General features: G+C 38.8%; 7 protein-coding genes across 19 annotated transcripts in view; 6 read left to right on the top strand and 1 right to left on the bottom strand.

The window, feature by feature from the left end:
• The first annotated feature begins 19,811 nt into the window (after positions 1-19,811).
• On the top strand, positions 19,812-32,972 carry LOC102220092 (protein FAM131C). Of its 2 annotated transcripts, none has more exons than XM_023328883.1 (6): positions 19,812-20,185; positions 21,644-21,705; positions 24,230-24,314; positions 30,838-31,083; positions 31,381-31,474; positions 32,396-32,665. In XM_023328883.1, the coding sequence occupies exons 1-6, from the start codon at positions 20,155-20,157 to the stop codon at positions 32,571-32,573; spliced, it is 696 nt and encodes a 231-aa protein (XP_023184651.1). In that variant the 5' UTR covers positions 19,812-20,154; the 3' UTR covers positions 32,574-32,665. The 2 variants fall into 2 exon arrangements, with proteins under 2 accessions (XP_023184651.1, XP_023184602.1); XM_023328834.1 differs by having other exon boundaries at positions 19,815-20,185; positions 31,381-31,470; positions 32,396-32,972.
• Positions 32,973-33,098: 126 nt separating this feature from the next.
• clcnka (chloride voltage-gated channel Ka) lies at positions 33,099-52,645 on the bottom strand. Of its 3 annotated transcripts, XM_023341764.1 has the most exons (20): positions 52,575-52,645; positions 52,329-52,485; positions 51,602-51,733; positions 50,711-50,839; positions 49,097-49,236; positions 48,926-49,003; positions 48,581-48,653; positions 46,839-46,964; positions 45,247-45,331; positions 44,838-44,939; positions 44,552-44,636; positions 43,781-43,936; positions 43,205-43,274; positions 42,012-42,122; positions 40,722-40,938; positions 39,208-39,341; positions 38,786-38,856; positions 38,361-38,441; positions 35,118-35,204; positions 33,099-34,988 (listed from the first exon to the last, which is right to left on the bottom strand). In XM_023341764.1, exons 1-20 carry the CDS (start codon positions 52,602-52,604, stop codon positions 34,950-34,952), a joined length of 2,103 nt encoding a protein of 700 aa, XP_023197532.1. In that variant the 5' UTR covers positions 52,605-52,645; the 3' UTR covers positions 33,099-34,949. The 3 variants fall into 3 exon arrangements, with proteins under 3 accessions (XP_023197532.1, XP_023197534.1, XP_023197538.1); XM_023341766.1 differs by lacking the exon at positions 52,575-52,645 and having other exon boundaries at positions 51,602-51,728; positions 52,329-52,367; XM_023341770.1 differs by lacking the exons at positions 33,099-34,988; positions 35,118-35,204; positions 38,361-38,441; positions 38,786-38,856 and having other exon boundaries at positions 39,247-39,341; positions 40,768-40,938.
• A 9,398-nt stretch (positions 52,646-62,043) lies between these two features.
• Positions 62,044-68,012, top strand: hspb7 (heat shock protein family B (small) member 7). The gene is made up of 3 exons (XM_005805755.3): positions 62,044-62,408; positions 66,862-66,986; positions 67,062-68,012. Exons 1-3 carry the CDS (start codon positions 62,243-62,245, stop codon positions 67,239-67,241), a joined length of 471 nt encoding a protein of 156 aa, XP_005805812.1. The 5' UTR covers positions 62,044-62,242; the 3' UTR covers positions 67,242-68,012.
• Positions 68,013-68,865: 853 nt separating this feature from the next.
• Positions 68,866-79,718, top strand: zbtb17 (zinc finger and BTB domain containing 17). 7 transcript variants are annotated; one of them, XM_023336160.1, is made up of 16 exons: positions 68,869-69,065; positions 69,197-69,291; positions 70,047-70,297; positions 70,418-70,606; positions 71,944-72,264; positions 72,343-72,426; positions 72,846-73,099; positions 74,573-74,715; positions 74,803-75,103; positions 75,185-75,272; positions 76,051-76,167; positions 76,304-76,424; positions 77,512-77,642; positions 77,755-78,015; positions 78,107-78,196; positions 78,921-79,718. In XM_023336160.1, the coding sequence occupies exons 3-16, from the start codon at positions 70,093-70,095 to the stop codon at positions 79,328-79,330; spliced, it is 2,715 nt and encodes a 904-aa protein (XP_023191928.1). In that variant the 5' UTR covers positions 68,869-69,065; positions 69,197-69,291; positions 70,047-70,092; the 3' UTR covers positions 79,331-79,718. The 7 variants fall into 7 exon arrangements, with proteins under 7 accessions (XP_023191911.1, XP_023191928.1, XP_023191921.1 ...); XM_023336153.1 differs by having other exon boundaries at positions 68,869-69,080; XM_023336143.1 differs by lacking the exon at positions 69,197-69,291 and having other exon boundaries at positions 68,866-69,080; positions 78,137-78,196.
• Positions 79,719-80,728: 1,010 nt separating this feature from the next.
• ddost (dolichyl-diphosphooligosaccharide--protein glycosyltransferase non-catalytic subunit) lies at positions 80,729-85,898 on the top strand. The gene is made up of 11 exons (XM_005805756.3): positions 80,729-80,988; positions 81,654-81,764; positions 81,860-81,946; positions 82,032-82,135; positions 82,224-82,318; positions 82,635-82,728; positions 84,332-84,480; positions 84,588-84,735; positions 84,814-84,934; positions 85,034-85,140; positions 85,321-85,898. Exons 1-11 carry the CDS (start codon positions 80,757-80,759, stop codon positions 85,468-85,470), a joined length of 1,398 nt encoding a protein of 465 aa, XP_005805813.1. The 5' UTR covers positions 80,729-80,756; the 3' UTR covers positions 85,471-85,898.
• Positions 85,899-86,442: 544 nt separating this feature from the next.
• Positions 86,443-108,351, top strand: plekhm2 (pleckstrin homology and RUN domain containing M2). 4 transcript variants are annotated; one of them, XM_023334540.1, is made up of 20 exons: positions 86,443-87,052; positions 89,359-89,465; positions 92,218-92,327; positions 92,435-92,534; positions 92,667-92,754; positions 92,838-93,012; positions 93,942-94,001; positions 97,773-98,043; positions 98,131-98,904; positions 98,986-99,055; positions 100,034-100,124; positions 100,300-100,358; positions 100,543-100,631; positions 101,521-101,653; positions 101,773-101,963; positions 103,289-103,354; positions 103,443-103,602; positions 104,015-104,194; positions 105,306-105,422; positions 105,862-108,351. In XM_023334540.1, the coding sequence occupies exons 1-20, from the start codon at positions 86,993-86,995 to the stop codon at positions 105,997-105,999; spliced, it is 3,039 nt and encodes a 1,012-aa protein (XP_023190308.1). In that variant the 5' UTR covers positions 86,443-86,992; the 3' UTR covers positions 106,000-108,351. The 4 variants fall into 4 exon arrangements, with proteins under 4 accessions (XP_023190308.1, XP_014326776.2, XP_023190314.1 ...); XM_014471290.2 differs by having other exon boundaries at positions 86,444-87,052; positions 100,294-100,358; XM_023334546.1 differs by lacking the exon at positions 93,942-94,001 and adding an exon at positions 93,705-93,719 and having other exon boundaries at positions 86,444-87,052; positions 100,294-100,358.
• A 2,484-nt stretch (positions 108,352-110,835) lies between these two features.
• The window catches only part of LOC102220875 (anoctamin-7), a 17,103-nt gene continuing 12,301 nt past the window's right edge, over positions 110,836-115,637 (top strand). The window contains exons 1-9 of the mRNA XM_014471280.2: positions 110,836-110,924; positions 111,092-111,253; positions 113,141-113,267; positions 113,345-113,499; positions 113,596-113,703; positions 114,036-114,172; positions 114,260-114,317; positions 114,408-114,518; positions 114,602-114,767. Of these exons, the coding sequence (XP_014326766.2) occupies positions 111,122-111,253; positions 113,141-113,267; positions 113,345-113,499; positions 113,596-113,703; positions 114,036-114,172; positions 114,260-114,317; positions 114,408-114,518; positions 114,602-114,767 (994 nt within the window). The 5' untranslated portion in view covers positions 110,836-110,924; positions 111,092-111,121. The remainder of the gene's footprint in view (positions 110,925-111,091; positions 111,254-113,140; positions 113,268-113,344; positions 113,500-113,595; positions 113,704-114,035; positions 114,173-114,259; positions 114,318-114,407; positions 114,519-114,601; positions 114,768-115,637) is intronic.

The raw sequence follows: 115,637 nt of genomic DNA, 5'->3' as shown, positions 1-115,637 counted from the left end.
GACAGGCGACGTGTGCAGAGGCTCTGGCAGCAGCTGCTGTTGATGTTGTTGCAGCCAGTTTAAATGGCCTGATCTGAACAGCAAAATATTTCAATAAATAGCACTAAAAACATGTATTTCAATTTAGCATTCAAAATATAAGAGGAAGTTTATCATTTCAATGTCGGGAATATATTGATGACTAGGTGATTAGCTTGGATTTGCTGAGAAACTGATCTTTTTACTTTTAAAATGAGCAAAAAAAGAGATTTGCTCTTCAAAGCCCTTTAATGAAGTCTGGTACACACTTACTACTTAAATTAGTACTTAATTTATTATTTTTAGTACTTAACAGGCAATCTTATAAAAACTTATAATTTGTCAAAATTTCATTTTGTCAGGGAATTCTTTTTCTCATTGCTGTTTCATCGATATTGTACTGCATAGAATATTGTTCAAAATAATTCATGAAACGTGAGAGTTAAATATTTTAGAGATAAGATTTATTTTGAAAGGTAACCTAAATTCAGTTTTTATTTAATATATCAAAAATGTGCAGCTTCCTTTACAAAACAATACACTCTGTGAAATGTTGCGGCTTTTATTTTGAAATATATCTTTAAGCCGTATTTTGAAAGGGCAACATAAATCCTGTTTTATGCAGAACTACCTTTTTAATAATAATAATAATAATAATTAATAATGTTGTGACACATACACTAATATAAGTCCAAATTAATCCTCACTGGTTGAGACCACTCAGAAATGTGAAATCCATTTACAATCAGTTATTTTATTTTTTTTTTAAATCCTTGAGTTTACACAAAGTGTGAAATTCAAGGCCACATGAAGGAAGGCGTCAAGGAAGAGTATTTTGAAGTATAACGTGTTTGAAGTAAATCCGAAACAGATTTGTCGTGAAATCAGAGATAACTGTAGCCTCCTTAATGAAGAGATCCAGAGAATCTGATCTAGAGATGGATTCGTTTGCAAACTCTCTGACTCGCCCTCGTCTTCATTGTGCTTCCTGTCCTGTCAGTATTTTCTTACCGGGTTCCCAGGCCTTTTTAAAACTGTTTCAGTGAGAAGCCCCTTTCAGAACTGGCAGATCTCCAGAACCGGTGACTAATTTAACTGGAACATTTTCAATTGTAAACCCAGCATATAAACAGGATTTATTTAAGGCGTTGTTTTCAGGTACGGATGAGTCATGAAACATAAAGCCCGATGGTCTGTTGTGACTAATGCTGCTTTTTAATCTAATGGGTTAAAAGTCGTGCCAGAGCACATCGCAGCTATTTATTCTTATGTAAGATTATGTTTGCTCTTGTAGCAGCTACATGGGGATGTAAGGCGTTTATTTTCTAAATAATCCAAAAGGAATGCATCCGTTTGAGTGTGTGTGAATAGGAGACGGAAGGTTTTGAAAGAGGATCGCATTTTTTGCGTGTTGGGTTGGCTTTCCTTTCCTGTAAGATGAAGTCCTATCTGTTTCCTTCACTTCTTGTTAAAATGACCAAGAAATGACTCAATTAGCTGTCATTCTGGCTGCAAAGATTAATTTAATTCATCCAAATAATCTATGACAAACTACTTCTTATCAGTTAGAAGCATTGCTCTCAGGTTTGCAGGAGAACAAATTTAAAACTATTGTCACAAAATTATATGTGCTCGAGCAATTTTTTTCCCTATATATCTCCGGCAGAGTGATGCTGCTTTCGCTTTTTTTGTTTTTGTTTTTGCATGCTTCCAGCACACGGCTCACTGGATGGATGGATGGACTTTTTGTCACTGCAGCTAATATTCACCGATATTTAGGCAAGTCAGAAATGCTGAATGCTGGAAACTTCTGATCACACTTACAATAAAGCAAAAATATTTTCCTTTTGTTATATGAGTGCATTTTCACAACATGCAATAAACAGGAAAAAGCTGCAGAAGTTAAGCATATGCTGGACAATGCAAGGAGATGTAAAGAGGACAAAAGATACGACTGTGGTTAAAATTTTATTTTGCTTTGAGAGAAATTAGGTTATGACATTTTATATGTAAGCAAAATGTTACTATGTCAGGCTATAGTTCTTTTTTAGCAGAGTAAAATTCAAAAGTATTTGGGAAATTTAATGTTGTGGCAACTCGTACACAACTCTCTGAAAAACACTGAAAAACCTAAAGTAAAGTTTACTCTGTCCGTTCTTGTGCAATATGTTGATCATGTCTAAGGTGCAATGATTCAAGAAAGAATTGGACCCAAAACTCAGACCAATACCCAGGAAGAGTGACAAGATGTTCACTGACAAGCTGCAGAATGTGCGATGTAATCGACAGGTTCTCCTTTACTCTCTAGCCAGACTCTGCAGAGCAAACAAGAAGTTGAGTGGCTCGTTAAACAAACTGGGAACATTCCAGGAGCAGGAAGTAAGAGATAACCCAGGTGGTTTCCCAGGAACTCCTCCTCAGTGAATCGGACCACGAGAAACCTGCAACTTTGGACATCTTAACTGCAGAGGAAAACTAGATTGTCCATTTACCGGGGATGATTGCTTCACCCACAGGAAGACTCTACACATGGAAAACTGGAAATGATGGTGCAACTGCGTGGAAAAACTCTGGCAATGGGTTAAGACAAAGAGCAAAACACAGGAGAATCAATGATCACAATGTCCACAATCCAAAATTCAATGGTCACAGAAAAAAAATCCAAATCAGCAACACAGCAGGCAGACAAGGCAGAACAAACCCAGAATCTGAACGGCAGTAATCAGGGACCGGGTAGATGAAGCAAAGTTTAGCTAGAAGTGATGGTCAGGATGCAGAAAACAGGTCAGGTGCACAATCATGAACATTGACTTGGAACTAGAGTTTAGATTTATGGCCCTAAATTCAGGCCAGAATTGTTTCTTGATGGTCGGGTTGGGTTGGGCTGGGGCTTCTGTAGCAGGTTTAATAAGCCTGCAGTACATACAGTACAGAGAAAAGCACACAAGAATGACCAACATAAAGTTGTGGCTAATCTAATTAACCTACTCATAGGTAGATTAAGTACTCCTTCACTCACTACTTACTATAAGTAATGAGTGAAGGAGTGGACAGTCTAACCTGTTGAGAAAATAAAGAAAGTAAGCAGGGTGCACTCAAACTGCAGTTACAACAAGCAACAAGATGGATCTGGAAGACGCTAAACAAAAAGCTAAAAGCAGGAGAAGTTACACTGCTTACTTAAATGCTGGTGTTAAAATAATATGTCGGGTTTATTTTGGGCCTGTAATTAAAGTTGATCAGTCAAGTCGGATCGGGATCAGAAACAATGCCAATGGGCTCAGGCCAGGTTGTGTAGGGTTGTTTTTAGACCCGATCTAAACTCTACTTGGAACTACTTCAGGTTTGAGACATGGACGATGACAGCAGTGAGTGAGTCCAGAGCAGGAGTTTACATAGGCGGCAGCACAGAAGGCAGCAATCAGCGGCTAGCAGGAGTGGGAGGGGCAGAGCAAAGGTGCAACACAAAACACGACAGGAACAAGGAAGTCGTGTCATGGGGTAGGTATTTTTCTCATATCACTAAACCGCTGAAACACATGGAGGTTACGGGTCTTACTCCGAACCCCTGACAGGAATGCAGTATGTCAGCCAACACGTATAGCGTCCTCTACTTCACTGGCACCGAGTTCAATTTCATATTTCAAGAATCACACCTGCTGGAAGGGCAGATAAAATGGAACCCCACAGGAATCCAGCAGGTTTGTACACGCCACGCGCTCCCCTCCCGTCTTTACCTTGACTCAGTCTGCTGGTCTTATCTCCCAACCCCCTACTCCCCCCCTCTGTAACCTCCTGACAGGGAAATCTCTGCTGCCTTGTGTTCTGAATAACCATCAACTTTGACAGATTGGTGCGACTTACACAGCCTCCAACGAATGTCTTTAGATAAGAGTGGCACACTACAAGGAGGATCGTCAATATGGAAGGATTGAACCAATCAGCTACGTGTTGCAAGGCAACACGGCCTTCGCATGGAAACGTTTTGGATTTGCCACTGAGTGTCTTGTGAGCCTTCATCCTTGACTTCCAGCTGGCAGTGTGTGTGTTCTTGCCTCTGCTTTGTTAAACCAATAGGATGCCCAGAAATAGTCCTGGCTTTATGTGGCGACTGTAAACTGAGAAAGCCTTCCACTATTTTCCATCTCCAACCATCCATTGCTCTTGATGTTTCGCAGCACGTGAATTTTTTTTTTTTTTTTTTACCCTCTTCTTCCGTCCACAATGGAAAAACAGGAGCAGCACAGTTTAACTGATGATTGGCCCTGTTAGGATTTATGCAAATCCCCATCCGAGTGCATCAAAGCGGAGTTTGGTTTTCGTCTGTGTCTTCGCCCTGTAATGGGATTATCCTTGCTCCACAAAGGCTCAATGTGTGGAAGTTTGCGTCTTGTCATTAGCACTGTAAATGACAGAGGAACACGGGGAGGCAGAGAGAAAGAGCAGGAGGAGAGATGGAAGCCTGTTGATGATGGTGGGAGTACGGAGAGAGAGAGGGGGGTTAGCTGGAGATTTGAGCCATACCAGAGCTTTACAGCAGGCCACAATAGCATGTGTGGTGATTGTGTTGAAGGCTTGGCGTCCGGGGCCAGCCTCCCCCTCTGTGGACCGTTGTATGTGGGGGCCCGCGGCTTTTCCCTCCTTCTTGTGGCCTGTTAGATGTCTTTGTTCCCCATGGCGGAGGCCGATTGAGAGAAGGAATAAGGGAAAAGGGAAAACATTACCACAGCATTGCTCGTGTATGACCTCTCTCTACACCCCTGCCCTTGGGTGTTTTTTTTTTCCTCTTTTTTTTTTTTTTTTTTACATGTTTTATTCTTTTCTATGTTATGTCCTTTTGGCAACCCTCAGTGTCACGCGCGAGTCTACGAACTGGCAACGCTCAGGAATCTACATCCTGGCTAATTTTAGCGTTGGGTTCCTGACCAGAAAACACATCCTCCAATTTCTGTCTATATCGGTCCTCCTGCTTGCGTCTTTCCGTTCCCGTTTCTCTCGCAAGCAGCCTGAGGCTTTTTCTTTCTTCCTTTTTTTTCTCTTTCTTTCTTTCTTTTTTTTTTTGCAAATTATTCTGCGAACTCACTCTCTTCGGAGACCCTTCATTTTCTGAATTTCACCGTATTCTCGAGATGAGCCATGGCCTTTCTACGTCCTGACCTGAGAACCCGAGAGGCAGCCGAAAGCTCCTCTCCATGCCCTGGTCTGTAAAATAAAAATAAAAAAATAAAAAAAAGCAAAACAAACCGACCTCGTACTGCAATGAACTTCTCAAATACTATAGTAGGGAGGAAAAAATAATCGTCCCAGCATCAGGCACTTCCTTCAGGCCTGCTTGCCGAGAGCTGTTTGATGTCACCACAGACGACATGAGGGGGAGCGGAGAGCCGTAACACAAGCTGCTGTTGACACAAGCTTTGTCTCCCAGCAGACAGTTTGTATGTTTTCAAAGCGTCCGCCTAACTCGCTCCACATTACTGCTGATGTCACCCGACGCTTTAAAAATCGACGCTCAGGTTCTCCGGAGGCTTCGAACAAGAAGATTATCGGAAAGAGCTTTACAAATGTTTACAACTCATCGGGAAGGCGGTGTTGAGGAGATAAATGTGCAACAAGTTGAATTAAACTATTTAAGACAAAAAATATTTCCCGTTGAAAATGAGAAATGTTCATATATGTAACAAAAAGAAGGCACCTTAAGTTTTGAAAAAGGGGGCTGAGTCTTCAAAATGGAAAACACAAGAGAACATTTAATTCAGGTGAGTCAAATGCAGGTGGATCAAGAAGATAATTGCTCACCTAAAGTTATTTAGTTATTTGAAACAAATGGGAGCTTTGATCATCAAGGCTGGACAACAACAACACATTTAGGCTCTGCAAGAATGATGGGAGGTTAAAAAAAAATCTAGAAAGATTGCAGTTACAGAAAACCAACCCATTTTCAGTACATGTTTAAATAAATGCTGTGGATTAAAAGATACTCTTATCACACATTTACAGGTACAGAGTAAAATAATGTACATGTTTTACTTCCACTAGCTAAACACAGACTTGGATTTTATAGGGAAAAAGGAGAAAGATGAAAAACGAAATAGAACAAAAAATAAAGCAAGCATAAGACAAAAAAATGGAAGAAATTAGTAAGAAAATTACACAAAAATAAAATCATTCGAAAAACAGGAAATGGGCAAAAAGAAACAAAGAAAAAAGGAAACAAAAGCATTGGAAATCTTTGACTACCTGATGGGATTTTTACATGGCAGAATCACAACAACAAAAAGAAAAATGACAAATTATGCACATGGATTTTGTATTTTCTTTTACTTTGAACATTTTATGCTTTAACTGTAGCTGAAAAATAGAAAAACCGAAAAGAAAAAGGAGCAAAGAAATAATTTACGAAAAGGAAAAAGTAAAACGAAACCAAAAGAGAAAAAGAAAAAAAAGGACAAAAGCTAAAACAAGGAAACCATTTAATCACACAACTCCCACAAAACAGACCTTTTGAAAGTCTTAATCTGATTTTTCAAACCCATCTTGTTTGTTGTTTTTTTTTTTTTTGTAGGAAGATGTGTGAGTAAATGACAGACATTGAGAGGTCTGAAAGCTTGAGACATAATCCAAGACAGAAACGGCGCGCCAAAAATGTGTCAGAACTGAAAACAAAAGGAAAGACAGAGCCTCCAGCAGCAGAGCAAAGATAACAAGGATAATGAAAACAAACATATCTCTATTTTACACTGAAATGTTTGAATACCGACTTGCTGGCTGAGATGGTTGAGTGACAACTTTTTGTCTGTCTAAACAGATCAGCAGCTCTACTCTGTTCCTGTGAGAAGTTCACCGCTCCAGTATTAAAACAAGAAGTCTTTGAGGAACAAAAGAAGTGGAAAAAAGAATTATTGTTGACCATTTGTGTGATTAATACCGGGGCTTTTGTCACTCACATAAAACACAAGCCCACTGCAGCCTTGATTCCCTCCCCACCCTCCTTTTTTTTTTTTTAGACATGTCACCACAAATGTCTGCGGCAGAAAGTGACTTTCTGCAGACGCTACCTGGCTCGCTGCTCTGGAACTGAGTCCAGGAAACGTGTGAATAGTCCATTGTGTGAGTAAAGCAGGTCGCGCTCTGGAGAGCTGACAGAGAGGGATTGAGCCTCCTGATGATGATGATGATGATGAAGTTCTTTACCGTCTGCCTTTGTTTTACTTTCCACTTTGTTTGTCAGGGAAGCATAAACATGTACAAAGAGAATAACAGTGATCATCATAGATGAATTGGTGGCCTCCGCCTCCAGGCTCAGTGCACCATAAACACAACTCCAATTTCCACAGCAACTAAATCCAGTTGTGAAAACACATTTTATTCGAAGATGATCCCCCTGCATGCTGCTTGTATGAGCATGTAACTCGTCACAATGTCTTTTTCATGATTTTCTACATGTTTTCATGTGCAGGGGCAGAGTTAGTCTATTTGGGGCCTGGGGCAAACACCGTCAGGGGCCCATGGTTTCCACCAGTTTGAATTTTTTATTTATTTCTCTTTTTTGTTGAACTACATGATGTTTATACTCTGTGTATTTATTTAATCACTCATTTTCATTTAATGAAAACAAATAATAAATGAACACATATGTTTGTTGACATAAACAAGTGTTTATGTCAACAAAAGTTTTCATTCAAGACATATGTACAGTACAGTACACACCTTTCTAATTCAATGGGTTTTCTTTATTTCCATGACTATTTATAAGGCAAGAAATCCCACTTATTAACCTGACAGGGCAGGTTGACCTATGAAGTGAAAACCATTTCAGGTGACGACCTCTTGAAGCTCATCAAGAAAATGCAGAGTGTGTGCAAAGCAGTAATCACAGCAAAAGGCTGCTACGTTGAAGAAACTAGAATATAAGGGCTATTTTCAGTTGTTTTACACTTTTTTGTTTAGTGCATATTTCCACATGTTATTCATAGTTTTGATGCCTTCAGTGTGAATCTACAATGTCAATAGTCATGAAAATAAAGGAAACTCATTGAATTAAAAGGTGTGTCCAAACATTTGGTCTGTACTGTATATGTACGCAAGAGTGAAGAATTAATAACGTATTTAAGAAATTGACTGGAAGTTCATTCTTGTCTTTTTTTTTGAACAGATCTTTGTGAAGCATGTTTTAAGCTTCTTAATATTTTTATTTATTTATTTATTTTTTTTGCATTCCTCATGTTCACCTTGTTGTGCCCCTTGCAATAATGTACCATAATGTACAGTTTGTATGATAATAATAATAATACAAACTATGCAAGTTTGATTATTAATTAATGCTAATTAATTAATAATCATATTAATTATGATTATTAATAATCATGATAAACCTTTGATAATAATCAAAGCGTATTTTAAAATGAAATAGTCTTTTTTATTTCAAATCTCTCAAAGAGATAAATTATTTGAAAATGTACTTAACTGTACTTACAACTTGGGCCGTGCCATTATTAATAATGAAAGAACAATGAATTCCTCTGTCCAGAATTTGTACCTGGTTCATCTTTTCTGCACCGGTTTCTGTCCCTTCATGCTAACTGCTGCGCTTGACCGGCACGGCGGTTTGTTGAGGTCTTAAAATTCGATTTGGGTATCCTTTTCCAGTTAAGAACATCATCGCCACTAACAGCATTTGAGAACAGATCTGATGGAATCTGGGAGAGAGTGGCAAGTTTGAGCTTTAAGGAATCGAAGATAATTTGTTATTTTCCGACTGGGATGTATTTGAACACTCGGCTCTCCTTCGTACTTTTCAACTACAGCAACCCAAAGATCCACCCAGAGTCAGATGTGTGATTACTGAAGACTTCTTAGTGCTTTGATCATAAATGCTGCCTTTACACCATGTAACACCATAATGAGGTTTTCATCTATAATCACATTGCTCTTCCAAGGTTAGGCAATATATTACTTTGAAAAAACAAGGAATTCTGAAAAATTAAAATGAAAGTAGATGTTCATTGAGGACAAACAATACAATTTCTTTTTTTGTTTGTTTGTTTGTTTACCGTAGCTTGCTGTGTATTCAGCCTCTGGGTAGTTTTATCTGTTACCTCAGCTCTTTTGACATAACAGTGTCTTGTTGCAGTTTAAGTTCAGGTTACAGATTTTATGGATTCCTCAGTGTAAGAGCAGAGACCTTTTACAAGCATGAGAAGTTACCAACTTGGTCAAATTTAAATAAAGCTTTCTTCTAAAATTAAATAAAATTAAAGAGCAGTATAAATACACAAACTGCTGTAGATGTTAAGAGCCATTTTTGCTTCTTGCAAATTATGAGGAAACTTAAGGGGGTTGGGGCAGCTAATGTAAAATCACCTTGTGCCACACTTTCCCCACTCAGTTTCCAACAGACTAGTGGCAGCAGCAATTATCAATCACCTGGTAAAAACGTGAGCTAAACATAGGAACTACTTCTAAGTCCAACACTATTAAGAGTGGTTGTAAACGGCATAATGAGCAGCACTGTTGTGATGACGCGCTGAGGGCAGCGCGTCGGAAATGAGCAAGAGCTTCTTAAAGAGACAGAGGCCAAATTTCAAGGCATCAAGTAATGAAGATAAATTTCGTTGCAGTCATTTTTGATATATGGCGCATTTTTAATACAGCGGAAAGTAACATAGTTATTTGATTTTGCTATGTGGCTAAAAAAAAATACATAACACCACTTTTTCCTGATGGCTCCTGACCTTTGACCTTCTCTCCAAACCAGATTTGGACCTTTGAATATGACATTTGAGAGTAAAAAAAAAAAAAAAGACCCAAAAGATTTTATTTACTTTGGAACCATGCTTCGGCTTCAGTGTTAATGCCCCCAGATAAGATCTTGAAGTCAGAGCAGAATTTGAACACCTTACCTGCTCCACAAAAACAAAAGAAAACAACAACAAAATCACTCCCAGCCTTGTTTATATATTTTTTTAGTCTCTTTCTCACAGCAGGCCGTGTCTCTTTCTCTACCGCTTTTATGGTTTCTTTCTTCTGCACAGCTATTCTTTGTTTTGCCCCCCCCTGTCTGCCCTCAGTTTCCGCCTGCCTGCATATGTTTTGGAGGCCATTAATCGTCCCCTGCACAACATGCACCCCAGCAGATAATTACAGTCATTAAACCAATTAGGAAGCACATGGAGGGGAGGCCCTGAGGCCTCACACTCCTGTTCTTCTCCAACAGGACAGCCGAGGTGGTCCGCCGAAGCTCTGGCAAAGCCTTCAAAAAAGAGCAGGGAGTGAATTACTTCAGCCCAGCTTTGGATTAATGCAATTTCCTGTTGGTGTAGCCTTGAAAGACCTTGCCAACTTCGCTGCAGGCCAAGTAACCAGAGCCGTAGGGCAGCAGAAGTTCTGTCCCATTTTGAGAATTTGTTTTATTTTTATTTTCTTTCTCTGGGGCGTAGCAGCCACTGAGGTTGGTGTCATCAAAATATGCTCCTTTAAAAGTTAAAGAGGATACTTTGGGGCTAAAAAAAAAAAGAAATCCAAAGAGGCAGGAAAGGGAGGGAAGGGCGGTCAATCTGCAGACAGTGGTTTTCAGCAGAGCCGGTCTATCATGTGATTCAAAGCTAATATTATGGTTTCATTGTGCCTGACACAGTGGGAGTTCTGGCAGAGCAGGACCGTAGCACCGTTTACAGGCGATCATGGTTCCTTAGCTGTGCAGACAGATAAAGGTGGGACTTCCCGTCTTCGTCCACATGTGCAGTCAAACCAGGAGACTCTCACACTTCCCAAAAAACGACTGATGAAGCAGTTTTCTGATTAATAGAATGATAAACGTAGAGGCCTGCGCCTTTACACTCACTGTACTCTCTCAGTCTGGGAAAAACTACCAAGCAAGACTGTGTGCATTTTATTGCTTGCTTTTTATGTATTTTATTTTGTTCCTATCTCTCTCGTCTCATTATTTCCTCTTTTATCTTGTATTTATCCATTGTTATATTACTGCTACTTTTCTTTTTGTTTCAGCTTATAATGTCCTCACGTTCCTAAAATACTAACCCACGTCATTTTTTTTGCCAAGAGAGATTTTATTTATTTATTATTTTTTGCCTGAATCATCTTTTGGGGGAAAAAAATGACTTAGTCCATTATAGATAAAAGACTGCATCTATAGAAAAGCGTCAATATTTGTAATTTTATTTATTGTTAAAAATGAATAAAAACGGTTTTATTCATTTAAGTTCAAAAATAACAAAAAAAAGAAACAGTTTTCTGTTCTATCGCTGCGAAGCAGCACTTGATGCTGGCACATGTGATCTTCTGACTTCTTTCTGGTCGTAAACAGCGGGAGTCATGCAGGTGTCCTCTCCTGACTTACTGACGGCATGTAAAAGTGGATCGCACACAGAAAGACAAACATATTAAATACTTCATGCTGAGGGTTAGATCGTGGGACACGTGAGCCTAATGGGGCCCACCCGGCACTTTCGGCCCCGTCGATATGTGATTTTAGAAAATGGATATGAAATGCGATAGGTTCTTAGCCGCAAAGGTCACCCTTGGCTGTGGGGAGGTAAAGTTTAAGTTTCTCCTCAATTAAATAAGGAAGCGAGATTCTCTAAAGCTTACTGACAGGTTGAGCCTTGTCAATGTAATCCGCAGACAAAAGAAATATAGAAATGACATTTCTGTGGCTTTAGTGGCTGTTTAATGGCTTTTCAGCACAAAATACTTTCCAAGCAGTTTGGTTAAGCCAGGATTAAATCTCCCCAGATAAAGAAACAAAAGCATCATGTTTGCTTTGGAGACATGTGTCTGCGTATCCACCGTTTATGCATGGAAACTCTTTCCCGCACTGCCTTGCGTACGTCTTCATAACCCTTGATGTCTTTCGCATTTTCTCACATTTCAACTAAAAGCCGTATTTTCATGAGGTTTTATTTGATAGATTCAGGCAAAGTCCTGGATAGTTGTGGAGTGGAAGGGAAACGATCCACTCTTTACTTAGTATTTCTTTTATATAAAACCTTCAGAAAGTCAGGTTCATTTGCACTGCACAAGTCATAAAGGACGTCTCAGAAAAGATGGAGGAACAGGAATAGGAGATTCATAACAAGCATGTCCAAAGAAGAAAAGTAAGAATGAGGAAAAAAAGATGTAAAATACCAAAAACAAAGGCTGGCTGTGGAGCAGTGGCTGCTGGCTGTACTGTGGGGTGTGCATGGTCTCCCAGTGACTGCATGGATTCTCTCTGGGTACTCCGGCTTCCTTCTACAGATAAAACAAGAAAACATCCATGTTTAGTTTTCACACTAAACATGCAGTCATGGTTGTTGTGATGGACTGCTGACCTCTTCAGGGCGCACACCCCGCCCCCACCAACAACTCTACAAAGACAAGCAGAAAAAGGAAAAACAGCAAGTATAATAATAATAATAATAATAATAATAATAATAATAATAATAATAATAATAATAATAATAATAATAATAATAATAATAATAAGCAGATGAAGTCATATTTGATCTAAGTAGGAAAGCGATACTTAAAGTCCAGTCTTCATTTACGCCAACCTTTCCTGCTGGTCATGTTTTCAGGGTATTCCTCTGAGATCTGAGGAGTACAGGAACTTTTTTAAGTGTCAGAACAGAGTCCAGAGCTGCTTCATGAGCTCAGAGGAACAAATGGTTTTATAGCTGACCAGCAACTCTCGATGAGATTTTTAAATCTACACTTTTGCAAACAGAGAGCCTCCACAGTAATTTAAAGACTGGTGTAATGCGATCCACTTTCCTTGTTTTGTCCCCCTCCCCCCAGGAATCTGGCAGCAGCATTTTGAATGAACGGCAGATATTTAATTGATTCACATAAAGACTTATATATTAACTATGCTGCAATAAGCTAAATACAAAAAAAAGAAGAAAAAAACAAACTGTTTGTTATACACTTCACAAATCTGGCTTTAAATTAGTGATTAGGAGGATGACTGTGGTCAAAGATTGCAAGGAGTATCAAAATTAAACAGATTTTTATTTTATCTGGAGGTACTTTCTTAATTGTTTATATTGTTTTTAGATATTTTTATATTCTTTTTGCTGTAACAACACAGTATCAATAAAGGACCATTCTATTCTATTCTACATGCAAAAAGATGAACTTGATGTGAGGATGCTTTTCTTCAGTGAAAATGGATAGAGCTAAATGTTGTCAAAGATAAATCCATACATAAATTCAGAGTATGAGTGATGTGACATAGTAACCCTTCAAGAGGCGGAATAATGTATTTTTCAAGCCTATAGTGCCATTTCATAGCACAATCAAGTAATTATGTCACCTTGAGTTGTTATAAAAATACAGTATATTTTATTTATTTATTTGATATTGTGACAGACACACAATAACATAGACACACTGAGTAAGACAGTATTAGGAGGTGAAATAGTAATAATAGTATAAAATAATAAAACATGTTATTGATAACATATGCAAAATCATAAATATAAAGCAAATTTAAAAAATGACAATAAAAAGCAAAACATATATTTGATATATCATGACTTAAAAGAAATTTGATTTCATAATTTAGCAACTTGAAATTGGGCCTCTGTATCTTTAAGAAGCTCCTGCGGTGTCTGAGACGCCATCTGTCATCACAACACTGTTTCTCTATTGACTCTTTAACAACGTTTTTACCAGAGTCACACTGAGAAGTAGCTCTTTAATGAGCTCAGCAGATGCGTAGATGTGTTTGCTAATTGCTGCTGGCTAGTCTGAAGGAGACACAGGGGAACGGCGCTCTACGAGGCAGAAGCTCGGTAGTTTGGACACTGCAGGTCCGAGAAGGAGCTGCGGCTTGAAGGGTGCGGCTAGGTTCACCCAGGCGTTTTTTGGATAGCTGAATGGTTGCCACGGGAGACTAAAGGATTTCTCAATCATGCATGTTTTTGATGAGGGAATAACATTATAACATGACGCTTAAAAAAGTCGATTTCACATATGAGTATAGGATATCTGCCAAAGACATATTTCACATATGAGTTGATGCTGACTTTCGCACCAAAACTGAACAGACCAAAAGCAACTGATTAAGGCCTGGCTGTGCATTACCCTCAACCAGCCATCTTCCCAGGGCTGATTGCTGCTGACTGTACATTCTGCAGCTTCAGCGCAGCCAAACCCCGTAGAGGTAAATAAAGATTCTCCTGGAGTAAGTACATTTTTGTCAGCGCCCGCTCACCAAAGGCAGCAGGTCTGTACAGGGAAATGTCAAATAGGAAATTTAATGCATGGGTTGGGTCTATAAAAAGCACGGTGGTCTGTCAGCTTGACCTTGCTAACAAGACAAAGTTTCTCCCTTCCAGAAAATTCGTTTCCATATTTTGTTTAGACTTGGCCGTCCCTACACAAACACACGGTGGGGGGAAACTAAAGGTCCACAGAAGCCAGAGTAAACTTTGTTTGTGATAAGAAAATGGAGGTGATCACATTTGTTTTCCATCAAAACCTGACAGTCGAAGCGGAAAAAGAAAACCTCGTGCCTCGTGGAAACTTTGCTTCCAGCTCCTGGAGGACCACAGAGATGATTGTTGCTGAATGGTTGTGGCTTCCCACTGAGGAGCATCACAGACTAACGAGGATGCTGAACATTCCTCCCACTGCCTTTTTGGTCCTCGACGGAAAAAATACGACTGACGCAAAAAAACAGCATCTGATCAATCTCAAGGTTTATTGTACATGACGGGGGCTCTAAAATGACCAGAGACTGAGTCACACAGAACAAATTAAGAGCCATTTCAAAAGTGCACAAGGTGTTAGGACAGGGTGTCCATAAGACAGAACAGGGACACATGGACGCTTCATGATTAGCTGACAGCACTATGATGGATTGTGCTGGTTTATTCAAGGTGAGAGGCAGGAGTAAACCCAGAGGAGGCTTGTGAACACTTCATTCTGAGTTTACTAAATTATTCATAAAACAATTTTCAAAGCAGTTTTAAGCAGTTTGTTCTTTGTAAGCCCTAATAGAAACCTAAACACTTCACTGAACTCCTTCAGAAATGTTTGTTCCAACCGTGACTGTAAAGGAAATCCATTTAAAAGTGCCTTTTCAAGGTACAGTAACTCTCAGATGTCTTTAAAAGTGAATTTTATCAGAGCTGCACGGACAGCTCATGTTAAAGCTTCTACCAATCGAGAAAAGGCATCTATTCTTCAGTTAAACTGAAAACAAACACATTTACAAGAAGGAAAAATGTAAAAATTAAACAAACAAAAAAAAAGGTGTAATGACCTGCTTGTGTGAGAACATCCTCGATCGAATGCTTTGTTGGATTCAACTTCCCCACACCAAAATAGGGCCAAAAGTTCGAAATGGGAGAAAAGAAATATCTAAAAACTTTGTCTCTGAAAAGTAGTTCCAAGCTAATTTTTTCAGTTTCAAAATTCTTTTTAAGTTTCGGTTTTTCTTTTGAGCAAACTTTATACCAGTGCCAGAGCATTTGCCCCTCTTCCTCTGGACAAAAAGTGCCCTTCTGATTTATATTTGTTGTTGTTGTTGTTGTTGTTGTTGTTGTTTTTTCACATGGGACTTTCTAATTTCAACTTGACCTATTTTTATATTTGAGCACCAGCCTCTGAAAACATCTGTGCACGCCAGCGCATCAGGCCAAACCGTGACATGTTCTGCCAGACGTTACCCTGGACAGGATGTTGTATATGAAACGCTGATCTTCCGGCACACAGCTCAGCTCTTTAATTTAAACAAGCACCGACTGAATTTTCAGCATTTTTTTTATTACGATTAGAAAAAATGTCTTCATTTAACAATTTGACTGTCCAGTTGACTGTTGTCACTGCATCACAGTACTGAGAATGATTTATTTTATGCTCTTCTGCTGAGCAATTCCATTGTACAATGAAACATTTCATGACTTATTTAGTTGTGGCTTTAGTGAAGGATGCAAATTTAAAGAAAATCTTGTTAGGACAGTAAAACTGTATTTGTGGTTCATCAGCTTCTCTGCAGTTAATAGAAGGTGTGAACTCAAACAGACTGAATCCTTAAAATGAATCAAGAAAACATCTAAAACCATATTGTTGCTTTTCAAAAAATATATATTTCACACTTTTCATTTACTATCCAGGATAAATGTAGTTTTGAAAAACATTTCAAAATTATTTATTTTCTCCATAGCAAACAGTCATTTTGTTTACTTAACACTAATGGACCGCATGCACTTCTATCTTTCTACCAGCAGAGGTCAGACAGATCCTGAGCTTGTCCTGTCGTTCTGTCAGTCAGAGGCGCTTCAGCATGAATCGCTGAGACAATGAACAGACTCAAAGACGGGATTTCACTGGAATGTTTCCAAGTCGCTTCAGATTTCCGTCATAACAATTAGGAAGGTTCTTTGATTTCATGCACAAGCAAGGGCATAGGGGTGACTCAGCATGTTCTGGGATAGTTTCCCATTAGTACAGAGAGATTTTTCCAGAGTTTCTTGATGGTTTTCCTGGGTTAGGACATATTAGGTTGGATTCTCCCTTTTTCTTTTCTTTTTTTTTGTCTTTTCAAAGTTTTCCCCAACGGAGTACAATGAATTTCTGAGGGGACCAGCTTTTCTTAGAGGTGCTCTAGTGTTTTGCAAGTGTGTACCTAGACTAGAGGTTTCACAAACACTCCAGGGATCATTGGTAGCCCACCATAAAGCGTTTTATATCTGTTTACTCTTTCCCATAATGTCTTCAAAGAGTCCCAGATGGCGACACATTTTCTGAGGGATTGCCACAGAGTGCTGATGAGGTCGTGGGGTTCGCTGAGGTTTCCAGGAACCGGAACGGCATCACATCCGAAGCTGTGTTTACTGGTGCAAAGGGGGGAGAGAGGGCTGCTGAAAGACTTGTGAGCTCAAGGAAACCAAGAAAACATTTCATCTTTCACTTTGGTCGCAGGAAACTGAGAGCTCAGATTAATCTGCGTAGGTCAACAGAAATATCAAGCAGGTTGCCATCAGATAAACTAAATTAACTGTGGAGAGTTTGGGCGTTTATTAATGTTTGCTGTGAGAATGATTTAATCAGATCTAATCTCTGTAATCACTACCAGTTTTTCCAAGGCCTTTTTCATTATTCCCTTCTGTGAGAATTTACACTTTTCTGTCATGATTCCAGCCCTTCAGCTCTGCCTTGACTGTGCTGATTACTCATTTCCCTCACCTGCTCCGTGCTGCTCCCTATTTAAACAGCTGCTCGTCACCAGCTAACTGCGAGATCATCTGTCGCCACTGTCACAGCTTTCAGGCTTTGTTGTCTCATGATCCAAAGAGTTTTCTGGTTTCTGATTCTGCCTGTTTTTGACCACAGATCTTTGCCTAATCCTTCTGCGGTTGAAAGTCCTGTTGCTGAACCCTGCCTGTTTCTGACCCTGCCTCCTGCCTTCTGGTTACTGGATTTTCATTGCCTGAGACCCTCCCGTGCATGACCCCGGACCGTTTCAAGACTCAGCCTCTCGTTGGTGGATTTTGTCCCTGTCGTCTGTTTGTCCCCTGGGCCCCCCCAGACCTCCACTTGTCCATTTACCCTCCCCTCCCCCGGCTGGACTCCTGACCTCTGTGGATCCCCCATCCCTGACTCCACCAGTGTGACCAACACCCTTCTACACCAATTACTTTTGTAATAAAACTTTTGGTGAAACATCCTCTTGTGGCTGCGTTTTGGGTTCTGGCTGATTCTGCTTTTTACATTACAGTTTCTTCTGATTTCTGCTCTGATTGAGAAATGGTCTCTGGCCTCGCTTAGAAAGGGACATTAAACGCGTGGCTCACATCTTTTCAGTAAATTCCTTTAAATAAATAGGAATTTACTGTCTGAATGTCGACCAACTTCATCAACTCAGACCTCCAATATCTAACAAAATGTTTCCTTTTTTCCTTTCCGACTTGTCTGGCCAATTACTTTTGGCACAAGCTGCAGAAGCATGGATGCGGTTACCACGGCAACAGGATTTTCCTTCACCATGGAGGGAAAGGTGCTGTTGCTCAGTGTGACGTCACCATCAGCTAAAACGCCAGGATAGGAACCACCAGAGCTGGGAGAGGAATACAGATTGTGTTGCATGTTGTATTAGATGGTACGTCACAATGTATTTGGTCCAGATTTAAGTCTAAAGTTGTTGGAGATCCACTTCTGTCTTCAATGCTGCTAACGTGACTGTATCAGCTTCATCATGTAGTCATAACACTTTTAAGCTGCAAGTGAAAATTTGCTGACATGATAAGAAGGTAAGCAATTTGGCAAGTAGAAGTCCTTGATGGTGAAATAGATGTCAAGATGTCTATTTCTTCAATAGTCCGGCAAACTTAGGAGCAAACGTCTCAGGGGGCAGACGGAGAAAATGCATAAATTAAACCAAAACCTGATGCATCAACAGAAAGACCAACAGCAACCTCCTATTGAACATACAAACTTTTTGGATCACGGCTGGACCAAAACAAAGAGCTTAGCTTGGACGATGACCAATACGGACAAAAGAAACAAAGATGTTCAAGACAACAAACAAAACCCCTGGAGCATTTTTGCTGAGAAGATAATGAGCAGCACAGGGTGGAGGTGTGCTAATTAGCAATGTCGGACCAGATTAACCAGAAAGCAGGAAGCCACTTTTGAGACGAGGAACCTGACTGGGCAAATGTTGCGAGGACACAGAACGGTGTGGGGCACAACGTTTCACAGCACGAGGAAGAACATCAGGGTTAGAGGTGAGACAAACCTAGAAACAATTTACGTTAAAAAAAAATTCCACAGAATGAATCCTTCTGCTTTGGAAAATAAGAAGTGGTTTCTTACGCCGACGACAAAAAGCGATTGCAAGGAGGCACGTCTGGTGTAGTGAAGAACAAAACTGAAAAACAGGCAGACAGTGAATAGGAATGCACCTCCTTTTGTGTTTTTCTAAGTTGTTTTCTCCCCGACCGCATTTATAAAATAGTCCCAGGAGAAACCTGCAAGGACCAGAAACAGAACAATAGAGCTACATGTATGCAGGGACACCAAGCTGAGATATGAGTCTGCAGCACCGAGAGTAGAAATGCTTCTAAATTACTCAACGAAACACACACTTCATTGTTCGCCTCATCAAATCTTATATCGCAGTGGATACAATAGCTAAACTCGAGCAGTGAAATAATGTGTTGTTATTACTAACATGAATCCTTCAGAAAAGTAAAGGAAGAAGTCTCAACACAGCAGTGGAAGCAGAATGTGGAGATCTGACTCCTCCAGGGTGAAGCATGGTGGCGGTAGGGTCATGCTGGAGGGGGATTTTCTTTAGCAGCTTATCAGTCTTGATGGGTGGGACTAAATACAGTCATAGAAAAACTGTGGGAGAAAGGCTTTTATTTCAAAATACGTAATGCAATTAATCTGGATTATGTAATTAACACTTTAAACTTTTTAGATAATTCGCATGCACTAACGCCCAAACATCGACAGGCCTTGTAAACAAAAAAAAGAAACGAAGACAACAAAAATATTTTTACTTCAACTTGCATTTTTACTGGTCTGGTTGAAAACAAAAACAACAACAAATTAAAGTGAATATAAGACCAAGAACCAAAACCAAAACAAATCTTGAGAGCTACCAGAGCGTAAATAAAAGGCAAACCTTAAGATGATCAAAGTGACCTAGCAAATGTTTTATCGGCTGCTGAGCTTGGCGTCCTTCATTTAGCCTTCTTCATGCCCTCGGCTCCCAGTGAGGTTGTGATGGATACAGTAGCATGGAGAGGGAGAACACAGTGGGAGGAGAACAGGAGACAGAAGGGGAGGAGATTCGCACTCGTCAGCAAACAGGCACTCATGCTTTCTCCCCAATTTCCTCTCTCTCTCTCTTTCCCCCTCCTTCTCTCCCCACACTCTGTTAGTGTCACTCTCTCACCTCTTTTCTCCCATACAGAGAAGTCAGCCGGTGCATCAGTCTCCAGTTCATCCAGCGTTCGCTCCCCTTTCCTCCCCCGACTCAGCTGATACTTCTCCTGCCTCCACCGCATCTTTTCTCTCCTCCTTCTCCTCTTTTCCACTCTTCCTCCTCCTCCTCCTCCTCCTCCTCCTCCTCATCCACCATGGTGAACAGATAACCAGTTGGCCGCTGCTTGTCAGACCATGGGTGCCTGCCTCTGCAAAGGTCACAAAGGTCAGTGTCAGAGCCCACCTGTTTGTGTGTGAATGTGTGAGGATTTGCAGGACAAGTTGGTGGATTTACACATGAGGACCGCAGGTGAAGTTGTACGTTAAGTTTGCGAGAGTTTTGCTGACACCCGACCGAGACGGAGAGTGTCAAGTTTGGCACGTCGGAGTTGACTCTGTTACGGGAGCGATTGCTTTGAAATCAGAAAAGCCTGCTCTATAACCAGCAGTCTGAAAAGCCATTATGTTCGGCCCCATGACAGCTTTTCTTTCTCAAAGCAATCTGTAGACTTGAGGGCAGCAGGTTGATGACTGAGGGAGAAAAACAGTGAGAGCCTCATCTGACTGTCATCCCAGATTTGTCAGGACTTGAAGATGTGACTCGAGTTGCAATTTTCTCTTGCAGGAAAAAAAAAAAGGAGTGTTTTTTTACGGATCTCGAATGCTGCTCGACTGTAATGGTTGGGAACGTTTAAGAAGAAACAGGAGTAATGTAACCGTGTAATCCAGAGATGATCACAATTTAAAGCTCGTTTGAGGTTTGAGGTGTTTTTGCCGCCTAACATTCAGGATTACAATCTCCGGCATTATTTTCGGGCGGATTTTGTGTTGTTAGCTGAAAGAAAATAATTATAAAAAGACTAATGTTTTTATTAGAAAGCGCCCCTTTCAAACAAGGTGGAAGGTATTGAGCGCAGATGCGCTTTGGAGGCAGGCAGCAAGGAGACAGACAGACAGATAAGAACAACACAGCAGGAGAAAGTGTGTGTGTGTGTGAGAGAGAGTGTCAGTCAGAGTGTGATTTAAATCTACAGAGACAAAGGATTGGTTGTGGAATAATGAAGGCGATTTCTTGACCTGCAGACTAAGGCTGCAGATCAGGGGGGATGTGTGTGTGTGTGTGTGTGTGTGTGTGTGTGTGTGTGTGTGTGTGTGTGTGTGTGTGTGTGTGCGCGCGTGTGTGTGTGTGTGTGTGCGTGTGCGTGTCTCCATCAGTGTGTGACTGGAAGGGTATCACCTGGCTTTCCGTTGCTGCGGTGTTTCCATCGTGACAGCCGATTGTCTCGACGACATCACCCACCACCCCCTTCCCCGCCCCCACCCTCCTGGGAAACCCCAAGCATGCGTTTGTATTCCTGAAAGTGTGAAAAGTGTGTGTGTGTGTGTGTGTGTGTCTGCTGACCTTTTAAATGATGTCAATTCTCCATAGCACTGACCGCCACTTCATTTCCTCTTGTCATTCAGATGAGCCTCATCACCATCAATTATGAAGCAAAGAGGCAGAGCGTGAACTGATGCAAAGCTAAATATGCAGAGGGGCCTCGGTTAAATGGCACTAAGGGGATTTAAAGCTCTCTCTCACACACACATGGAGCCTCTTCCATTATGTGTGAGCCTCACTTGACCCCTGGACTTGTATTATAAGTCTATCCAACACCAGTTATTTATTTGTGATTCCCCACAGAACTCCACCTACCATCATCATCGCTGCACCAGACTGAGGAAGGTCAGTCGGCTCCCATCAAGGTACGACTTGTCTGTGTCTGCGTATGGCTAATATCACGCTTTGTTAGTGTTCACAAATGTACAAGTCTCGCTGTTTATCACACGTCAGATCTAAAAGAAATTGATTTTATCCTAAGAATGAGTTATACTTTTCAGATCAGCTCAAGACCAGATTTCTATTCCTTCACATGGTTTATTTTTATTATGCTTTTGTTTATTGATATCCCCATTAGCGTCAGCGGCCTGCTGCATCAGCTATTCTTCCTGGGATCAGTTTACATTAAAAAAAGACAGATTATGTTTACAAAAACCTCACATTACAGATGAAGTTTTAAAATAACACATTCTATTTCCCGTCGCTTTTGAAGGAAGGCACAGTCCTTAGTTTCAGACAGGAAAATGGACTCGCACCTCAGTTTAGCTTATAAAGGTTATTTTTGCTGCATATTCACCTTACTAACACTTCCTTTTGGATACCACTGAAGGCAGCTCAGGCGCCACCAGTTTTAAATGAATAATTAAACAAGTAAGTAAATAAAATGTAGCCTCAGGCGTCACATTTTGGTTTTCCAGATCTCATGTAAACGTATGAAGGAAATTCTCTCTCGCCGGCCGTTTGTCAGAAAAGAGAGGAGGACAGACGCGTTTAAGCTGTTTGGAGAGGGAGGAGGTTCCCAGATACAATCAAAAGGAACATGATCGCCAACCAATCAGAGAAGGGCAAACCTACTCTTGTCTAAAAGAAAAAAATCTATCTGTAATCAAAAAAAAACACTGATTATGCTCTAATATAGAAAAACAAATCCAGACCTTGCACTTTCTTAAAATCCTTGAAGTCTTTGCAGTCAGCTCAAGAACATTCAACCAGAGTTAATCATTTAGGAAAAGCATTTTATCTTTTTGTTCTGATTGCACCAACTCGGGTGTTGGGATCGCGCCTTCTGTCGTTAGCACCTGATTCAGGCTGAGTGCGAATGCCGAAGACTTCTGGCTGTTAACTTCATTAACATTCCTGTTTGCCTGGAAGAAAATAACACGGCAAACGTGTGGGTTGAATTGTGAAAAGGGAGGGGAGATGTGAATGTTCTTCTTGTGGCTCTTGTTTTCAATTACAAAGTTTGCTGTTGTTTTGTGCCGAATCCTAATTTCTCCTTTTACGCACAGATTTATACACCTACACAGACCCTCGAGTCTCCGTAGCGATGTTGTCCTCCGTGGCTCGAGCTCACAAACACGGACAAATCAGAGGCGACGTAGGGTTCAGGGTCTTTCCCGAGGACGCATCAGTATGCACTGTGAAGAACCCATTTCACAGCTGCATTACTTTCTGTCGATAAAAAAAAAAAAGAAAACAGCGCAATTATGAAGTAGAGGGAAAATAATACATGATCTTCAAAGTTGAAGACCAAGAACTGCTTAATCGCTTTGCTGTGATAAATTGGCAAATAAAGCCCTGATGTGTGACTTTTCTTTGGAAGAGTGGTAAAAAGGCAAGTAAGAGCAGATGAGGCCAACATTTTACTTAGTGGCTTGCATTCTAACTAAAATGATGGAAAACTATGGCTAACATCTGACCATGAACGCACCACCACTTTTTGTATTATGATGTGGGGTTGAATCATTTTTTTTCTGAAGAAATGGGGAAATTAGTCAGAGTTGATGGAAAGATGGAGGAAAAACCTCCATTCTTCCATAAACTCCAGACTAGGGCAGAAAAGAAAAGACAAGTATAGAGCTAAAATGGAAGGGTTAGAGCTATTGTTGTAAGAATGGTCCATTTACAAAGCTACAAAGTCCAGACCTATATCCGTTCAGGAACATATAGTTCAACTTAAAAATGAATGCTTACAGCAATTTGAGTGAAGTTAAGCTATTTAGCAAAGAAATAAGTGTGTGTGAAGCTGGAGGGAGAAAATCAATGCTTTGCCAATAATGATGGGCATTTATTGTATCGTTTATCACTTATCGTGATACATTTCTTATCATGATAATAATTCTGATTCATTGTTGTCGTGAAAATTCCAATTCATTTTGTTTAAGAAAAACCCAAAACTGTTCTGGATGGTAATTTTTACTATTGTCTCCTATGTTTGTTCAATGAGAGCATTGATAAATACCAATACATTTGAAAATACTATTAACTGCAGTGACTGTATTTACAGTATTTGTGTTTGTAGGGATATGACTGAGATCACAGTCAGTTACTCAAAAAATAAACAAATAAGTTGATATCACAATAAAACTATAAGTCCATATTTCTCACCTTTATTCGTCAAATCGCTCTTATAAAGAACTTATTCCAAATTCAGTTCAGGATGAAATGAATCAATTCAATGTTGAAAGTTAAACTCACAGCTCCGGCTTCAATTGTCTCTTATCAATTATATCATGTATAAATTTAGGTAAAGATGTCACTCAACAATTAGCATATTGATTAGCATATTAGCATAACATATCAATTTAATCCTGATTGGGTATTTGTAACCTCTGCTTTGCCAGCATATTTACTTTCCTATCTGTCTCTCTCTTGCCTCATGTGGTGCAGGATGGTCAGAATCCTTCCAACGGCACAGTGGCAGATAAGTCCAGTCGCTATGACATTGCAGAGCTGGCTACATCCTCTCTGATAGGTGAGAAACACAAAAACAAACATGTCTGATTCATGTTGTGCGCTGCCTTGTAAATCCATACCAGGGGAAGTAACCACAAGGGGTTGGAAATGCAATTTTCCTCCTTCCTTAATCTTTTTCTCTTACTCACCCAAACACCATCTTCAATTGGATCTTCTGTCTTTGCCTTCGTGTTTCTCTTCCTGATCTCATGTTATTACATCCTCTTCTTCCCCTTCCCCCTCCATATATACAGCTCCTCTCGCCCTCCAGGAGGCTCGTTATTTTTGTTAATGTGTTACGCTTTGATGAACTTTTCGAAGCGGAAGCTCCTTTATTAGACTGACAGAGCAATAATCAGCGGCATAAAACCCTCATGAATAGGTTAGACGAGTACATCCAGGCGCACGGCTGAGAAGATGACAGATTCAATCCAATAAAGTGCGTTTAAAAGGCTTTTTAACATTTACTCAGACATAATCAACCCTCACAAACTGCTGCTGCGCTTTCAGGTGAGGCGTGACGGCTGCTGTCAAACAACAACCGCGGAGCTTTAACACAAAACGACGATGTTAGTGTTTTCATGCACTTTCACTTTTATTCTACTCGCTATGCAAAGTCATTGTCTCATATGTGAAGAATTATTTCTACAACTTCAACTTTTCACATTATAACTGCAAACTTTCGTCCATTTCGTTGGGATTTTATATGAGAGTCCAAAGCAAAGTAAAACGTAACTGTAAATTGGAAGGAGAGTGACGAATCTATAATTTTATTTTATTGGTAAAATCTGAGGAGTGTAAATGTTAATCGTATCCGATGCTTTCTATGAAAGAAAAGCCTCCACATGGCATGATGCTGCCACCGCCGTGTTTCACAACAGGGATGGTGATATACTGTAACATCACGTTTCCCTGATATGTTGCTTTGTTTGTTGCTTTTCCAAGTCGGAATTCATCTGAGGGCATTTCTAATTAATTCCCCACATCGAGTTTTGCTATTAACTACATTTTACAAAGGTTTTTATTTTACAGGGTGTTTTTAGTTGTACTCGTATGGTTTTATTAGTTCAAATAATCAGTGTGTTACAATTGATATTAAATGTTTACCCACAAGCGTAAATGGGGTGTCGTCTTTGAAAGTCACATTTTAGTGTGAAGCAAAACCAGGCTTTAATGTCTCCCACTATAAACGCTTCAAAGTCACATTCGCCATTTAAGTTTGAGGATCTTGCTGGATTTTTTTTTTTACATTTTAGTTTTCCTCATTTACGTAATTGTCTAAACCTCAAACAAACATGCCATCACTTTTACACCCTTCGTCTTTTCCCCTCGAACATTTGATTGAATGCCAAAGTCGTGCAGGTGCAGCTTCTGCAGCATGTTTTGTTTGTACGTAAAGATATATCCACATAATGTAATATGCAACTAATTTTACAAATGGCCCATCTTGTAACTATTTCAGTTTACTTCATTGAACTTCTAACCTGTACTTACTGCAGTAGCTTTGATAAACGAGTCATTAAAACATTTCTGTACAACCTGTGGGGGTCATTGTGGACTACAGTAGAACCAGACATTACCAATCAAAACCACATTTTTAAGTATAACTCTAATATTTAGCCTGTATGGTTGTAAAATATTTGTCGCTTGCTTACTTTCAGCCAAAACGGGTTCATGCCCCTACCATCACATTTTTAATTACTGATTTTAAGAGATAAGAAGTGTTCTCACATTGCCATTTTCCTTCAGAGTAAATATTGTAATATTGTCAGAAATGTTATGTTGTCTTTCTTACAGTTACATTTTCATTTAGCAGTTTTTTCCCCCCTGATGGTCCTGTACACTAGAACCTAACATAATTAACATCAATATTAACCTATAAATGATGACTGCCTGGTGTCCGTAGTAGGATTATTTGTGTTAATGTGACATTTAATGCTGTTCCAGTGGAACAGGCTGAAGCCCAACATCGTCAAGCAATGGCTTAGTTAATGTAATTGTTGCTTTTGAGCTGGTTTACATCTCAGGCTGTGTGTCCAATAGTGTTTAGGATCCACTTAGTGATAATATTTGCTGAACACTTGATCGTATCAGATCAAGGCTGATTAAAAACCGTGACCTTCACAGCACTCGGCTCATGGCAGCTAAGCTAAATGAAATCAAATTCTCTTTAGACATTCTAGACAGCTTCTGGCTGCAGTACTAGTGCGCCATATACAACCGCATTCACCCAGAGAGACTCAGTTGCATAGCTTCGATCTTCTTTGAAGCTTTCTGCAATGATTTCTGGATAATATTAGCTGGAAATATAAATAACATTGTTATTATTCATAACAATGTTTGAGCTAATATTGGTGATAATACAATCTCTGCATTTTAGGCAAAGCTTTAAAACCATCATGTATTTTTTTTCTAGTTGTGCAGTGTGTTTTCTGAAAACAGGGAGAAAATATTGTTGTTTTTTACTTTGCCATTTATTTACAAGACTTGTGAACCATTTGGGCTGCAGGATCCTGATACAAATATGTAACCTGTAGATGTCAAGTTCTCTTTCAATATGTATCAAGGCATAAAAAGGTTGATGAAAGTTCAGGTTAGAACATTTTAAATACATACTGTATATAGTGTTTACAACACTTTCTTTTCAACTGTATATAGTCATGGGGCTCATGAATGGTACATCGATTTAATTTAAATTTAAATTTCAAGACAGTTGGCAAAAAAAACTCATGACTTTAGTTTGGAACAAAATCACCAAACGTTGGCAATGTAGAAGCCGAAGAATCAGGCTGAATCTGAACTCATGAGGTAAAGATTTACATGCTGATTCATCCAGTTGAAAGGAAGAAGTAAGGATGAAGGTCTGAGCAGAGTATCTTGGAGGTCTGACAGCTCCCACAAAATACAATAAAAAAAGTATTTTCCTGTCAGTATTTGAGTAGATGTTTTAATTTAGCTGCTGTGTTTTCCATCAGCACTGTAAATATGATGCACACAGACTTTTCCTAACAGTAACTCTTTGTACAAGCGAGACGTGCAATACCACTGCACCACTGTCTCACTTTTCAACACATAATCAGTCCGTGTTTTTCACTCTTGATGGTTTAACTCCACTACAACAATGTAAATGTTATTTTGAGGACACGCCATTTACAACTCTATTCAAATCCTACAGGTCAGTCTACACTGACTCATTCTATGAAAAATGATGGCGGCCCTTGTGATCAAGGATTTTCATGAGCTTTAACGTGAACTGTTAGCAGGGGACTGTCATCCAGAGGATGTGGCGGAGTAAGTCAAATACGTGATTGTCAAACTACTGGAGGTCAGAAGTTACGCTTACAGACCTGACCTTCGACTTTGACGACCAGCAGAAAAGATTAGGAACAGGAACCATGCACAAATCAAACACATTTTTAATTAACTATCTGCACCAGCTATTACAGGTTTGCATTTTGATGATTTAATGACATATTTGATACAATTTCTATTAAATACATTGAAATAAATAATTATTTGCTCAATGGACCGTGTAATTAATGATTTAATTGTTTGTTTTATTTTGTTCCTATTGAGCCTCCATACACCAGACATACAGTACAGACCAAAAGTTTGGACACAACTGTGTGTCCAAACTTTTGGTCTGTACTGTATGTTGCAAAATCGTTATGGCAAACATGCAGTGGCACCATGTTCCCCGTTTAGCTATGAATTCCTCTCCACAGGACTCAATTTTCTTGAGAGTCGAACTAATTCTGCAGAGTTTCAACATGAGAGATTCATTTATCATTCATCACAAGCAGGCTCACACCAATCTGTCCTCTTGAGACTAAACTTTGGGGAAAATGACAAATCTCTAACAACATAGAGATGTAATAAGGTTTTTGTGAGGACTTCTCAACTATATTCTTATGAAACGGTTAACAAATAAGCAGATTATGCAGTGCTGTTGACAAAATACTAGATTTTTGAAAATTGCAGACACCTGCGAGCTGATTGGCGTCTTTCTAGTTCAGACGCTTGCAGTCATCAGGTGTTTGCAATCATCTCGCATCCATTAAGACGTTGAGCACAGAGCACCGTTATGCTTTGACATGTGGAAATGTTTGTTTTTGCTTCACTTCTTAGAGCATCTTCAAGTCAGTTTCCTGTCTATGAAACAAACAAAAACCAATTTATAAAACGAGGAAAACGTGGGGGGCCTTTTCTGGTGCGTTCACGAACTGACGCAAGCAGATATTTTTCCTCAACTTGTTTTCACTCAACACCCCTAACAGAGCCGTCGCCGTGTGAAAGCGGGGAGAGGCAGCTGTGGGTGACACAATGCGCGATAAAGCGTGCTGTGAAAGCTGCAGGTATTGAGCTCAAACGAAAATAAAGTGGCTGTGATGTTTATCTCAGCTTCCCAGCACTGAGGCAACCAGCCTCCTTTCTTTAAGTTGCCCATTTCCTGCCATTACACTGCTGACATTTTTCCTCCCGTTTCCCCATCGATTCTTTTTTTTTCTTTTCTACATAATCAGTTCTGTCTCTTATTTGACCTTTTGTCTTTTCAACCTTTGCAATGTTTCCCCTCTGATATGGCTTTAATTTTCTCCTCTGAAATATGAGCAAGGCGTCCTGTCACGTTCACTTCCGCTCTTCATTTCCCCGAGACCTTTCTACCCTTGTCTCCTGTGATTACATGAAAGGATGGCTTCTTGTTGTTTTGTCCAGTGATTTCAGCAGGTCATGAATAACACATTAATGTCTGGGCTACAGGAACACAGAGAGACTCAGCTTGAATGCAAAGCTGAAGCAGATGATTCCTCTCGGATGTTTTACGTTTCAATTGAAAAAGCAATGACAACGGTTCTGTTATATTTGTTTGCTAATCTTGTAACGGTGATTCTTCTTGGAAATATTTCATGACATTTATTTCCTCTATGCAGAGAAAAGAAATGATGTGAAAGAGTGACGAGGAAATAATTTGCTAGTCCAAATGTTTTTTTAAAAAAAAAAGGTACAAGAAAATAAAGCAGTTTTTTTTTCTTTTTTAGTGAACAACTGAATGTTTCTACTCCTTCCGATGTAGAAAATCATAAAATATTGAGAAGGCAGAATTAGAAACCAGCCTGACACTTTGGGCAACAGTATCACTCAGCTAGCCTGCGTTCAGGGTATCCATGGTAACTGACTGTTGCCTTGGCCGTTGGATGGGCGCAGTTTCCACCATTTTTTTATTCAGTTCACTGCACCATGTTGAGGTGGATATTTATTGTATTGCTTACTATTCAGTACCAATTTCTTTTCATGATGAGAATTTTGAATTATTGTTCTCACAATAAATTTGAATTAGTGATTAAAAAAATTCTGTATTGTCAGGATTGTTATTTTTACTATTTTCTCATTAAGTTGGTTTGTTCGTTAAGGACATCAATAAATACCAATACATTTGAAAATATGACTAAATGCCATAACTGTGCAGCTTCGTGACACAAATCAGACCTTTTTTGTCCTAATAGAGAAGAATTTGTGTTTGTGGGGCTTTGGTTGCTGGGACACAGCAACACAGCTACCTAACAAAGCAGCAATAAATAGTTATTATTGTCACTTTTATCAACATCGCAATAGTATCACAAAATATTACGACAAAGCTTTAGGTCCGTACTGCCCACCCTGATATAAGTGTTGACTGACGGCCATATTTGGCAGCGTATTAGCAACCAGTTAGAGACACCGCTACAGAGTTGGTCAGGAACAAACAAACAATGTCTTCATTCTTAGTATACATACTAATTACGTGCTTACAGTGGTAAATATTTTTGTTTTGTTAAATAAACCTTAACAGAAACATTCTGTGGTGTTTCCATGCAGATTAGATTTGACCCCAGTTTGCAAAAAAAAAAAAAAAAAAAAACACATAAATGGTAGCTGTCTAGACAAACATTTGTATCTATTTGGTCTAAGATGTTTGTGACCTCTTAGTTTGACATGCACAAAATAAAAATCTGCCGACGAGTTGAGCTTGAACTGCACCAATAATCACACCCACCTACATCCACAAATGATGTATGAGATCAGACAAAATTGCATCGTGTTGCACAGAGATAAACATACACACGTCCTTTCTGTAGCCCTGTTACATAACTCTGTTTGTTTGAATAAGTGTCAAAACGGCATCCTATTGAGAATGGATTCTAAATTGTAAAAGAAAATGGGCAAAAGTTTTGTTTTCACTATTTTTTATGTATTCACAATGCATCTTATTCACACTTCATTTAGGAAACTGCTGCATTGTTTGTTTGTTTTTTGCCAGTCTTATGTTAATATTTATCATGCTATGCCATTATTTTTTCCCCTCTAAATTGTCAATCTGTATAATGGTAAAATAAAAGTGAAATGAACATAACATAACCCAACTGCAGCAGAAAACGTCTTCCCCTTCTGCTGTACCTCCCTCATCAAATTATCCACTTTGCTCCTCTTCTTGGCCAGCCTATCATTTTATCTAATAAATGCTATGAAGATGAATTTCTTCTTCTCTTCCTCTCTTTGTTTAGGCCTGGTGGCCACGATAAAGGAGCACATCACCAAGCCCACAGCGATGGCCCAAGGGCGAGTCGCTCACTTGATCGAGTGGAAAGGTTGGGGTGGATGCGGCGAGGGTGGAGGAAACAGGGCCGGGTGGAGCGGAGGCTGGAGCAAAGGAGGCGGCGGATGGGGGGCCGCGGGGACGGAGCTGCAGGAGGATGAGCAGTTTTATTCCCAAATGACAGATGAAATCAAGGAGGCCCGATTCGCTGCAGGTGAAGCAAACGGATGGGTTTAATTTAGGTAAAACAAAAGGTGGTCAAGCAGAAAGGTGGTGGCAGGGGTTTGGGGGGAAATGGGGGGCTCTGACCTCTCTGGCATTGTCTCTGTTTGATTACCCCAGGCCACATAGATCAATAACCCTAAGGGCTTCCAAGGACAGTGGCTTAAATCTACTGCGCTTATTGAATTTCCTCTAATTTGTGACGTCTGTTAGACCTTTTGAGAAACGACGAGGGGCGGTGACTCACGAGAAAACCGATAGAAAACATGTTTATGTTTTTGTTTCCCAGGCGTGGCAGAACAGTTCGCCCTGGCCGAGGCGGCGATGAGCATGTGGTCCATGAGCGACAACGTGGAGCAGCCGTCCACCAGCTCACAAGGTTGGTGAGTCACCACAGCTTTGAAGCCCTGAGACGTTTTATCAGGAGACCCTGCAAAGTTCACAGAATACAAATGAAGCAACAGATTAAAAAAAACAATCGCAGGTCATTTCTTCTCTAATGGCTTCGGCTGATTACAATCACAAGCTCGTTATTTGAAGGCTTCCATTTTCTCTAATAGATTTTTGAGTGAAAAGATTTTCACATGGATCGGAGGGTGAAAGAGTCTTTAAAAGCATAACTGGGTTTAAAGTTTGAATGAAATCGTGATTCTATAAATATTGGTCACGACCTTCCAGTTTGACACGCTGCAGAGCGAACACGAACCACACCAGCTGAAAATGTAACAAGCGTTGCTGTTTTGGACTCCAGTTGAATCTCCACTGGACTATCTGGTGTGAAAAAAACGCTTAGAGCCTTTTATGGGTTCTGCTTTTGGAGCAATTTTTGTTAGGTAGGCCGCTCCTGGGACCCTTCACCACTCTTCCATGTTTTCTCTGCAGTTCACTGAAAACAACACCTTCTTTTAAAAAAACTAATTAATTACTTAAACTTTACCTGGTGTTAAAATTTGTTTGATCTGAAACATTGAAGTGTAAAAAAAAGCAAAAAAAAAAAACAAATTTTTCAGCGCACTGTAATGATGATGAAATTCAGCCAATGCCACAGGAAAGATCACTCGTTTTGATGGCTGTGCTGAGTTTGTATTTATTCTCATTACTCAAAGTGCCGTTCGAGATTGCAGCCACATGCTGCTGTGCGACGAAGCGGTTCAAAGCGGTGCTTCTCACGCAAGCAATTTCACTTGCAAATGCAAATCATTTGAACAACCTGAGAAGCTCCAGCTGGGATTGTTTTCACCACTTATTTAATTTTTTTTAATGTATTTTTTGACCGACTCACTGACATTGCCGTCGTTTTTCAGCCGCAGAGGGCCACTTCTTGTCCAAGTATTTGCTCGACGGAGGGAGCGTCGGCGTGCCCCAGCACCTGTACAGCATTCACACCCAGACTTACGGCGACAGCGACGCAGCCAGCCTGATTCACCCGCCGCTGGCCAACTCGACGCTTCCCCCGGCACCCGGCGCTCAGCGGGACGCTGACCGTCCCTTTGAGGACCGGAGCGTGGCGACGGCGGAAGCCGCCGTCCGCCACGTCGACAGCAGCTCTCTGTCTGAAGACGACGTTTTTTACAACTAGGCTTGGGAACAAAAGACGCCGGTCACCGCAGTGGAAACGTCCAGGAGATTCAGCGAGGTCCCGAGCCTCGTCCACCAGCAATGATTGTTCTGTAAGACATTTCTAGAAGCGAAACTCTTCGATATGCTTCAAACGGAAGGATTTTAAAGGCCTGACTATAAATACTATTTTTTACATAAGCGAGGGTAGGCCTACTCTTCGTGTGAATGTACAGTTTAAATGTGACATTTTAGTTTTTTATTCCATGTAGGAAACAACTGGAGCTGAGCTGTAAAGAGTCGCTGTAAATATGTTGTTATAAAGCGTTGGTTTTAACATATATGGGACAAATATGGCTGCCTGGTTTTGTTGGTCATTTTATTTCTCCTGAATTCAGTTTAGTTCAGTTCATTTATATAGTGCCAAGTCACAACAAATGTCACTACAAAAACATTTTAAAAATCACTTTAATCACACACAGATTCCGATCCCAGTTATCAAAAATTACAGTATCTCAGAAAATCCAACAAATTGCATCGAGTCATTGACTTTTCAGCAATCCCTCACGCTGAGCATTCATGTATCAACAATGGAGAGGAAAATTCCCCTTTAACAGGAAGAAACCGCTAGCAGAATCAGAGCTGCTGCGGCTTACAAAAGGCAGAGAAGAGATGCACGAGAAACAGATGAACTTTACGTAGGATTATTTTCAATGTTCATGAAAGTAAAAAGATAATATAGCAGGGGAGGGAGAACAATGAGTTCAGTCCTCACTGTGAAGGACTAAAGAGCTGACCTTGACTAAGTGAGAATAACAGAAAAAAAGAAAAATCTGTCCTCTAAGATTTCTCAACTGGAAAAAAAGTCCTCCATCCAATTATCTGTCTGAGTCAGAAACATGATTAGCTATAATTCACACTTTTCCTTCTGAAAGCCCCCAGGTGCAGCGAGGAGAAACGGCAAGGTTTAGGAAATACAGCGAGGGAGGAAAGGAGCCGCTCACGCGTCATTGGTTTGTTGTTTCTGTATGTACGTCAGCAACCCTGCGTGTTACAGAGAGACAGAGAGAAAGAAAACGAGAGGGGGACGCTGAAAGGAGCGGTTGGTGCGACCTGTCATCGTAATCTTTCGAGGGACGTCTTTACAAAATGACGCTGTGCTGCGCATCATGGCTGCTTCCCCCCTGTTGTTTGAGATCAGACGGTCGATGCACTTGAACAAATGGTTTCCAGTGACTCACCACAGCCCTTCAGCAAAGTACAGAAGTAATCATGGTCTATTTCCCCTCTGCATCATAACATGTGGGGTTATTTAGGTAGCAGACATGACACTGAGAGGCAAAGGAAATATGTGCATGAAAAATATTTTGGGCAAACATTGTGAAAAAGTTTTAAACCATCTTTAGCATTTTTTTTATAAAAATTCAGATGAGAAATTTTCCTGAAATCTACTTTTGATCAACAACTTTTCCAGGCATCTTGAGGATTTTCAACATTTTCCACAGACTCATCTACAGACTGCGCGAATGTCGCTGGATCGGTTCAGAGTTGGAAAAGCTCATCTTATCGCGAAGGCAAGTAGGATGTTACCTCACAGACTGAAACATCTCTAAAATAATATGAGGTCTCTGCGCCCTCACAGCCACGTTCAGCCAAATAGGCAGAGAGGAAGAGTCCACAGCAGAGCACACCTCTGTCATTCACAACGCTCTGTCATGTCACAGCCAAGTCCTTCAGTGTATTTCATTGGGATTTTATGCAAGATACCAACGCAAATAGCACATAATTGTGAGAAAGAATATATATAATATACTTTATTTAAAAAATGCTCTGTTATGCGCTGTTCCATCACACAAATGTGTAGCACAACACCAAACACTGAGTGAGACTTGGTTATCAGAAGAAGAAGAAAACAGCACAGAGTTCATTGTGGCAACTGGTGAATAAGCTACTGAAATAGCCTTAGTGTTCACATCTGCTGAACATTATCACCGTGTGCAAACGTATTTATCTCATTACCATGTCAAACAGCACAGATCGCTGAACGATGTTGTGCGCTCTCTCGTTTCTGGACCCATCACCACTGATTATAACTAAAGGCAAAAAAAAAAAAAAAGCTTTAATGAATATTTACCGTCGGAGTCGACAGTTAATTACAGTTTTGTTGACGTGCAAACATCGTTACACTTGGGGAATGAAGAAGTGATAGCCTTATCGGATGTGGGCTTTGCCGCATGCTAATCGGAGAGAGATGCTATTCATGTGGGGTTACATTTTATGACAGGAAGTGCTGATCGCTGCTTAGATTTCCTTGGCCAAGCCCTCCAAAATTAGTTTCATCTGAAAAAAGAGAGAGAGAGAGAGTTGCAAAACCTTGATCAACTATTTGCTCCCTGATGATAAATGTATCAGAGGTCAGAGTATTTGCAGGGAACAGTAAAAATTCACATATTCCTCAGTAGTTCGTACCTCTGACCATGTGATCTGTCCCACCAGCTTTCCTCTCTCAGCCACAAATATGGTCTGAGCTGGAGCAACGCTCAGCATGTTGTAGGCCTGAAATAGAAGAAAAAAAACTACAGATTTAAAAAAAAAAAAAAAAAGTTGTTCGCATCATCATTTTCTGCTTATGAGAAAGGAATAAATCTACTGATGCGTAGAAATGTGTTGGTATTCCTCGTAGCATCTTGTGAAAACTTTACACATACATTTTTAATTGTTGTAACACAGTTTTGTAGTAAAAAGAAAATCCAACCCATAAATTTAGTCCATATGTGACAAAAAAAATCCTTGTTAAGAAATACAATTTCTTAAGTTTTTTGTGGTTTAAGGAGTTTGCATGTTCTCCCGGCGCATGGGGGAACAAATTAAAAACTATTTTAAATTTAATGTTTACTTTTTGTAAGCTTCTTGAAAAATCCTAGTAATTTTATCTTTCTGTTTACCTGGATCATAAGCATGACCCTAATCAGCCAGTCTTTTTTTTTCTTTTGTTTACCTCTGATCACTAGACTGGATTTTGTGGACATCATGTTATGATGTCATAACATGATGGAGTCAGCAAGAAAACAAAGAAAAAAACCTTAACAGGATATCAAACGCCATAGAAATGCTTCCATTTCCACCTTGGTCCCGAAGACCAAACCTAATAGACAACCTGTGATTTTAAGCTGTCCGTCTGTAAGGACCCTGCAAAGGGAAGACTGTAAAGGTGCTGAGGGTTTTTCTTAAAGGCCAGTATTTCTTAATATTTCTTCCCCCCCCCCAAAGAGGAGAAACCGTTTAACTTATTAACGAGTGTTTCTGTGTTTCAGGTTAGTGTTTTATGATTTTAACAGTGTTTCCGATGACAGACAATCACTCTAAAAAATATCAAGACTATATTGTCCTTTTCCTCATGGATTTCAGACTAAAATGAGGTTGTTTTCATCCATCCAGCTCCTGAATACGATTACTCATCTTTGTGCCATGCTGTTGGTTCTCAGAGTCCAGAGGAAAATGCGTGCCTCGTGCTAAAAGCTGCGCTGAGCTCTATCAATCTGCTGCTTAGTGCCCTGCTGTGCAAAGATGTTTCTGTTGCTCAAAGCCAGCTGCCTGCCTGGACCGAAACATGAAATGCAGCAAAAAACCCGCAGATTCTGGGAATGATTCTCAGAAGGCTCGCTTTGAGTCCCAGAGAAGATATATGAGCATAAATGAAAAACTGTGGGCAGTTCTATCAGGAGCAATGGGCAAAACTACTACAACTTATTGTGAGAAATGTGAAGAATACCCACAATGTCTGATTCAAGTGATGGAGCTTACACTCTTATCCCTAGTGGGGCTTCAAGGGGTGCTGCTGCCTGTCTCCAGAAGTCAAAGAGCAAGAGGCGTTTGTCCATGGGTACATCCTGCCTCTCGCAGGATGTACCCATGGATTAACGGGACAAATATCCATGCATGCATACACCCACACCTAAGGAGAATTAGGAGAAAGTGGGAGGAAGCTGGAGAACCTGCAAACTCTATGCAGAAAGACCCCGGGCCGGGAATCGAACTCAGGACCTTCTTGCTGAAAGGCAACAGTGATACCAACTGCGCCACTGTGCAGTCCGGAAATAATGCCCATTTAAAAAATAAATAACAAAAAAACCACATGTTCTAAAGAAAGCTTCAGTATTCTCTAATCAAATCCTGGGCTTTAGTAAATAGAGATTATTTTGGTAATCCTAACCGAACTGGTAATCCAGGTCAAAAAGTATTTGCCAACGTTTCCAAATGCAACAGGAAAAGCTGCATCTGATTTCATGTCAGAGTGAGAGAAAATGTCACGTTTCTTTTTGTACATCTTAAAATCTAAACTCCGCAGTAAAGTACTAGGAATCCAGGATTTAAAAAGCAAAGTCTGACTTATAGTTTTGGTTTTAGTGACGGGGACAAAAACATGGCTGTACTACACACTCGAACAACCAAAGCTTTGAGGAAACAAGGAAGATGCCGCTTGCATTATGTACTTTCTCTATGCTCTGCTGCTTTATGGCAATTTTCTGCTGTATGCACAGAGTCTCCATAAATGACTTGTTTTTGCTGTGTCTGTAGCCTCGCACATTTATTCAAATGACCTACATACGCTGAGTTTTTCATTTTGTTGTCTAAATCTGCAGTAAGTGTTTATGTGAACTCACGTCCCACAGTTCCAGCCAGTCTGCAACGTTAAAAATAGAAATGCAAACGCATTTTGTGTCTTGGCTTGATAAACGTGAACAATACTTGAAATCATGAGACGAACTGAAGAAGTCATTTAAAACGCATCCTGGTCATTTGTCACCATCTGATCACCAATCTGGGCCAGTCAAGGATCAGATCGACTAATTTTATGGTGCGTAGCGGCTGTTCAGAAGACGCCTAGCAGAGACTTCTGGTCTTCTTCCACACAGCCGTTACTCAGTCTGTCCTATTCACATCCAGTGTGTGGTTCTGCTCAGACACAAACCATGACAGGACCAGACTGCAACAAGGAATCGGGTCTGAAGAGACGATCATCTGGGCTGACAATCCCCCCCTTCCAGGATTTGCACGGGACCCTACACATCCTGGACACAAACTGTTTGGATTTATACCTTTTGATCAGAGCCAGGGATCGCTATTTGCTAAAACAAGCCACTATAGGGACTGTTTCTTCGCTAAATTTGTCTCTGCGATAAGCACTTACGAGTCCCAGAGTACACAGATTGATAATACAACACTCAACACTCTTCTTTAGTAAGAAAACTGTGCATATATACATATTTATGGGAAGAAAAAAAAAAGGGGTTTTTTGTATATTTTGTTTATTTCTACTGCAAATGTCTTTGCACACTTGAAATAAGACAAAGCTAACTTACAAGACTCTTCTTGTAAGTCCTTTAGGAGCTTGATTTTAGTCAGTAATTTGTTAATATTGATAAAAATGCACTGGTTCCACTGGCAGATTTCTCCACTCATTACAAAATATTTTGCTAATGCTAAATGTGAAATGATCTGCCAGTGAAACTAATGCTTTTTATTGTTGACTTAAAATAAACTCCTGTGCCTTGCTGATAATTTACGTTTAAGTCAGTTTTGTCTACTTGAGTGTACTAAGATATTTGCACTAGAAACTAGACAAAAATACTTGGTAAGATTTTGTGTTTTTGTAGTGTGGAATCTCAGACTCGGTCTGAAGTTGATTTAGTGTGTTATGCATCTCCTTACCTCCTGCACTGTGTTGTGAGGCGACAACACGACTGAGTTTGGATGTATGCTGCAAACCTCGTCCAGTCGTCCCTCAATGCGCTGCGCAAAAGCAAAAATCATCCAATTTGTGAAGTAGGATTCAGCCTCAGCTGTTCTCACTGACCTCTCGAAAGTCTCTTTTCATATATTCTTAAACTTAATCCTTGACCAAAGCTGTGGCGCAATTATTTGATAAGCAGCATTTACTTGTGAATTGATGTTGCCTTCAGATGGATGAGCTGTAATAAAATGAGTTTTTACATCAGACTCTCGGCAGCCCTGTCTGTACATTACGCTTCCGTCCTTTTTTTTTCACCCAAGGGGATTTCAAAGACAAGGATTGCTTTCTAAACAGCTTTCTCCGCGCTTTGCAGCAATCCCTGCGTTTGTGTGCACCCGTTTACCTGAGTCTGACAGCGATGCAGGAACAGCAGCAGCTCCGACCGCAGAACGGAGCCCAGAAAAACCTGCGACTCTGACAAAAACAAAGCAGAACCAAAAAAGGTAACATTTTCTTCAAAGGTGGTGTAAAAGTAAGGCAATCAGTATTTTGATGGGTCAAAAGTTCCAGACATGAAAATTGCCCCATTTGATTGCTGCTGAGAGGCTCAGAAGTCTATTTTCACAAAATTGTCTTCCCTGTGAGGACTTTCACTCCGCTGAACTGCTTCAGTCAATCTCGCAGAGTAATAATGACTTTCACATCACTTTCTAAAGAACGTTGTAGATTTTGTGTATGTAAGCCACCACACTTCTCCTGTCTTTGCTCTCTGTGGGTGTGGTCTGAGTCAGTAGAGTGTGTGTATATCTACAGCTCTTTGCGTACCGTGTGTGTCCACCACAGGGATTCGTGCTTCACTGCTGTTGCTGACAGCAGACTGAACCTCTGCTGGCCCAGCCGCTTTCTGAAGCTGCACTGAGTTCACCCCCATAACCTGCCCCAGGGGTGTGGACGGAAGCCTAAAAGGACACAAATTACATAAAACCTCAGACAAAACCATCTAGGGATGCTACAAGTGTACAATCAGACAGGAAAACAGAATATGTCTTCCACCCGTTGATTTTACTGAATTCAGATATTGACACAATTCAGCTGTAACAGCATATAACATATGTTATATTACATATTTATGTTTTCTTTTTTCCTTAAATAAAGAATAATGTGTAGAAAAACTAAGACAAATAGAGGAACGGGGCAGGGTAGGATTAAGAGTAAGTTTATACTTCTTCATGCCTCCTTTTCAAACAATTTGTTATTAAAAAAATTATACTATTTTTCAATGGTATTTGATTTGTGAATATGTTTGGAATAAATAAATAAATTAAATTGCACTCCACTTTTTCTGTAAATTGTAGGTTAGAGCCCTCTATCTATCTATCTATCTATCTATCTATCTATCTATCTATCTATCTATCTATCTATCTATCTATCTATCTATCTATCTATCTATCTATCTATCTATCTATCTATCTATCTATCTATCTATCTATCTATCTATCTATCTATCTATCTATCTATCTATCTATCTATCTATCTATCTACTTGTATATATATGTAGATAACAATAATTAGTATATTATTAATCAGTGAAGATGTGAATCAATAAAAGTGCTCTTTCAAAGCAGATTTATTGCAAAAATAATTTAGTTTATAACAATGTGTGACATTTGGTTTACAGAATCAACTTTTTTTATAGCTTAGTTTGCTATTCATTGATTAATTACTGAGAGACATGCTGGGACTTTGAGAGAACACATTTGGGAACATTTTATTCAATAGTAATGTCTGAACAAATGGCATTTTTATTATTACTTATCTCTCCTTCAGTTAACAGAAATGATCAACCGTTGGAGATTTGTTCAAAAAGAAAATATTTTGGAGCTTGTCATTAAATGAAAATGAAAAAGCAAGCATGCATTACTACTAATACTACTACTACTACTACTAATAATAATAATAATAATTAGTATTATAATAACTATAATAATAATTATTATTATTATTTATAGGTGTCTTTCTCGACATTCAAGGACAAAATACATAAAATCAATTTAAAAATACAATAATTAAAATAATCGCTTTACCTATGTGAAAGTCAGAGCACCTATCCTTTCACAGGTAGTAATAAACAACACACCTGCTGGCGTCAATCTAAAACATTTTGAAAGCATTTGCTGTTAGTCAAGTCTGAAAATAATGTAAAACAAATTAAACAAATTTCCACCTCAACCTCTCCTCAGCCAATAATCCAGATTCTAATTGGCTCTCAAAGTTTAGAATTGAGGTAATTATGGTTAAATTTGTCATTATTGAATAATTTCCCCTCTGGTTCTCCTTACTGTGGACGCGCCTTCTTCAACGAGGGCAGGTGCGGGAGCTTCTTACTGATAGAAAGCCCATCGTAGAAAGACGGGAGGTTCCTAGAGCGTGCCAGGGCGTTGGCCAGCAGAGTGGACAGGAGGGCAGGGACAGCGTGGGTGAACTGCCCTGTTAACTCCATGGCCAGTAGAGCCGGGGACAGCGTGTGGGTGACAGCACCAGAGTAGGCAGCTGCACCTGCAAGGCAGAAACAATGAATAACTGCTTATCAATGTTCAATGCAGCTTCCGCACAAGTATGGCAAGTTTTGTGTTGAACTGTTGGCTACATCATAAAATAATGCATGCAGTTTTATGCATCCAGATATAAAATCCATTTAGGTCTAAAAACATACAAATATAGAGGATAAATTAGACTGTTCAAATCTGTTGATCTAATTTTTAAATCTGCTTGAAGCAGATGAATCAGAAGACATATTTAACATGTTGCAGACTGTTAAATATACAACATTAAGAATGGAAATGAACATACTTAATGATTGGCTGACTGTCTTGGGTTGAAAGCTCAATACTTTATACACAGTCTTGGCAATGCGGGTAAATAATTCTTAGCCACTTTGACTATGGTTGTCAAACTAACAAGCATATTTTTATACTGCTGAATAATAGTGGATCAAAAGAATTTACCCCCCTTAATGAGTAAGTTTGGATTTTTCTTAACTGATCTTCTGGGAGATTGTTATAGGCAATCATTTCCATAGCTGTCAAACGAAGATGTCACATCGTACTTGTTAAAAATGTAATCAGTCCTCAGAGTGGTGGAAGCTAACAAGGCTGCTGTAGTCATGCTGTCAGACTCATAAGAGGCTGAAGTGCAAAGTCGGCTGATGTTACAGAATGATACAGTCTGAGTATCTTGGTAGATTCCACCTTAATGAGGATTTATTTACATTCCAAAACACTCACAGTGTTATGACATTTTTATTCTACAGGTAAGAGAACTATTATTAATAACATCTCAGAAAATAATATAAAAAAATGAATAAAAGTCGTACAGACAGACAGACAGACAGACAGATAGATAGATCGATCTTCATCTGGCTTTGTTTCTGATTTCTTCTTAGCGACAATAAAAATGTTTGTTTTTCATTGGCTAATATTTACTAAATTATCACATATTACTACTTTTGTCCATTTCTAGTTATTTCAGTGACAACTGTGGGTTTCTCAGTCAAAAACAGAGAGGTAGCAACAATTTTGTCCACACATGTATATGAGGAGCAAAGAAATATAGATTATATTGTTTTCTACCTGCAAGAGCATAGCCTCCAGGATTTACAGATGTCCACCGTTGTCCTAAAATATCTCTACCAGTGGTAATGTAGGCGACTCCCTCACCAAACAGACGACCCAAAGTTGCACCTGAGGAAGAACAAAAAAGCTCTCTGAGTTTTCACACACACAGAATATCTGGTGAGTTTGCACTCACCAGTTCCTGGTAGCAACATAAACCAAGATTTTCAAAAGTTTGTTTCAAATTCCATTTTATAACTCAGACTACACTTAGTTCCAAAACCAGCTGCATTTTTAAAGGTTTTCTGTCATTTTTACAGGAGTCAGTGGACTTTTCTCTGGCTGTATTAGACACAAATTAATACAGATTCATCCCTCCCCCACCTGTTGCTGCACACTTCCAGTCAGATATCTGAATGAAGGCTAGGAGGCTTCATTCAGATATAAAGGCTTCTTAGTCTAACAACATGTCATCCCCTTTCAAACATAACGGCCAAAAGTGTCTTCTGGTTTCTTTTTTTTTATCAAAAGATGATTTAAGCAAAAAAATAAAAAAATAAAATAAAATCTCTTTGGCAAAAAATGGCATAGGCCAATAAGACCATTTTACAATGAGGCTCCCCTTCTTAATCTCTAAAGCCTTTATCAATCACAAATAATTTATTATGCTTTAATTAAGGATGAGAAGGAGAAAAAATGTGCTTGTTTCTTGCCAGGCACTGAATCAGGAATGTTCACATATATATCATATCTAGAGTTGTAATTCTAAACATATTACACTAATTTGTAAGCACAATTAACATTTATAAACATATGTTTCTAGAATATAGTTTCCTTCTCACGCTCAATTAATGCATAATTAACAGTCACTAAGGGTTTTTGTAGAGCTTATAGATAAACGGATAACATATCTGCAAACTCTTTAGAGGAGCCTTATTGTAAAGTGGTACCCATTATTGTAGGAAGGTGACAATAAGCATTTGAAAATTACTGCTGATTTCGTGGCTGTTTCTGCTCTACATTTTGCTTCATTTCAGAATCACAATTTCATGTTGATGCAGTGACGCAAGTATTTTCACTCAAGGTTGTCGTACTGCGAGGATCTCAGTCTTGATTGGACTGCCAAACTTAAATCTAAACATGACCCATTTTTTTGTGGAGGGGGGGGATCAAGCTTGGACATCTTATTTAGGTTGTGTCCCGTAACTCACCATAGACAAACACAGGCATGAAGTATCCCGCTGGCAGAGGCAGCGTGCAGGCCAGGACCAACATCCACATCTCCAAATCAACAACAGAGGAACAAGACGGTTAAATCCTTTCGGCTCTGCTGACACCTGCGCCGATGACGAGTCACTCGCAACTTGCACATGTGGACGTGTGTGTGCCAACTCAGTTTTTGCTCTCATGAATACTGAATCTGTCTCATTTCCATTTGGATGCAGTATGAAGGAGACCGTAGTAAACAAATCCCAAACGAACTGCACTCAAGTGTGTGTTGAATGTGTGATTGAGAGGGCGTCTGAAATTCCTCAAAAGGAACAAATTTCTACATTTGAAACATTTCCTTTGCATGAAGGCGTGAAAAAGAGTGAGTAAAATCACTTCTTGCATCCGCAGCAATGGCGTCTAAATATTAGGTGTCAGACAACATTTCTGCCTGAAAGGTTAAAATGGCTTTTGTTTGCGTTTTCTATTGTGAAAATGTTAATGCCTTTATGCCTTTGAGGAGTTGGAAGGCTGGTAGAAAAGAGCAGATCCATAATTGACCTTTAAATTATTTGTACCTTCATGAGCAGAAAGAAAGCCAAGGGCAGGAAAATGGGGGCGCCTGACGAGCCCCAATCCAGCGTTCCCAGCTCCAGTCGCACAGATGCATTGTGGGACTGAGAGCTCCATTGTCTGCTGTCCAGGAGGGAAGTGAGGAGCTGCTTTGTGGTGCACTGATACACAGATAAGTGACATTTAGATTACAGTCTGGCCTCGACCAAAGCTGGTGTGGAACAATCAAACCCATAAGCATTTTTCCCTGAGATTTTTTTTGGCTGTAAACTAAAATTAATTTGGGGCGCATCCACCACAGATCAGCTGCTTCATGCTGTCCATGTTCAAAAGATTATACATTACACAAACACCCGTTATTGATCATTTGCGAAAATGTTTTACAAATGAAAATCTGAGAAGAGAGGGATGCACATGTATTCAGCCCTCTTCACCCTTTAAAGTCCAATTGTCACCATGAGTCACCTATTAGTAAATAGGATCCACTCGTGTGCGTTTTCACCTCATTGAAACTCCAGCTGGTCAGAAGTTTGTTAGAGAACAAACTGGAAATGGAAAGAGTCACGAAGGCCAAGGAACACATTTGGTGAGGAGGCTGAATAAATACAATATGTACCCCACACTTTCATCTGTAAAACAAACTTAAAAAGCACGTATCTTTCTCTAGATATAGAAAAATCAAAGAATACCCCTATTTTAAACAATTTACCCATAACAAACAATAGATCCAGCTCATTGATTGTGTGGCTCAGCTTTTAAATGTTTTTGACTCTCACCTTAGAGGCCAGGTATTGACCTGCAGAGTAGGGAAACGTCAGCGATGCCAGAAAGAAAACAACAAGACCAGAGTACAGACCTTTCCTGCAAAGAGGTTTTCACACAACACAGATATTTGGTCCTTTTTTTTTTTTTTTTTCAACCGTGAATCGTTTAGATGCTCTGTGTGTTCTAGAAAAGGAGTTAGTTGATGAAAAATAAATTAATAGTGTCATTATGATGCTTTTAAAAGACGCTGCAGGTGACTCATCGCTGCCTCACAGCCACATTGTAAAGAAGACTCACTCTGTTGTCAGCATCGTAGAGAAGACCCGATTCGTTTTGGTGAACTTCAGGATCCGGCGGTGGCAGAAGAGGTAACAGCAGCTCACAGCCCCGCACAGCAGCCTGTTTTCAGACAGCGACAGCTCAGAATGAGAAACCTGGGAGTCATTTTCATTCAGGCAGCAGACGATGATCGGAAGTCATTAGACCTGGGGAAGGGTTGCAGAGGAGGCCAGGAAATGATATAAAAGAGAAGGGGGGGAAAAAAAACTAGAACTGCTAATTAAAACTGAAGGAAAACACAGAGGACCTTACTCTCCGTGCGACTGATATTAATATTAAAATCAAATGTCAGTTTTTATTAGGCAGCCAAAGACAAATTGAGGTTTTGTTTTGTTTAGCTAAGCAGAAGCTGTCATAGTCAACTAACCCCAGCAAAGCAAACAGCAGCGTCTCCAGTGGGAAGAAAGGTGAAGCGGTGGGGAAATTGGTTCTGAACAACGCCTGAAGAGTCTCTGCAGACACAAAGCAAATCGGAATCAAAAGTCAGGGAAAGATCTAATATTCACTCACATTATTGCACTGATGTTTTAATGAAATTTACAGTTAGCCCAAATGTATTGGATAGTTTTTTTTCCCAGCTAATTGACACTGCAAGTTATTTGATTATTTACAACATTGCCGACAAGTGAACATGTTAAAGTGTTACATTTACCTTGTTCTTTGAAATAGGTGACTTTTCTGGTCTCCGTTAAAGGAATAGTTTTGAATTTTTGAGGTTCAGTTGAGAGGTTAGTTGGGTTGTAACTAGTAACATTTACTCAGTTATATTTACTTGAATAACATTTTGGAAAAATGTGCTCTACTAAATACATTTTACCACGCTGTACCATTTACATGTACTTGAGTAACATAAGTACTACTCACTTCAGCCAAATTTCTGGTTTCCTTGCCCACTGTGAGTAATTTCACATCATAAACAATATTGTTTTGTTCAAAAAACTCACCAGACATGCACACACACCTACAGTTTTTTTTAGTTTCCTACTGAAAGAAATAGATTTTTTTTTTTTGTAATTATGTCGTTTATGTTAATTATTTCATTTTTGGTCCTTAAAATACATTCAAACATACCGGCACATACATACAAAAACATTTCCATTTAACTGGTCCATCTGATGGTGCATTTCTTAAATATTAAATGGTTGATGTTTTTGATTGTTGACTCAGTTGCCTATTTGCCAAATACTCTTGAGTAAATTCTTGGATGTCTACGCTTTACTTTTACTTGAGCAAAAAATATGCTCAAGTAGTGCTACTCTTACTTGAGTACAATTTTTGGATGCTACCCACCTGGTTGTCGGTAATGTCTTAAATAATACAATTATACATCCAGAGTATAAACACAAACTGCAAAATGTACTGGTGTTTTAATGAAACACCCCAGGCAACTGGGGCATTTTTCCCCACTTGCCTCGACTCCTTTTTCTTTCCAGTTTAAATTAACTTTTTACAGTACTGCTTTGCATTCGTTCTTTGTCTGATCCCTCCATTGTTTCACCAGTTTGCTTCCTGCGGTTCTTTCTTTCCTTTCCCCAGCCATTATACGTTCATTTTTCCTCATTAAATACACCTTCACAATGATTCAATGATACACCTTCTGCTTGCACTTGGACCTTATTCAGTAGCACAATGTAACATGACTGAAAACATATCGCTTTCTACTTCCCTTTCTTGCGTGAAGGATTCTTTGTACATAACTTTGTTGAAACAAATACGGTAACAGTTTGAAAGGCTACAAAAAAAAGCATTTCCCTTAACTTTCAACCTCCAAGAACAACTAAACAGGATTTATACACAAAAAAGACACGTTCTCATTTACTGCTTATGCAGCTTATAACCTTAAATAACAGAACCTCAGTTCAAACACTTAGAACAGTGCTATAAAATTTGCTTTCTGAACTACAATCACATCGAACCCAGATAACACTGACGTTGCGTTTCGATTGACGGACCCTTCACCTCCATCACTGCTCCACATCGACAGCAGGTGGAAGGTCAGAGCCCCGCAGGCAGCTGAGAAGAAACATGGGCAGTAATGCCTCACGGCAAAGTGAGAGCTCATCACCTCCACGCTGAACAGTACACCTACACCACAAACAGACAAAAAGATATTACAAATATGTGCATCTATAGTGTTTTCAGATAGTTTCCTGCGTTGAGAGTCATGCATGTTTTATTTCAGGTACAACAACGCAACCTATTTTAATGTTAGTTGTGTCATGGCAGTGTTTTCTCTCACACTCTGGTGTCAAGAATTGGTCTGAAGGACAAAAACACAAATAAATAGACATAGAGGAAAAAAAGTTGAAAGAGTGGATTTAGAAAAATACCTTCTCTTACTTGGAGGGAGAAAGTATATTTTAAAAAATAAGATATTTTCCCTCCTTTTCTATAAATATATTTTATACAGAAAGCAAAGCTTTCTTGTTGCATATTAAGATTTGCTTTATCAATATTTTTCTAAGTCCTCTGGTAGTCTTTCCAAATTTGTCGATGTCTTGTGGCTGTTTGTCCCAACATCATTATCAGATGATTGGCCTTTGGTTCTCTGCCCAGGGCGCCATCAGGCCATGGCACACTCATTCAAAAAGAGAAAACGTTTTTTTCATCGATGACTTGCATGCGTCAATGGAGATGGGGCGCCCCCTTGTGTTTTTACAGCGTAAGCACTGTAAGCGTAGAAACGTTGCGTTTTTCATTAGTTTCACAGCATTTAGAGAACATGAGACAAAACTCTCGACCAAAATAAATAATACTTTGACAGGTGAGACCTGAACCGAAGTGCTCTACTATGAACACAGATTCTTTGCAATATATTGCAAACTTTTTTATAGACTTTTATCTGCACTGAAAAAAAGAAAATGGAGCTCCAAATGTAAAAATACATATGTTAATTTGTTACATATAAATAAATTAAGTTTGCTGAACTTTACTTATTTATGTTTTGTTTAACATGATCGCTTCAGGAACTTAATACATTTACTTGGATAAACTTAATTTGGTCACTTTACAAAATTAACTACAATTTTTAAGTTGGATCACCTGTTTTTTTTGTTTTTTGTTTTTTTTGGTTTGTTATTTTTTCAATGTGTTTTTTTTTTCCAAAGCAAAATAAATAAATAAAATTCTCATTGTGTTTTGACATTGGGACTACCTTACAATGAGACTTGCTTCAAAGCTGTGAAGTGGAGCACAGTGTAGTTACACCTGGGCTTATTGTTTCTTCACTGATTACAGAATACGTAAAAATGTAACACCAACAACAAAAACAAACAAAAAAACAAGAGTACTGTGCACAGTAGCAAGGCTCAGATGCCTTTCCTGCAAGAACCATCATAGTGTCAAATTGATACTGTGTGTGTTGGTTTATTTTGAACTCTATACATTTTTCAAAAAGACTAAATAGATGAGCAAATGCTGTGTCAATAGAGGGAAAAAAGGACAATTTATTAAAGAATCTGTTTTAAAATGGAACTTTAGGAACTGTTTTAAGCACCATGTAGTCACTGATCTATGAAAAACACCAAAGACAAAATCTGAGACATAAAGTATGTATTTAGAAGAAATGGCTCACTACACACAGTTAAGACACTGTGTGTAATCCTCCAGAAACAAAATAAATGTAAGATGCATTAAATTTATATGAAGGAAACCAATGCAGCACGTGCATTAAATATGTTCTTTACATCAGTTTCTCTCACCACTGATGGGCGCTCCGAAGCAGCTTGCTACTCCAACCGCAGCAGCTACAACCATCATCTCTGTTCCTGCCTCCTGGAGATGATACAACACTTGTTGTGCTCACTAGTTCTCATGCAGACCTCCACATCTACACAAACTAACTGCAGCTGATATTTCGTGTTTGCCCAGGCAGAAAACCATAACTTTTATTGGTGAAATATTGAGAAAAAAAATGGTGGGAAATCCTAAATGATTTCCTGAAAATCTGTGGATATACAAATTATATGGATTTACCGTGTGTACATATAGACTTAAATAGAATTAAACTATAGGATTTACACATTTGAACACATAGCTGGTTTTACCTTCTTTTTGCCTTCCATGAGTCTGCAAAGCCTGTCCAAATAGGCCCCTAACATGGTGGAAAGATGCACAAATGGACCCTGAATTTAAGAGGTTAAGAGGCAGAAAGTTGCATGAGTACATCTATATTTGGATTCCTGTGTAGAAAATTGTTGCTCCAAGTCATTACTTACAACTTTGCCAAGGAAAACAGTGCTGCCTGCAGCCAGTGTGCAGATAAGACCCAGAAACTTAGTGAACATATGAGTGAGAGACAAGTAATGAGGCAGTTCAATGCCGGACAGCATGGTTCTCACTTCTGGTATACCGGAGCCTGAGCACAAATAATAATGGAACATAAACCAAAAGGCAGAATAACGACCAAAAAGGTCCCACTAAGGGAAAAAACAGATTTAGCCTAAAATAATACTTCAGGGATTCTGAGAAAGGCAGGGACATCAAGGACAGTCAAAGAGGCTGAAACTAGCTTTGTAGAATATTTAGTTTGCTGATGTAAAGAGGTTTCTCCAAATTTCATGTCATAATCTTTCACTGGAAGAGAAAGATAAAGAAGAAGCTACTTAATTTTGCCGAGATATGCTATGTTGTCAAAAGTATTTGCTCACCTGCCTTGATTCACATATGAGCTTAAGTAAAAAAAATAATTAAAAAAAATGGCGCCGGCTCAGCTGGCTGCCTGCAGACGCAGCTCCTGTCGTGTGCTGTAACTGCAAAATAATTTCCCTGCTGGGATGAATAAAGTAATTCTTAAAAAAAGTGACATCCCATTCCTAGTCCATAGGGTTCAGTATGACTTTGGTCCACCATTTGCAGCTGGAACAGCTTCAACACAATACAGTAAGACAAGCATCAGTTCTCCTGGCATCCGCCAAACCCAGACTCGTCCATCAGATTGTCAAATGGAGAAGCGCGAGAACGAGCCTCCACTGCTCTAGAGTCCAGTGGCGGTGTACTTTACACCACTGCACCTGATGGTTTTCATATCACTTGGTGTTGTATGGTTTGGATGCAGCTGCTCGACCAGGAAACCCATTCCATGAAGCTCTCTGTTCTTGAGCTAATCTGAAGGCCACATAAAGGTTGGAGGTCTGTAGTGATTGACTCTACAGAAAGTTGGTGACCTCTTCACACTATGTGCTTCAGCATCAGCTGCCTTCGCTCTGTCAGTTTACGTGGTGTACCACTCTGTGGCTGAGTTGCTGTCGTTCCCAAACACTTCAATTTTCTTGTAATACTGACGATTGACTGTGGGATATTTAAGAGCGAGGAAATTTCACGACTGGATTTGTTACACAGGTTCCTATCACAGTTCAACGCTGGAATTCACTCAGAGCGACCCATTCTTTCACAAATGTTGGTAAAAACAGTCTGAATGCCTTGAAGCTTAAATTTGCACACTTGTGGCCGTAGAAGTGATTGGAACCTGATTCAGATAATTTGGATGAGTGAGCAAATACTTTTGGCAATGTTGTGTATAACAACATAAACACTAACATTTCAGCAACAAAGCCAGATTTACTGTGATTACATGAAGCTATGAAAGATTTTGACAGGAGTTATCTTGGATTTTTTTTTTACCTCAGTGATATTTAATTTTGATCAGAAATAGATATTTCTAAAAGAAACCAGATGACAGGAAAAATACATTTATTTTTCTTCTATTGCTGTTTTCCAAGACAATACTGTTGGTGACAGTGTTCAGACCCCACCATAGGTTCATGGAGGAATCCCTAAAGGGAGTTCCTTCAGAGATATAGGCAATGTATAGTAATTGCTTGTGAACAAACCTGTGGAGAAGGGACAGATGTTATGGGAGAAAGTTGAGGCAAAAGCAGAGATGCATGCTGGGTATAGTGTCCAGCAGAGGAACTGCAGCAGAACGTGGCCTTCCAGCTTCGCATAAAGCCACAGATGAGCTGAGGATGTAACAAAAGAGCACATAGTCATCCTCCTCTGCATTTCCATTTTGTATTTGCTCTATATTCAATTAATATTCCTCCTCGTTTCTCACCAATGAAGTCCAACCACAAATCAGGACTTTGTGGAATAGTGTCAAGGAGAAACTTGTTGTCGAGATAAGGATTTTCAAAATACTGTTTCAGTTTACCAGAGGTCAAGCAGGGACACGTTAAATGTAAAACAAACTTTCCTGGTCAGATGAGACCAAATATGAACTGTTTGAACACCTTTCAAAACACTTTGCGTAGAGGATAATTAACACTGCACCTCACCCTGAATACGTCATCCCCAAAGTGAAACATGATACTTGTAGCATCATAATGTCTGGATGCTTTTCCTCAGCAGGAACAGGGATGTCAATGAGACTTTATGGGAAGAGGGAGGGAGCAAAATACTAGAAAATCTTGGAAGTCAACCTTGTGGAGGCCACAAAAGACTTAAGACTAATTCCAGCAGGACAATGGCCCTGCACAGAACCACAGCACTGCAATTAATATTTTTGTTGTAAAAAAAAAAAAATATTGAAAACCATTTAAGCTTGTCTTTCTGCCTCACAATTGTGTACTGCTTTGTGTTGATTTGTCACATAAATTTCCAACAAAATACCTCGAAGCTCGCGTTTGTAATGAAAAAATGTGAATACCTTTGCCAGAAACCTTCTTATGCTGTCTTAGATTAAGAATCACAGAAGTGGACAATGTGTGTGTATGTTTGTTTACCTCGTAGCAGCTTTGCTACGCTGAAGTCCATGAGGAAACTTAGGACAGCTGTCAAAATGCCCAAAATGGCGAATCCATACCACTGAATCCGACAGACGCTTTCCAAACAATCTCTCAGCTTTAACAGCTGCTCTTTAAAGACAAAAAGTCATGTGACATGTGACAAATCGAAACACCTTTAATGTCTGCGCCACACAAAGATTTCATTTCTATTTGGAAAATTTCTCTCTAGCTTCTTGATTTGCAGTATGAAGCAGTTGCAGACTGACATTTAGGTAGAGGGCGACATGAGAGCAAACAGAACAGAATGACTGAAGAGACTTTTTCGCAGTTCTTGAAAAAATGTTAATGCAGAAAGATAAGTGTTAGAGGCAAATTACCATTGTAATAGCAAAAAAATAAATACAAAATAGAAGAAAGGAGATTCATGCACTCTGGTTAGCAAGGAAAATTGTGAAAAGAAACATTTGTGGTCAGAATCCTTAACTTTGTTATACTTGTGCATCAATTATGCATTTCAGAAAACATAATTAACCTCTTTTGACCTTAAGTCTATGTTCGGAAATTACACATTGACAAATCAGAAAATATTATTTCTCATCTTCATAAGTTTCATATTGACTAACTTGTACTTGAACTTATCAATAGCTAAAATGAAATATTACAGACACTTTTCCAGATTATTAGTCTTTGAACTAAAGATTTGCTCATTTTCCACATCACTAACCTTTAACATTTGCACGGGTTCCCTTGTACGGCTTCCATGAGTCCCGCAGAAGTGGGGTTATGTTATGGGATGCTTCTGAGTTATTTTCGTGCTTCTGGACATTATCTTCCTCCTCTGTTTCTATCTCCAGTGACTTGTCAAAGCTCTTCATATTGCCCTGAAATATAGTAAAATGCAGCAATAAAAATCCCAAAAATATATTCTACATGAAAGTGAAATATGAGTTTATGAGGCAGGTGGACTTACCTTCAGCTTGGAAGTGCTGAGTTCTATCATTAAAGTTGTAAACAGAAGTGTGTGTGGTGTAGCTGGGTGTGTATCTGGGTTGTGACTGACCTCCATTAAGGTGTTTGCATAAATGTGATAGAGCGGTCATGCTTGAAAGCGTAGCTAATATTAACTCTTTGCAGGAATATTTGAAGGTGACCTTCATTTAAATGCAGGATCATAGTCAGCTTGTATAGTTTTTCACAGAATTTTATTTCACTCTATCATCACTCTATGATTTTTACATATATAGAATGTTATATTGTAATTCCATCCATTAAAGAAAAATAAATATATTGTAATCATCTCCTTTTCTTAACACAGTTGTGTTTTGCTTTTTGGATCATTCGATTAAATATAATATAGCATGTGTTGGTTCATTCATTTAATCACTTTCAATTATTAAATTGAGAAAAGTGACCAAACTTTTCTGTATAAAAGTACTCACTTATTTGTGATCAAGGGAATGTGTAAGCTGTGTATTTTTGGTTTACAGCATCAATATATGTAAGTTAATCTTCATAAAGAGTTTTGTCCTCTTAAAATTCTTTGCAGTTTTAATAGCTTGTCAACTCATTTTATTCTGACAGATTTTAAGGTGGATTTTTTTTTTCATTTCCTGAATGTACAATTCAAGAAATGAATACAATACAATTCAAGAGTGACATCATCATCCTACTACGAGCCTGGAAGTCGAGTCGATTCAGTGAAATCAGCTGCTTGTTTGAATTTTTTAAAGCTTTGTCTCTGAGCCAGATCTTTCTCTTCCTTTCATTTTAGTTTATTTTATTTGTTTCTTCTGATGTTTTGCTCTTTTCTTGTCAGGGGGTTAAAATACAGACGGTGCCTTAAACTGATGGAGCTTTAAAAAGAAAAAAAAAAAAGGGAAAATATTTTAAAATTGACCAAATTTACTTTATTAGTTTAAAGCCAAACTTTGTGATCAGATCATCTTTAATATGTCGGCAATTTATTAAAGTATATATATACTGCTCAAAAAAATAAAGGGAACACTTTAAGTGTTAAACACCTGTTTAAGTGTTCCCTTTATTTTTTTGAGCAGTGTATATACGTATGTATATATATATACTGTATATATATATATATATACGTATATATATATCTATACGTATATATATAAAACTTATTCCAATACTTTTAGAAACACAGTCTTGGACATAAAGTATTATCCCTGCCTGGGCTTTTCCGAAAGTTATGGTTTCAAATACCTTTTTCTAAGAATACCCCCAATCCTGTAATTGTTTCACACTTCATAGGAAATCAAAGTTTAGCCTCAGTAACCTGTGGAAGGTCAATGTAATCATTGTTCACATCATTTGTCTTTTTTTAATGAGCTCCTAGCTAATGTTTATCTACCTCCGTTATTTATTCCATGTATGCTTTTAATTAGCACTTGTGCTATTTTTAGAGCCTTGAAATCAGCATGCTGTGAGCATCAGCCCTCTCACATCCATATATACAAATACACAGACAGAGAGAGAGAGCTCTTCTCAGTGTAAAACTTGTTTCCATGGAAGCGGCACACAAAGAGCGTGATGAAAAAGTAGTTTCTCTGCTGAAAAATAGAATGTAAATCCAATTCATTTTTAAACACCTTTCAGTCATTATATATATATATATATATATATATATATATATATATATATATATATATATATATATATATATATATATATATATATATATATATATATATATATATATATATATATATGAATATATATATATGACAAATGCTTTGTCATTTGGTGAATATCTATGGAACAAAGAAAGTTAGAAATTTAAATACAAACTGTACCTGTGATCACCCAAGGTTTTTCTGAGAGAGGGAATCAAATGGCATAAAAAAAAGAATAAAAGAAATGGAAAAATAAGTAAAATGGAACCCAATTTATAAGTTGAATTTAACTCTTCATTGCATTATAACACATATATGTGCCGTTTAAAACTGTCCATAAATTGAACTGCAACTGAGTGTCTTAAGAGGGGACAGAGGGATCTTCTGGCTCTGCAGCTCCCCTAGCGGTGACTAAAGGACATGCAGACTTTACACTAGCATCAGAAGAAAACATACAGTATTTTGTTATAAGTAAAGTCACTCAATTTGCTTATACCAGCAGTTTGATTTAGAGTAAGATATAGATTAAGGTTAGGCTAAGCCAAAAATTGTTAATAGCCCTGGTAATTTTAGTTTGTAAGTTTTTTTTTTTTATTTATTTTAAAACCTTTTTCTGTTTACAAAAAGAAAAATGAACATCTGGTGAATGGTTTGAGTGCTGTAATGTCAGTAAATGGTTTTCCAGTTATAGTGGACAACCACATAAATAACTTTGTTATTGCTTTCATTTCATTGTTTCATTACCGTTAGAGAGACGGTGGTCTCACTTCCTAACAGAAACAAACTTCCAAAAACTTCTTGAATGGAAAAGAAATTGTTAAATTAAATAAAACGAAAGAACTTGAATCTCACGTTGCTGTTTCTGTCTAGTATCAGTGCTGCATCACAGCTAACTCCAACAGGAAGCTAGAAAAGAAGCAGTTTGAAGCTCAAATGAGGTGTTGCAGGAGTCATTTGGGGATTTCTTTCCATCTCTTGCTTTTATTTCAGGACTTGTGGAAAATGTTGGTAGATGATTATTGGTGGATGACCATATATTGATTTGTTGTTGCTGTCTTACAGCAAAGAAGCTGTTTACACAGTGAATATATAAAATTGGGTTTTGGTTATAGAGGCATAACGCAACCCTGTATAAACTCTTAACTACATGGATCAAAAAACAGGGAGCAGGTGGTGGGCCAAACGAGTAAACAGCATGATGAAAAGCAACAGTGCTTGAAACATCACTTGTTTGGTGAAGGAGATAACATTATTTTGGAGCCCTGTGATGTTTCAGCTTTTTTTTTTTCTTTGTACTTTTTCTATTTTCCAAGAGAAGCAATTCGACTGCAAATTATTGCAATTTAAAGGGAAGATAAATCACATCTGACAGTGTTTGTAAACTCCTTTTCCTGAGCTGCAAGGCCAGACATGTGGCAGTTGGAGAGTGAAGGTGACATCAAAGCAGCTTGCAAGGACAAAGTGGTAAATGTAAAGCACAAAGTCATTTGTAGTTTGCTCAACTCAGTGTTTAATTTGAAGCTGAAACTGCCTCTAATCAAGAATGCACTGCATTATTGATTTCATGTAACAACATGCACAATGTGAGGTCTATTTTTAATGGAAAACAGAGCAGTGAGACACATACATGTTATTTCAATCCTACTCAGTTCGACTTGCTATCTGCCAGAGCTTCTTGATTAGATGGTTGTCAGTCTAGTCTAGGTTAGATTTTGCTTTTCATCCTCTGGATCAGATTTTTTAATAACTTTTATTTGCAATACAGTGGACCCCTGTACGGAGCTAAATGGGGGCCATAAAATCTGTTCGAAAGAAACTTTTAACAAACTTTTTGCTCATGACTTGGAATTATTATATGCCCTGTTTTAGATTGGTGAAGCGCTCGAACCTTCACCAACAACAGCTTATCCAGACTCAAATAGGTGGTTCACCAACTCTGCCCAGATGTGTTCTTGGCCTGCCGCAGATGGTTGAATCTCTGGTCACAGAGGTACTCAACTCAATGAGCCATAACAAAAAAAGTAAAAATGGGTGTTTGGAAGAAGATTTTAATTTCTTGAATGAAATAATTTTAAAAAAATCTTTACAAGCATTTTGAGATAAAACTCTAGTATGGAATATGGAAAGTTGTCAAAAATATTAAGGATCATGTAAGTTTACTAAAAACTACTTAAAGTTAGTCTCCATTGACATTATGGAAACAAGCCTGTGTGATTCAGTATTTTCCCCCAGTCTATTATAAGCCTGGCAGGCCACCACGCTTTACTTGTGCCCCCACCAGGCTAGTTTTCTGGGGGAAACCTCGCATAAGCACAAAGGAATGCATGTACACACACACACACACACACACAGACACACTTATAGCTTGAATATCTGATATCTGGATCAGGGTGTCTTTTTATATATCTTCCTTTTACTTGGTTGCTTTCTCATAAATGTTGTTTTCTTTTTTTTTTGTCCCAGAAACAATTGCTATCCACATTACAGTTTTATGTAATGTTTACTTTTGCAATGTTTACTTTAAGTATGTTTACTTAAAGTGATGATTTGGATCATTTCTCACAAAAAAACGTCCCTCTGTTTAGTGTCAAACCTGATTACAGAATAAATAACCTGGCATCAGCCGTGCAGTTTGTGTTTATTTCCACTCACTCCAAGATACATAATCTTAATGCCTTCAGGTGGCAACCACACTGGCTGCCTAGATAAGACGAACCTTTTTACTAAAGGTGTAATGATTTCGGGAGCTTGGCAACACACGCCTCTTGCATCTTATGATTTAGAGTGTCCTTGAATCAGGCCAGTTGCTATGATACAATCTTTTCTGGCTTTCCCTCCAATTGCTCTTTTCTTCATGAAATACAACAGGACAGGAGTTCTTGTCAAAGGCTGAGAAACTCATATTTTGGGACAGTTAATATTTGTGATTTTAATTCAATTTGTGTGTTTTCACATGTTGCTAAAACTAAATCAGGATCACTGACAAAGAAATACAACTTTGAGAACGTTGAGATCTTAGGATACAGCATCTATCTGTCTATGCACCCTAAGAATTACTAGGTAAAAAATGTCATTTTCCCCCAGCCTTGTCCTTAACAAAGGCAAGGCCTGGGAAGGAAACATAGCAAGGTTGGGTTTGATCCATCATACTTGGTTACACCCTCAAGAAATTATTTAAAGTGACTAACGTACAACCGAGTATTTTGAAAATAATAACCCAGAACCTGGATTTGTAAACAAGTCATAATTAAATTAAAGTAAAAATCCATTCATTGTCTATATACCGTTTAACCCTTGCAGGCTCACAGTTGGTACCAATTTCCAGAGGACAAGGAAATGCTCTGGCAGGATGCGAAGCCAGTAGCTTCATGGTGGAAAACAACGGTTCTAAGATATCATATTATTGTTGAACGTGACATTCAAACACCTAAACCTTACATAAACATACTTGTTTTGTTGTTTTATTGTTGCTATACCTACGGCCTGATTCCTCCAAACGGGAGATGAGCACTTGTGGAATGGATAATGGTGCGTTCCAGTTGTAGTCAGAACTGGGAAATTCCGATTCCCAGCCAGAAAAAGCACTTGCTTATGTAGAGTAAAGCTAAAAATAATGTTCCTAAGAGGTGTTGCGAACATTCTCAATGATGAAATCCTGACTTCTCCGACAATGTAGACTGGAACACTTTTACGTGCGACACGGAACACAACTCCGACATCGGAGGCAACAGAATCCATGTGCAACATGCTCAACATGGTGGATTCTGAAGAAAGAGGAAGCTTTTTCTAATCACACATTTTCACTAACTGGTTAAAAAAAAAAAACACCCGACATCTATCCCAGTAACATAACCCAGCATTTGTTTTAAGGGAATAACCCTGGAAATTTTAGAGTGAGTATTCTCAGAAACCATTCCAGCCTTTCTTGCTCGATAATCTCCCATCAAAGTCACATTTGTCAGCCTTTCATTTTTGCTCAGCTTTTGAAGCCTCTCCATCAGCACTCATCTGCGCCTCACTGGGAAAGCAGCCTGGTCACAAGCTTGACAATGTACTGGAAAATACCCAAAGGTTGTTTGGATTCTGCATCCTGTCGAGTCATTTTTATGATTCATGCACCGACTCGTTTTCTGAGATAATCATGGCGGCTATTGAATTTCTATTTAAAAATGAACAAAATAGCAGTCAGTGTGTGATATAAATGTGGGAAGCGTGACAGATGTTACTGATATAAGTGAGAAAAAAAATATATTTCACTCATAAATCCTTAATTTTCTGCCCACCTGATGGCTTGAATCTTAATGGTGGCTTAAGGTTCTCAAGATGAAAGCCACAGAAAATCAACAATATTCTTGCTGTTAGGGAACCGAGGGGGCCCGACATGTTCCCTGTTTGGGAGGAGGTGAGTTGCTAGGCTGGATTTAGACCCTGAGCAGGGGCCTCTCTGCTCTACGGTGATAAGGTTGAAATCAAATAATACTTAGTTGAGTGATCTGCAATGTCTGGTAACCTTAGAGCTATCTTCAATAAAGAGGCCTCTATTTGGCAGCAGGCACCGGGGGGCTTTTCAAAAATAATAATGGCAGATGTTTAATGACGGGTAGAAATCACTAGCAAATCAATGGAAGTGTTTGCCTGTCTTGAATTCTGTGCTGCATACGGCATAATGAAACTTCAAAGCGCGACTCGAATACACAACATCAGAGAGCCCATAAATGGATTTAAATGGATTAGCTGTCAGCGGCGCTAACTAGGAAAAAAAGAGCAGCGTTTCCTAATCATGACCGGCTGCACACCTCACGCAGATATTAATAGTCACCAAGTAATGTCACCACTAAGTCCTCTGTTCCTGCCTGTGGGCTTTGTTTTCAAGCACATTCTTTCCATCTTTGTTTTGCCCTTAACTTATCTGCAGAGATATGAGACAGGGCGTTCCCATTTAAAGAGACAGAGGAGACAGTATTTTTCCAGCTGATCTGTAGCAACTAGCCTTTAGAGCTGGTGAAGTAGAAACAGTCAGTCTTGTTTTGTGTGTAGTTTTGTCACACTGTGTTCAGTTTTTGTCATGTTACAGCAATTAGTTTATATAAAATTTACAGTTTATCTGAACTACAATTATTAGATTGTCTTGGGGGGGAAAAATGAAAAGTTCAGATTAGGAAGTCAAAAGTTTCTGATCAGTTCATTTGAGTTGAATTTGTGGATGTATTTAAGGACAATGCCTGGAACTCTGTTTTCTTGTGTGGCATCATGGAAACATTAAATAAAATCAGCCATGACATCAGGAAGCACGGGTGGTTCTAGACACAGGGGTCAGTGTCTCTATAGAGCTGGTCCTGGCCAATGATGTGACCCCTGTACTGAGTGGACACTAAATGCATTTCTTATGATGATATGTGCTGGCCCTTGGACCAATTAAATGTTTTACTTTTATGGTTTTACTTTACAATTATTTAAAAATTAAGGTTTTACAATTTTAGCTTCAGCTGCACTGAGACAGAATCACAGCTTTCATTTGCTAGATTAAGGATCTGCAACTTGCCACAGGTGGCTTTTTGGCTCTGTAGCTTATATTTAACAATGAGATATTGTCCTTGTTTTTGCTTGTCTGTTTCATTCTTTTGTTCTCTGCCCTCATGAGAAAAATGTGGCTCTCCTGTAAATTTAATCTCAGACCACCACTGTCAGAAGTCATTCTTGATTCCTCCTTAGGAGCAACTTTTAGATGTCTGAATGTTTTATTTATGTCTGCTTAAGTAAATTATATTCAAGTTTGACTGAAATTTCAGTGACCAGCCATTATGCTGTTTGGTGAAGCAGTTACTATGTCCTAGAAATTGACATGTTTTTAGTGTGAATGGTGTGAATTAACACACAGAACCAGAGCAAAAGGCCTCGTAAAGATGCTGGTTGAAGCGTTTAAGCTCGTCATTATTCAATGACTAGCAGAGACAGGAAGATGTAATTTCAAAATATACTGTATGCAGAGCGCTGTGAACGTTTTGTGTTTATATTTGTGATAACGTCTAGGTCCATTCATCTGGAATGGAACTTGATTTGTCTCAGAAGATCTGTTGAAATCTGTCACAAGCATAGTGTTTAACTCTACTTTGCCTCTTATAATTTCATCAGCTATGCACTATGCACCAAATATGCACAAAGCAGAATAAACAGTTTAGTTTTTCTTCAGTATGCTTTTTAAGAGCTAGTAAGCTCACCATCTGTTTTGACTGCCATCGGCTATTGTGTACAGTTTGAATCAGACCGGTGCATTAACTCCTGAGAATCTCTGTTTTATTTCTCAAATAAATCATACTTTACAGAAACGTAAACAAAGTTTCTTATTGTTGGGAACAGATCTGTTTTATCTTTCATTGCCAGAAAACGTCTTCTTCTCTGCACTTGGTTACGGTGATTTTATTTACATGAACGATTCTTTCTGAAACTGTTGGATGCTGTCTACCATAGTGCTTTAAAATAATAGTAATAAAATTAACCTATAGTGTATAACTGTTACCATCATACTTGACGACTATTGCATAAACAGTGCAGCCCTCATCCTGGAACCAGCTACAGCTCTGAAAGTCTCCAATCGATTCAGTTTTTAAAAGAAACCTGACAGTTTACTGGATGTGTTTTATTACTTTTTATGTTTTCATTTGTGTTTTTAGGGTTGTTGTTAGGGATGGATATTCATCGTATCATTTATTGTAATAATATTCTTATCATGATGAGAATTTTGATTCATGTTTGTTACAATAAATTCCCATTAATGATGTTTTTTAAAAAAACATCCTGTCTACATTGTTGTGATTGTTAGCGGTAGTATTTTTTCCCACTGTTTCTTCAATGAGGGTATTATTATATATAATTACATTTGAAAATATGATATGCGAGCAATTTTAGTGATTCAAATCACGCTTGTTTACGTGGCTGGGGTCCTGAAAAAACGTATTGCAAACGAATGTTTTGGAGTGCAGTATTTGTGTTTGATGTATCATGCAGGCTCAGCCATACAGTTACCTAAAAAATAAGTAACAAATAGATTTAATCATCACTTTTATCGTTTGCACAATAGCACGTCAAAATATTGTGATAAAACTTTAAGTCCATATCGTCCAACCCTAGTTGTTGTTTTTGTCCCTCTTGTAGATCTGAACAAAGGTAGACGGTACAAATAAAATTGATATAAACAGCTAAAAATGGCACTTTTAAAAAATATTGCATTTCACAAAAGATACAGATTTTTTGGTAGTGAAAAAAGATTCACTGCTGGATAGCACCTTTAATGTTATGTGTTCATTACACTAGAGACAAAAACGAATAAACAGATGATTAACAAGTGACCAAAGAGATGAAATAAACCCTCTCTAATGAGATCACACTACCCTGTAAAAACACTGGACTGCAAGTCATTTGATGGCAGAGCCGTCTCGGCTCCGGTTTCAGGTCAAAGACGTGGGGCTGAATGTTAAGAAAGCTGAAGATCCAGACAGAAGAAGCGATGGGGTGCAGTGAGAGTCAGAGAGTGGACGGAGAAGCTATTTTAGGGATGATGTGCCTGGAATGACAACTGTTGTGCTCCTCACTCCCCTAAACCCCCTCTGCTCATTCCCTCACTCTCTCTACAAATCCCTCTCTCTTTCTCTCTCTCAACCTCAGGCCCTTCATCACGCAAAACTTTTCCAACCACAGACTCTCCTCTTCATCCCTCTGTGCGTCTCGCGATAAAAATAGAACAATATTAGCCTTTTCCAAATGAGCTGTGACACATGTGCCACCTCCCCAGCATGCGTGAGTATATAACGTCGAGGAGTACTCTGCTGTCGGAGAGCAGGACAATAAGTCCTAAAGAAGAAAAAAAAACAGACATAAAAGGAAATCATTCAGGAGAACAAAGTAGTTGTGTGATTTATTTTTAATATCCAGACCTGCGCCAGGAACAATCCGCTTCTCTCCGCCTCCTTCTGCTCTCCTCCTCTGCCTTATCCAGCACTTGCGACCATCCATGAGTGTGACCAACTCCTCTGCCTATCGATCGGAGCGCAGTTTCCACCAGACTTCGTCCTCGACCTCGTCCTCTTGCAACCCTTACATGGAGAAGAGCCGGGGGCTTTTCGCCGAGGATTTTGGATCCTTCATGAGGCCTGGGAGTGACGCCTTGGGATTTTCCAGTAAGTTGGGAGGGAACCTTATACCCTTGGGGCTCATTTTGTCAGCAAGAAAAAGTTGATCAAGGAAGAATAAAAGTGCACCTGGATCTGTGAAAGTGATTTATTCTTCTTCCAAACAGATGATAAAATATGTAAGTAAGGCGGTCAGAGGCAAGAGGGAGTTTGATGTGGTTGATGTGAGTGAACAAAAGCTTTCATATGGGAGACAGCAAAAAAGATGCAGCTGATGCAAACAAAACAAATGCAGAAATGCAGTTTTTTCTGCACTTTTCTGGCTGAAATAAAGAGTAAGGTCATAAAGTGTTGCACTTTAAAGTATGCTGTTTGTTCTTGGACTCAGCAATACCTCCAGGTGGTGTGAGCTAGTTGGATATTACTGCATATACAAAATACAAGTGTCAAAATATGACATGGGAACTTTAAATAAAGTCACACCACAGGCTGGTGTCCTCTATAGGTCCAAGGTCACGGTAGGATTGTTTGAAACTCTACACCAACGCCATCTTATAGGATGGGTACACACTGCATAATGATATAAAATGCCTAGTTGGCGTATTTAAACATCTTGACCTGGAAAGAGTGAAGGGTTTTTCGGGTTAAGTACAGCATAAATGTAAAGTGGAAGGACAAAATGCTTTTGATTCCCTTTGAAAAAGACCCAGATTGAAAAGTCATAATAACATAAGTGAACAAGCAACAACATGAAGACAAAGGAACACACAGCACTCAGGTCAAAAATGAAGTTGGGGAAGTGAGAGATTAAAATAATATCTACTTTTTCCTACATGCAAAACTTCTGCCTCACCTTAGGCATACCATCTCCACGGTGATACTTTGCCCTTACTGTACGATATATATGTTTTTTATTCTGTTTTTATATATAGATAGATATATATTCTATCTTTGTGTGAGTCTATTTGATGTGTTGTCATTTTGCTGCTGTTGCACAGAAATTTCCCCACTGTGGGACAGTAAAGAAGTATCTATTCTCCCATTCTGTTCTGTGCGATGGTGGCAGAATCATGTTGTGAGGATGTTTGAAAGCTTTTCACAGTTGCTGGGAGGCTGAATGGAGCCAAATGCAGGACGATGCTGAACAAAAGTCACTGTGAGGCTGCATAAGACTTGACACTGGGGTGGAGGTTTACCTTCCAGCATGATGAAGACCCAAAACATGCAGACACAGCTACATTAATATTGTTTAGATTAAAGTACATTAATGTCGTGGGTCTTAGGTCTAGTCAAAGCCTAGACCTAAAGTCCGGTTGTGAATGTATCGCAAGTCTTCTCGGATGTGCGCTGCCTAATCTGACTTAGTTTGAGCTACTTGTTTTAAAAACAGAATAGGCATTAATTATTGCACATGGTAGAGACATTCCCCTAAGTTCTTGCCACTGTAATAGCAGCAAAAATTGGTTCTACAAAGTATGGCTTCAGAAGGGATGAATACAAAATCACATTTTTTTTTGTTTTTTTTATTAGAAAACCACAAATAATTTTTCTTCCACTTTGCGTTCATGCTCTACTTTACGCTGGACTGTCACATAAAACCCAATGCAACAGAGGAACATTTGAGGTAGCTCCACTTGCAAGGCAAGAGTGTCTGAACGCAGCAGTTCTGGACAGACTCCTGACTGTTTGACTTCACATGCTGAGTATCTGGGATGACGCCTGCTTAAGGAATGAGCAAATGGTTGCTGGGTGATCAGACTCTACACACAACACACACACACACAGACACACCCTACATGCACAGAGTTAAAATGATGTCATGTACTGAAACTGACATGTGCAGTCAGAGTTCACACACTGACACCGAGAGTCACGTGATACTTTAGTGAACCCAGAATCCACCTGGTTTCTGGGTTCACTAAATAAACTGGATATGCCAAACAGGAAAATATATTTTCTACTAAAACACTAAAACTAACCAGCTTTTAGTATTTAGTAGATCAGATCATAAACAAAGAGCATGCATAGTGACAAATCCGGAAACCTGGGTCTGACAATCCTTTCACCTCTACAGATTTATTTTTGCTCTTAGCCACATTGTTTTCTATTGGAGCTTCTTTTAGATAGACAAAAGCAGTGCATGTGCAGGACAAAGTCTATACCACTTTGACAGATCAATATTGGGAAAATGACCCATTGCTGAACAGCGCCATGGTGTTGGTAAGGTAGAGACGGAGAGAATGAAGCCAGTTGAAGCCACTGAGTTGGTGGCTGATTTATGCCTCATTTATGTTCGGCTGAACTTCACAGCAACTCTTATCATTCAGCTGATTGATACCAGCTTGTTGTTTTAATCAACAAGCACTTTGTATTGTCTGGTAGCTGAAAATGGGCTATACAAATAAAATTACCTTTACCTTTAACATCACGCCCAGTGATGGCTTTTAATACTGGTTATATGGGGACTCAAGTACCTAATTAAAATAAATCTCTGCACTGCACCCTGAACTGTTTTTTATTGCTCCGAGGTAAATGCAGTCAGAGGACAAAAGACAACCCCTGCTTGCTGGAGACTATTTTATATGCTTTGTGCAGCAGTGGACTTCATTATATCCTGTCATAGAAATTAGTTGATTGTCTGGATTTTGATAGTTCAGGTGGCAACAGATAAAGGGGCTCATCCAGGGTGCAGCTAATGGCTATTTTTGGTTTGTGTGCACAAACAAGGACATAAAAGACACATTTTGTTCCAACGTCACAGCTGTTTGAAATGTTCACAGAAAATGTAGTCCTTGACGGCCGGTAACCTGCATGTTTTAGTTCTTTCTCTGGTGGTAGTAACAACCTCCTCAGCATGTCAACGTATTTCTTAGGCCTTCTAATGATCCAGGTGCGTTAAACCGGGGACAGAACTATGACGGCCCTCGAGGACCGACTTTGGACACCACAGTGAATTGTTCTATACAGTGAATGTGAATATTTGTATCTTACATACACACTAGTTACATGACATTTACTAAATACAAAAAAGATTAAAAGTTTGCCCCAAGTGGTCTTAGAATAGAATGTGTAAATTGTATTTACATTTGTGGCAAATTTAAAGTATTTATCCTTTAATCTTTAGGGGTTGTGGGATTTTTCAATTGCATTCGTCCGTCAACTAGTGCATTCTAATGCAGTAGTTAATAAATAATAAAAGGGATCTTGGGTGTGTGATTTGCTTCCTGAATTATTTTTATTTGTTGTCTTTTTCATGTTTTTAACATTTCTTAAAGTTTTAATCAATAATTATTTTGGTGCCTGAACGCCCTTTTACATTTTCTCATGTCAAGACTTTGTTTTTTTACTCCAATACTGGACTATTTTTTGTTTTAGTTTGCTATTACTTAGCTATTATTTTCAAGAGTCACTGGTGGCATAATTATTGCTGTCGATCCTTCGCGATGGTTGGTCTCTTCTGCTCTGCTCACCACACAGATTTTCCGTTGAATTAAGGTTTGAGGACAGTGATCAGAGAAAAAAAGTTGACTTCGGATCTGGTGAACCAAGCCCACATTTGAAATCGCCTGGTATTCCTACGGCTCACAGCTTCACAGCTCCACCAATACTTAAAAGTGGAAAGGAGGCTCTTTCCTGATACTAATTGTTTAGAGTCAAACTTATCTGTTAGGAATAGAAAAGCTCAGTATGGTTTCAAACAGTTCCAGAGAAGTTAGCCAACTATGCATGTTTATGTTTTTAATAGTAGGGCAAAACAGACGTTTTCTTGGTATTCTCCCTAGACAACAAGCTGCAATGTAGATGATGTCTAGAGCAGTGGTTCCCAAAGTGTGGGGCGCGACCCCTAGGGGGTGCGCAGTGCCATTGCACAGTTACACAAAAGTGTTTCGCTGTACAGATGGTTTGTAGTTGCAACCTGAAGTGTGAAATAAACTTCGGTGGAATTTGAAAACAAAATGTGTATAGGTTTATGTCTGGTTGAACGATGTGTGTGCCCAGTTGATTTTTTTTTCTTTTTTGGGGGGGATTTTATTGTAATCCCTAGGGGGGCCCAGAAAATCTTTGGGAACCACTGGAGGAGGGGAGGGGGAGGTAGAAAAGAATCTTTGGGAACCACTGGTCAAGTGAGTTTTATAGGGAAACTTGGCTGAGTTGTCAATGGAGGGTTTTATTTTACCTCCTTCATCATCTTGCACAGTTTATGGTTTCAATAAAACTAAGTGTTCCTGATCAAGCAGATAGACCAGAAGTCAAGCTGCGTCATGTCATATCAATAGTGCATGGTAGCAGAACGTGATTTTTCTATAAGTTCCAAGAAGAGTAAAATTTTTCCTATAGGAATTATTAGTGGTGCCTATAAATAATGCAATTGCCGATTTTATTAAAAACGGTTATTCCTTCACATGATATTTTTTCCCAATGGCACCAATACCTGTTAACATATTTAACTATACTTCCTTTTAACCAAACATATTTTCTGCTTTTTGTCTGGTGTTTTCAGGTGGGGCTGGAAATATCAAAACTATTGACGATTCGTATCAGTTTACAGTTGACGTCCGAGACTTCTCTCCAGAGGATGTGATCGTAACAACATCCAACAATCAGATAGAAGTCCGTGCGGAAAAGGTGAGCAGTGCGTTGGATTTTTAGTGTGAGAAACAGAAGCATTGGTCCTCCATAACATCCAATATCTCTCTGCAGTTGGCCCAAGATGGTTCAGTCATGAACACTTTCACCCACAAGTGCCAACTCCCTGAAGATGTGGACCCGACCTCGGTAACGTCGTCCCTGGGCCTTGAGGGGACTCTGACGGTCCGGGCGCGCAGACAGCCGGCTAAACATGAGCTCGCACAGACCTTCCGCACTGAGATCAAAATCTAGAGACAGACCGACTTCCTCAGCACAAACTCACCATTTTTTGTGTTTTTAGAGTTAATAAAAGTAACTTCAATGGATGAGGATATGAATTGTCGTACGTAGACACAAAAACGTCAAATTACCTGTTCCTACATACAGGTTGAAACAAAAGGAGCACGAACATGAACTTGCAGGTACCAGGAGAATACATAACTTCACTGACTCACAAACATAATTCAACAGTTCTTTTAATACTTATTATATTATTATTGTATCCCTGCCACACAGGTACATATTTGCCTTTTGCTTCAGTGGTATCAGAAGACATGAGTCCATGGAAAATGAATATTGTAGCAGACACAAGTTTTTCATAAGCTAATCTGTCCAAACACTGCTAAAAAAGAGAGCCACAACTTTCAGACACCATGTAAAAACATACATACACAGCACAGTTACACACCTCAGCATAACACAAAAAGTGAAACGGATGTCATGACCTAGTTTTTGATTGCTTCAGCAACTAGTTCTCTGACCACTGGGGCACTCACAGCGCCTTCAAATTTCATATGCAGATGGTCAGTTGATCCTTAAATATAAACAAACATAATCTAAATGGTGATGTGTTAATAATCACCCCATCCTCACACTGCAGGGCACAGCCTTGATCCCAACACACATGCCTCAAATCAGTCTCTCTTTTCAAACAATATTAATTCTGATGTGTCATCCATATTAATTTATTGTATTTTTTGTGTGACAAAACTTGCAATAAACATGACAACAAATAAATACAAATTTCTGTTTTGCTTTTTTTTTTTTTTTTTTTTTACAGAATATATCAGCAAAGAAGTCACATGAAAATAAACTTACCAAATTTTATTTCATGATCAATTTTTTTTTAAAATAAGCAACATCAAGCATCATTATTATGTTTCTTCACGCTCTATTTTAGGACATATTTACAAATTTCTCATTTCAGCTCAGCAATTTAAAACTACAATATGTTGATTTTCATTTGAGTGGAGTCAGAAAACAACTGCCCCAAAGCTAAAGCTTATCACGAACACCACATGACTCTCTCCTCCATCCAATTTATTACAGTCTGCCTGGTACAGTTTAGCATACAACTGGTTGGAGCCTTTCCTAGTTCACAGGAAGTGACAACCACAAGGCCAGCTATTTGCAAAATCGATATGAAACTGAAAAATGATTTAGTAACTGCTTTTATCATGTACCCTCTACTCATGTTGTGATAAAATTGAAAGAAGCTACTCAAAGTGAAAATGTTAAAAAAGTATTCGTTGCACAGCACCCTCCAAGCTTATTGCCAATGTGAACAAATATTAAAACAGGTATGTTTTTATTGCAGTAGCACGATTTAGTTCAAAATGGCTTGGAAAAATCTATATAAAATTACATAAAATTAGTATTATTCAGAGCAACAGTGGTTCAGGAGGTAGGGGTTAGACTTGCTGGTTCAAACCCCTGCTTGGCCTCTCTGTCTTGCTCTCTAACTATATTTATAAATATATATATATATATATATATATATATATATATATATACAGAGAGAGAGATCCCTCCATCCATTTTCTGTACACACTTGTCCCTAGTGGGGTCGGGAGGGGTGCTGGTGCCTATCTTACTTATATATAGATGACCGATTTTATTAACAATAATTTACGAATCATTTTGCGCCATCTTGTGGTCATTGTTTGCCTAACAAATGCTCCTACTGCGCCTGCTCCTCCGGCACATCCGGTTGGTCCCTATCAATCGATCAGAGAGAAGAAGATGGCGGTGGATGTACTACGCAAGGAAGGATCGATCACCGAAAAACTCGATTGGGTTCGTTTTTTTCTCGTGAGTTAGAAACCAAACGCTACCACGTAAATTACTACTGTGAAGCCGAAGTGAAGAGGTCGCAACAAATTGGTAATTATGGAATTTTCCTTCTCATGTAATAATGGCGCTGAAAGAGGGCGTAGAGACGGAGCTAGCCGTGAAAACAACAAGACAGGAGGACAGGCCTGACTCTCCGCTCCGACATCTTGTTTCTTCACTACACATGCATGTAGGCACGCTAAATTAATCCCTGATAGCAAAGCTGCTAGGATGGAGGAATTGTAATCGATGCGATGCACTGTCAAACCTAAAACTGTTTACTTTAATGTACTGCATTCATGTTCATGTCTGTAAGCGTGTGCTTAACCAGTAGGGCAAAAGTTGAACTTTAGTGTATTGCCATTCGTGTTTTTGCTGGTATTTCTCACATTGCGCTCTATGCTTTTGTTGGCTGTAATGTGTTGTTATTGTTTATTAAAACTTTCATTATAATAAAAAAAAAAAACTAAAGAAAACCTGTACTCATTCCACTAATTGCGTGCTATGAATTATGAATAGGGTCACTACAAGGTGTTCAGAGCAATGATTTTTAAACAATGGTTTTTGCTGCTCTGTTGGCTGTTTAAATGATCCCCAATGTAAAATTTATTTAGTCACTTTATTTTGACTTGTTTACCTGTATTCTTTAGGTTACATTTTCTTTTCTTTTTAGTATGTACACTTAGATGTATATCTGTTTTATGTCCCTATTTTCAATCATTTGTTAAACTTGTCTTTTTTTTTACTTGTATATCTATTCTTTGCTTTAGAGATATTTACTATATAATTGTATTTATTTGTCTTTGATGTGTATTTTTATTCAAATTTACACCATTCAGCTTTTTTCTTACATAAATATAGACTCATACAGGGTGCACAATTCACATTAACTGAAATGAGTTCAGGTAAAATTAAGAAGCTTAAGCCTTCCTTCTGTTGCTTCAGATACACAGCGGCTGAGCTCTGTCTTCGCCCTTTGACCCTGACATCAATGGAGTTCCCGTGGCACAGCGGGGAGGTTCTGGAGCAGCTCAACCGGCAGCGTAAGCAGGGGCTGCTTTGTGACTGCACCTTCGTGGTGGACGGCGTGGACTTCAAGGCCCACAAAGCCGTGCTGGCAGCATGCAGCGTCTACTTCCGAACCCTTTTCTTGGACCAGAAGGATGTGGTGCATTTGGACATCAGCAATGCCGCTGGTAGGATCCGATCATGATGTGGAAACTTTCTAACTATTTTAGAAGCAACTACGGCTGCTTATTCGTCATCGGCTCCTAACCAAATCTTGTATTTCTCTGTGTTTTCTTTTCCTTATGCAGGTTTGGGTCATGTCCTAGACTTTATGTACACCTCCAAACTGTGCTTAAATCCCAACAATATTGAGGACGTGCTCTCTGTTGCCCACTTCCTGCAGATGCAGGAAATCATAAATGCTTGTTCTGCATATCAGTCGATGTCAAATCAACCTCCATCCATCATAACTCTGGATCTTCCTGATGATCAACCAGGTCTTTAAGTATTTGACTGTTTGTGTGTGTTGAGAAGCTGAGAATAATCAGATTAAGGCTGCACAATTTGAGTTGTAAAGCTAATGCTGAGTGTTGGGATGATACACTTCTTTAAGGCAGTCATATAAAGAGGTTTGTATCACTAAGCAGTAGAAAATAACTGTATTTAGTCATATTTTCAAATGTTTTGACATGACGCTTTTGTTGGACAGTGGACAAAATTGTAGAACTAAATCCTGACAATACAAACCATTGTAAGAAATTTATCATGATAAATAGTAATAAGACGAATACCAATTGCAGTAACAGTTGCATTTGATGTATTGTGCAGCTCTACATTAGACGACTTTATTTACTCTGAATTTTGCTCTGTACCAGAAAACCCTGTTGTCATGAAGAGAGAGTTTGTTGATGAACCAAAATGCAGAAAGGAGTTGGAACATGGATCATGTTGAAAGTTTTAAAGAAAAAACAAAAACTTACAAAAACAAGCCATGGAGAACACATGGAGCCAGAGCAGAAGTACATTAACAGGAACAACAGGGAGGCAGCAGGATAAACAGGATTTAACAGGAGGAACAAGCAAGGCGTGTGAGCAGGAGAAGGGTTTAAATACTGTGAGGGTGAATTCTGGAACAAAAGTGCCTGGGCTGATTAGCTAATGGGTTGCAGGTGTGAGGAGAGACCAGTGAGGCGGACAAAGGAGGGGGAAAGAGGAACCAACAGGGAAACTGACTAGACCCAAGGATGGGAAGTCAGTGGGGCTTAATGAAGTAAATGGATGAAGGAAAAAAAAAAAAATCAATACAAGGAAATAACAGCAGCAAAGAGTCCATATAACACAGGTTATGACACCTGTAGATGAATGTTCGGCTAGTGGTTTTAAGCTCGAGACCACTTGGCTTCAAGTGACCTTAAAAAAATTTGGGCTTTGGGCCACTCAAAGTCTGGAAAAGTCAGCAAAGTCGATTCATTCCTGTAATCCCTCAAATTCTGCTGAATTAAAAATAATGCTGTAAAGAACAGTTGGTTCACACTGATGCCAGTTATCGCCATTGCTGCTGCTCAGCGTGGCACAACAAAGGGTAAGTACTTTTTCACAAGGGGACAGGATTTGGTGTATACATTTTTTAATTTTAACAGTAGAAGCAGTATTTGAAAACCGCATTTTGTATTTACTACATTTGTTTAGTCTGAAGTGTAAAGGTATAAATACATGTACATTTTTGTTTTTACATTAGATCATCTTACAGTCTGCAGCTTAAATTTGAATCTTTGTTTTTCCATCATATCCTTATACCCTAACACATCTGGTCTCATATTTCCTAACAAACCAGGTGAAAAGGCAGGTGGAAGAGAACAGAAAGAAAATCAGCTGTCAGAAGTTGCAGGACAAGCGGAGGAGTTTCCGTCTGGCACACCGACAGAAGATCTCAAGAACTCACAGAGTGAGGATGTGAACGGAGACATTTCTGCTGATCCGGAACAAACTGCTTCTCAGCTGAATCCCATCAGAAAGCACCCGGGCCGGGGAAGACCCCCCAAAAGCTCTCAGGTTTCTGCACAGAAGACGGTGTCGGTGAAGGAGGAAGAGGAGGGTTCTTTGGCAAACACGACAGGATTTCAGGACGATCCCTCGGATGCTGACTACGCACCCAGTAAAAACATTTTTATAATATTTTAAGGTCCACAAATTTGCACGTAGCAAATCTTATAACCAGGTCATTTATCTGCAGAACCACAGTCGAGATCTTCAGGCAGCTACTTGAACTCGCGTGGAAGAAGGATCAGAAAACCTGCTCGACGTAGGAGTTCACCTGGTGAGCTGTGTGCTTGTACCAGCTTCCTTTGATATTTACCAGGCTGTCCGCACATTACATCTTAAATCAAGCGTCATTAAATGAATCTAAGACCTTAAAGTGTCTTAAATTTATTTTAAAAATGTAAGTTGACCTTGAATACGTTAATTACAGGTCTTGTCATGGCAGGGCTATTTAATCCCGTATGTATTATGTAGTTCTTTATTTTCTCGCTGCACATTTATATATGCACATTTTTATGACATTAGTCTTAAGTTTCATTCATAATGGTCTTAAAAAGTGTTTAGTTTGAGTTGGTGAAACCTCCAAAAACCCTGTCTAAACTCAGGAGAAAAATGTATAGCATAGAACTGTTTTACTTTTAGTCTTTTGTTTATAAGACAAAACGCCTTACATGCTTTTGATTATAATCTTTCCAGAAAATGACTTGGAAGACGAAGGTCCATCGAAGGAAAAAAAGGAGAAAAGGGCGAGGGAGGACGAAGAGGTGGCTGACAGACAGGAACTACATGATGGGGAGGCCAGTGAGGGAGAGGAGGTCGAAGAGGCAGAAGACAGCATCGAACTGCAAGGGGAAGGAGACAGCGAGGAAGACGGAAGACCATCTCAGGCATCATCTATGAGCAACCGAACCGAATCGAAGCCGTACAGCTCTGTGACGCACAAATGTGGGGTGAGACATAAAGCGTTTGTAGGAAGTGGCGTTCTGACCGTGTCTGACTTTAATCTTTCTTAACAGTATTCATCCAACTTGAACTTTTGTATTTTATTGGGAATTTAGATGAAAGTGTAAAACAAAGTTGTGAGTAATTGTTACGTGGAAGAAAATTACATCATGGTTTTCCAAATTTTTTAATGACTAAAAGTCTAAAAAAAAAAAAAAAAAAAGTCATGCACTTATTTTCAACTTACTCAAGCCGATGCTATCTGCCCTCCAGTTCACAGGATGTGTCTACATCCTGTGTCTACCAGCATCAGTTTTGATGTGAGCATCGATTTTCAGGTATTGACGCAATTTCCCAGCTGCATTCAAGTTTGGAATTTGACTAGGCCATTGTTACGCATAAATATGCATTAATCTGAGCAATTCTACACCTTCTTAAATGTATGCCTTAAATGCCTGACAGCAAACCGGATCTCTCACTGTTTTTTATTTCTTGCTGCTCTTCCATAAAGAGTTGGGCCTTAGAAATAATGATTTTGTTCATAACTTCTCACACTTTAGTTTTGGATCTCCAACTCCTCCAGGGCCACTTCTCTGATTAATGTTTTCCTTCACTTTCTTTACATTTGGTTATGTTCCAAATGATGGATTGAGAAGAGCTAAAGTTTTTGGGGTATTGTTTTGTGACCCCACCCTGCTAGAATTTACACTGAAAGCTGTTTTTAGAATTTTATTTGTTTAAATACATTGAAAACCATGTCTAATTTTTCTTCTACAAATATGCATTACTTCATGCTGATCTATCAACTGTGTGCAGACGTCAGTCAGGGTGTATTCACAGGCTAGGAAGTTCAGTTCATTTGGGCAGGTGTGAATGCATAATCAAACTCTGATGAGGACCAAAAAAGCAAACTGATTCAAAAAACATGGGTCTTTATTCAGTTGAAGTGAACACCAAGCGGACCGGAGACCGCTCCAAAAGCAAGAATGGACTATACTGCAGGCATTTTGGGTGAATGTCTAGAGCGTAAGCAGGAAAAAAAGCTCGTGGTCTTTTACCAAAGACAAAAGAGAAATCGTACAACTGCTAAAATCTGACTCTACTCCATTTTTGTTTACATTTTGTGAAGAAGGAAGTTGCGCTCAATGTCTTCTTCAGCGGTTTTTGTGTCGTTGTCTTCATTAATTCTTGGTGCAGCGCCACCACAGGCAAGAGGGGGAACAGGTTTTTCAAAGGGTCTGCGTTATTTGGCACAGTGCAGAGAATGTGTACTGCACCAGCTAAAAATGTGGCAAATGTTGCAAGTTTAGTTCCCTGTGAAACTGAATCAGTCGGAATATCAAGATTTTTTTTCTTTTTTAAATGCCGGATAAAAAAATAAGCTAGTTGTTAGTTTAAACTCCATTGAGTTTTGCACACTGCATCATTCGGTTTCAGTGTCTTGTTTTTTTTATGTCAGCTCTTTTCTTTTATTCTTGTAGGACTGCGGGAAGAAATTTACCCACACAGGTAATTTCAAGAGACACATGCGTATCCACACTGGAGAAAAGCCATTCAGCTGTCGGGACTGCAACAAGGCTTTCTCTGACCCTGCCGCTTGCAAAGCCCACGAGAAAACACACAGGTGAGGTTCACATTTTCATACATTCTTCCACCTCTTTCTACTCAGTCAGCTTCATATCCTTTGTTGCACCATCGTCACCCCCTGTAGCCCCCTGAAGCCGTACTGCTGCTCCACTTGTGGGAAGAGCTACCGGCAGGTCAGCCTGCTAAACCTGCACCGGAAACGGCACACGGGTGAAGCGCGCTACAGCTGTGACGTCTGTGGCAAGCTTTTCACCACTTCGGGGAATCTGAAGCGCCACCAGCTGGTGCACAGCGGGGAGAAGCCGTACCACTGTGACTTCTGTGGCAAAGCTTTCTCCGACCCCACCGCCAAGATGCGACACCTGGAGACCCATGATACGGAGAAAGGCAACAAGTGTCCGCACTGTGACAAACGCTTCAACCAGGTGACAGTATTGCATTATAAAGTAAGGTTATTACATTTGCAGCTTTTTGTGACGCATATTTTATTTTATTTTTTTAACCAGGTAGGAAATCTGAAAGCTCACCTAAAGATTCATATTGCAGACGGGCCCCTGAAGTGCAAGGAGTGCAGCAAACAGTTCACCACTTCAGGTAAAGAAAGAAATTGTTTTTTAAGAAAAATTTTTTTAAATAAGTAAAAAAAAAAGTAACAAAATCTTTACTGGGAACATTGGTGTTTTTGCTGAAACTGCATTGTCCCTCGAACTTCATCATGTTTTTTTACACCATTGCAGTGCTGAAATGTGAAGTTTAAGGTTAAAAATACAGGATATTCAAAAATATGTAAATTGTGGATCTTATTTGTATTTAGGTCCCTGAGAAGAGTTTAGGTCAAACCCAACCCAATCCGACCTGATTAACTTTAATTACAGGTTCACACTTAGTCTCTGCTTGCTTACGAAACATGGAACTGCCTTCCATGTTTGAGCGTGAGGAGAAGTTTTGATTACAATCATTACAAGTTTTAAGAAGAAAGACATGAAGTCCTGGTTTCAAAATAAAATAAAAATGTAAGCAAAAGTATTAAAAGTTTTGGGGACAAAAGACATGAAATCCTGCTTTCAGACTAAAAGTGTGTGCTCTTGGATTATGGCAGAAAAATTCCCCCATGAGCTGAATATTATTCAGATTATTCCAGTTTACTGGTGCACCCCTATATGTGTATTGATCAATGAACCAAACTTGGAGCCAGTATTGGGGGGGGCGGGGAACGTAAAACATATATATTCATAAAATCAGCACTTTTCATAATTGAATGTCTCATATGCTTAAGTTTTCTAAAACGTCATTTTTAAACAAAGTTGGCATCATTGTTTGGTTTCTTTGAATCATCTGATCTCACCTTTGTGGGTTGGTGTGTGCTTTTTAGGCAATCTGAAAAGACACCTGCGTGTTCACAGCGGGGAGAAACCATACGTGTGTTCGCACTGTCAGAGAGCTTTCAGTGATCCCGGAGCTCTGCAGCGCCACGAGCGCATTCACACAGGTAATCCTGTCACGTTCTGAACTGTTATTCTTTGCTTTATCAGCTACATTTTCTCATTTTCCTTATTCCCCAAAGAAATTCCAAATTAATGTTGATTATTTTCCACCAACATGAGACAGTGTTGTATGTATTACAGGAGAAAAACCCTGCGTCTGTCTTGTGTGCGGCAAGGCTTTTACTCAAGCCAGCTCCCTCATTGCTCATGTCCGGCAGCACACCGGGGAGAAGCCCTACGTCTGTGATCGCTGCGGGAAAAGGTGAGATTTAAGCCCTATGTCAGTGTGGAAATAATTTGCACGTGTTTTATTTTGCATTTAACTAAGCTTGGAAATCTGAGATTTTTCAATGATGATAGATGTGAAAGAGAGAACAGAAAAGTAAAGACATCTTGAAATATTTTGTAAAAGGACAGAATGTAAACATGTTTTTTGCTGATCCCTATGTTTAATTAGAGATGCAGCAAACCAAAATTTATATTTGTATCGGTCCAGATATTGATAAAAATTCTAGATCGGATATTGTGACAATTGGGTAGATCTTTTTTTTTTTTTTTCCTTTTTTTTTCTCCGAAGAGTTTTTGCGGCGCTAGTGGCTCGTATTTTTTCTACAGTAGGCAGACAGGAAGGAGGGTGAGGAGAGGGGGGAAGACATGCGGTAAAGGTCGTCGGGACCGGAAGTCGAACCCGCGACGTCCGCGTCGAGGACTAAGGCCTCCAAATGTGGGGCGTGCTAACCCCCTGCGCCACCACAGCACGCCCCGGGTAGATCTATTCAAGCTTTGTGTTTTGTGCTCTGAGCAACTATTTACTATTTATTCTACATTATATTTAGAATTTCTAATGTCACTTTGTGAACCATTTGAAAGTAGGTTTGTTGCAGTTTAGTTTTTACATGTTTGACCAAGGAAGTCACCCAATTGTTTTAGTCAGTTTCTTTATTTATTTTACATTGGCTACTATACTCCTAATTGCACTGACTGAACAAATTAAAGTTGAGCTGATTTTACATTTTTGACCAAGTTTGTACTTGAGTGTGCTGTACTGGTACAGAGTTAGCAAATAAATTTGTAATTCAGTACATTTATGTCTCTATTTAAAAAAAGAACAATATTTTAAGTTGATTCAGTTTTTCTGTATCCGATTGTATCGGCCGATGTTAGACCTCAGATATCAGTATCGAAGTGAAAAAAGTGGATCGGCGCATATTTATGTTTAATGATATAATATTTCATCTTCTGTAATAAAGAGTAGGTCAAATTGACCCCAACAAGACTTCTACAGCTATGTTCTCTCTGCCCATCCTGTCGCAGGAATACTGACCTGTTCCAACTTAATTCCTCAACAGGTTTGTGCAGTCCAGCCAGTTGGCAAATCACATTCGACACCACGACAACGTGCGACCACACAAGTGCCAGATGTGCAACAAGGCATTTGTGAACGTGGGGGATTTATCCAAACACATCATCATTCACACAGGTAAGAACTAACTTTGGTACGAAACTCAGTTTAGAGTAACGCTGGAAATCTGTAGGCTACTTCTTGATCTGAAAACATTCTGGCTTGTAAAATTTCGTCCGTCTGGTTCCAGGTGAAAAACCGTTTCTTTGTGATAAATGCGGCCGTGGCTTTAACCGGGTGGACAACCTGCGCTCCCATGTTAAGACTGTTCACCACGGCAAAGCCGGCATGAAGAGGCTGGTGCTGACGGGGGGAACCATCGAAGAAGTTAGCGACGACTGTGCTGAAGCTGGGTCTTCGGATGAGATCAAGATAGTCACTGTTACCACAGAGGACATTGTCACCCTTACGGCCGAGGCCCTGGCAGGAAGTGCTGTGGCTCAGCTCACGGGTCAGTATCTTTCTCTGAACAATGCCTCAGACAGTAGGCGCCATCTTTTATAGGAAATGAAGGTAGACGCTTGTCCTGTTCTGGTTAACAGTCCTCCCAGTGACTGCCTCGGTGTCTGCAGATGAAACGGAGGCTTTGAAAGCTGAAATCACCAAGGCAGTAGAGAAGGTGCAAGAAGAAGGTAAAATCTGAACTGTTCTTTATCTCTTGAAATTTGAAAAACTTCAGATAAACTGTAAACAGTGATTCCATAATCCTATGATTCTTCCATACAAAGTTGGTTCATGTTTTGTGGGGAAAAAGTCACATTTTTCTTACACTTGCAGTGATTTTCAAAAGAATTCATACACTTGTAATTTTTTCACAGTTTGAATGGTTACAACCAGTTTCACTGGGATTTTATGTGATATACTAACAAATGAAAGGGACACATGGTTTTCTTTTTTTTTTTAATACTTATTTTTACGGGATGTAAAATGAAAACATTTTGTGGTAATAAATAAATAAATTAGCTCTTAATAATTAATAATTGTTTAGAATTATTTATTATCTGAAAAAATTGTCAGTACACAAAAAAGTTGAAAATCTTGAATCATTTTCCCATTCCTACAGTACATCAACCTAATATCTAAAGATTTCAACAAGAAACCATAATCCGCAATTTTACTACCATTATATTGTAAGTTACTACGTTTAACATAATTAGATTTAATCATCAGCATCAACCATAAACACAGGAAGTTGGAGGATGAAAACTGGTTGAAAATTGTGATATTTCATGTCTTAAAAAATTTTTTAAATAGATTTTAAAAAACAAAACTTAATAATAGGCCTTTATATCTTACAAAATAACATACAATTAGAGACAGGATTTGAAATGACAGTACAAATTTTCTTCTGCTCAGACCCCAACACCCAGATCCTGTATGCTTGCGACTCATGCGGCGATAAATTTCTGGACGCCACCTCTTTGGCTCAGCATGTTCGGATCCACACGGCCCAAGCCTTGGTCATGTTTCAGGCAGATTCCGACTTCTACCAGTACACCGCGGCAGCCGCCACCGGAGAGGGGGATGATGCTGCTGCCGCTGCAATCTGGCAACCTGCGCCCGGACAAGTTATTCAGCAAGAAGAGCTGATCTTCCGTACGGATGAAGAAGAGGGGAAATCAGAGGAGATGCATGGAGAGCAAGTGTCAGAGACTGTCATTCATGTGGAGGAGGCGGTTGAAGTGGAAGAAACTACTTCTGAGCACCAAACAAATGAGAGGGATGGAGAAGAAGAAAAGGAAGAGAATGTTAAAAGTAAAGATTAGACGTAGTGGAACAGGTTCGTCTGTGATGTATAAAATGTTGCTTTTGTTAGAAATCTAATTTATACGAGAGGAAATTAGGATATTATGTTTCTTGATGAATTATACATTAGGTTATAACATGATGTTTAAAGAAAACTAATCTGGATTCAATCATTTTAAATAAAATGTATTTTAACCTAATTTAATCTTTAGTGATGCATTTGCTTTACTCTTTACAGCAATAGTTTGGTAAAGAATTGCAGAAATGATTAAACAAGTTTGTATAGTTTGTTTGTTTTAAGACTGAAATGTAGGACTGTGTTTTGTCCTTTTATGCTAGATTGTAAATCTAATAGAGACTCGTATTTTTCCATTTTTTGATTAAATATCTACTCTTTCTTCAAACGTGCACTGTGTTTCACTGTGCTTAGTGTACAGTGCTTAATTTAGGATTGGTAAATAAACATGAGTCTACTGAAGACTTAAGTGAGAGTTAAGAACCTTTAGCATACAAGGTTTGACATTTTTTTTTCCATCCATCCATCCATTTTCTGTTCACCCTTGTCCCTAATGGGGTCGGGAGGGTTGCTGGTGCCCATCTCCAGCTACGTTCCAGGCGAGAGGCAGGGTACACCCTGGACAGGTCGCCAGTCTGTCGCAGGGCAACACAGAGGCATACAGGACAAACAACCATGCACACACACACTCACACCTAGGGAGAATTTAGAGAAACCAATTAACCTGACAGTCATGTTTTTGGACTGTGGGATGAAGCCGGAGTACCCGGAGAGAACCCACGCATGCACAGGGAGAACATGCAAACTCCATGCAGAAAGACCCTGGCCGGGAATCGAACCCAGGACCTTCTTGCTGCAAGGCAACAGTGCTACCAACTGCGCCACTGTGCAGCCCAAAAATTTTTTTTTTTTTTTTTTTTTTTTGAAATTTTTGAATTTTTTTTTTAGCAGGTTTCACCCATCCTGTGCTTGCATAATTGCAAGAAAGTCCTAATATATCAGATTTATAATCCCGTAGTTTTGAGCTGATTTCAAGGTGTTTTACTCTTTATTTGATATGTTTATTTTGCCACCTGTAAAAATAATTTGCAGTAAATATGTGTTGACTTGCTCAGACTTGGTGGATCATTAAAGAATCACTTCTGTTTGATATGCAAAATTCTTTATTTTTTATATTTTTTGGGCTTAGTTCAAGAATAACATGTACAATTTGAACTTATTTCTATAAAATTATGCGACAATAACAGATAATACTTAATAAGTGTGGCAATTCAAATTCCTTCTTTCCACATTCCTAATAAATAACACTAACTTAATTTCATTGGTGGAGTGGCTGTCAGCCCCGACGCGTTCCTTCCTGTGATTGGCTGGATGTTGGGGTCAAAGTTGAGTATACCTCCGCTAACGCTGACGTCGACTTGTGTAGCAAAATGGCGGCGTTTACAGCAGTAAGGCAGGCGGACCGGTTCGGTTCTTTATTATCTAAAAAGCGAACCGGAATGAAGACGACAAGATGCTGGACGCTTTTGGACTGCAGTGTCCTCGTGTTGCTTTCGTTGGCCTCCATGCTGCACGGCGCTATGGCTGACGGGAAAACGCTGGTGCTACTGGACAACCTCAACATCAAAGACACCCATTCAATCTTCTTCCGCAGTCTGGCAGGTCAGTCAAACGATGGCATATCTTTACATTTGTAGTTTTAGCATCATAAACCCAATTAGTCCCACCTGTGTGCGGTTTTAAAGCGTTTTCTAGACCATTTGAAAATGCTTGGACAGAACTGCTTCCGTCATTCAGCACAGCATGGCTGCTAACCTTTGCTAAACCAGTTTTGGTTGTCACCAAATTCCATAAAAACACTATTAAATTTCGGTAAAATATGTAGCGTAACTAAGCTCAAACATACTCGATCAGGGTTAATGTTTCCGAGTGCAATTAAAAGACTTACTCACAGATAAATCTCAATTTGTGTTATAAACCATATAATTTACTGTGCAGAGTTTCCTGCTAAACCACAAATGAATTACATAAAGAGAAAATTGTATTGCAGCTGATCAACTAAATATTTTTAATGTTCTTCATTCAAATGCTGAGTGCACAGAATTAATACATCTCTGTTTCTGTTGTTGTTCACAACATTTCCAAAAACAAATGGATAATTCAGAATGGAAGAAAAAAATTACAACTTGTTATACTGTATGTCCGTTACAGTGATTGCTTTTAGCTGCAAAATAATGGTTCAGGGAGATTCAGAGGTCTCCACAAACCTTAATTTACCAAAGGAGTAGAGAAAAAGGAAAAACAGAAACTTGTTTTATTTTTTCCAGATCGTGGATTTGACCTCACATTCAAGACCGCTGACGACCCCTCTCTGTCCTTGATCAAATATGGGCAATTCCTCTACGACCACCTAATAATCTTTGCACCGTCAGTTGAAGGTAAATTTCACTTGGCTTTTCATACCTCGTGTTAACTTTTTAACATGAGAAAAAGTTTTTAATTTTAAAAACATTTTTTCTGGTTGTTTTTGCAGACTTTGGTGGAAATATAAACTTGGAGACAATAACATCCTTCATTGATGGTGGAGGCAACGTCCTGATCGCTGCAAGTTCAGATATTGGTCAGTCGACAGATAAAATATTTACTTTATAATTAATATATACTTGTTGAAATGCACATTATTCATAGTAATTCCTGTAATGCAGGGGACCCTCTGAGGGAGCTGGGTAGTGAATGTGGCATTGAGTTTGATGAGGAAAAAACGGCTGTTATTGACCACCACAACTATGATGTTTCTGATCCTGGAGAGGTAAACAGCTTGGTCTTCACAGTATTTATATTGATGTTGCTCCAATCCCAAGTTTTGACTCTCTTATTTTCTGGTTATTGGTTTCCAGCACACCCTGATTGTTGCCGACCCAGAGAACCTACTCAAAGCTGCCACGATTGTTGGCAAACCAACCAGCAAGCCTGTTCTATTTAAGGGTGTTGGGTAAGTAAAAAAAAAAAAAATTAAAAATCAAATTGCAGTGTCTGCTTGTAAATTAAAGAAATTATTTTAATTGGAGTTGAATATACAAGAATGTTGGTTGAATAGTTTTCCCTTTCATGGTGGATTTTCAATTGGTTTTTTTTCACCAATGAACTTGTAAAAACAACTTGTAACTAACCTGTCACTTAATTGACCGTGTAACTAATTTGTTAGTTTTTATATTAATTTGGAATTATAACTTTTTATTTAAAAAAAAAATAAGACTCTTATTTAGGAATGTGAAGCTTTAAATGAACCTTGTGATGTATCATTCCAGCATGGTTGCTGACCCAGACAACCCACTCGTCCTCGACATTCTCACTGGTTCTTCAACCTCTTACTCCTATTTCCCCGACAGACCCATTTCTCAGGTAACACCACCTCTTACTGTCCGCTCTTTTTTTTTTTTTTTTTTTTTTTTTAATTGAGACATTTTCTTAAATCTGAACTTTGCTCAAAAACACTGGATATATAAATCCAATATGATTACCAAGCCGCATCACCTAGAAACTAAACTACATCTAAACGTTTGGTCCGATTCTAATTGTTTTGGAGATTATTTGCCCACGTACATAATATTCAGACTCTTACTTCTTGTAATGCTTTCTGAGATTCGTGTGGACATGCAGAATTAATATTCGACTATTTATTATTTAATATTTTCAGAATGTCATATAAGAGAAACCTTTGCATAAAGATGCACCAGTCAGTCTGCAAGAGAGCAGAATCATATTTTCCCTTGACGTCCTCGGTTCAGTGATCAGGGGGTAAATCACTACAAAAACAAAAATAAGCAATTCTTTTCTCCACAAATGAATTAAATTAACACTCCCAAGTGTTTCAAGTTTTTAAATGCATCAACAAAAAGCATATACTTATATTTTTTGGGTATAGCAACATTCAGATAAAGGTTAGTGATGAATGCTTTGGTGTAGAAATTGGCAGATCCTGATATTCCTTGATTTGCTGTTGGACTCAGCTGCTAACTCTTTTGGATAACTTGCAGGACTGTCGCCTTTGTGTTTTATTTTTTTGAAAAAGCAAAGTACGGGCAGGTCAAACCTGCCCATAGAAATCAGTGTCAGCCAGGGAGACACAGATCAGTTATTCTCTTATTTGTCCATGGAAACAAATGTCACTTAAACGCTTTTTACATTAGCATTGTGGATGTTTTAAAATGACTAGTTTGTGGTTTTAATTCTTGTGACTCCAGTATATGTTGAAGGGAAGAAACTAAATGCGTGCATCAAAGAGTACACTCTAGTTTTGAACTAGTAAAACCTAGATTTAGATTTTATTTTGTTCTGGTCAACTACAAAAGGAGAACGTAGTGCACCCCATTGGATATAAAACAAAAAAATCCATCTGTCTTGTAGCAATGCTGCTTGGCAAAAAATATATTTTGAAAGCTTGTGAGTTTTCTGGGCTTTTTTATTTTTTTCATTGGTACTCCATTTGTAGTGAAAGTACATTTGCTGCTTGAGCAGCAGAATTGAATATATGACAATCTACTGATGCCAAGCTGCTTATTCTGCTATTAATTCTTGTTTGGTGTCATTTATGGGATTGGAAACTTGAATAAATGAATCATTTGGCAGTTAAGAATTTATTAATTTAACAAAATAGGATCACAGCAGTGTGTGGGACATTCATACACCACCTTGGAATGAAGCCTGGTTGCACTTTTGCAGAGGCAATATTTTGTTCTTCAGTTTACTACAAGCTGTTTGACCTTAGCAGTGACAAGCTTTTCCTGGGTGCAATCAGCACAATGCTTCTCAACCCACAAATCAACAAAACATTTAATTTCAGTTTTACTTCATAAAATATGCCTTATTTGCTGTTTCATTCTCATAATCAGCCTCTTTTTTTAGGTTAAAGCTAACGATTTGAGGAGTGTAGTTTGTTGTAGATGGCATGATATTTTCTGTTAGAAACTATGGCTTTGTTGAAGGGAGCTTTTTACCTCTGCAGTACCCCCATGCTGTGGGGAAGAACACACTGCTGATCGCCGGGCTGCAGGCCAGAAACAATGCCAGAGTGGTTTTCAGCGGCTCCCTGGACTTCTTCAGCGACGCCTTCTTCAACTCTGCAGTGCAGAAAGCAAGACCAGGCTCTCAAAGGTACACATCAGTTATTTTTGTTTTGTTGCTTATGTGAGACATTACTTAGATTTTTGGTCTTATAAAACCCCCCCAAAACTAACTTCCCTGTTGTCTGGGTTTCCCAGGCACGAGCAAACGGGGAACTTGGAGCTGGCTGTGTCTCTGTCCCGCTGGGTGTTTAAGGAGGCTGGAGTGCTTAGAGTGGGAGCCGTTACCCATCATCCTGTGGGAGAGACGGCTCCTCCTGCAGCGTACACAGTTACTGACCTTGTGGTGAGTTTAACAGCAATCGGTACAGTTTAAGGTTTGCATAAGTGAGGAGCTGTGGATGCGAATACAACCTTCTTTCAGGAATACAGCATTGTCATCGACATGTTGTCCGAGGGCCGCTGGGTCCCCTTCGACGGTGACGATATTCAGCTCGAGTTTGTGAGGATCGACCCCTTTGTCAGAACTTATCTCAAGAAAAATGGTAAACTTGAACACATTCCATTATATAATGTATTTTTATTGCATAAATCTGTACGTTTTCTGTTGATTTTTACCGATATGTTTCATGGTTTTTCATCAGGAGGGAAATACAGCGTTCAGTTCAAGTTGCCTGACGTGTACGGAGTCTTCCAGTTCAAGGTGGACTACAACCGACTGGGATACACACATCTCTACTCATCCACTCAGGCAAGCTCAATAAACGTAACCTACCTGGGTTTACACTCATCAAATTACTTGGATTGTTTGCGCTTTAAGAGATTACATCACAAAAATTTTATTTGAAGTAATTTTCTGTTGGTTATCTTGCCCATTTATCCATAAAAGATGATTAGGATTTAATTATTCTGTACGACTTGTCCTCTGCAGGTTTCAGTCCGGCCCTTGCAGCACACTCAGTACGAGCGCTTCATTCCCTCAGCCTTCCCGTACTACGCCAGCGCCTTCTCCATGATGACAGGACTTTTCGTCTTCAGCGTAGTCTTCCTGCATATGAGAGAGAAGGAGAAGTCCGACTAAAGCAAAGACGACAAAAAGTGTGAAATTTTAAAGTGCGATGGGAAGAATTGAAACTGAAGGTCCTTATGGGTCAAAGGTGTCATTTTGAGATTTTGTTCATATTTTGTTAAGGGCATGTGGCTGGTGTGTGTGTCTGACAGGGTGCTGGCTGCAATTTAATGCAGTAGTTTTTTTTTTCGTTTTTTTTTTAAAGATGTATCTTAAAATCTCCCAGAGCCCTGTTTGTTGTGAAGTCAGTTCGCTTATGTATAAAAGTTGCTCCACATTTGGCTAAAATATAAGAAAAAGCAGTTGCAAATCACTTAAATTTAATCTACTGTCTTCTCAGAAAATGCACTGAAAATGCCAACAATTTTTTTTGTTTTTGAAAAAAAAAATGGAAAAAGCTGCACACCTCTTTGAAAATAAAATAACCACATTCCACTTGACATGAGTTTGCGTTTTTATTACCAAACATACTGTGCCTGTGAAGAAATATTTATACCCATTGAGCTTCTTTTTACATTTTTATGTCACCTGTAATATGATACCCAAATCCAGTGAAACCAGTCGTCTGTACAAATTGCCATCTCATTATAAAAGAAGGAAGACATCAGCCAGGAAGTTGGAAGCATGGTTATGTTATAAACATTACCTCAAGTTTGGATATCTCATTCATTTCGATTAAATTATACTTTAGTTATCCCATAGGGAAATATGTCACTTTTAATAATTTTATTAAAAGCGTTGTAGATGTTGATGGTTGTGGGCAGAAAGGACCTTCTGTGGTGGACAAGAAGAAAATCATAAAATGTCAAAGTACTCTGGTGTTAGTCTCAGATAAGATCAACACTGAATGTTATAGCTTTAACCATAATTTTAAATATGGAAATTGAATCCAAATTACATAAAAATGTGACCAACCAGAAAGTTATTAGTTCTAATAAAGGGAAGTCCTTCATAATAATAGTATGCATGTCATAAAGGGAAATACAGGATAATACCTCTTGCCTTTTTTTTTATTTTTATTATTAATATACTTCTTGCCTTTCACACAAAAGTCACGTTCAGGTGACGTAACCCTCCGCCGGTTGGATTTCCGTTCACACCTCAGAAGACGTTAGCATGCTGTACGTTTCATTCATCGACTAAATAGGCAAATGCTCCCAAAGGTAACATTTAACAATTTCCCGACCTGAGTGACACCGGTTTTATCTAAAGAATGCTCTACGTTATCTGTTCTGGGACGCCGAGAAGTCGCTTGTTAGCCTCGAAGAAGAAGAAGAAAGTGCAGGTTTAAGCTAACTCGTAGACATTGACGCTAAGCTGAAGCGACGCGCAGTTTGACGGACACGAGCGCAAACATTTTAAACTAGCGAAAGAGTTTCCAGAACTGAAACCACAAGCTGTGTGTTTAGTTTAACGTAAAAATGCAACGGAGGGTTTGTTGAGCAGCGAATGTGGGCGGCGTTAGCTTTAGCAACAAAAGAGCGTCGCTTTGGGAGAGTCAGCTGACTGCCTTCTGCTGCCAACAGCCCCAGTGATGGATCAACTCAAAGTGAAGGACCGCATATTGGAAAACATCTCGATGTCTGTCAAGAAGGTAAAGCTCTACGGTCTGAATTTACCGTTTTGATGTAGTTATAGTAGCAACATCTACTCCACATGCTTGAGTCATTGCAGCTAGTTATTAGGTCATCTTCTGTTTGCGAAAGAGGGCAACTTTCAAGCTGGAAGGACACCAGCAGTTTATAAGGGCCTCGCCCCTGCGGGAATAACTAATCAAAGAGTGAACTTTCTCAAACGAACCCTCGGTTTGACAGCTAACACTTTAATTTGAACATTATAGTTTGTGTTTTTTGTCCACGGTCAGCAGTAGCGGCACTAACCCTCCTTGTGCTCGCACACTGCGGCAATGAAGAGTGTAAACAAAGCTGCAATCACTCTACAGATGGATCCGCGACATCACAATGAAACATTAGCTGTTTCCTCCTCCTCTCTGTTTATAAGAACATACTCAGTGATGATGAGTGTAATGCATGCAGAAATGCGCTTTTCGTCTTCTTTCTGCTGATTGATTAAGTGAATGCTCAAAACTGTACACGTTATTATTTTTCTGAGGGTGATCTGATTGTTAGTATTTTTTGAAGCGTTGTCTGATTGGATTAGAAAGCTTCGTGTTTGGTAATGCACTTAGATAAGTTTTGACTAACGACCACCTTAACCCACCAATGAGAAGAAAAGGGTCAAATTTAAGTGTACTTGCTACTTAATTGCCTTCATTGCCCCCCATATTAATTTGGTGTTTACAAACTGTGCCTCTAGCTTTCAAGGTTTACCTTGTGCGCTTTACGTATCACATGATGCAGTTGATCTCAGCTGCATTTTGAATTGAAAGGTTACATTGATTTTCTTGATGTCCTGTTGTGCTGTCCCTTGTAAACATATTCATGTCCCTTGCAGCTTTTCAAACTTATTACAAAGTCGTGCAGATTTGCACTTCTAAAGGCAAATAGACAACAGCTATCCCTCAGCCAAATTGAATAGAGATTATTTAACAACAGTTAAGTCTTGCCACATATTCTAAGTTAGACATAGGTCTGTACTTTGACTTGGCCAATCTAATGCATCAATGTGCCTTGATCTAAGCTACTCCTGTCCACCCCTGGCTGTATGAACACCTTAAGTCATTTGCAGGCCCTTGTCAAATCAACTCCCCTATTCTATCTACCATCATGTTTCACAGTGGAGATCTGTAAGTTTTTGCATCAATGCGCATTTGGCATTTTGGTCTTCTTCTAGGGTGTTGATATTGCACATAGTTTCCAGCTTACTAACAAGAAAAAATAGAACTAAATAAAAATAATGGGTACTTTTAGTGTCATTCTACTGTAAAAAATAAATGTAATTGTAAATGTAAAAATAGCTAAAACCTGCATTTGTTATATATCTATTTTTTTTTAAAACTTCAGTTGTTTCTTTATCATTTTTAGTCAACGTTTTTAAGAGCCGTTGTTGCAGCTCCGGAGCCTTGTTGCAGACCCCTGATGTAGGGTATGAATAGTTTTGGAAGTCACGTTATATAGTTAGGTTCTAAAAGTCACTTGAAGCATAATGAGCAACAAAATGAGCAACACTGGAACTTTAACTCGATCACGTACAGTGACACCTATTTTCATTTAGCTGTCATTATTTTTTAGAAATCAATTTTCACTTTGAAATTCAGGGGGGGGAGGAGCTGTATTTTTTGTTTTTTTTGTCAAAAAACCCCAAAATGTATTGATTCTGATTGATTGATTGATTTGTTAAAGCAATAAAAAAGAGGAAAACATACAAAGGGATGAATATTTTTCATACACATTTTATCTTTCCCTTAACATTCCAACATCGACTCTCTGTGTATCTAACAGGGGGAGTGTGATTTATCTATGTTTCCAGGAACATAGGGCAGCTAAACTGAACAGCAACTTGCTTAAATCTACAATCCACAGACAATAGTTGGCATTTTGCCTGTTTTCTAGCAAAGCTGTTTCAGGTTCGTGTTGCAGACTGCTTCGTTTACTGCTTGTATGAGTGCTTTCAAATACCTCCTTGGATTATGTGCTAGTCAAAGTGATTCCTCTGCTTAGACCTGCGTTTCTTGTTTTAGTTGTTGTCTAGCTGCACAATTGAAATATGCAGTAAGTATCTTTAAAACAGCTCATTTATAAAGTTATCATTTTAACCTTGTGCTGCAGGGTTAAAAGCATACCCACAAAGTCAGTCTTCTGCAGATGACCTATTGTGCAAATTCACCAACTTTTTAAATCCACCGTATTAAGAAATGCCTGGAATTCCTACTCTGAATGCCTGAAAGACTTGCACCTTCTCTCTCTGTAAGAACAATCTGATCTGCATGTGTCTCTACAGTTACAGAGTTACTTTGCAGCCTGTGAGGATGAAACTCCGGCTATCCGCAATCACGACCGGGTCCTCCAGCGTCTTTGTGAACACCTTGACCATGCTCTGCTGTATGGGTAAGATATTTACTGCAAGATAGCTGCAGAATGTTGGAAATTAAAGAAACATTACTTCAAATTCTTTATGCTATTTTGCGTGGATCAGATTGTTCTGATTGTAGTGCTACATATGTATGAGAGCTGTGTATGTGTACTTTTATTGTGACGTGTCATTCGGTAAATGAGACTTTTAATGCAAAGTTGACATTTCTAATAAACTTTTAATGCAGTTTTACAGTTGACACTTTTAATGCAACTTTTATGTCAGTTTTCTATTAAAAGTGTCATCATTTACCATATGACACTTTATGACAATTCATAAACATGGAAATGTCTCGTGTTCACAAGAGGTGTTATGACATGTTTATGACAGTGTCATGTCAGTCTTATGCACACCAAATTCAAATAGTATTATCTGTTATGCTTTGCATCTAAGGTATTACTATTACCAAATACCATGTTTCCAGATTTTAAAGACTAATCTTGATTTCTAAATTTACTGAAATAACAGTTTTTGCAATTGTTTTTCCATTTTTAAGTAGCAGCTCTTTTAAAAGTGTATTTAAGCTAGATTCAAAAACAGCATTTCAAAGTGTGTAGAATATTATCAAAGGCCTTCAACTATTTTGAAAAGTGGAAGGGTGGGTGTATAAAAAAAAAGCATTAATACAATTCCAACATTATGTTTTTTTGTTTTGTTTTGTTTGTTTTTTTTACTTTGAAAGCTTTTCATGTGCCTGCAGTACCATGTAGATTTTAGGAAATACCCAGGTCTAAGAAAAACATTCAGTCATTCGATCAAACAGCCTCAGACATAAAAGCATCACTTTTCTTTGAAAAACCCATCAGACTTCTATCCCTGAGGCCATTTGATCGAATGTCTAATGACAGTTTTCTGAGGATATCTGAAAATTTACACTGTACTACAAGATAATATATTGGCATTAAAACAACATAGTGGCATGGCAATATAGTTCTCTAATGACTTTATCAAATCATCTTCTTAAGTCATTTTCTACAGCTATAAACAAACGGGACCAACTATATGTCTGGCAAACAGAATGACTGCACTGCGTGTGCATAATAAGTTATATTTATTTCTTTCCCACTCTTCTTTGCACACACTGATATGTCACTTTGCATCCGTTTGTGTCATGTTTCATCTGATATCATTTTTTGGTTTTCTTTATGTTTGCATGTCTTCCTTCCTGTTTCACCACTTCTCTATTGGTGAAAAGAGTTGAGCCATGTCTTGCTTCTTCAGATTTTCCATTTTTTTTATTATTTTTGACAGTTTCTCATTTTCTGCAAATAAATAAAAACTTTTTGCTGAGAAATTCAGAAACATGTTGTCAGTAGTTCATAGAATAAAAGAACAATGTTCATTTTACTCAAACACATTCCTATAAAAAGTAAAAACAGAGAAACTGATAACTTTAAGTGGCCTTTTAATTTTGTCCTTAGCTGTATTTATCCACTAACAATGATGACAAAATTTTCATTCTGAATTGTTTAAAGTAGCTAACATCAGCTAAAGCGCAACAGTTTCTAAATAATTATGTTGCTAACTTTCATTAATTGGAGGATTTCTTTATTGTTCAACAAGCTCACAGTGATATGACCTAATGTACTATAGTAAAATTAGTATTAGGCAAAATAGTTTTACAAGACCTGTATAAATCTTTAACACTGACTGACAAGCCATAAAACATAACAAAAGTACCTACTTCTAAAGATATTCTTGGTTATTCTAGGTAAGAGTCCTTTTGTGTAAAGAGCTTATACCGTTAGCCAAACACGCAGAAGATAAAGGATATTGCGTATACTTGATTATGTATCAGATCCTAGCTTAATTTCTGAAATATTTTCTTCAAGGTGCTTTAAATTCGTTGTTTTTGACATATCTTATATTTGCTCAACATCAATAACAATATATAGCACTCATGGGCATATATAGCAATATTTTTTGCTATTCTAATGTATACCGAAGCATTCCTTTACAATGGCACTGATACAATGATATCAGTGAAATGTTTCCCAACTTTGTCTGAAAATCAACAGTAGACATTGTGAGGTTATTCTTTTAAATTATACAGTTTCTTGTTTGTTTACTTTTACCTTAGTATAATTACCCATGTTCCCACTTACCTTAACTTGGTGGAGGGACATCTGAATTTCCCCACTGTGGGACCACAAAATAGATATTTCTATTCTAATCTAATGACAGGGTGTCCTTAAAAAGTCCTAATTTCATTTATCTAAAATTAAGGCCTTATTCTCTTAAATTCATTTTAAACAAGTAAGTTGGCCTTTAATGCGTTTATCATTTTGTCTTGGCTGGACTATTTAATCTTGCATTTTCTTGTAGGAAATTTTTGTTAGGCAAGAGTTTAAGTCATACTCGGACATCTTTATTGCGTTCTGACTCGAGACAGTTGAGGCTAACTCTCTGCTAACATACCTTTGCTACCCAGCTAGCTAGCTAGCCTTTTTGCGTCTATCATTGTAAGCGCAAATTTATTGCCATTTGGCTGCATTAAGTTCGTACATTTCTAATAAGTCTTAAATTTATGCTTGGTTTCACAAGCATAATGACATTAAAAAGATCTTAAGTCTAAAATTTTAATCTGCAGGAACCCCAATTGGTGCTCTGATCTTCTCAGGTCAATCTGCCTGAGGATAGATATTATTTACGCAATATTTTAAACAACCTGACATACGTTACCTATTTGTGTTAGCCATTTCCTTTATGAATGTGTTGTTGTTTTAGGCTGCAGGACATATCGTCAGGCTACTGGGTGCTGGTGGTTCACTTCACCAGGAGGGAGGCTGTCCGACAGATAGACGAGCTGCAGCACATAGCCACCAACCTCGGTCGAAGTATGACGTATTAACTGCATAGGGAATTGCATTTGAAATAAAAGGAAACATCATTTATTAGACTGTCAGATGCATTCATTAAAGAAGGCTTCAACTGTTCTGTGCAGGTCGAGCATGGTTGTACCTGGCGTTGAGTGAGAGCTCTTTAGAAAGCTATCTGCGCCTCTTCCAAGAGAATCAAGGATTGTTACAGAAGTATTACTTCAAGTATGTTAAGATTTTTTTTTATTACCATTTTTAAGAAATGCATGTGACTGCTGTTAAAGTTTTCTGCTTGGACTTTTACTGTTCACTTCATATGCATTAAATGCCTTAAATCATAATATCTTTGACTTGTAGAAATGCATTGGTCTGCAGTCACGACCACCTTACGCTGTTCCTTACACTGGTGTCCGGCCTGGAGTTCATTCGCTTTGATCTGGAGCTGGTCAGCATAAGCTTAATCACAACATTATCACACACTGCAGTCATCTGTGTCCTTAACTTGTCAGACGCCTGTTCCTGGTTTAGGATGTGCCCTATCTGGATGTAGCTCCATACATGCCGGAGTACTACAAACCGCACAACCTGCTGGACTTCGAGGAAAGGCTCCCCAGCTCGGACAGCTTGTCTCTGCACTCGTTTACCTCCCTGACCTCCACCAACCTGGAGTGGGACGACAGCGCCATAGCTCCCTCCAGTGAAGGTAGAGCATGCTGTATTTTGTCTACTCACCCTGTTTCTTACTATACGTCTTTACCTAAATTAGTATAGTAAAACCTGGCAGTGAGATGCAGACTGATTTTCATTTTTGTTTTTTATGCTTAAAGTAGGACTGGGCAATATTTAATTCTGCCTTTGGTTCATCTGTCTAAAGAACATTGTACCAGAAGTCGTCCTCTTTGTCTACGTTCTTTCTGGCAAACTCCAGTCTGGCCTTCATGTTTTTCTTGGAGAACGAAGTTTTCTTTCTCATTGTATAGATATTCACTTCTACATCCACTGATGACATTTTAGGGTGTTTCTATATATGCCGTATCATTTTAAAGAGTAAATATAAGGTTTATTCAACAGGGTAAAAAAAATGCTGACTTTGAATGTTCTAATCATATGCACCAAATGTAACAACTAGAGTGTTTCAGCCATTTGAAATTGGAAGTAATGTGGGGTTGCTTTAATTTATTCATCACCAGAAATGTTTTTTTATAGATTTGGCAGAAATTTTAAACTATTCCTTTGTTTTTCTTTTTTAATTAGTTAATTTTTTTTTCTGTATTTTTACAATTAGTGATAAATATATGTCAAACAATGTTAGCTAACCATACAGGCTGTCATGGGTTGTGCTATCATTTCTTCACATGGCTGTATTTTATTTCATATGCTCACCGATGGTGGCAGAATACCTTCACTGGGGTAATTGCAGCGCTCAGCCCCCACAAAGCACTGAGCCAGTTCCCTGTTTTAGTTCCCATTTGTCATTTTTTTACCCTCATTGGTTTAGTTGTTTCACATTCCATGTATCATGTTATTTTACTGTTTCTCTGTCATTTATTCAGACTCATCTGTCTTTTGTTTCTTCAGTCAGACTTTTTCTAATTTTCAATGTTATCCCTCCTTTTCTTTTTTTTGTTTTAGATTATGATTTTGGTGACATGTTTCCCGTGTTGCAGTCATTGCCAAGCGCAAACTGGGAAGGTGGGAAATGGTCAACCCTTCCTTCCTGCTTACTCATTCCATATTTTCTCTCCCTCCTTTATAGCATGAGTTTGAGCACAACTTGGGATTAAATGCATGCTGGGAACCTGAACTGTAAAACAGCCACTGATGCAAGATAATGTATCTGAATTTGATAAGATGAAGTAAATGGAACAAAAAAATTAAAGGTTTTTGGCAGTTGGTCCTGAAAGATTTAGTTTTCTGTGGTATTTAACGCAGTATAATTAATGTACTCTGTTTACATCAAAAGCAATTATGTAGTGGCCAGCATCTGATTATTATGACCTGTTTACTTTGTGGAAGAATTCCACAGCTTCACTAAATGTAGACAAAATGTTTCAAACAATAAAGCATGACAAGCTCTGAAAGCTTTTGTTTTAAACAGAAAGAAACACAACCTTACTGCTGCAAAAATAATGTAGCATAGTGACCATTTCAGTTATAATTAAGTGTGCACCAATAGTAGTTTTCCTGCCGATCACCAATCTTGATAAAGCCTGAACTGCTGATTCCGATGTTGTCCAGTACCAATTTTTGTCTGAAAAGTCTCTAAATATAGCTCATTGGATATTATCGGGTTTATGTGTAAGTATCAGTTGATCAGCCAAAATTAAGGAAATCTGAGCTAATTTATCAGAGAAATTTAATCTGTTTTCAAACACTTGTTAAAACCGTGTTATACTTTAACTCAGATTATTATTTTTTTATAATTTGACAGAAATATCTTTTAAGTGATTCATCATATTTAGAAAAAGAAGCACATTATGTTCTGGTGTTTATTGGATTAATGATACAGTTGAAACAGATTTACATAAACTTTATATAAATACATTTATTCCTTTACTTTTTGGCATCAACTGACTGTTACTAGTTTAAGTTAATCAGTATTACAAAACATGAAACCTTGTGAAGATGCTGGCATAAGCTTCTTAAAGATAGAAAGAAAACATCTGTAACTACAGAGTCGACATAAATAGCCAGATTGCGATTTTTAAAAACGTGTCCCGTGATCTGGTGCAATTTAACTTTTTACAAAGATTCAAGAACCATTGTTACATTTGGAGAGATAAGGGGATGAGCTTGCAAGCATGAAACAACATCCCAACTGTGAAATGCACTGAAACACTTCAGGAAGAAAGAACTAGATATTGGGGGGCATCTCAAGAGGTCAACCAGGAAGTTAAAGCTTGGGGTCAAATAAGTCTTCCAAATGGAAATTTGTTATAAGGTGGCTGAAGGATAAAGTCAGTGTTTAGGAATGGACATCACAAAGCCCTGATCATAGATCCATGTGCAACTAAGGTGACCTACAAACCTGAGTCTGTTACACCAAAGCTCAGTTAACTATTGTGAGAAATTTGTGGAAGGATACCCAGATTATTTGACCCACCTTTAAAGGCAACTCCATCAAATGCAAAGGAAATGTAAGTAAACTTCTAAATTTGAAGAAAGTTAATATATGTTACCAAAACACCCCTGGGAACACGGTAAAATGTTGTTATTATTATTACTATCATCATAGGTACATATTTTTTATGTCATTTCCTAAAAGATACAATGTTGCCAATATTGAAAAACCTGTTTATGCTCTTCTGGCAATTTTCATAGTTGTTTGACTTGGATGGTCCCTTTATTGCTATATTGCATACAGACTATGAAATAAATCAAATTTCCAACAGATCGAGATAAAAAGTTGTTCCATTCAGTTAAAACAAATTTTATTAAATGAGGAGAGATGGTCCTTTGGGGTTGCCTATGAAACCCAAGGACAGAATAAATAAAAATGCATTTATATTATTTCATACTTTTGAAGTCATACTTATTCAAATGTCATAAATCAAAATAGAAAAAAGTGAAACAAACTGTATTTATGCACAATAAAGTGAATCATTAATTTGGGAATTTATTGCTGGGTGGGTTACCTGTCTGTCATGTTCTGCATGTGTTGCTTATTTGGGGAACTATCTCATTCAAGCTTACTCTGCGTAACTGTTGACACAGCAGTGGGAAAGCCCGAAGCAGCTGGTACTCACCTTGTCCTTTCTAGGCTTCTCTCTTTACTGTGTATCTCTCTGTGTTGCATATTATGGTGTATCTTCTTCCTGTTGATGTCTTTCACTGGCCTAGGTTCAGCTAAGCTGTAGTGTTGGTTGAAGATCAGCCAATCAGTTTTACAAGTGACTTATTTGAAATATTTAAGATTACACTTTAGGTTCTCAAATTGCTTGAGAATAAGCAGTTATTTGTCAGTTTCTATCCTTGCCTTTTAGCTGTAGCTGCTCCAGTAACACTGCTTGACCTGGGCCTGTGACTCTGCAAAGAAACCCGCTGCCTGATACGTCTCATATTGTGTGGTGCCTTTGTTTTTATTTAACCCTTTAAAAAATTTAGATTGCTTTGCCCTAACACTGGCTATTTCTATGCTAATGAGGAAATGCACAGTATTTCTGTATACTTGTTTGGTTGGTCAGCATTGCAACACTGCAAAAACGCACAAAAGAAATTAAAACCAAATCAGTTCCTTGTAGATACGGTGCTGGTGAGAAGTTTATATACACCTGACTTGATTGTAAATCTCCTGGGTTGGTAAAAGCATTACCAACTGAATGTTTTTTTTCAGTTGGCAATTACTATACAACAAACAAATTCTTTGACTTGGCAGTAATTAATAATTAAATGCAACTATTTGAAATAGTTGATTTTTCTATTCAATTCTCAAATGCAAAACAAAAAAATATACATATGTATTCTTGCTGGATGCTTTCTATGCAGCCCTTCGTAGGTTGCAGAGAAACCAAATAATTCATGAGCCATCAACAAGCTTCTGATAAAATTGTGGCTGGATATTCAACCTCCGTTATTATGAAATGTTACCTTTTTTAAATTAACTGATTTACCAATAGGGCCCCGCTTTTAAATATATTAAACAAATTGCCCTTCCATAGACTTAATGTTGCATGGACTGGTTTTATTATTTTCAAAAACAGTTTTGAAGCCTGTTGGTATACCTGGTTTTGTCAAAGTTTCCAACATCAAGCTGTTGGTTTGAGGCAGGGGTGTCTTGATACAGTTTATTCTTTTTCCGATACAATACCAATATGGCAGCTTTGACTATTGGCTGACACAGATACTGACTCAATACATTATGAGCACGAACCATGCATACATTTATTACTTATTTTGTAGTGTGGGATGTTAGAAAAGGCTTGATTAACTGATACTACTCGAACAGAGAACAATAGTGGACAGCAATAGGTATGAGAACAACTAGCTAATATGTCTGACAGTGAGATACAAGCACTGAAGTATATAAATGCTGGAGTGGATTGCTTCTATCAGCGTCCTTATATCAGAGATTTTAAATTTCCAGAATATGCTTAAAAGTGAGTTCTGTGCCAAACAACTCAACCAGTTTAAACAAATTATCAACTCTGCCTTTGAAAATTCTGCTGGAAGCTTGTTGATGCTTCCAAAAATGTGTTATTTTACTGCAACTTTCAACACTTAAGCATATGTTTTACCATGTAAATTCAAACTTGTGAAGACAACACAGCTCAAATATTCTTTTAATAAGTGTAATAAAGTTTTCATTGGCACTGTAACTTTTGCCAACAAGCCAATTGACATAAATTCTGCTACCACCAATGCAGGAGAGGCAGTCTGTGTATTTCCTTTACTCTTTAGATGTAAACCTGGACAACAGCTGCATTTGCATTTACTCAGTTATCTTTTTGCGGCTCTTGACAATAGAGGGTGACTTGACCGACCAGGCCAGCTGCCCACGGTCGACTGGCTCTGATCCCCAGACGGTCGTCAGTGACACAGTAGTTGTCACCAGCACAGCCGTGGGGAAAACGGTTGCTCGCCTTTCCCCGAACAGCCCCACATCTCGACACAACCCGTTCAATGAGGACTCTGACACGAACACCTCAGCGGACGTCACACCAGTTCATGCAGCCAGCCGTCGGAACACCACCGAAGATGAGACAGAGGTCAATGGCAATGAGCTTGAAGTCATCAGGTAGTGAATGTTTTAGGGTCTTGCCTTTAAGAAGCATCTTTTGCTTTTTCGGGAAGCTAAATTTACCATCTTCATTATCTGTCCTAGGATGGCTAAACGAAAGAAGCCAGCCAAGAAGCGACGTGGCAGGGGATCTACGGATTCCAGCAGCAGCATCCATGCCTCGCTCTCCTCTGAACATGAGGAGAACCACAGCATGTCGCAAGAAGTTGACTCGATAAACTCCACTGTAGCGCTACTGGACAGTGAAGGAGAGCAGAGCAGGAGCAGAGTGGGGTCTGCGATTGCAGAGGAAGGGGGCGAAGAAGGGGTGGAAGGCTTGCTTCGGCTCCCAGAGATGACAGACACCTCCATGGACACCGTTGGACAACCCCTCCGTGATGTCATGGAGAGGCTCAACGGGTCCTGGGTACCCCCTGAAGAACAGGATCACAATCAAAGCTGTGATCAGAGGTCCCTGACTCCGGTGCAGCAGCCCTTTCGCAACGATTCCGAAGGAAAACCTCCTGACCCAACTCCACAAGAGACGTTTGACTCCTCTCTGGCCGACAGACCAGACTGCCTGCAGACCTCTAGTGTGTCTGCGGACCTACGCTGCATTACCACCGACAGTACAGACTCTGCTGACACAAGTGGTGGCCACAATGACTCTACAGAGCAAAGCCAGTCACAGACTCTTTCAGGTAGCCTTGAAGATGAGGAAGAAGCAGAAGAGCCAGCAGGACGGAAGCTCCACATGAAGGAGGAGGAAGAGGAAGAGACCGTAGAGGGAGATTCAGCAGGCAGAACATCTGTAACCGAGGAAACGGAGCAACAGGAGAAACTCAGTCCTTCTGAGATTTCTCACCCAGCAGAGTTCAAGTAAGATGTCAAGATATGACCAGATATTTGTTCTGGTGCTGGTTCTCATTGCAAATCTAATCCTCTTCAACCACGTTGCAGGGTGGACAACAATCACCTGCTTCTTCTCATGATCCATGTTTTCAGAGAGAACGAGGAGCAACTTTTCAGAGTGAGGATGGAAGAAGCTTTCTTTTCTTTTTTCAGACTTTTTCTAAACCTCAAGAGAGTCACGTCTCAATTCATTGTTCAACAATCAGATTAACAGATTGATTTGGCATCACAAATAAAATGTGTAGAGAACAAAAATTCCACTCTGTCCCTTTAAGAAAGTTGAAACTTTTGATGTTATGTCCTCTTAGAAGTGGCTATGAAACAGTCTTTCTTTGGAAATGTTGCAAGGCCCACTTTGTCAATGCCTTTTACACTTCTTCCTTATAGACTGACAAATTACAAAAGTTTGCTCTTTTACAACCATGAGGTGCCTATAATCAGGGTGCCTGCACTTAAAGTCTTAAATTCATTAATCTAAAAGTAAGGCTTTAAAATGTCTTAAAATTATTTTAAAAAGAAGTCTGTTGGCCTTTAATCATATGTCTTCAATTTTGCCTTGACAGGATTATTTCATTTCATATATTCAATGTATTTTTTTTTTCTAGACTTTTCTGTCAGGCAAAATCTTCATAGCGTTCTCATGAGAGCCTCAGTTGTCTCCCATGAGACAACTGAGGCTACCAGTAATTACCTGGTAATACCCTTCCTAGCTACCTAGCTAGCTTATATGTGTCTATCGTGGCTAAGTTCAAATGTATCTCCTGGATGACATCCACACTTCTTCTGTGGAGATGTAGGTCTTAAATTTCATTAAAATTGGTCTTAAAGATTTCTTTAAAAGTCTTAAATTTGACTTGGTGAAACCATGTTTAAAATGTTCTAACTTTGCCACATTTGCTTCTAAGTCTTCTCAAAAAGCAGGAAGAACAATCTGCCCATGAGGACTACCTCTGTATATAAAAATTGTCTGCTTTCCTTCACATTATAAAAACGTCACAGTAAATCCTCCATGGAGATGCTGACAATAGTAAATGCTTCATTAGAGACAAATAAAACTCCCTAAGGATTTCTCTGCCATTCATTTTGTGTTTTCCAGATGTTGAGAATGAGTACAGGTCACATGGAGGGGGACCTGCAGCCTCTTTATCTGCTGCTGACTGACTGTTACATCTACTTACTAAGAAAGGGTGAGTAAATAACATAATCAGCCAGCACCTCTGGCTCTGGTATCCAAAACTGACACCAGCCCTATGTCATGGGAAACCTTAGAATTTGTGTGTTGCACAGAGTTTTTTTCATGGATCATATATTTTGTGATTCATTTGGCATACATTAATAACTGCCTATTATTGTTAGGAGCAGCTGAAAAACCCTACACAGTAGAAGATGCTGTTTCCTATAATGAGCTCGACTATCTCTCTGTAAGTCATCTGCACCTCACAAGTTTATCTAATTTTTTCTAGATAGATTTCACTACATTTATATTATATTTTTCTTCTAAACTTATTGCTTTTGTATTACTGCTAATGCAATGATTGACAATGATAAAACAGGAGATTTACTTAATATGTTTTAAACAAGATGGATCTAATTTTTTCCCCTTAGGTGGGCCTTGACCAACAGACAATAGCGCTGGTTTGCACCAACAGAAGAAGGAAGTTCCTGTTGGATACAGCTGATGGCTCGCTGACTGTGTAAATTCACTTATATTGGTTTTTATTAATATTCTTGACTTATACGTTCTCTTTGTGTATTAAAAGAGGTAGCAATTGCAATTTCATTCTGTTCCTTTTTTTGGGCAGATATTTACACCATTGGCTAAATTGTCAAATTAACTTTTGGTTTTTTATACATTTCTTGCAAAGTGCTCCTTTTTATTGTAAAATGATGATCTAACAAGATTTCAGTCTAAAACTTTTGATTCGATATCCCATGGTGACCTACTTTTCACTTGCGTTGCTTTTTCTGGCCGTTGACAAGCTTCCAACATAATTCAGTCTAAATATTATCCACTGCTAGCAGTAGATCTTATAAAAGCCAGATGTTTGGCTGGTGTGTGAACCAAGTCTTACATTCACAACTGTTCATCAGGTAGTCCATTGCAGAAGTTTAATATTACACTGCTTTACATATTATCCTTTATTTATACAGAAAAAAATCAGTGCCTCATTTACAAGAGAGATCTGTTACATACATCACAAAAACATAAAAATAACAATTCAGTCTACTAAACACTTATGCATTCTCTAAAGTTTGGAATCATTTTATCTTGAACACAACCAATTGTGTCAGCGTTTCAACTATCTCGTCCCAACTGTGACCCTTACATGAAAAGAGATAGATTATAAAGCTTAGAAACGACCAAGTATCCGGTCACTATTTTGAAACTGCTGGAACATCAGTGTGACCCTATAGAGAAGGTTCTGATCTGGGAGATCTCAAACATTTCTCCATTCATCTTTTCTGACTTGTCTCCTACTTCCTGCCACTGACAAACATTCATCTTGGAAAACTGTTGGTTTCCTTCTCACTGAGTGATTGCCTGTCCACTGGCATTCAATCTCCTTTCTCCTTCATTTTTAGCTGGTTCCTGTCTGTGCTGAAGTCCGCCATGGTCCACGGTTGTCGAGAGCCTCCATATCCAGCTGTTCTGACAGATGCCACCATGGAGAAACTGGCCTTGAATAAGTTTGTCTCTCAGGAGTGTCATTGTGAGGTAGAATATTGTTACAACTGATTTGTGCTGTAGCAGCTTTCGACAACAAACCTTCCAATCATTATGACATTTGTTGCTTATTATTCTCAGGTATCTGAAGTGTCTATTATTATTCTCAGGTATCTGAAGTGTCTATCCAGCTTTATTCACTGGTTCACTGGGAGGACCCAATGGATATGACCATGTCTCCCCAAGGAGGCACACCCACCTCTGGTGTCCCTTCCAATATCAAAGAAGGTTCTCTGCAGTACAGGGCTGGGATCACGTACCTCGGTAAAGAGATGTGGAAGAGCTGCTACGTCATCCTCGGGTACAGACCATAATCATGCTCATATTTTTCTTTTCAAACTCCCCTCCAGTTGTTTTTATGCTGAATAGCTGAGTCTTTGTCTCCTCGGACCAAAACTGGAGTTCTCTAACATCGCACTTAGGAGATTTTCCATCTCCTTCTACTGGGAAGATGAGCTTAAATTGCCATCCAGCCTTGATTTTCTCCATTCCAGTTTGAATCTAATTCTTGCTCTGACTGTGGCTATGGGCAAAATTTCAAAACTGTAGTTGACTCGTTTTGGGGTTTTTTGAGTTCCTGAATTAACAGACATCTGTGTCTAAATGGCATGTTTTAATGTCTTATTCTAAAGTGTGACTACAGAAAATGTGACATTTTATATTTCTACCTCTGTGAAACAGGAAGTTCTAAATTACAGATTGAAAGTTCCTACATAACCTCATCAAGTAAAGTATGATTTTAAGTCATTGGGATATTTTTATATAATTTAATTTTGCCACCAATAACCATTTTTTTGGTTTTTGCTATTGCGGGATTTCTCCACCCTGAATAAATGTACTCAAAATAAGATTTTTTACTCATATAAAAGTTGCAGTAACTTTTATAAACAATATACATCTCCATATTTGTTAAAACTGTTACCATGTTGTGACAGATATGTGAAAAAAACTAGCTCCTTCATCTCCTCTTCGTGCTAATATCACCATCTACAGAAGTGCACCGCTCTTGGTCCAAAAACAACCAATCAGAGCCAAGAGGAGAGTCTTTGCGCTGTCAATCAAGCTTGTAGCGGCACTGCTCAGTATGCTTATGGAGGAGAAACAGCTTACAGTTGGAGAAAAACTATTTATTCTCTGTCATTGGTGGTTATGCTAACTACGCTGAGCATTCATGATGGGAAACCAGCTGTAGCGTAGCAGAAACAGAGAGAGTGTGAACAGCATTATTGACAGCACTAAGACCCTCCTCCTGGCTCTGATTGGTTGATTTCGACCAAGAGCGGTGCATTTCTGCAGATGGCTGAGGGACCACACAGGGAAGCAGAGGAGCTTGATTTTTTTTTTTTTTTCACAGATTAACAAACATATCGCTTATTAAAGTTACGTACTGCACCTTTAAGGCTTTTTCACATTATAGAAGTACTTTATTCATCCCAGCAGGGAAATTACTTAAAGAGGGGTACTAATGACAGAGAGTGGTGCTATATCATTTGAACAGGTTTTATTACATAATATAATTTCTTGTATAATTTGTTTCTTTCATGTTTTACTGAAAATATTAATCTGACAGTCTGTCCAAATGTCATCCAGTATATGAAGCTAAATGTTTGTTCTCTCTTTGTGCAGCAAAGGGATTCTGTACTTGTATGCAGAGAGGACAGATGTGACCCCTCTGATGTCTGTCACCATGGGGTAAGTCTCAGAAAGCTCAACTTCCAGATTGAAAATGATGCCCTCTGAGGGGCTCTCCCTGTTTTGACGCCTCTTTCTTTGTCCTCAGGGGGGAACACTGTGGAGGGTGCCGTCGCTCCAACAACACAGAGCGTCCCCACGCCTTCCAGGTCATCTTGACAGAGCGCCCCCCACTGGTACTGAGTGCCAACAATGAGCAGGAAATGGCCGAATGGATGCAGCTTCTCTGTCAGTCTGTTTCCAAAGGGGTAAGTGGAGAAAGTTGGAATAATGCTCTGTTCATATTACAAATTTTGCATCCATTGGTTTTAAGTTAGAGATTTCTATGGATAAACTTAGGAATGGTGGAAAAGAAAAACCTTATTATGGACAGGATTTATTTAATGTTTGTACAATTTTCATCTGTATCAGACATTATAAGCAAAGGTTTCTCATTTTCTTCAGCTACCTTGCTAAATAGGGTATTTCAAAAATATTTGTCCCCTTTCTATGTTCTTATGAATAGCTTTATGAACCTTGTACTCTTGTTTTCTTCCATTAAACATTTTTATTTGCTTCTGTTATTTTTTTTTGTTTTTGTTGGACTTAACAGACATTATTTTGGTTGCATGATTTCCTATTGAATATGGACCTATGAAAACTACAGCCCCTTTACCACAGGTTATCCCTCAGGGTGTGGCCCCCACCCCATGTATCCCATGTTGCCTGGTGGTGACGGACAAGAGGCTGCTAACTTGTCATCAGGATTGTCAGACGAGCTTTTTCCGTTCGCTGGGCAGTGTCGATATCTGTGATGTGACCACTGTGAGCTTGGAGTCTGACAAGGAATACTGTGTTATTGTGAGTGATCTTCTGCTTACCTTTGTCTGCGATTGGTATGTCAGAAAATTACTATGTGTATTTTACTAATACTTTAGGTAACGGCTATTTCCGCTGCCAAGTGTTCTTCCCCTATCATGTTGATTCCTTTTACAGAATAAATAAGGACTGGTGGGGATACTTCATTTAAACAGTTTCTATGGTAACCATATCTACTTGAGTTATCAGAAAATAGAGCAGTCAGTAACCAATTCCTTTGTATTCAGATATTGGGTTTAGATTTTCTAATCATACTTGATGCGTATTGAGTTTACAGGGTTCATACATAGGTGCTGAATTGTCTGGATCTTTATTTGACGATTTTCCAGGACTTGAAAATGAAATGGAATATGGAAAAGTGTTTTGTTTTTTAAGGCAATACATCTAATAATGTTTATGATGTGCACACTATGGCTTTACATTAATTTATAACAAATTGACATTCTTCAGCTCCTATTTGCCACACCAAACCTTGTTTTTTGGCATTTTATTATTTCGGTTTCTTAACTTTTTCACAAAAGGGCAATTACTTTATTTTTAGTACTTCAGACAACTTCAGGCTTATGATCCTTCGACTTTGGCTTTTTAAAATACAATTAATATCAACTAACATACTAAAACTGCTACAGTAAAGATACCAAGGTTCTCAAATTGTGCTTTGAATAGTTTCCATTTAACATATGATATCCCAATCCATAACTGATAAATAAAAACGTTACAGATTTTGAAATAAAGCTTGAACTCAACAATGCAATGGTGCTAATCAACCAAACTGGTTGAGATTAACTTGTTCTCATGGTACAGATTTAGATGAGAAGCTAATTTTTCTTTTATTTGTATGGCGTGTTTTGTCATCTAAGGAAAATTGGACGTTCTTTGTTGTTTTTCCCACTGATCAAAAATACCCAAATTAAAGATCAGATGTTTTGATGTTTCAAAATTTGTTTCTAGAAATTGAATTAATTTCAAAGAATCTTTACAAGCTGTGACAATACCTGTGGAATTGTTTCTTGTCTCTGTGTTGCTTTTCCTAATGAAAATCTTCCCATTGGGCTTTTTCCAGTGCTGTAACATCGGCTTTTGCTCTCTATAGGAGTTTGCAGCAGATCGAACTCAGTTCCTCCCTCCATGGGTGTTATACTTCAGCGGCTGTGAAGAGAGGGATCGGCTTCTAAATGCATTAAACAAGACATGGAAGGACATTTTTCAGGTCAGAATGAACTGTCAACCTTGTTCTTGACGGGATAAAATCAACATGTAGTGGTTTTACAAATCCAGCATTGGTTAGTTAGGAAAAAAGACTTTAGAAGATAGTTTATCAGGGCTTCCTTCAAAAAACTTGCTAAGCCCGTTGGCTGCTAGGCCACTTTACCTACAGCCAAGATGACAGAAAATATAAAAATATGTCTTAATAACTATGTCATTGGAAGATATTATTGACAATACTTAAACACTAACTATAGATTTTAAGAAAAATGCAAAAACAAATAAAATTTCTTTAATATCTTTTTTTTTTGCACTTCGCTTAAGCAAGTTGTGCCTAGCAGCCCGCCAGGCTTAACTTTATATAACTTTATGCAAAAAGAGCTTTATAGCATGTTCTCTTGCGCTGTGTAGTTAAACATGTTGCCTGTTGTCGTCGTACACAGGTTGACCTCCCCCACCATGAGCTGTTGGACCCGCTGGTGCAGAAGCGCTGCGGTGAGGCCCTGGAGCTGATGAAGAGTGCCTGGCAGAGGGCAGACAGCCTGGCTCGAGGCAGAGCCCAGCGGGAACCCTGGTGCTGACACACACATATCCACACCCCATCATCTGTGTGTGCTTCCCTGGTACGACACAATCCAATGGAGGGTTACGTATCAGAATACTCAGAAGTAACATTCTGGTCCATCAGACATGCGGCGGTAATTTTGCTGAAGCCAAGTTTCAGAACTGCTTTCATTTAAAACATTTAATGCTAAAGTTGTTGTGCATGTGCACACAGAGATATTGATTCCACTAAAATAGCTACATTTGGCAGAAACGGTGAAGGTTTGTTGTCATAAACCTCTAACCTTTAACTCTGAAGATTTTGCTAAGTCTGAAGCATGACGAGAATCAGCAGCTAGGAAGTTTTCTTTTATATGTCTGCCAATCTGAGTGCTTCATATTATACACATCTGGATGGATTCACAATTTTATCCTGTGCACAAAATTGTTATAGGATACTCACCGCTTGTGTAATGCACACAACTGTGTGAATTTGAAGGTCTTTTTACACTGATGCTAATGCTAACTGTTAAAACGTGTCCTGATAAAGTTGACCTGAAGTGCAAACGTCCAAAACTTTACGGTGTCGGTGCACGAGCGCTGACGCTGGTCTGATATTCAGATTAGCTGTGAGCGAGAGTACACACCTTCACAAGGAGTAATTCTCAAAGATCTGAAGCAGATGTTGATATTTTACACATATCAAGCACTCTGGGAAACACACTCATGCCTGATATTTGCTGTTCTAGAAGTTGAAATGTTTCCACCTAAATTTGCCTTTTTTTCCATGGTGTGGAGACGGATAACATTTGCACATTATTTTTGCTCTTTTTTTGGTACTAGGTTTATTTTTTCTCTTTCCAGAAGTATTGGAGGAGGAGGATTCAAATGAATTATTTAAATTGCTAGTTGATTAGATTAGTTGGGATTTTTCTGATGTTTACGTCTATGTATATAAGTGTTGCAGTCTGTTTGAATCATATTTCACAGAATAATGTGTTATTTGACCATACTTCTTCCTATGATTTTTGTGTCAAGTGTTGATAATATTGAACTTTTATTTATAAGTTTATCATTATGCTCACTGCAATGCATGATTTCTAAGGAAATCCTCACCTTTTTCTGATTACTTTCTTTTTTGATGTAATACTAAGGCTTGGCAGAACATAAAAATTGCAAAGATTTGAATCTCAATACAATCTCTCCTACACAATAAAATATTGGCTGTCATTAAAACATGAAATAATGTTTTGCTTGTGTTGACAATTTTGCCTTTTATGATCTGTAATGGGTAAATTGACTAATTTCAACTAAATTAATCCTTTTGACATTTTAAACAGATGCCTTTTCAGGTATATTTGCTTTCAGATCACTGAAATTTACATTTTGTTTTAATTTTATCTCAGATGTTCTCTTCTTGCAATTAAATTTTACGTTAAACAGGCACATGGATGTGAAACCTAAATACTCTAAACGGACTTTGAAGAACTTCCACCAGGTGTTGCATGTTAGGCTAAACAAGCTTTATCAGAAGTGCTGTTTTTATATAACTCTTAACTCTGTGGTTAAATATGCACTGCATTAACATGCCTCTTAGCCATATACATACATGTGTACATCTTGTACAATTTACACTCTGTTACTCCTGTGTAAGCATTAATCAGGTCCGTAAACCTTTCTAAGTGCCACTTGGTCTTGCTTTTTTTTTTTCTTTTTTTTTTGGTAACAAAGAAATCTCAGGTGAATAAAGGTTCCAAAACCTTAAGAGTCACCTTGTGTGTTTTTGTTTTGCTGCAGCGTCTCTTGAATCTCAGTGCAGTATTTTTTAAATCACCGTTTTCTTTAAGCTTTGGGACATTGCAACTCTCAGTGCAGCGTTATGAAGCTATGTTTGCACACACATGGGGAGGAACATTTGGAGAAGGTTTTATAAAAGGTTTTGCTCTTTGCAAGAAAAATAGAGTCCGAATTCCTAAAGGATCCGTTGGTTTGGGAGCGTAAAGTTGGAGATGTTGAAGACTTGAAATGTGTCTTCTGTGCTTTGATTTGTGCCTGTGGACGGTACATGAAGAAAAAGTTAAGGAAGTGTTCTTGAGCGTTTGAAATTCAGGAAATTGCTGGTCAATGATGGATAATACCTTGTAAACGATGTACTGTCAGAGTTTTTCTGTTTTTTGTTTTTCCTGTTTGTTTACATGCACATTGCATAGAATATTTGTATTATTCATTGGATTTATTGAAATGTAAATAAAGCACTAATAATAATAACAGTCTGTTAAGTCCCACTTAACCATATGCATGTTCTGAAAGTTTTATATTGTTCTGAATCTCAGAGAATGTACAAACAAAGCTTTGGAAAATGCAACTAAATAAACTGCAAAGAAAGTTGACTCCTGCGGTGACTCTTTGTGGGTTTTAAAGATTCTCGCGTTACTTGCAAATATAATCAAGGATGAAAGCTGCGGCAGTCATGTTGGAGCAGGACCAGAAACTTTACAAGTTACTGCAGCTCAGTCGAAATGTTTTTTTTTAGTTAAATGCAACATTGTAGTCTGGAATTACACTGCAGCACACAAAGCAGAAGCTCCCTGTCTTTAGGGCAACAGGACTTTGAGTTTGTTGTTTATTGTATGTCCTTAAAATATGAACATGCACTCTATTGGTTCTACATGTTTTGTTGAAGAATACCTTGTAATTATCTTTTCGGTTTTTAGAGAAGGCAATGAACTGAAAAGTCTAAATCCTACGTTGTCGTCTTGCATGTAAAACATGGTGATAACTGCAGAAAACACAAAAGAATAAGATTATTTTCACTTCTGACATTCAATATTTCGTTAGTTCTTTCTCATGCCGCTGCAGTGGATGGACAAACTGCATCCAGTGTGTATGTAGTCATACATACACACACACATATATATATACTGTATATGTATGTATACTGTTAGCACTATGTTATTACTAGATTTCACTGTTTGTTTCACTTAGAGCAACAATAACACAGTGAAATTGGGTTTGATGATATTCCTAAATATAGGTGAAGGTTAATTGAAAACATCAGTACTGTCTGCTTCAACAATTTATTTCTTGTTAGCTTCTTATATCATTTATTTTGTCTCTTAAGTGGAATCAAAATGCCTTGAGAGCATCACTACAGTGACGGAACCATGAGCCACTTAGCATATTTTTTCATAAAACAACGAAAATGATGCTTTTGGGGGAATGGGAAAGATACATTTTAGGAGATCTGAGGGCTCTTGTGCTAATTTATATATATAAAAAAAATACTTATTAGCATTTATACATCCCTTGGGGAGGGCTATTGCTATAGTATTTTCAGCCTTGCCATACTGGTGACGCTGCCAATGTTTTATTTATTGCTGGAGGAACTTGGCTGATAAAATTTAATTGTTAAAATTTAAATTGTTTAACTGGTATATACTGTATATAAAAGAAATATATAATAGCACTACAACACAAAGCAGATACATTTTAAACAGGCACTTTTCTAACTTCCTGTGCTAGCTACCTTTGCCGTAGTACTAGCTTGTACAAAAGCAGAACCAAGTACAGATTTAGTTTCCCTTCTCTATTTAGTTACTGTTTTCATCCTCTATAATGGCGCTGAAGTGGAAAATTGTCTTTGCATCTGTCCTTGTGAAGCAAACTATTCTCTAGAGTTGAGTTGGTAAGTTTCTTTTTACCACAAGAGGGCGCTGCATGTCATTTTGCCATATTAATTAGAAAGTCAGTGCCGTCTGATCTGCAGTTCAGATTTCATTAAAGATGCATCAGGGGTCTTTTTATTTAAAATGTATGACTTTTCATTTTTTAGAAAATGTGCTGTATTTTCTGCAGCATCTATTCGTATCCTGAGTCTTCCCTAAGGATTTGTGGACAAAAGATTCTTGGATGTTCTCTTAATCTAAACAGCATAAGCAGTCAGGTTTCTTTTCTTTACTTCGGTTAATCAAAACATTAAAAATAGAGTTTTGTGGCCTAGTCAAAGTCTAAACTCAGCTGCACTGGTGCCAACTTAAGCAGGCTGTTCGTTCTGGAAAACTCGAGGTTAAAAAGAAAAAGAAAAGAAGACGACTCACATCCCCACAGCATGCCACCACCGCAGGAATGTTTTCATTTTCCCCATCAAACTTATGTGAAATCCTCTAAAGTCGTCACAGATCAAATTGCATACAGATTAACTCCGTTTACTAATTCAACAATTGATCTATTTTTATATTTGGGGGCACCAGAGTAAAGGGAGTGGAAAGGCTTTCCTGCATTTTTCATCCATGATTCATTAATTTCATTAAAAGGCCAAAGTTAAGATTTTTGTTGAGAACTTCTATTAACATTTTCTTCACTAGCTTTATGGTTCTCACCAAACTGAAAAGTAAACTGTCATCTGATTTCTCTCTCTCTCTCTCTCTCTCTCTCCCTCTCTCTCTCTCTCTCTCTCTCTCTTTTTTTTTTCGTCCCCTCACTCCTGCGTTAAAGTTACAGCCACGCAGGGCGGAGCTCTCCTGCTGATGTTCATGCTTAATAAATTATGCAAATGTTTGTCACGTTCAAACCTGGCTGTGAGAATGCACTAAATCTTCTCTCGTGGACACAGGAAAACGCACTCAACAGATGCGTTTTTATCTTCTATTACAGTCACAGAGGGCTTCTGCTCCCGACTCCACATTCAATTATTTATGCCTCTGAAATGTGCAGGGTGCGTCTCTCATGCTGGGATGCAGCAAAGCAGAGAATGTGCCGCTGCCCCTGAGTTGGATGCATTACGGTACTCCACAGCTAATGCAGTGGCGCTGAAGTTGGGGGTGGTGTGCGTGTAGGGGAGTGAGAGGGGGGGAGGCTAGTTGAGGGGGGGGGACTTGAAGGATGCTGAGATGAAGAGGAGGAAGAGCACAATGGAAGCACAGACTGTTGCAAATCCCCCAGCCTAGTTTTCACTGCAGAGAAGGTATCCATTCATTTATTTGGCTTGCTTTGTTATTTCTTTAAGATGCTGTTTGCACAATTCTACTTCAGAGAAAACTACAGATTTTGTATGTTGTTGCACAGGTTTCATGTAAATCATCAGTATACTGTGTTTTGTTTTGTTTTGTTTTTTTATTTATATTTTTGTAGACAGCCAGCAGTGCGTTTTTTTTTTCCACTATGATGAAGAAGAGCTGGGAGGTGCGGAGTGGAGACAGAGAAGTCCTTCTGGATTTGGACGCCAGGGGTGAAGCTCACACCACAGACGGCTACGGCAGTCTGCAGAACGGGGACTTTTTCCCTTTACGATGTGTAAGCACCTTTCTTTTTTCTTTTTACTTTTTACTTCTCTCACATAATTGCATACTGTGCAGCACACCCGACATGTGGCCAATACGTTGCTCTGTTTCTCTGCCTCATCTTTTCGCACTTCACTAACTTCACGCGTTTAGCTGGGAATCTGGATCTGCAGTCTCTGCTGCTGGAAATTCTGATGCGCACACAAGAAGTTGCTTGTGGGCTAAATGACTGTGCCGTATATAGTGCGCGTGTTATCATGCAGAAAGCACAGGGACTGCTTTCTGTCTCCATGTTTCCGGGCTCATTACTGCAGAGTGCAGGCTTTTATGGTGCAGTGTCTTGCACAAGAGTGTGGGGTTTAATCTCATCCAAAGGCAGGGAAGTGTTCGCCAGCAAAGCCTCAGATTAGTGATCTTTGGAAGCCAAAATAACAGTTTTCCGCTTTAGAAGGAAAATTATGCATGGTCTTCAAAACACCACAAATAAAAAAACCTGAGAATCATGTGGTGCTTTTGTCTTCAGCCCATTTTACTCCGATACCTCTAAATCAGTAGTGTCCAAATTTGTTTTTGCGCCTGGTGCCAAAACTGCCAAATTTAAACTACTGGCGAGCCACAATATTCATGACATTTAAAATGCAAACAAATATTTTATTGTGATTTTTTTTTTGGTTTACCTACTTCAAACAATTTTTTTAAAAAAAATCTATAACTCCTTAAAGACAAAAAAAACATAAAAGAAATGCATTGGATATCATCAGCAGCTCCATTTCTGCTGCCCCAAGGTTGAGCTACTGGCATGTCAGGAGAATCATGAGACCAACATTAGGGCTGAAACAATTAATTTTATTAATAGTGATGAATTATAATTGGAATAATCATCAATCAACTTTGTAGTCCATTTATTGCTAACTGTCGTATACATACTCAAAAAAGGCCTTTTGCTGAACTCCCGCCCCAAACACACACATTCAGAGCAGTAATTAAGCCAAAACTGTACAAAATATATTTATGCATTTTGCATTTAAGATATAAAATGTATTTAAAAACATCTTTGTTTGTCAATGTGTTTTATCCAAAACTCCTCAAGTGGTTTTTTTTTAAATATATATTCACTCAGTTCAAACTGACTGACGGAATGCAATGGTTTGCTTTAAACAACAAAATGTTTATTTAAAAAAAGTTAATTATTTGTTTATTTCATAGTTTTAATGTATTTCTAATATTGCATAGCAAAGGCCCTATGTGGTCAAATGAAAAACCAGCACAATGTGCCAATAGTATTTTTTTTTATCTGATTAATCGATTAATTGTCAAAATAATTGATAGATTAATTGATTACTGAAAGAATCATTATTTGCAGCCCCAACTGCAGCAGCAACAGCCTCTCCAGACTCCTGTCATGATACAAGTTACAACAACATTTAATTTCCCTTTGGGATAGATAAAGTTTCTTTGAGTTGAATTGCATTGATTTGGGGGTGGAGGTTTACTTTCCAGCTGGACAAAATAAGTTCAGATCCGGTGCTGCAATAGGACATTTAAGATGAAAATCAACTTGTTTTAGAACAACCCAGTTTGGTTGAGAATCTGTGGCAAAGCTCGACAATTTCAGTCTCTTACTGCGCAAAGCTGGCAGAGACGTATCCTGAAGACTTGCTGCTGTAACTGCAGCAAAGGGTGACTCTAGAGAGGAGGGAGCTCAATACAGAGGCAGAAAAATGCCAGGATAATTTTTATTTTCATCACATGTTGCAGTTTTAAGCTACTTTGTGTTGATATAACACATAAAACTCCAAGAAAATATGCTACAGTTTGAGGTTTTACATTGACAAAACGTGAATAAATGATTTAGCAAGTTACGTGTTTGTCATATTGGCCAAATCACGTTCCTTCTCAGTTTTCAGCCGCAGCTTCAAAGTGCCACGTCCACGGCGATGATCCAATTAATTTGCACTGTATGACAAGAGATAACCAAGCGGTCTCAAAGATGGGCAACCACTTCAGAGATGGACGAACTAAAATTGGTATGCATCACCAGTGTTGTTTTGAATCATGTTTGGGCTTCCAGTTAATTATTTTAGAATTTAATGTTGGCTTTCAGATTTTGTGCTGGTGTGGGAGATCCGGTCACGGGGCAAGCAGCGAGGGAAGGGGAAAAGCAACGGGAACTGTGAGGATGGGGAGTCTGCACAACAGGCAGAGTGGAGGGACAAGTTTGTCCAGAACCTCCAGAGTGCCGGACTGCTCTTGGAAAAGGTGCTGTTGTTTATTTTGTTAGTCCAGGAGGACTGTCAGAATTCATGTTCTTTAATGTCACTCACCAGCTTTTCTCTTTCCGCTCTCTCCATTCAGGAGGAATCTGCGAATGAAAAGAAAACCATACATTTTCTTAAAGTCAGCGCCCCCTGGGATGTGTTGGTTTACTATGCTGAGGAACTTTGCCTCCGAGCTCCACTGCAGGTCAGCAAAGCTGTTCCTTACAATCATTTAACGGGACCATTTAAATATCTCTGTCCCTTTTTTGGAAACTGATTCATATTAATCCCATTTGCCGTGGAGCACACATTCATTTGCTACAGAGAGATGGTATTAAGGAAAGATAAAACTTGTCTTTTTAATAAATTCACTGCCATCCAAAACTATTTATATCCCCTTAACCTTGCCAAGGGTCTCTGTAGGTTTCACTAACTCAAATTTAAGTCTTTTAAAGACCCATTTAAGATCATTATGAATGGAATTTAAGACCTATATCGCCACAAAAAAGCAAATTGTAAGTCTCTCGGGATTTCCAGGCCCAGCAACACCTGGACCTAAACACATCTTCCGTTGTTCTAAGAAGACTCTGCGTTCCCAACATAATGATGGAATCGGTGCCAAACAGGCCGCTGGACTATTACACATGCGCCTTCCGCAAGTCAAAGATGAACAGGTGAGTTCCACTTGATATCAGCGACCCCAAGCACATCAAATTCAGACCCGGTGTCTGTATGTTCATGAATGAATTGCTTTTATGTAGATTCCTCGGCTCCGAAGACCAAGACAGCTACTTCACTAACACTCAGAGACACCAGGTTGTAAGTAAACACTCCTGTTACCGCATAGCGGTGTTTTGGGATGGTTGTGTTTCCCTCATCCTACAGATGAAGTCTTGTGTTCTAACGTAGGTTTATGAGATTCTAGCTCGGACGGTGTACGGCAAAAGAAAGAGGACGGAGGTTGGCGTGGACAGACTGGTAAATGAAGGGGCCTACACAGCAGCTTATCCTCTGCATGAGGTGAAAGATTGTTATCTGCTGGGTAATGTTTACCTTAGCTGTGTTTCCCTCTCTAATCAGCCTCGTTTTTTGACTTGCAACAGGGACCTTTCAAGCTTCCGAGCCACGAGATCCATGCTGACGAGCTCAACCAGAGGCAGGTCCTGCACTACTACTGGGCTCGCTGGTGCAAATGGTTCAAGTACCAACCACTAGATCACATTAGGGAGTACTTTGGAGAGAAGATTGCCCTCTACTTTGCTTGGCTAGGTATAAAATCATTCTTATTTTTGGAAATATCTGAGTTACTCTGTATACTTGCTAGAGCTCCATTTTCAGAGTGAAGAACGTAACTTAAAGGTGGAGTAAGTAACTGTGAAAAAAAAAAGTTTTTTTTTTTTTATATATTTCTTAAAATTGTCACCATCTTGGGACAATATAGTAGGAAACAGATAATATGTGAAAAGATTGATCTCCTATACCTCCTCCTTGAGCTACTATTGCCATCTAACACACACACCACAGATGAAAACTTTATCCTTTTAAAGTGTCTAAGCAAGCTCACTTCAAATGGCGCTGAGATGGGGCACCAATATGTAGGAATATTAAAAGTACATTGCACTGTATTAGTGTTGCTGAGTTATTTGGTGTCATAATGAACTAGTGTCTTCCTGATGAACTAACTTTATCTCTCTTTATTTCTGCTTGTCCTTGTGATCTCTCTCTCTCCGGCTCAAAACGTAAACATTTTTGAGAGCTGGGAACTCTTAAAATCAAAATGAAATTAGTCAATTAACCAACGTTGTCCTTCAACTGATGAACTAAAACAAAACTTCAAAACTCCTTTTAAAACCTTGAAGGGACGACACTGCTGAACTGCAGAAAATAAATGAATAAAAAAAAAAAATCGAGCTTATAGCCTACTGCAGCAGCTGTCTGGCAGATACTGTTGACAGAGAATTATGTGTTGAGCAAACAAACAGCAGGTGGAAGTATGTTTCATAGGAATAGATGAACAACAGGACCAGAGCAGCATCAGCAGAAGACATGTGGATGTGTTTGGGACAGTTAAACCATTAGAACCGTCTCTTGCAGCGCAGCATCAACCTCGGAGCAGCTTTGTAGTTTCATTTCCCCTCC

The sequence above is a fragment of the Xiphophorus maculatus genome, chromosome 1, assembly GCF_002775205.1.
Source record: "Xiphophorus maculatus strain JP 163 A chromosome 1, X_maculatus-5.0-male, whole genome shotgun sequence".
In the NCBI taxonomy this organism is placed as follows: Eukaryota; Metazoa; Chordata; class Actinopteri; order Cyprinodontiformes; family Poeciliidae; genus Xiphophorus; species Xiphophorus maculatus.
Note: the sequence above shows the minus strand (reverse complement) of the source record. Positions and strands in the feature narration are given on the sequence as shown.

Bases quoted from the DNA above. Each gene is read 5' to 3' on its own strand.
- LOC102220092 (XM_023328834.1), top strand. From the start codon at position 20,155: ATGGGTGCCTGCCTCTGCAAAGGTCACAAAG. The intron at 20,186-21,643 runs GTCAGTGTCAGA...GATTCCCCACAG, and splicing joins CCTCTGCAAAGGTCACAAAG to AACTCCACCTACCATCATCA. The intron at 31,471-32,395 runs GTTGGTGAGTCA...GTCGTTTTTCAG, and splicing joins GCCGTCCACCAGCTCACAAG to CCGCAGAGGGCCACTTCTTG.
- clcnka (XM_023341764.1), bottom strand. From the start codon at position 52,604: ATGATAGAACTCAGCACTTCCAAGCTGAAG. The intron at 40,939-42,011 runs GTAGAAAACAAT...TCTGCCTTGCAG, and splicing joins TGGAGGCTATGCTCTTGCAG to GTGCAGCTGCCTACTCTGGT. The intron at 34,989-35,117 runs GTACGAACTACT...CTCTTTTTTCAG, and splicing joins GACAGATCACATGGTCAGAG to ATGAAACTAATTTTGGAGGG.
- hspb7 (XM_005805755.3), top strand. From the start codon at position 62,243: ATGAGTGTGACCAACTCCTCTGCCTATCGATCGGAGCGCAGTTTCCAC. The intron at 62,409-66,861 runs GTAAGTTGGGAG...TGGTGTTTTCAG, and splicing joins TGACGCCTTGGGATTTTCCA to GTGGGGCTGGAAATATCAAA. The intron at 66,987-67,061 runs GTGAGCAGTGCG...ATCTCTCTGCAG, and splicing joins TAGAAGTCCGTGCGGAAAAG to TTGGCCCAAGATGGTTCAGT.
- zbtb17 (XM_023336137.1), top strand. From the start codon at position 68,944: ATGCTCCTACTGCGCCTGCTCCTCCGGCACATCCGGTTGGTCCCTATC. The intron at 76,168-76,303 runs GTAATCCTGTCA...TATGTATTACAG, and splicing joins CCACGAGCGCATTCACACAG to GAGAAAAACCCTGCGTCTGT. The intron at 77,643-77,754 runs GTAAGAACTAAC...GTCTGGTTCCAG, and splicing joins ACACATCATCATTCACACAG to GTGAAAAACCGTTTCTTTGT.
- ddost (XM_005805756.3), top strand. From the start codon at position 80,757: ATGGCGGCGTTTACAGCAGTAAGGCAGGCGGACCGGTTCGGTTCTTTA. The intron at 81,765-81,859 runs GTAAATTTCACT...TTGTTTTTGCAG, and splicing joins CTTTGCACCGTCAGTTGAAG to ACTTTGGTGGAAATATAAAC. The intron at 81,947-82,031 runs GTCAGTCGACAG...CCTGTAATGCAG, and splicing joins CGCTGCAAGTTCAGATATTG to GGGACCCTCTGAGGGAGCTG.
- plekhm2 (XM_014471290.2), top strand. From the start codon at position 86,993: ATGGATCAACTCAAAGTGAAGGACCGCATATTGGAAAACATCTCGATG. The intron at 98,905-98,985 runs GTAAGATGTCAA...ACCACGTTGCAG, and splicing joins TCTCACCCAGCAGAGTTCAA to GGTGGACAACAATCACCTGC. The intron at 101,964-103,288 runs GTACAGACCATA...CTCTTTGTGCAG, and splicing joins AGCTGCTACGTCATCCTCGG to CAAAGGGATTCTGTACTTGT.